Genomic DNA, 140,615 nt, shown 5'->3' with positions numbered 1-140,615 from the left:
CACTTACCGTCAACTTGGAAGCAGCCGCGCAGAAGGCAGTCGCCCTGCAACCGGCGAACAGCGCACATTCGCGGCTACACGCGAGCTGGCCGCACCCGGAGCTTTCGCGGCTCTTCTCTCGCTCTTTCGCGCAGAGCTCCGGCGATGCACAACTCGAACCGCGAAAGCCGCAATGAGCTTTGTGCAAGCTGCGCAGAAGAAACAAGGCACTAAACCGGCAAATGTCCAGCTAATCTCCAACGTGAAAAGGGTCAGCAAGGAAAGCTCTTGCTAACAGCCCAGAAGCATTGCGACTCTTCTCTGGATGATTTGCCCACCAACACTTCACAGCAGCTCAAGCCGGCTGCCCGGAGGAAAAGAACCTAGGAAAGATCGTAGCAGGCACGGTTGTTGCTGCACGAGAAGTGCCTGCTCCGGAGGCTTCTTGCGAGCAGCGCTAAAAGCACGCGAACATCGCGTTTCTGTGCTTTCCTGAACAGCTTGCGCTGGGACAGTTACAGCCGTGTTTTGCAAGCTGTCCGGGGTTCTGAGGCACTAAAAGTGCGGATGTGTGGCGACTGTGCAAGACGAGAACCGGCTGCTCTGAAAGCCCTTCCTGCTCTTCACGTACGCTTTCTAGCAGCTCTACGGACACACACGCGTCAGCCTCTTCACTGTCCTACACAGCTAGCACGCTGGCACTTACCGTCAACTTGGAAGCAGCCGCGCAGAAGGCAGTCGCCCTGCAACCGGCGAACAGCGCACATTCGCGGCTACACGCGAGCTGGCCGCACCCGGAGCTTTCGCGGCTCTTCTCTCGCTCTTTCCCGCAGAGCTCCGGCGATGCACAACTCGAACCGCGAAAGCCGCAATGAGCTTTGTGCAAGCTGCGCAGAAGAAACAAGGCACTAAACCGGCAAATGTCCAGCTAATCTCCAACGTGAAAAGGGTCAGCAAGGAAAGCTCTTGCTAACAGCCCAGAAGCATTGCGACTCTTCTCTGGATGATTTGCCCACCAACACTTCACAGCAGCTCAAGCCGGCTGCCCGGAGGAAAAGAACCTAGGAAAGATCGTAGCAGGCACGGTTGTTGCTGCACGAGAAGTGCCTGCTCCGGAGGCTTCTTGCGAGCAGCGCTAAAAGCACGCGAACATCGCGTTTCTGTGCTTTCCTGAACAGCTTGCGCTGGGACAGTTACAGCCGTGTTTTGCAAGCTGTCCGGGGTTCTGAGGCACTAAAAGTGCGGATGTGTGGCGACTGTGCAAGACGAGAACCGGCTGCTCTGAAAGCCCTTCCTGCTCGTCACGTACGCTTTCTAGCAGCTCTACGGACACACACGCGTCAGCCTCTTCACTGTCCTACACAGCTAGCACGCTGGCACTTACCGTCAACTTGGAAGCAGCCGCGCAGAAGGCAGTCGCCCTGCAACCGGCGAACAGCGCACATTCGCGGCTACACGCGAGCTGGCCGCACCCGGAGCTTTCGCGGCTCTTCTCTCGCTCTTTCGCGCAGAGCTCCGGCGATGCACAACTCGAACCGCGAAAGCCGCAATGAGCTTTGTGCAAGCTGCGCAGAAGAAACAAGGCACTAAACCGGCAAATGTCCAGCTAATCTCCAACGTGAAAAGGGTCAGCAAGGAAAGCTCTTGCTAACAGCCCAGAAGCATTGCGACTCTTCTCTGGATGATTTGCCCACCAACACTTCACAGCAGCTCAAGCCGGCTGCCCGGAGGAAAAGAACCTAGGAAAGATCGTAGCAGGCACGGTTGTTGCTGCACGAGAAGTGCCTGCTCCGGAGGCTTCTTGCGAGCAGCGCTAAAAGCACGCGAACATCGCGTTTCTGTGCTTTCCTGAACAGCTTGCGCTGGGACAGTTACAGCCGTGTTTTGCAAGCTGTCCGGGGTTCTGAGGCACTAAAAGTGCGGATGTGTGGCGACTGTGCAAGACGAGAACCGGCTGCTCTGAAATCCCTTCCTGCTCTTCACGTACGCTTTCTAGCAGCTCTACGGACACACACGCGTCAGCCTCTTCACTGTCCTACACAGCTAGCACGCTGGCACTTACCGTCAACTTGGAAGCAGCCGCGCAGAAGGCAGTCGCCCTGCAACCGGCGAACAGCGCACATTCGCGGCTACACGCGAGCTGGCCGCACCCGGAGCTTTCGCGGCTCTTCTCTCGCTCTTTCCCGCAGAGCTCCGGCGATGCACAACTCGAACCGCGAAAGCCGCAATGAGCTTTGTGCAAGCTGCGCAGAAGAAACAAGGCACTAAACCGGCAAATGTCCAGCTAATCTCCAACGTGAAAAGGGTCAGCAAGGAAAGCTCTTGCTAACAGCCCAGAAGCATTGCGACTCTTCTCTGGATGATTTGCCCACCAACACTTCACAGCAGCTCAAGCCGGCTGCCCGGAGGAAAAGAACCTAGGAAAGATCGTAGCAGGCACGGTTGTTGCTGCACGAGAAGTGCCTGCTCCGGAGGCTTCTTGCGAGCAGCGCTAAAAGCACGCGAACATCGCGTTTCTGTGCTTTCCTGAACAGCTTGCGCTGGGACAGTTACAGCCGTGTTTTGCAAGCTGTCCGGGGTTCTGAGGCACTAAAAGTGCGGATGTGTGGCGACTGTGCAAGACGAGAACCGGCTGCTCTGAAAGCCCTTCCTGCTCTTCACGTACGCTTTCTAGCAGCTCTACGGACACACACGCGTCAGCCTCTTCACTGTCCTACACAGCTAGCACGCTGGCAGTTACCGTCAACTTGGAAGCAGCCGCGCAGAAGGCACTCGCCCTGCAACCGGCGAACAGCGCACATTCGCGGCTACACGCGAGCTGGCCGCACCCGGAGCTTTCGCGGCTCTTCTCTCGCTCTTTCGCGCAGAGCTCCGGCGATGCACAACTCGAACCGCGAAAGCCGCAATGAGCTTTGTGCAAGCTGCGCAGAAGAAACAAGGCACTAAACCGGCAAATGTCCAGCTAATCTCCAACGTGAAAAGGGTCAGCAAGGAAAGCTCTTGCTAACAGCCCAGAAGCATTGCGACTCTTCTCTGGATGATTTGCCCACCAACACTTCACAGCAGCTCAAGCCGGCTGCCCGGAGGAAAAGAACCTAGGAAAGATCGTAGCAGGCACGGTTGTTGCTGCACGAGAAGTGCCTGCTCCGGAGGCTTCTTGCGAGCAGCGCTAAAAGCACGCGAACATCGCGTTTCTGTGCTTTCCTGAACAGCTTGCGCTGGGACAGTTACAGCCGTGTTTTGCAAGCTGTCCGGGGTTCTGAGGCACTAAAAGTGCGGATGTGTGGCGACTGTGCAAGACGAGAACCGGCTGCTCTGAAAGCCCTTCCTGCTCGTCACGTACGCTTTCTAGCAGCTCTACGGACACACACGCGTCAGCCTCTTCACTGTCCTACACAGCTAGCACGCTGGCACTTACCGTCAACTTGGAAGCAGCCGCGCAGAAGGCAGTCGCCCTGCAACCGGCGAACAGCGCACATTCGCGGCTACACGCGAGCTGGCCGCACCCGGAGCTTTCGCGGCTCTTCTCTCGCTCTTTCGCGCAGAGCTCCGGCGATGCACAACTCGAACCGCGAAAGCCGCAATGAGCTTTGTGCAAGCTGCGCAGAAGAAACAAGGCACTAAACCGGCAAATGTCCAGCTAATCTCCAACGTGAAAAGGGTCAGCAAGGAAAGCTCTTGCTAACAGCCCAGAAGCATTGCGACTCTTCTCTGGATGATTTGCCCACCAACACTTCACAGCAGCTCAAGCCGGCTGCCCGGAGGAAAAGAACCTAGGAAAGATCGTAGCAGGCACGGTTGTTGCTGCACGAGAAGTGCCTGCTCCGGAGGCTTCTTGCGAGCAGCGCTAAAAGCACGCGAACATCGCGTTTCTGTGCTTTCCTGAACAGCTTGCGCTGGGACAGTTACAGCCGTGTTTTGCAAGCTGTCCGGGGTTCTGAGGCACTAAAAGTGCGGATGTGTGGCGACTGTGCAAGACGAGAACCGGCTGCTCTGAAAGCCCTTCCTGCTCGTCACGTACGCTTTCTAGCAGCTCTACGGACACACACGCGTCAGCCTCTTCACTGTCCTACACAGCTAGCACGCTGGCACTTACCGTCAACTTGGAAGCAGCCGCGCAGAAGGCAGTCGCCCTGCAACCGGCGAACAGCGCACATTCGCGGCTACACGCGAGCTGGCCGCACCCGGAGCTTTCGCGGCTCTTCTCTCGCTCTTTCGCGCAGAGCTCCGGCGATGCACAACTCGAACCGCGAAAGCCGCAATGAGCTTTGTGCAAGCTGCGCAGAAGAAACAAGGCACTAAACCGGCAAATGTCCAGCTAATCTCCAACGTGAAAAGGGTCAGCAAGGAAAGCTCTTGCTAACAGCCCAGAAGCATTGCGACTCTTCTCTGGATGATTTGCCCACCAACACTTCACAGCAGCTCAAGCCGGCTGCCCGGAGGAAAAGAACCTAGGAAAGATCGTAGCAGGCACGGTTGTTGCTGCACGAGAAGTGCCTGCTCCGGAGGCTTCTTGCGAGCAGCGCTAAAAGCACGCGAACATCGCGTTTCTGTGCTTTCCTGAACAGCTTGCGCTGGGACAGTTACAGCCGTGTTTTGCAAGCTGTCCGGGGTTCTGAGGCACTAAAAGTGCGGATGTGTGGCGACTGTGCAAGACGAGAACCGGCTGCTCTGAAAGCCCTTCCTGCTCTTCACGTACGCTTTCTAGCAGCTCTACGGACACACACGCGTCAGCCTCTTCACTGTCCTACACAGCTAGCACGCTGGCAGTTACCGTCAACTTGGAAGCAGCCGCGCAGAAGGCAGTCGCCCTGCAACCGGCGAACAGCGCACATTCGCGGCTACACGCGAGCTGGCCGCACCCGGAGCTTTCGCGGCTCTTCTCTCGCTCTTTCCCGCAGAGCTCCGGCGATGCACAACTCGAACCGCGAAAGCCGCAATGAGCTTTGTGCAAGCTGCGCAGAAGAAACAAGGCACTAAACCGGCAAATGTCCAGCTAATCTCCAACGTGAAAAGGGTCAGCAAGGAAAGCTCTTGCTAACAGCCCAGAAGCATTGCGACTCTTCTCTGGATGATTTGCCCACCAACACTTCACAGCAGCTCAAGCCGGCTGCCCGGAGGAAAAGAACCTAGGAAAGATCGTAGCAGGCACGGTTGTTGCTGCACGAGAAGTGCCTGCTCCGGAGGCTTCTTGCGAGCAGCGCTAAAAGCACGCGAACATCGCGTTTCTGTGCTTTCCTGAACAGCTTGCGCTGGGACAGTTACAGCCGTGTTTTGCAAGCTGTCCGGGGTTCTGAGGCACTAAAAGTGCGGATGTGTGGCGACTGTGCAAGACGAGAACCGGCTGCTCTGAAATCCTTCCTGCTCTTCACGTACGCTTTCTAGCAGCTCTACGGACACACACGCGTCAGCCTCTTCACTGTCCTACACAGCTAGCACGCTGGCAGTTACCGTCAACTTGGAAGCAGCCGCGCAGAAGGCAGTCGCCCTGCAACCGGCGAACAGCGCACATTCGCGGCTACACGCGAGCTGGCCGCACCCGGAGCTTTCGCGGCTCTTCTCTCGCTCTTTCGCGCAGAGCTCCGGCGATGCACAACTCGAACCGCGAAAGCCGCAATGAGCTTTGTGCAAGCTGCGCAGAAGAAACAAGGCACTAAACCGGCAAATGTCCAGCTAATCTCCAACGTGAAAAGGGTCAGCAAGGAAAGCTCTTGCTAACAGCCCAGAAGCATTGCGACTCTTCTCTGGATGATTTGCCCACCAACACTTCACAGCAGCTCAAGCCGGCTGCCCGGAGGAAAAGAACCTAGGAAAGATCGTAGCAGGCACGGTTGTTGCTGCACGAGAAGTGCCTGCTCCGGAGGCTTCTTGCGAGCAGCGCTAAAAGCACGCGAACATCGCGTTTCTGTGCTTTCCTGAACAGCTTGCGCTGGGACAGTTACAGCCGTGTTTTGCAAGCTGTCCGGGGTTCTGAGGCACTAAAAGTGCGGATGTTGTGGCGACTGTGCAAGACGAGAACCGGCTGCTCTGAAAGCCCTTCCTGCTCTTCACGTACGCTTTCTAGCAGCTCTACGGACACACACGCGTCAGCCTCTTCACTGTCCTACACAGCTAGCACGCTGGCAGTTACCGTCAACTTGGAAGCAGCCGCGCAGAAGGCAGTCGCCCTGCAACCGGCGAACAGCGCACATTCGCGGCTACACGCGAGCTGGCCGCACCCGGAGCTTTCGCGGCTCTTCTCTCGCTCTTTCGCGCAGAGCTCCGGCGATGCACAACTCGAACCGCGAAAGCCGCAATGAGCTTTGTGCAAGCTGCGCAGAAGAAACAAGGCACTAAACCGGCAAATGTCCAGCTAATCTCCAACGTGAAAAGGGTCAGCAAGGAAAGCTCTTGCTAACAGCCCAGAAGCATTGCGACGCTTCTCTGGATGATTTGCCCACCAACACTTCACAGCAGCTCAAGCCGGCTGCCCGGAGGAAAAGAACCTAGGAAAGATCGTAGCAGGCACGGTTGTTGCTGCACGAGAAGTGCCTGCTCCGGAGGCTTCTTGCGAGCAGCGCTAAAAGCACGCGAACATCGCGTTTCTGTGCTTTCCTGAACAGCTTGCGCTGGGACAGTTACAGCCGTGTTTTGCAAGCTGTCCGGGGTTCTGAGGCACTAAAAGTGCGGATGTGTGGCGACTGTGCAAGACGAGAACCGGCTGCTCTGAAAGCCCTTCCTGCTCGTCACGTACGCTTTCTAGCAGCTCTACGGACACACACGCGTCAGCCTCTTCACTGTCCTACACAGCTAGCACGCTGGCAGTTACCGTCAACTTGGAAGCAGCCGCGCAGAAGGCAGTCGCCCTGCAACCGGCGAACAGCGCACATTCGCGGCTACACGCGAGCTGGCCGCACCCGGAGCTTTCGCGGCTCTTCTCTCGCTCTTTCGCGCAGAGCTCCGGCGATGCACAACTCGAACCGCGAAAGCCGCAATGAGCTTTGTGCAAGCTGCGCAGAAGAAACAAGGCACTAAACCGGCAAATGTCCAGCTAATCTCCAACGTGAAAAGGGTCAGCAAGGAAAGCTCTTGCTAACAGCCCAGAAGCATTGCGACTCTTCTCTGGATGATTTGCCCACCAACACTTCACAGCAGCTCAAGCCGGCTGCCCGGAGGAAAAGAACCTAGGAAAGATCGTAGCAGGCACGGTTGTTGCTGCACGAGAAGTGCCTGCTCCGGAGGCTTCTTGCGAGCAGCGCTAAAAGCACGCGAACATCGCGTTTCTGTGCTTTCCTGAACAGCTTGCGCTGGGACAGTTACAGCCGTGTTTTGCAAGCTGTCCGGGGTTCTGAGGCACTAAAAGTGCGGATGTGTGGCGACTGTGCAAGACGAGAACCGGCTGCTCTGAAAGCCCTTCCTGCTCTTCACGTACGCTTTCTAGCAGCTCTACGGACACACACGCGTCAGCCTCTTCACTGTCCTACACAGCTAGCACGCTGGCAGTTACCGTCAACTTGGAAGCAGCCGCGCAGAAGGCAGTCGCCCTGCAACCGGCGAACAGCGCACATTCGCGGCTACACGCGAGCTGGCCGCACCCGGAGCTTTCGCGGCTCTTCTCTCGCTCTTTCGCGCAGAGCTCCGGCGATGCACAACTCGAACCGCGAAAGCCGCAATGAGCTTTGTGCAAGCTGCGCAGAAGAAACAAGGCACTAAACCGGCAAATGTCCAGCTAATCTCCAACGTGAAAAGGGTCAGCAAGGAAAGCTCTTGCTAACAGCCCAGAAGCATTGCGACTCTTCTCTGGATGATTTGCCCACCAACACTTCACAGCAGCTCAAGCCGGCTGCCCGGAGGAAAAGAACCTAGGAAAGATCGTAGCAGGCACGGTTGTTGCTGCACGAGAAGTGCCTGCTCCGGAGGCTTCTTGCGAGCAGCGCTAAAAGCACGCGAACATCGCGTTTCTGTGCTTTCCTGAACAGCTTGCGCTGGGACAGTTACAGCCGTGTTTTGCAAGCTGTCCGGGGTTCTGAGGCACTAAAAGTGCGGATGTGTGGCGACTGTGCAAGACGAGAACCGGCTGCTCTGAAAGCCCTTCCTGCTCGTCACGTACGCTTTCTAGCAGCTCTACGGACACACACGCGTCAGCCTCTTCACTGTCCTACACAGCTAGCACGCTGGCACTTACCGTCAACTTGGAAGCAGCCGCGCAGAAGGCAGTCGCCCTGCAACCGGCGAACAGCGCACATTCGCGGCTACACGCGAGCTGGCCGCACCCGGAGCTTTCGCGGCTCTTCTCTCGCTCTTTCGCGCAGAGCTCCGGCGATGCACAACTCGAACCGCGAAAGCCGCAATGAGCTTTGTGCAAGCTGCGCAGAAGAAACAAGGCACTAAACCGGCAAATGTCCAGCTAATCTCCAACGTGAAAAGGGTCAGCAAGGAAAGCTCTTGCTAACAGCCCAGAAGCATTGCGACTCTTCTCTGGATGATTTGCCCACCAACACTTCACAGCAGCTCAAGCCGGCTGCCCGGAGGAAAAGAACCTAGGAAAGATCGTAGCAGGCACGGTTGTTGCTGCACGAGAAGTGCCTGCTCCGGAGGCTTCTTGCGAGCAGCGCTAAAAGCACGCGAACATCGCGTTTCTGTGCTTTCCTGAACAGCTTGCGCTGGGACAGTTACAGCCGTGTTTTGCAAGCTGTCCGGGGTTCTGAGGCACTAAAAGTGCGGATGTGTGGCGACTGTGCAAGACGAGAACCGGCTGCTCTGAAAGCCCTTCCTGCTCGTCACGTACGCTTTCTAGCAGCTCTACGGACACACACGCGTCAGCCTCTTCACTGTCCTACACAGCTAGCACGCTGGCACTTACCGTCAACTTGGAAGCAGCCGCGCAGAAGGCAGTCGCCCTGCAACCGGCGAACAGCGCACATTCGCGGCTACACGCGAGCTGGCCGCACCCGGAGCTTTCGCGGCTCTTCTCTCGCTCTTTCGCGCAGAGCTCCGGCGATGCACAACTCGAACCGCGAAAGCCGCAATGAGCTTTGTGCAAGCTGCGCAGAAGAAACAAGGCACTAAACCGGCAAATGTCCAGCTAATCTCCAACGTGAAAAGGGTCAGCAAGGAAAGCTCTTGCTAACAGCCCAGAAGCATTGCGACTCTTCTCTGGATGATTTGCCCACCAACACTTCACAGCAGCTCAAGCCGGCTGCCCGGAGGAAAAGAACCTAGGAAAGATCGTAGCAGGCACGGTTGTTGCTGCACGAGAAGTGCCTGCTCCGGAGGCTTCTTGCGAGCAGCGCTAAAAGCACGCGAACATCGCGTTTCTGTGCTTTCCTGAACAGCTTGCGCTGGGACAGTTACAGCCGTGTTTTGCAAGCTGTCCGGGGTTCTGAGGCACTAAAAGTGCGGATGTGTGGCGACTGTGCAAGACGAGAACCGGCTGCTCTGAAAGCCCTTCCTGCTCTTCACGTACGCTTTCTAGCAGCTCTACGGACACACACGCGTCAGCCTCTTCACTGTCCTACACAGCTAGCACGCTGGCAGTTACCGTCAACTTGGAAGCAGCCGCGCAGAAGGCAGTCGCCCTGCAACCGGCGAACAGCGCACATTCGCGGCTACACGCGAGCTGGCCGCACCCGGAGCTTTCGCGGCTCTTCTCTCGCTCTTTCCCGCAGAGCTCCGGCGATGCACAACTCGAACCGCGAAAGCCGCAATGAGCTTTGTGCAAGCTGCGCAGAAGAAACAAGGCACTAAACCGGCAAATGTCCAGCTAATCTCCAACGTGAAAAGGGTCAGCAAGGAAAGCTCTTGCTAACAGCCCAGAAGCATTGCGACTCTTCTCTGGATGATTTGCCCACCAACACTTCACAGCAGCTCAAGCCGGCTGCCCGGAGGAAAAGAACCTAGGAAAGATCGTAGCAGGCACGGTTGTTGCTGCACGAGAAGTGCCTGCTCCGGAGGCTTCTTGCGAGCAGCGCTAAAAGCACGCGAACATCGCGTTTCTGTGCTTTCCTGAACAGCTTGCGCTGGGACAGTTACAGCCGTGTTTTGCAAGCTGTCCGGGGTTCTGAGGCACTAAAAGTGCGGATGTGTGGCGACTGTGCAAGACGAGAACCGGCTGCTCTGAAATCCCTTCCTGCTCTTCACGTACGCTTTCTAGCAGCTCTACGGACACACACGCGTCAGCCTCTTCACTGTCCTACACAGCTAGCACGCTGGCAGTTACCGTCAACTTGGAAGCAGCCGCGCAGAAGGCAGTCGCCCTGCAACCGGCGAACAGCGCACATTCGCGGCTACACGCGAGCTGGCCGCACCCGGAGCTTTCGCGGCTCTTCTCTCGCTCTTTCGCGCAGAGCTCCGGCGATGCACAACTCGAACCGCGAAAGCCGCAATGAGCTTTGTGCAAGCTGCGCAGAAGAAACAAGGCACTAAACCGGCAAATGTCCAGCTAATCTCCAACGTGAAAAGGGTCAGCAAGGAAAGCTCTTGCTAACAGCCCAGAAGCATTGCGACTCTTCTCTGGATGATTTGCCCACCAACACTTCACAGCAGCTCAAGCCGGCTGCCCGGAGGAAAAGAACCTAGGAAAGATCGTAGCAGGCACGGTTGTTGCTGCACGAGAAGTGCCTGCTCCGGAGGCTTCTTGCGAGCAGCGCTAAAAGCACGCGAACATCGCGTTTCTGTGCTTTCCTGAACAGCTTGCGCTGGGACAGTTACAGCCGTGTTTTGCAAGCTGTCCGGGGTTCTGAGGCACTAAAAGTGCGGATGTGTGGCGACTGTGCAAGACGAGAACCGGCTGCTCTGAAAGCCCTTCCTGCTCTTCACGTACGCTTTCTAGCAGCTCTACGGACACACACGCGTCAGCCTCTTCACTGTCCTACACAGCTAGCACGCTGGCAGTTACCGTCAACTTGGAAGCAGCCGCGCAGAAGGCAGTCGCCCTGCAACCGGCGAACAGCGCACATTCGCGGCTACACGCGAGCTGGCCGCACCCGGAGCTTTCGCGGCTCTTCTCTCGCTCTTTCGCGCAGAGCTCCGGCGATGCACAACTCGAACCGCGAAAGCCGCAATGAGCTTTGTGCAAGCTGCGCAGAAGAAACAAGGCACTAAACCGGCAAATGTCCAGCTAATCTCCAACGTGAAAAGGGTCAGCAAGGAAAGCTCTTGCTAACAGCCCAGAAGCATTGCGACGCTTCTCTGGATGATTTGCCCACCAACACTTCACAGCAGCTCAAGCCGGCTGCCCGGAGGAAAAGAACCTAGGAAAGATCGTAGCAGGCACGGTTGTTGCTGCACGAGAAGTGCCTGCTCCGGAGGCTTCTTGCGAGCAGCGCTAAAAGCACGCGAACATCGCGTTTCTGTGCTTTCCTGAACAGCTTGCGCTGGGACAGTTACAGCCGTGTTTTGCAAGCTGTCCGGGGTTCTGAGGCACTAAAAGTGCGGATGTGTGGCGACTGTGCAAGACGAGAACCGGCTGCTCTGAAAGCCCTTCCTGCTCGTCACGTACGCTTTCTAGCAGCTCTACGGACACACACGCGTCAGCCTCTTCACTGTCCTACACAGCTAGCACGCTGGCACTTACCGTCAACTTGGAAGCAGCCGCGCAGAAGGCAGTCGCCCTGCAACCGGCGAACAGCGCACATTCGCGGCTACACGCGAGCTGGCCGCACCCGGAGCTTTCGCGGCTCTTCTCTCGCTCTTTCGCGCAGAGCTCCGGCGATGCACAACTCGAACCGCGAAAGCCGCAATGAGCTTTGTGCAAGCTGCGCAGAAGAAACAAGGCACTAAACCGGCAAATGTCCAGCTAATCTCCAACGTGAAAAGGGTCAGCAAGGAAAGCTCTTGCTAACAGCCCAGAAGCATTGCGACTCTTCTCTGGATGATTTGCCCACCAACACTTCACAGCAGCTCAAGCCGGCTGCCCGGAGGAAAAGAACCTAGGAAAGATCGTAGCAGGCACGGTTGTTGCTGCACGAGAAGTGCCTGCTCCGGAGGCTTCTTGCGAGCAGCGCTAAAAGCACGCGAACATCGCGTTTCTGTGCTTTCCTGAACAGCTTGCGCTGGGACAGTTACAGCCGTGTTTTGCAAGCTGTCCGGGGTTCTGAGGCACTAAAAGTGCGGATGTGTGGCGACTGTGCAAGACGAGAACCGGCTGCTCTGAAAGCCCTTCCTGCTCTTCACGTACGCTTTCTAGCAGCTCTACGGACACACACGCGTCAGCCTCTTCACTGTCCTACACAGCTAGCACGCTGGCAGTTACCGTCAACTTGGAAGCAGCCGCGCAGAAGGCAGTCGCCCTGCAACCGGCGAACAGCGCACATTCGCGGCTACACGCGAGCTGGCCGCACCCGGAGCTTTCGCGGCTCTTCTCTCGCTCTTTCGCGCAGAGCTCCGGCGATGCACAACTCGAACCGCGAAAGCCGCAATGAGCTTTGTGCAAGCTGCGCAGAAGAAACAAGGCACTAAACCGGCAAATGTCCAGCTAATCTCCAACGTGAAAAGGGTCAGCAAGGAAAGCTCTTGCTAACAGCCCAGAAGCATTGCGACTCTTCTCTGGATGATTTGCCCACCAACACTTCACAGCAGCTCAAGCCGGCTGCCCGGAGGAAAAGAACCTAGGAAAGATCGTAGCAGGCACGGTTGTTGCTGCACGAGAAGTGCCTGCTCCGGAGGCTTCTTGCGAGCAGCGCTAAAAGCACGCGAACATCGCGTTTCTGTGCTTTCCTGAACAGCTTGCGCTGGGACAGTTACAGCCGTGTTTTGCAAGCTGTCCGGGGTTCTGAGGCACTAAAAGTGCGGATGTGTGGCGACTGTGCAAGACGAGAACCGGCTGCTCTGAAATCCCTTCCTGCTCTTCACGTACGCTTTCTAGCAGCTCTACGGACACACACGCGTCAGCCTCTTCACTGTCCTACACAGCTAGCACGCTGGCACTTACCGTCAACTTGGAAGCAGCCGCGCAGAAGGCAGTCGCCCTGCAACCGGCGAACAGCGCACATTCGCGGCTACACGCGAGCTGGCCGCACCCGGAGCTTTCGCGGCTCTTCTCTCGCTCTTTCCCGCAGAGCTCCGGCGATGCACAACTCGAACCGCGAAAGCCGCAATGAGCTTTGTGCAAGCTGCGCAGAAGAAACAAGGCACTAAACCGGCAAATGTCCAGCTAATCTCCAACGTGAAAAGGGTCAGCAAGGAAAGCTCTTGCTAACAGCCCAGAAGCATTGCGACTCTTCTCTGGATGATTTGCCCACCAACACTTCACAGCAGCTCAAGCCGGCTGCCCGGAGGAAAAGAACCTAGGAAAGATCGTAGCAGGCACGGTTGTTGCTGCACGAGAAGTGCCTGCTCCGGAGGCTTCTTGCGAGCAGCGCTAAAAGCACGCGAACATCGCGTTTCTGTGCTTTCCTGAACAGCTTGCGCTGGGACAGTTACAGCCGTGTTTTGCAAGCTGTCCGGGGTTCTGAGGCACTAAAAGTGCGGATGTGTGGCGACTGTGCAAGACGAGAACCGGCTGCTCTGAAAGCCCTTCCTGCTCTTCACGTACGCTTTCTAGCAGCTCTACGGACACACACGCGTCAGCCTCTTCACTGTCCTACACAGCTAGCACGCTGGCAGTTACCGTCAACTTGGAAGCAGCCGCGCAGAAGGCACTCGCCCTGCAACCGGCGAACAGCGCACATTCGCGGCTACACGCGAGCTGGCCGCACTCGGAGCTTTCGCGGCTCTTCTCTCGCTCTTTCGCGCAGAGCTCCGGCGATGCACAACTCGAACCGCGAAAGCCGCAATGAGCTTTGTGCAAGCTGCGCAGAAGAAACAAGGCACTAAACCGGCAAATGTCCAGCTAATCTCCAACGTGAAAAGGGTCAGCAAGGAAAGCTCTTGCTAACAGCCCAGAAGCATTGCGACTCTTCTCTGGATGATTTGCCCACCAACACTTCACAGCAGCTCAAGCCGGCTGCCCGGAGGAAAAGAACCTAGGAAAGATCGTAGCAGGCACGGTTGTTGCTGCACGAGAAGTGCCTGCTCCGGAGGCTTCTTGCGAGCAGCGCTAAAAGCACGCGAACATCGCGTTTCTGTGCTTTCCTGAACAGCTTGCGCTGGGACAGTTACAGCCGTGTTTTGCAAGCTGTCCGGGGTTCTGAGGCACTAAAAGTGCGGATGTGTGGCGACTGTGCAAGACGAGAACCGGCTGCTCTGAAAGCCCTTCCTGCTCGTCACGTACGCTTTCTAGCAGCTCTACGGACACACACGCGTCAGCCTCTTCACTGTCCTACACAGCTAGCACGCTGGCACTTACCGTCAACTTGGAAGCAGCCGCGCAGAAGGCAGTCGCCCTGCAACCGGCGAACAGCGCACATTCGCGGCTACACGCGAGCTGGCCGCACCCGGAGCTTTCGCGGCTCTTCTCTCGCTCTTTCGCGCAGAGCTCCGGCGATGCACAACTCGAACCGCGAAAGCCGCAATGAGCTTTGTGCAAGCTGCGCAGAAGAAACAAGGCACTAAACCGGCAAATGTCCAGCTAATCTCCAACGTGAAAAGGGTCAGCAAGGAAAGCTCTTGCTAACAGCCCAGAAGCATTGCGACTCTTCTCTGGATGATTTGCCCACCAACACTTCACAGCAGCTCAAGCCGGCTGCCCGGAGGAAAAGAACCTAGGAAAGATCGTAGCAGGCACGGTTGTTGCTGCACGAGAAGTGCCTGCTCCGGAGGCTTCTTGCGAGCAGCGCTAAAAGCACGCGAACATCGCGTTTCTGTGCTTTCCTGAACAGCTTGCGCTGGGACAGTTACAGCCGTGTTTTGCAAGCTGTCCGGGGTTCTGAGGCACTAAAAGTGCGGATGTGTGGCGACTGTGCAAGACGAGAACCGGCTGCTCTGAAAGCCCTTCCTGCTCGTCACGTACGCTTTCTAGCAGCTCTACGGACACACACGCGTCAGCCTCTTCACTGTCCTACACAGCTAGCACGCTGGCACTTACCGTCAACTTGGAAGCAGCCGCGCAGAAGGCAGTCGCCCTGCAACCGGCGAACAGCGCACATTCGCGGCTACACGCGAGCTGGCCGCACCCGGAGCTTTCGCGGCTCTTCTCTCGCTCTTTCGCGCAGAGCTCCGGCGATGCACAACTCGAACCGCGAAAGCCGCAATGAGCTTTGTGCAAGCTGCGCAGAAGAAACAAGGCACTAAACCGGCAAATGTCCAGCTAATCTCCAACGTGAAAAGGGTCAGCAAGGAAAGCTCTTGCTAACAGCCCAGAAGCATTGCGACTCTTCTCTGGATGATTTGCCCACCAACACTTCACAGCAGCTCAAGCCGGCTGCCCGGAGGAAAAGAACCTAGGAAAGATCGTAGCAGGCACGGTTGTTGCTGCACGAGAAGTGCCTGCTCCGGAGGCTTCTTGCGAGCAGCGCTAAAAGCACGCGAACATCGCGTTTCTGTGCTTTCCTGAACAGCTTGCGCTGGGACAGTTACAGCCGTGTTTTGCAAGCTGTCCGGGGTTCTGAGGCACTAAAAGTGCGGATGTGTGGCGACTGTGCAAGACGAGAACCGGCTGCTCTGAAAGCCCTTCCTGCTCTTCACGTACGCTTTCTAGCAGCTCTACGGACACACACGCGTCAGCCTCTTCACTGTCCTACACAGCTAGCACGCTGGCAGTTACCGTCAACTTGGAAGCAGCCGCGCAGAAGGCAGTCGCCCTGCAACCGGCGAACAGCGCACATTCGCGGCTACACGCGAGCTGGCCGCACCCGGAGCTTTCGCGGCTCTTCTCTCGCTCTTTCGCGCAGAGCTCCGGCGATGCACAACTCGAACCGCGAAAGCCGCAATGAGCTTTGTGCAAGCTGCGCAGAAGAAACAAGGCACTAAACCGGCAAATGTCCAGCTAATCTCCAACGTGAAAAGGGTCAGCAAGGAAAGCTCTTGCTAACAGCCCAGAAGCATTGCGACTCTTCTCTGGATGATTTGCCCACCAACACTTCACAGCAGCTCAAGCCGGCTGCCCGGAGGAAAAGAACCTAGGAAAGATCGTAGCAGGCACGGTTGTTGCTGCACGAGAAGTGCCTGCTCCGGAGGCTTCTTGCGAGCAGCGCTAAAAGCACGCGAACATCGCGTTTCTGTGCTTTCCTGAACAGCTTGCGCTGGGACAGTTACAGCCGTGTTTTGCAAGCTGTCCGGGGTTCTGAGGCACTAAAAGTGCGGATGTGTGGCGACTGTGCAAGACGAGAACCGGCTGCTCTGAAAGCCCTTCCTGCTCTTCACGTACGCTTTCTAGCAGCTCTACGGACACACACGCGTCAGCCTCTTCACTGTCCTACACAGCTAGCACGCTGGCAGTTACCGTCAACTTGGAAGCAGCCGCGCAGAAGGCAGTCGCCCTGCAACCGGCGAACAGCGCACATTCGCGGCTACACGCGAGCTGGCCGCACCCGGAGCTTTCGCGGCTCTTCTCTCGCTCTTTCCCGCAGAGCTCCGGCGATGCACAACTCGAACCGCGAAAGCCGCAATGAGCTTTGTGCAAGCTGCGCAGAAGAAACAAGGCACTAAACCGGCAAATGTCCAGCTAATCTCCAACGTGAAAAGGGTCAGCAAGGAAAGCTCTTGCTAACAGCCCAGAAGCATTGCGACTCTTCTCTGGATGATTTGCCCACCAACACTTCACAGCAGCTCAAGCCGGCTGCCCGGAGGAAAAGAACCTAGGAAAGATCGTAGCAGGCACGGTTGTTGCTGCACGAGAAGTGCCTGCTCCGGAGGCTTCTTGCGAGCAGCGCTAAAAGCACGCGAACATCGCGTTTCTGTGCTTTCCTGAACAGCTTGCGCTGGGACAGTTACAGCCGTGTTTTGCAAGCTGTCCGGGGTTCTGAGGCACTAAAAGTGCGGATGTGTGGCGACTGTGCAAGACGAGAACCGGCTGCTCTGAAATCCCTTCCTGCTCTTCACGTACGCTTTCTAGCAGCTCTACGGACACACACGCGTCAGCCTCTTCACTGTCCTACACAGCTAGCACGCTGGCAGTTACCGTCAACTTGGAAGCAGCCGCGCAGAAGGCAGTCGCCCTGCAACCGGCGAACAGCGCACATTCGCGGCTACACGCGAGCTGGCCGCACCCGGAGCTTTCGCGGCTCTTCTCTCGCTCTTTCCCGCAGAGCTCCGGCGATGCACAACTCGAACCGCGAAAGCCGCAATGAGCTTTGTGCAAGCTGCGCAGAAGAAACAAGGCACTAAACCGGCAAATGTCCAGCTAATCTCCAACGTGAAAAGGGTCAGCAAGGAAAGCTCTTGCTAACAGCCCAGAAGCATTGCGACTCTTCTCTGGATGATTTGCCCACCAACACTTCACAGCAGCTCAAGCCGGCTGCCCGGAGGAAAAGAACCTAGGAAAGATCGTAGCAGGCACGGTTGTTGCTGCACGAGAAGTGCCTGCTCCGGAGGCTTCTTGCGAGCAGCGCTAAAAGCACGCGAACATCGCGTTTCTGTGCTTTCCTGAACAGCTTGCGCTGGGACAGTTACAGCCGTGTTTTGCAAGCTGTCCGGGGTTCTGAGGCACTAAAAGTGCGGATGTGTGGCGACTGTGCAAGACGAGAACCGGCTGCTCTGAAAGCCCTTCCTGCTCTTCACGTACGCTTTCTAGCAGCTCTACGGACACACACGCGTCAGCCTCTTCACTGTCCTACACAGCTAGCACGCTGGCAGTTACCGTCAACTTGGAAGCAGCCGCGCAGAAGGCAGTCGCCCTGCAACCGGCGAACAGCGCACATTCGCGGCTACACGCGAGCTGGCCGCACCCGGAGCTTTCGCGGCTCTTCTCTCGCTCTTTCGCGCAGAGCTCCGGCGATGCACAACTCGAACCGCGAAAGCCGCAATGAGCTTTGTGCAAGCTGCGCAGAAGAAACAAGGCACTAAACCGGCAAATGTCCAGCTAATCTCCAACGTGAAAAGGGTCAGCAAGGAAAGCTCTTGCTAACAGCCCAGAAGCATTGCGACGCTTCTCTGGATGATTTGCCCACCAACACTTCACAGCAGCTCAAGCCGGCTGCCCGGAGGAAAAGAACCTAGGAAAGATCGTAGCAGGCACGGTTGTTGCTGCACGAGAAGTGCCTGCTCCGGAGGCTTCTTGCGAGCAGCGCTAAAAGCACGCGAACATCGCGTTTCTGTGCTTTCCTGAACAGCTTGCGCTGGGACAGTTACAGCCGTGTTTTGCAAGCTGTCCGGGGTTCTGAGGCACTAAAAGTGCGGATGTGTGGCGACTGTGCAAGACGAGAACCGGCTGCTCTGAAAGCCCTTCCTGCTCGTCACGTACGCTTTCTAGCAGCTCTACGGACACACACGCGTCAGCCTCTTCACTGTCCTACACAGCTAGCACGCTGGCACTTACCGTCAACTTGGAAGCAGCCGCGCAGAAGGCAGTCGCCCTGCAACCGGCGAACAGCGCACATTCGCGGCTACACGCGAGCTGGCCGCACCCGGAGCTTTCGCGGCTCTTCTCTCGCTCTTTCGCGCAGAGCTCCGGCGATGCACAACTCGAACCGCGAAAGCCGCAATGAGCTTTGTGCAAGCTGCGCAGAAGAAACAAGGCACTAAACCGGCAAATGTCCAGCTAATCTCCAACGTGAAAAGGGTCAGCAAGGAAAGCTCTTGCTAACAGCCCAGAAGCATTGCGACTCTTCTCTGGATGATTTGCCCACCAACACTTCACAGCAGCTCAAGCCGGTAACCTAGGAAAGATCGTAGCAGGCACGGTTGTTGCTGCACGAGAAGTGCCTGCTCCGGAGGCTTCTTGCGAGCAGCGCTAAAAGCACGCGAACATCGCGTTTCTGTGCTTTCCTGAACAGCTTGCGCTGGGACAGTTACAGCCGTGTTTTGCAAGCTGTCCGGGGTTCTGAGGCACTAAAAGTGCGGATGTGTGGCGGTCTGTGCAAGACGAGAACCGGCTGCTCTGAAATCCCTTCCTGCTCTTCACGTACGCTTTCTAGCAGCTCTACGGACACACACGCGTCAGCCTCTTCACTGTCCTACACAGCTAGCACGCTGGCAGTTACCGTCAACTTGGAAGCAGCCGCGCAGAAGGCAGTCGCCCTGCAACCGGCGAACAGCGCACATTCGCGGCTACACGCGAGCTGGCCGCACCCGGAGCTTTCGCGGCTTCTTCTCTCGCTCTTTCGCGCAGAGCTCCGGCGATGCACAACTCGAACCGCGAAAGCCGCAATGAGCTTTGTGCAAGCTGCGCAGAAGAAACAAGGCACTAAACCGGCAAATGTCCAGCTAATCTCCAACGTGAAAAGGGTCAGCAAGGAAAGCTCTTGCTAACAGCCCAGAAGCATTGCGACTCTTCTCTGGATGATTTGCCCACCAACACTTCACAGCAGCTCAAGCCGGCTGCCCGGAGGAAAAGAACCTAGGAAAGATCGTAGCAGGCACGGTTGTTGCTGCACGAGAAGTGCCTGCTCCGGAGGCTTCTTGCGAGCAGCGCTAAAAGCACGCGAACATCGCGTTTCTGTGCTTTCCTGAACAGCCTTGCGCTGGGACAGTTACAGCCGTGTTTTGCAAGCTGTCCGGGGTTCTGAGGCACTAAAAGTGCGGATGTGTGGCGACTGTGCAAGACGAGAACCGGCTGCTCTGAAAGCCCTTCCTGCTCGTCACGTACGCTTTCTAGCAGCTCTACGGACACACACGCGTCAGCCTCTTCACTGTCCTACACAGCTAGCACGCTGGCACTTACCGTCAACTTGGAAGCAGCCGCGCAGAAGGCAGTCGCCCTGCAACCGGCGAACAGCGCACATTCGCGGCTACACGCGAGCTGGCCGCACCCGGAGCTTTCGCGGCTCTTCTCTCGCTCTTTCGCGCAGAGCTCCGGCGATGCACAACTCGAACCGCGAAAGCCGCAATGAGCTTTGTGCAAGCTGCGCAGAAGAAACAAGGCACTAAACCGGCAAATGTCCAGCTAATCTCCAACGTGAAAAGGGTCAGCAAGGAAAGCTCTTGCTAACAGCCCAGAAGCATTGCGACTCTTCTCTGGATGATTTGCCCACCAACACTTCACAGCAGCTCAAGCCGGCTGCCCGGAGGAAAAGAACCTAGGAAAGATCGTAGCAGGCACGGTTGTTGCTGCACGAGAAGTGCCTGCTCCGGAGGCTTCTTGCGAGCAGCGCTAAAAGCACGCGAACATCGCGTTTCTGCTTTCCTGAACAGCTTGCGCTGGGACAGTTACAGCCGTGTTTTGCAAGCTGTCCGGGGTTCTGAGGCACTAAAAGTGCGGATGTGTGGCGACTGCCCAAGACGAGAACCGGCTGCTCTGAAAGCCCTTCCTGCTCTTCACGTACGCTTTCTAGCAGCTCTACGGACACACACGCGTCAGCCTCTTCACTGTCCTACACAGCTAGCACGCTGGCAGTTACCGTCAACTTGGAAGCAGCCGCGCAGAAGGCAGTCGCCCTGCAACCGGCGAACAGCGCACATTCGCGGCTACACGCGAGCTGGCCGCACCCGGAGCTTTCGCGGCTCTTCTCTCGCTCTTTCGCGCAGAGCTCCGGCGATGCACAACTCGAACCGCGAAAGCCGCAATGAGCTTTGTGCAAGCTGCGCAGAAGAAACAAGGCACTAAACCGGCAATTGTCCAGCTAATCTCCAACGTGAAAAGGGTCAGCAAGGAAAGCTCTTGCTAACAGCCCAGAAGCATTGCGACTCTTCTCTGGATGATTTGCCCACCAACACTTCACAGCAGCTCAAGCCGGCTGCCCGGAGGAAAAGAACCTAGGAAAGATCGTAGCAGGCACGGTTGTTGCTGCACGAGAAGTGCCTGCTCCGGAGGCTTCTTGCGAGCAGCGCTAAAAGCACGCGAACATCGCGTTTCTGTGCTTTCCTGAACAGCTTGCGCTGGGGACAGTTACAGCCGTGTTTTGCAAGCTGTCCGGGGTTCTGAGGCACTAAAAGTGCGGATGTGTGGCGACTGTGCAAGACGAGAACCGGCTGCTCTGAAATCCCTTCCTGCTCTTCACGTACGCTTTCTAGCAGCTCTACGGACACACACGCGTCAGCCTCTTCACTGTCCTACACAGCTAGCACGCTGGCAGTTACCGTCAACTTGAAGCAGCCGCGCAGAAGGCAGTCGCCCTGCAACCGGCGAACAGCGCACATTCGCGGCTACACGCGAGCTGGCCCGCACCCGGAGCTTTCGCGGCTCTTCTCTCGCTCTTTCCCGCAGAGCTCCGGCGATGCACAACTCGAACCGCGAAAGCCGCAATGAGCTTTGTGCAAGCTGCGCAGAAGAAACAAGGCACTAAACCGGCAAATGTCCAGCTAATCTCCAACGTGAAAAGGGTCAGCAAGGAAAGCTCTTGCTAACAGCCCAGAAGCATTGCGACTCTTCTCTGGATGATTTGCCCACCAACACTTCACAGCAGCTCAAGCCGGCTGCCCGGAGGAAAAGAACCTAGGAAAGATCGTAGCAGGCACGGTTGTTGCTGCACGAGAAGTGCCTGCTCCGGAGGCTTCTTGCGAGCAGCGCTAAAAGCACGCGAACATCGCGTTTCTGTGCTTTCCTGAACAGCTTGCGCTGGGACAGTTACAGCCGTGTTTTGCAAGCTGTCCGGGGTTCTGAGGCACTAAAAGTGCGGATGTGTGGCGACTGTGCAAGACGAGAACCGGCTGCTCTGAAAGCCCTTCCTGCTCGTCACGTACGCTTTCTAGCAGCTCTACGGACCACACAACGCGTCAGCCTCTTCACTGTCCTACACAGCTAGCACGCTGGCACTTACCGTCAACTTGGAAGCAGCCGCGCAGAGGCAGTCGCCCTGCAACCGGCGAACAGCGCACATTCGCGGCTACACGCGAGCTGGCCGCACCCGGAGCTTTCGCGGCTCTTCTCTCGCTCTTTCCCGCAGAGCTCCGGCGATGCACAACTCGAACCGCGAAAGCCGCAATGAGCTTTGTGCAAGCTGCGCAGAAGAAACAAGGCACTAAACCGGCAAATGTCCAGCTAATCTCCAACGTGAAAAGTGAGTCAGCAAGGAAAGCTCTTGCTAACAGCCCAGAAGCATTGCGACTCTTCTCTGGATGATTTGCCCACCAACACTTCACAGCAGCTCAAGCCGGCTGCCCGGAGGAAAAGAACCTAGGAAAGATCGTAGCAGGCACGGTTGTTGCTGCACGAGAAGTGCCTGCTCCGGAGGCTTCTTGCGAGCAGCGCTAAAAGCACGCGAACATCGCGTTTCTGTGCTTTCCTGAACAGCTTGCGCTGGGACAGTTACAGCGTGTTTTGCAAGCTGTCCGGGGTTCTGAGGCACTAAAAGTGCGGATGTGTGGCGACTGCCCAAGACGAGAACCGGCTGCTCTGAAAGCCCTTCCTGCTCTTCACGTACGCTTTCTAGCAGCTCTACGGACACACACGCGTCAGCCTCTTCACTGTCCTACACAGCTAGCACGCTGGCAGTTACCGTCAACTTGGAAGCAGCCGCGCAGAAGGCAGTCGCCCTGCAACCGGCGAACAGCGCACATTCGCGGCTACACGCGAGCTGGCCGCACCCGGAGCTTTCGCGGCTCTTCTCTCGCTCTTTCCCGCAGAGCTCCGGCGATGCACAACTCGAACCGCGGAAAGCCGCAATGAGCTTTGTGCAAGCTGCGCAGAAGAAACAAGGCACTAAACCGGCAAATGTCCAGCTAATCTCCAACGTGAAAAGGGTCAGCAAGGAAAGCTCTTGCTAACAGCCCAGAAGCATTGCGACTCTTCTCTGGATGATTTGCCCACCAACACTTCACAGCAGCTCAAGCCGGCTGCCCGGAGGAAAAGAACCTAGGAAAGATCGTAAGCAGGCACGGTTGTTGCTGCACGAGAAGTGCCTGCTCCGGAGGCTTCTTGCGAGCAGCGCTAAAAGCACGCGAACATCGCGTTTCTGTGCTTTCCTGAACAGCTTGCGCTGGGACAGTTACAGCCGTGTTTTGCAAGCTGTCCGGGGTTCTGAGGCACTAAAAGTGCGGATGTGTGGCGACTGTGCAAGACGAGAACCGGCTGCTCTGAAAGCCCTTCCTGCTCGTCACGTACGCTTTCTAGGCAGCTCTACGGACACACACGCGTCAGCCTCTTCACTGTCCTACACAGCTAGCACGCTGGCACTTACCGTCAACTTGGAAGCAGCCGCGCAGAAGGCAGTCGCCCTGCAACCGGCGAACAGCGCACATTCGCGGCTACACGCGAGCTGGCCGCACCCGGAGCTTTCGCGGCTCTTCTCTCGCTCTTTCCCGCAGAGCTCCGGCGATGCACAACTCGAACCGCGAAAGCCGCAATGAGCTTTGTGCAAGGCTGCGCAGAAGAAACAAGGCACTAAATCGGCAAATGTCCAGCTAATCTCCAACGTGAAAAGGGTCAGCAAGGACAAGCTCTTGCTAACAGCCCAGAAGCATTGCGACGCTTCTCTGGATGATTTGCCCACCAACACTTCACAGCAGCTCAAGCCGGCTGCCCGGAGGAAAAGAACCTAGGAAAGATCGTAGCAGGCACGGTTGTTGCTGCACGAGAAGTGCCTGCTCCGGAGGCTTCTTGCGAGCAGCGCTAAAAGCACGCGACATCGCGTTTCTGTGCTTTCCTGAACATAGCTTGCGCTGGGACAGTTACAGCCGTGTTTTGCAAGCTGTCCGGGGTTCTGAGGCACTAAAAGTGCGGATGTGTGGCGACTGCCCAAGACGAGAACCGGCTGCTCTGAAAGCCCTTCCTGCTCTTCACGTACGCTTTCTAGCAGCTCTACGGACACACACGCGTCAGCCTCTTCACTGTCCTACACAGCTAGCACGCTGGCAGTTACCGTCAACTTGGAAGCAGCCGCGCAGAAGGCAGTCGCCCTGCAACCGGCGAACAGCGCACATTCGCGGCTACACGCGAGCTGGCCGCACCCGGAGCTTTCGCGGCTCTTCTCTCGCTCTTTCGCGCAGAGCTCCGGCGATGCACAACTCGAACCGCGAAAGCCGCAATGAGCTTTGTGCAAGCTGCGCAGAAGAAACAAGGCACTAAACCGGCACATGTCCAGCTAATCTCCAACGTGAAAAGGGTCAGCAAGGAAAGCTCTTGCTAACAGCCCAGAAGCATTGCGACGCTCTCTGGATGATTTGCCCACCAACCACTTCACAGCAGCTCAAGCCGGCTGCCCGGAGGAAAAGAACCTAGGAAAGATCGTAGCAGGCACGGTTGTTGCTGCACGAGAAGTGCCTGCTCCGGAGGCTTCTTGCGAGCAGCGCTAAAAAGCACGCGAACATCGCGTTTCTGTGCTTTCCTGAACAGCTTGCGCTGGGACAGTTACAGCCGTGTTTTGCAAGCTGTCCGGGGTTCTGAGGCACTAAAAGTGCGGATGTGTGGCGACTGTGCAAGACGAGAACCGGCTGCTCTGAAAGCCCTTCCTGCTCGTCACGTACGCTTTCTAGCAGCTCTACGGACACACACGCGTCAGCCTCTTCACTGTCCTACACAGCTAGCACGCTGGCACTTACCGTCAACTTGGAAGCAGCCGCGCAGAAGGCAGTCAGCCCTGCAACCGGCGAACAGCGCACATTCGCCGGCTACACGCGAGCTGGCCGCACCCGGAGCTTTCGCGGCTCTTCTCTCGCTCTTTCGCGCAGAGCTCCGGCGATGCACAACTCGAACCGCGAAGCCGCAATGAGCTTTGTGCAAGCTGCGCAGAAGAAACCAGGCATCTAAACCGGCAAATGTCCAGCTAATCTCCAACGTGAAAAGGGGTCAGCAAGGAAAGCTCTTGCTAACAGCCCAGAAGCATTGCGACTCTTCTCTGGATGATTTGCCCACCAACACTTCACAGCAGCTCAAGCCGGCTGCCCGGAGGAAAAGAACCTAGGAAAGATCGTAGCAGGCACGGTTGTTGCTGCACGAGAAGTGCCTGCTCCGGAGGCTTCTTGCGAGCAGCGCTTAAAAGCACGCGAACATCGCGTTTCTGTGCTTTTCCTGAACAGCTTGCGCTGGACAGTTACAGCCGTGTTTTGCAAGCTGTCCGGGGTTCTGAGGCACTAAAAGTGCGGATGTGTGGCGACTGCCCAAGACGAGAACCGGCTGCTCTGAAAGCCTTCCTGCTCTTCACGTACGCTTCTAGCAGCTCTACGGACACACACGCGTCAGCCTCTTCACTGTCCTACACAGCTAGCACGCTGGCACTTACCGTCAACTTGGAAGCAGCCGCGCAGAAGGCAGTCGCCCTGCAACCGGCGAACAGCGCACATTCGCGGCTACACGCGAGCTGGCCGCACCCGGAGCTTTCGCGGCTCTTCTCTCGCTCTTTCCCGCAGAGCTCCGGCGATGCACAACTCGAACCGCGAAAGCCGCAATGAGCTTTGTGCAAGCTGCGCAGAGTGAAACAAGGCACTAAACGGCAAATGTCCAGCTAATCTCAACGTGAAAAGGGTCAGCAAGGAAAGCTCTTGCTAACAGCCCAGAAGCATTGCGACTCTTCTCTGGATGATTTGCCCACCAACACTTCACAGCAGCTCAAGCCGGCTGCCCGGAGGAAAAGAACCTAGGAAAGATCGTAGCAGGCACGGTTGTTGCTGCACGAGAAGTGCCTGCTCCGGAGGCTTCTTGCGAGCAGCGCTAAAAGCACGCGAACATCGCGTTTCTGTGCTTTCCTGAACAGCTTGCGCTGGGACAGTTACAGCCGTGTTTTGCAAGCTGTCCGGGGTTCTGAGGCACTAAAAGTGCGGATGTGTGGCGACTGTGCAAGACGAGAACCGGCTGCTCTGAAAGCCCTTCCTGCTCGTCACGTACGCTTTCTAGCAGCTCTACGGACACACACGCGTCAGCCTCTTCACTGTCCTACACAGCTAGCACGCTGGCACTTACCGTCAACTTGGAAGCAGCCGCGCAGAAGGCAGTCGCCCTGCAACCGGCGAACAGCGCACATTCGCGGCTTACACCGCGAGCTGGCCGCACCCGGAGCTTTCGAGGCTCTTCTCTCGCTCTTTCCCGCAGAGCTCCGGCGATGCACAACTCGAACCGCCGAAAGCCGCAATGAGCTTTGTGCAAGCTGCGCAGAAGAAACAAGGCACTAAATCGGCAAATGTCCAAGCTAATCTCCAACGTGAAAAGGGTCAGCAAGGAAAGCTCTTGCTACAGCCCAGAAGCATTGCGACGCTTCTCTGGATGATTTGCCCACCAACACTTCACAGCAGCTCAAGCCGGCTGCCCGGAGGAAAAGAACCTAGGAAAGATCGTAGCAGGCACGGTTGTTGCTGCACGAGAAGTGCCTGCTCCGGAGGCTTCTTGCGAGCAGCGCTAAAAGCACGCGAACATCGCGTTTCTGTGCTTTCCTGAACAGCTTGCGCTGGGACAGTTACAGCCGTGTTTTTGCAAGCTGTCCGGGGTTCTGAGGCACTAAAAGTGCGGATGTGTGGCGACTGCCCAAGACGAGAACCGGCTGCTCTGAAAGCCCTTCCGCTCTTCACGTACCGCTTTCTAGCAGCTCTACGGACACACACGCGTCAGCCTCTTCACTGTCCTACACAGCTTAGCACGCTGGCAGTTACCGTCAACTTGAAGCAGCCGCGCAGAAGGGCAGTCGCCCTGCAACCGGCGAACAGCGCACATTCGCGGCTACACGCGAGCTGGCGCACCCGGAGCTTTCGCGGCTCTTCTCTCGCTCTTTCGCGCAGAGCTTCCGGCGATGCACAACTCGAACCGCGAAAGCCGCAATGAGCTTTGTGCAAGCTGCGCAGAAGAAACAAGGCACTAAACCGGCAAATGTCCAGCTAATCTCCAACGTGAAAAGGGTCAGCAAGGAAAGCTCTTGCTAACAGCCCAGAAGCATTGCGACGCTTCTCTGGATGATTTTGCCCACCAACACTTCACAGCAGCTCAAGCCGGCTGCCCGGAGGAAAAGAACCTAGGAAAGATCGTAGCAGGCACGGTTGTTGCTGCACGAGAAGTGCCTGCTCCGGAGGCTTCTTGCGAGCAGCGCTAAAAGCACGCGAACATCGCGTTTCTGTGCTTTCCTGAACAGCTTGCGCTGGGGACAGTTACAGCCGTGTTTTGCAAGCTGTCCGGGGTTCTGAGGCACTAAAAGTGCGGATGTGTGGCGACTGTGCAAGACGAGAACCGGCTGCTCTGAAAGCCCTTCCTGCTCGTCACGTACGCTTTCTAGCAGCTCTACGGACACACACGCGTCAGCCTCTTCACTGTCCTACACAGCTAGCACGCTGGCACTTACCGTCAACTTGGAAGCAGCCGCGCAGAAGGCAGTCCGCCCTGCAACCGGCGAACAGCGCACATTCGCGGCTACACGCGAGCTGGCCGCACCCGGAGCTTTCGCGGCTCTTCTCTCGCTCTTTCGCGCAGAGCTCCGGCGATGCACAACTCGAACCGCGAAAGCCGCAATGAGCTTTGTGGCAAGCTGCGCAGAAGAAACAAGGCACTAAACCGGCAAATGTCCAGCTAAATCTCCAACGTGAAAAGGGTCAGCAAGGAAAGCTCTTGCTAACAGCCCAGAAGCATTGCGACTCTTCTCTGGATGATTTGCCCACCAACACTTCACAGCAGCTCAAGCCGGCTGCCCGGAGGAAAAGAACCTAGGAAAGATCGTAGCAGGCACGGTTGTTGCTGCACGAGAAGTGCCTGCTCCGGAGGCTTCTTGCGAGCAGCGCTAAAAGCACGCGAACATCGCGTTTCTGTGCTTTCCTGAACAGCTTGCGCTGGGACAGTTACAGCCGTGTTTTGCAAGCTGTCCGGGGTTCTGAGGCACTAAAAGTGCGGATGTGTGGCGACTGCCCAAGGACGAGAACCGGCTGCTCTGAAAGCCCTTCCTGCTCTTCACGTACGCTTTCTAGCAGCTCTACGGACACACACGCGTCAGCCTCTTCACTGTCCTACACAGCTAGCACGCTGGCACTTACCGTCAACTTGGAAGCAGCCGCGCAGAAGGCAGTCGCCCTGCAACCGGCGAACAGCGCACATTCGCGGCTACACGCGAGCTGGCCGCACCCGGAGCTTTCGCGGCTCTTCTCTCGCTCTTTCGCGCAGAGCTCCGGCGATGCACAACTCGAACCGCGAAAGCCGCAATGAGCTTTGTGCAAGCTGCGCAGAAGAAACAAGGCACTAAACCGGCAAATGTCCAGCTAATCTCCAACGTGAAAAGGGTCAGCAAGGAAAGCTCTTGCTAACAGCCCAGAAGCATTGCGACTCTTCTCTGGATGATTTGCCCACCAACACTTCACAGCAGCTCAAGCCGGCTGCCCGGAGGAAAAGAACCTAGGAAAGATCGTAGCAGGCACGGTTGTTGCTGCACGAGAAGTGCCTGCTCCGGAGGCTTCTTGCGAGCAGCGCTAAAAGCACGCGAACATCGCGTTTCTGTGCTTTCCTGAACAGCTTGCGCTGGGACAGTTACAGCCGTGTTTTGCAAGCTGTCCGGGGTTCTGAGGCACTAAAAGTGCGGATGTGTGGCGACTGTGCAAGACGAGAACCGGCTGCTCTGAAATCCCTTCCTGCTCTTCACGTACGCTTTCTAGCAGCTCTACGGGACACACACGCGTCAGCCTCTTCACTGTCCTACACAGCTAGCACGCTGGCAGTTACCGTCAACTTGGAAGCAGCCGCGCAGAAGGCAGTCGCCCTGCAACCGGCGAACAGCGCACATTCGCGGCTACACGCGAGCTGGCCGCACCCGGAGCTTTCGCGGCTCTTCTCTCGCTCTTTCGCGCAGAGCTCCGGCGATGCACAACTCGAACCGCGAAAGCCGCAATGAGCTTTGTGCAAGCTGCGCAGAAGAAACAAGGCACTAAACCGGCAAATGTCCAGCTAATCTCCAACGTGAAAAGGGTCAGCAAGGAAAGCTCTTGCTAACAGCCCAGAAGCATTGCGACTCTTCTCTGGATGATTTGCCCACCAACACTTCACAGCAGCTCAAGCCGGCTGCCCGGAGGAAAAGAACCTAGGAAAGATCGTAGCAGGCACGGTTGTTGCTGCACGAGAAGTGCCTGCTCCGGAGGCTTCTTGCGAGCAGCGCTAAAAGCACGCGAACATCGCGTTTCTGTGCTTTCCTGAACAGCTTGCGCTGGGACAGTTACAGCCGTGTTTTGCAAGCTGTCCGGGGTTCTGAGGCACTAAAAGTGCGGATGTGTGGCGACTGTGCAAGACGAGAACCGGCTGCTCTGAAAGCCCTTCCTGCTCGTCACGTACGCTTTCTAGCAGCTCTACGGACACACACGCGTCAGCCTCTTCACTGTCCTACACAGCTAGCACGCTGGCACTTACCGTCAACTTGGAAGCAGCCGCGCAGAAGGCAGTCGCCCTGCAACCGGCGAACAGCGCACATTCGCGGCTACACGCGAGCTGGCCGCACCCGGAGCTTTCGCGGCTCTTCTCTCGCTCTTTCGCGCAGAGCTCCGGCGATGCACAACTCGAACCGCGAAAGCCGCAATGAGCTTTGTGCAAGCTGCGCAGAAGAAACAAGGCACTAAACCGGCAAATGTCCAGCTAATCTCCAACGTGAAAAGGGTCAGCAAGGAAAGCTCTTGCTAACAGCCCAGAAGCATTGCGACTCTTCTCTGGATGATTTGCCCACCAACACTTCACAGCAGCTCAAGCCGGCTGCCCGGAGGAAAAGAACCTAGGAAAGATCGTAGCAGGCACGGTTGTTGCTGCACGAGAAGTGCCTGCTCCGGAGGCTTCTTGCGAGCAGCGCTAAAAGCACGCGAACATCGCGTTTCTGTGCTTTCCTGAACAGCTTGCGCTGGGACAGTTACAGCCGTGTTTTGCAAGCTGTCCGGGGTTCTGAGGCACTAAAAGTGCGGATGTGTGGCGACTGCCCAAGACGAGAACCGGCTGCTCTGAAAGCCCTTCCTGCTCTTCACGTACGCTTTCTAGCAGCTCTACGGACACACACGCGTCAGCCTCTTCACTGTCCTACACAGCTAGCACGCTGGCAGTTACCGTCAACTTGGAAGCAGCCGCGCAGAAGGCAGTCGCCCTGCAACCGGCGAACAGCGCACATTCGCGGCTACACGCGAGCTGGCCGCACCCGGAGCTTTCGCGGCTCTTCTCTCGCTCTTTCGCGCAGAGCTCCGGCGATGCACAACTCGAACCGCGAAAGCCGCAATGAGCTTTGTGCAAGCTGCGCAGAAGAAACAAGGCACTAAACCGGCAAATGTCCAGCTAATCTCCAACGTGAAAAGGGTCAGCAAGGAAAGCTCTTGCTAACAGCCCAGAAGCATTGCGACTCTTCTCTGGATGATTTGCCCACCAACACTTCACAGCAGCTCAAGCCGGCTGCCCGGAGGAAAAGAACCTAGGAAAGATCGTAGCAGGCACGGTTGTTGCTGCACGAGAAGTGCCTGCTCCGGAGGCTTCTTGCGAGCAGCGCTAAAAGCACGCGAACATCGCGTTTCTGTGCTTTCCTGAACAGCTTGCGCTGGGACAGTTACAGCCGTGTTTTGCAAGCTGTCCGGGGTTCTGAGGCACTAAAAGTGCGGATGTGTGGCGACTGTGCAAGACGAGAACCGGCTGCTCTGAAATCCCTTCCTGCTCTTCACGTACGCTTTCTAGCAGCTCTACGGACACACACGCGTCAGCCTCTTCACTGTCCTACACAGCTAGCACGCTGGCAGTTACCGTCAACTTGGAAGCAGCCGCGCAGAAGGCAGTCGCCCTGCAACCGGCGAACAGCGCACATTCGCGGCTACACGCGAGCTGGCCGCACCCGGAGCTTTCGCGGCTCTTCTCTCGCTCTTTCGCGCAGAGCTCCGGCGATGCACAACTCGAACCGCGAAAGCCGCAATGAGCTTTGTGCAAGCTGCGCAGAAGAAACAAGGCACTAAACCGGCAAATGTCCAGCTAATCTCCAACGTGAAAAGGGTCAGCAAGGAAAGCTCTTGCTAACAGCCCAGAAGCATTGCGACTCTTCTCTGGATGATTTGCCCACCAACACTTCACAGCAGCTCAAGCCGGCTGCCCGGAGGAAAAGAACCTAGGAAAGATCGTAGCAGGCACGGTTGTTGCTGCACGAGAAGTGCCTGCTCCGGAGGCTTCTTGCGAGCAGCGCTAAAAGCACGCGAACATCGCGTTTCTGTGCTTTCCTGAACAGCTTGCGCTGGGACAGTTACAGCCGTGTTTTGCAAGCTGTCCGGGGTTCTGAGGCACTAAAAGTGCGGATGTGTGGCGACTGTGCAAGACGAGAACCGGCTGCTCTGAAAGCCCTTCCTGCTCGTCACGTACGCTTTCTAGCAGCTCTACGGACACACACGCGTCAGCCTCTTCACTGTCCTACACAGCTAGCACGCTGGCAGTTACCGTCAACTTGGAAGCAGCCGCGCAGAAGGCAGTCGCCCTGCAACCGGCGAACAGCGCACATTCGCGGCTACACGCGAGCTGGCCGCACCCGGAGCTTTCGCGGCTCTTCTCTCGCTCTTTCCCGCAGAGCTCCGGCGATGCACAACTCGAACCGCGAAAGCCGCAATGAGCTTTGTGCAAGCTGCGCAGAAGAAACAAGGCACTAAACCGGCAAATGTCCAGCTAATCTCCAACGTGAAAAGGGTCAGCAAGGAAAGCTCTTGCTAACAGCCCAGAAGCATTGCGACTCTTCTCTGGATGATTTGCCCACCAACACTTCACAGCAGCTCAAGCCGGCTGCCCGGAGGAAAAGAACCTAGGAAAGATCGTAGCAGGCACGGTTGTTGCTGCACGAGAAGTGCCTGCTCCGGAGGCTTCTTGCGAGCAGCGCTAAAAGCACGCGAACATCGCGTTTCTGTGCTTTCCTGAACAGCTTGCGCTGGGACAGTTACAGCCGTGTTTTGCAAGCTGTCCGGGGTTCTGAGGCACTAAAAGTGCGGATGTGTGGCGACTGCCCAAGACGAGAACCGGCTGCTCTGAAAGCCCTTCCTGCTCTTCACGTACGCTTTCTAGCAGCTCTACGGACACACACGCGTCAGCCTCTTCACTGTCCTACACAGCTAGCACGCTGGCACTTACCGTCAACTTGGAAGCAGCCGCGCAGAAGGCAGTCGCCCTGCAACCGGCGAACAGCGCACATTCGCGGCTACACGCGAGCTGGCCGCACCCGGAGCTTTCGCGGCTCTTCTCTCGCTCTTTCCCGCAGAGCTCCGGCGATGCACAACTCGAACCGCGAAAGCCGCAATGAGCTTTGTGCAAGCTGCGCAGAAGAAACAAGGCACTAAACCGGCAAATGTCCAGCTAATCTCCAACGTGAAAAGGGTCAGCAAGGAAAGCTCTTGCTAACAGCCCAGAAGCATTGCGACTCTTCTCTGGATGATTTGCCCACCAACACTTCACAGCAGCTCAAGCCGGCTGCCCGGAGGAAAAGAACCTAGGAAAGATCGTAGCAGGCACGGTTGTTGCTGCACGAGAAGTGCCTGCTCCGGAGGCTTCTTGCGAGCAGCGCTAAAAGCACGCGAACATCGCGTTTCTGTGCTTTCCTGAACAGCTTGCGCTGGGACAGTTACAGCCGTGTTTTGCAAGCTGTCCGGGGTTCTGAGGCACTAAAAGTGCGGATGTGTGGCGACTGTGCAAGACGAGAACCGGCTGCTCTGAAAGCCCTTCCTGCTCGTCACGTACGCTTTCTAGCAGCTCTACGGACACACACGCGTCAGCCTCTTCACTGTCCTACACAGCTAGCACGCTGGCACTTACCGTCAACTTGGAAGCAGCCGCGCAGAAGGCAGTCGCCCTGCAACCGGCGAACAGCGCACATTCGCGGCTACACGCGAGCTGGCCGCACCCGGAGCTTTCGCGGCTCTTCTCTCGCTCTTTCCCGCAGAGCTCCGGCGATGCACAACTCGAACCGCGAAAGCCGCAATGAGCTTTGTGCAAGCTGCGCAGAAGAAACAAGGCACTAAATCGGCAAATGTCCAGCTAATCTCCAACGTGAAAAGGGTCAGCAAGGAAAGCTCTTGCTAACAGCCCAGAAGCATTGCGACGCTTCTCTGGATGATTTGCCCACCAACACTTCACAGCAGCTCAAGCCGGCTGCCCGGAGGAAAAGAACCTAGGAAAGATCGTAGCAGGCACGGTTGTTGCTGCACGAGAAGTGCCTGCTCCGGAGGCTTCTTGCGAGCAGCGCTAAAAGCACGCGAACATCGCGTTTCTGTGCTTTCCTGAACAGCTTGCGCTGGGACAGTTACAGCCGTGTTTTGCAAGCTGTCCGGGGTTCTGAGGCACTAAAAGTGCGGATGTGTGGCGACTGCCCAAGACGAGAACCGGCTGCTCTGAAAGCCCTTCCTGCTCTTCACGTACGCTTTCTAGCAGCTCTACGGACACACACGCGTCAGCCTCTTCACTGTCCTACACAGCTAGCACGCTGGCAGTTACCGTCAACTTGGAAGCAGCCGCGCAGAAGGCAGTCGCCCTGCAACCGGCGAACAGCGCACATTCGCGGCTACACGCGAGCTGGCCGCACCCGGAGCTTTCGCGGCTCTTCTCTCGCTCTTTCCCGCAGAGCTCCGGCGATGCACAACTCGAACCGCGAAAGCCGCAATGAGCTTTGTGCAAGCTGCGCAGAAGAAACAAGGCACTAAACCGGCAAATGTCCAGCTAATCTCCAACGTGAAAAGGGTCAGCAAGGAAAGCTCTTGCTAACAGCCCAGAAGCATTGCGACTCTTCTCTGGATGATTTGCCCACCAACACTTCACAGCAGCTCAAGCCGGCTGCCCGGAGGAAAAGAACCTAGGAAAGATCGTAGCAGGCACGGTTGTTGCTGCACGAGAAGTGCCTGCTCCGGAGGCTTCTTGCGAGCAGCGCTAAAAGCACGCGAACATCGCGTTTCTGTGCTTTCCTGAACAGCTTGCGCTGGGACAGTTACAGCCGTGTTTTGCAAGCTGTCCGGGGTTCTGAGGCACTAAAAGTGCGGATGTGTGGCGACTGTGCAAGACGAGAACCGGCTGCTCTGAAAGCCCTTCCTGCTCGTCACGTACGCTTTCTAGCAGCTCTACGGACACACACGCGTCAGCCTCTTCACTGTCCTACACAGCTAGCACGCTGGCAGTTACCGTCAACTTGGAAGCAGCCGCGCAGAAGGCAGTCGCCCTGCAACCGGCGAACAGCGCACATTCGCGGCTACACGCGAGCTGGCCGCACCCGGAGCTTTCGCGGCTCTTCTCTCGCTCTTTCCCGCAGAGCTCCGGCGATGCACAACTCGAACCGCGAAAGCCGCAATGAGCTTTGTGCAAGCTGCGCAGAAGAAACAAGGCACTAAACCGGCAAATGTCCAGCTAATCTCCAACGTGAAAAGGGTCAGCAAGGAAAGCTCTTGCTAACAGCCCAGAAGCATTGCGACTCTTCTCTGGATGATTTGCCCACCAACACTTCACAGCAGCTCAAGCCGGCTGCCCGGAGGAAAAGAACCTAGGAAAGATCGTAGCAGGCACGGTTGTTGCTGCACGAGAAGTGCCTGCTCCGGAGGCTTCTTGCGAGCAGCGCTAAAAGCACGCGAACATCGCGTTTCTGTGCTTTCCTGAACAGCTTGCGCTGGGACAGTTACAGCCGTGTTTTGCAAGCTGTCCGGGGTTCTGAGGCACTAAAAGTGCGGATGTGTGGCGACTGTGCAAGACGAGAACCGGCTGCTCTGAAATCCCTTCCTGCTCTTCACGTACGCTTTCTAGCAGCTCTACGGACACACACGCGTCAGCCTCTTCACTGTCCTACACAGCTAGCACGCTGGCACTTACCGTCAACTTGGAAGCAGCCGCGCAGAAGGCAGTCGCCCTGCAACCGGCGAACAGCGCACATTCGCGGCTACACGCGAGCTGGCCGCACCCGGAGCTTTCGCGGCTCTTCTCTCGCTCTTTCGCGCAGAGCTCCGGCGATGCACAACTCGAACCGCGAAAGCCGCAATGAGCTTTGTGCAAGCTGCGCAGAAGAAACAAGGCACTAAACCGGCAAATGTCCAGCTAATCTCCAACGTGAAAAGGGTCAGCAAGGAAAGCTCTTGCTAACAGCCCAGAAGCATTGCGACTCTTCTCTGGATGATTTGCCCACCAACACTTCACAGCAGCTCAAGCCGGCTGCCCGGAGGAAAAGAACCTAGGAAAGATCGTAGCAGGCACGGTTGTTGCTGCACGAGAAGTGCCTGCTCCGGAGGCTTCTTGCGAGCAGCGCTAAAAGCACGCGAACATCGCGTTTCTGTGCTTTCCTGAACAGCTTGCGCTGGGACAGTTACAGCCGTGTTTTGCAAGCTGTCCGGGGTTCTGAGGCACTAAAAGTGCGGATGTGTGGCGACTGCCCAAGACGAGAACCGGCTGCTCTGAAAGCCCTTCCTGCTCGTCACGTACGCTTTCTAGCAGCTCTACGGACACACACGCGTCAGCCTCTTCACTGTCCTACACAGCTAGCACGCTGGCACTTACCGTCAACTTGGAAGCAGCCGCGCAGAAGGCAGTCGCCCTGCAACCGGCGAACAGCGCACATTCGCGGCTACACGCGAGCTGGCCGCACCCGGAGCTTTCGCGGCTCTTCTCTCGCTCTTTCGCGCAGAGCTCCGGCGATGCACAACTCGAACCGCGAAAGCCGCAATGAGCTTTGTGCAAGCTGCGCAGAAGAAACAAGGCACTAAACCGGCAAATGTCCAGCTAATCTCCAACGTGAAAAGGGTCAGCAAGGAAAGCTCTTGCTAACAGCCCAGAAGCATTGCGACTCTTCTCTGGATGATTTGCCCACCAACACTTCACAGCAGCTCAAGCCGGCTGCCCGGAGGAAAAGAACCTAGGAAAGATCGTAGCAGGCACGGTTGTTGCTGCACGAGAAGTGCCTGCTCCGGAGGCTTCTTGCGAGCAGCGCTAAAAGCACGCGAACATCGCGTTTCTGTGCTTTCCTGAACAGCTTGCGCTGGGACAGTTACAGCCGTGTTTTGCAAGCTGTCCGGGGTTCTGAGGCACTAAAAGTGCGGATGTGTGGCGACTGTGCAAGACGAGAACCGGCTGCTCTGAAAGCCCTTCCTGCTCTTCACGTACGCTTTCTAGCAGCTCTACGGACACACACGCGTCAGCCTCTTCACTGTCCTACACAGCTAGCACGCTGGCAGTTACCGTCAACTTGGAAGCAGCCGCGCAGAAGGCAGTCGCCCTGCAACCGGCGAACAGCGCACATTCGCGGCTACACGCGAGCTGGCCGCACCCGGAGCTTTCGCGGCTCTTCTCTCGCTCTTTCCCGCAGAGCTCCGGCGATGCACAACTCGAACCGCGAAAGCCGCAATGAGCTTTGTGCAAGCTGCGCAGAAGAAACAAGGCACTAAACCGGCAAATGTCCAGCTAATCTCCAACGTGAAAAGGGTCAGCAAGGAAAGCTCTTGCTAACAGCCCAGAAGCATTGCGACTCTTCTCTGGATGATTTGCCCACCAACACTTCACAGCAGCTCAAGCCGGCTGCCCGGAGGAAAAGAACCTAGGAAAGATCGTAGCAGGCACGGTTGTTGCTGCACGAGAAGTGCCTGCTCCGGAGGCTTCTTGCGAGCAGCGCTAAAAGCACGCGAACATCGCGTTTCTGTGCTTTCCTGAACAGCTTGCGCTGGGACAGTTACAGCCGTGTTTTGCAAGCTGTCCGGGGTTCTGAGGCACTAAAAGTGCGGATGTGTGGCGACTGTGCAAGACGAGAACCGGCTGCTCTGAAAGCCCTTCCTGCTCTTCACGTACGCTTTCTAGCAGCTCTACGGACACACACGCGTCAGCCTCTTCACTGTCCTACACAGCTAGCACGCTGGCAGTTACCGTCAACTTGGAAGCAGCCGCGCAGAAGGCAGTCGCCCTGCAACCGGCGAACAGCGCATCATCGCGGCTACACGCGAGCTGGCCGCACCCGGAGCTTTCGCGGCTCTTCTCTCGCTCTTTCGCGCAGAGCTCCGGCGATGCACAACTCGAACCGCGAAAGCCGCAATGAGCTTTGTGCAAGCTGCGCAGAAGAAACAAGGCACTAAACCGGCAAATGTCCAGCTAATCTCCAACGTGAAAAGGGTCAGCAAGGAAAGCTCTTGCTAACAGCCCAGAAGCATTGCGACTCTTCTCTGGATGATTTGCCCACCAACACTTCACAGCAGCTCAAGCCGGCTGCCCGGAGGAAAAGAACCTAGGAAAGATCGTAGCAGGCACGGTTGTTGCTGCACGAGAAGTGCCTGCTCCGGAGGCTTCTTGCGAGCAGCGCTAAAAGCACGCGAACATCGCGTTTCTGTGCTTTCCTGAACAGCTTGCGCTGGGACAGTTACAGCCGTGTTTTGCAAGCTGTCCGGGGTTCTGAGGCACTAAAAGTGCGGATGTGTGGCGACTGCCCAAGACGAGAACCGGCTGCTCTGAAAGCCCTTCCTGCTCGTCACGTACGCTTTCTAGCAGCTCTACGGACACACACGCGTCAGCCTCTTCACTGTCCTACACAGCTAGCACGCTGGCAGTTACCGTCAACTTGGAAGCAGCCGCGCAGAAGGCAGTCGCCCTGCAACCGGCGAACAGCGCACATTCGCGGCTACACGCGAGCTGGCCGCACCCGGAGCTTTCGCGGCTCTTCTCTCGCTCTTTCCCGCAGAGCTCCGGCGATGCACAACTCGAACCGCGAAAGCCGCAATGAGCTTTGTGCAAGCTGCGCAGAAGAAACAAGGCACTAAACCGGCAAATGTCCAGCTAATCTCCAACGTGAAAAGGGTCAGCAAGGAAAGCTCTTGCTAACAGCCCAGAAGCATTGCGACTCTTCTCTGGATGATTTGCCCACCAACACTTCACAGCAGCTCAAGCCGGCTGCCCGGAGGAAAAGAACCTAGGAAAGATCGTAGCAGGCACGGTTGTTGCTGCACGAGAAGTGCCTGCTCCGGAGGCTTCTTGCGAGCAGCGCTAAAAGCACGCGAACATCGCGTTTCTGTGCTTTCCTGAACAGCTTGCGCTGGGACAGTTACAGCCGTGTTTTGCAAGCTGTCCGGGGTTCTGAGGCACTAAAAGTGCGGATGTGTGGCGACTGTGCAAGACGAGAACCGGCTGCTCTGAAATCCCTTCCTGCTCTTCACGTACGCTTTCTAGCAGCTCTACGGACACACACGCGTCAGCCTCTTCACTGTCCTACACAGCTAGCACGCTGGCACTTACCGTCAACTTGGAAGCAGCCGCGCAGAAGGCAGTCGCCCTGCAACCGGCGAACAGCGCACATTCGCGGCTACACGCGAGCTGGCCGCACCCGGAGCTTTCGCGGCTCTTCTCTCGCTCTTTCGCGCAGAGCTCCGGCGATGCACAACTCGAACCGCGAAAGCCGCAATGAGCTTTGTGCAAGCTGCGCAGAAGAAACAAGGCACTAAACCGGCAAATGTCCAGCTAATCTCCAACGTGAAAAGGGTCAGCAAGGAAAGCTCTTGCTAACAGCCCAGAAGCATTGCGACTCTTCTCTGGATGATTTGCCCACCAACACTTCACAGCAGCTCAAGCCGGCTGCCCGGAGGAAAAGAACCTAGGAAAGATCGTAGCAGGCACGGTTGTTGCTGCACGAGAAGTGCCTGCTCCGGAGGCTTCTTGCGAGCAGCGCTAAAAGCACGCGAACATCGCGTTTCTGTGCTTTCCTGAACAGCTTGCGCTGGGACAGTTACAGCCGTGTTTTGCAAGCTGTCCGGGGTTCTGAGGCACTAAAAGTGCGGATGTGTGGCGACTGTGCAAGACGAGAACCGGCTGCTCTGAAAGCCCTTCCTGCTCGTCACGTACGCTTTCTAGCAGCTCTACGGACACACACGCGTCAGCCTCTTCACTGTCCTACACAGCTAGCACGCTGGCACTTACCGTCAACTTGGAAGCAGCCGCGCAGAAGGCAGTCGCCCTGCAACCGGCGAACAGCGCACATTCGCGGCTACACGCGAGCTGGCCGCACTCGGAGCTTTCGCGGCTCTTCTCTCGCTCTTTCCCGCAGAGCTCCGGCGATGCACAACTCGAACCGCGAAAGCCGCAATGAGCTTTGTGCAAGCTGCGCAGAAGAAACAAGGCACTAAACCGGCAAATGTCCAGCTAATCTCCAACGTGAAAAGGGTCAGCAAGGAAAGCTCTTGCTAACAGCCCAGAAGCATTGCGACTCTTCTCTGGATGATTTGCCCACCAACACTTCACAGCAGCTCAAGCCGGCTGCCCGGAGGAAAAGAACCTAGGAAAGATCGTAGCAGGCACGGTTGTTGCTGCACGAGAAGTGCCTGCTCCGGAGGCTTCTTGCGAGCAGCGCTAAAAGCACGCGAACATCGCGTTTCTGTGCTTTCCTGAACAGCTTGCGCTGGGACAGTTACAGCCGTGTTTTGCAAGCTGTCCGGGGTTCTGAGGCACTAAAAGTGCGGATGTGTGGCGACTGCCCAAGACGAGAACCGGCTGCTCTGAAAGCCCTTCCTGCTCTTCACGTACGCTTTCTAGCAGCTCTACGGACACACACGCGTCAGCCTCTTCACTGTCCTACACAGCTAGCACGCTGGCACTTACCGTCAACTTGGAAGCAGCCGCGCAGAAGGCAGTCGCCCTGCAACCGGCGAACAGCGCACATTCGCGGCTACACGCGAGCTGGCCGCACCCGGAGCTTTCGCGGCTCTTCTCTCGCTCTTTCCCGCAGAGCTCCGGCGATGCACAACTCGAACCGCGAAAGCCGCAATGAGCTTTGTGCAAGCTGCGCAGAAGAAACAAGGCACTAAACCGGCAAATGTCCAGCTAATCTCCAACGTGAAAAGGGTCAGCAAGGAAAGCTCTTGCTAACAGCCCAGAAGCATTGCGACTCTTCTCTGGATGATTTGCCCACCAACACTTCACAGCAGCTCAAGCCGGCTGCCCGGAGGAAAAGAACCTAGGAAAGATCGTAGCAGGCACGGTTGTTGCTGCACGAGAAGTGCCTGCTCCGGAGGCTTCTTGCGAGCAGCGCTAAAAGCACGCGAACATCGCGTTTCTGTGCTTTCCTGAACAGCTTGCGCTGGGACAGTTACAGCCGTGTTTTGCAAGCTGTCCGGGGTTCTGAGGCACTAAAAGTGCGGATGTGTGGCGACTGTGCAAGACGAGAACCGGCTGCTCTGAAAGCCCTTCCTGCTCGTCACGTACGCTTTCTAGCAGCTCTACGGACACACACGCGTCAGCCTCTTCACTGTCCTACACAGCTAGCACGCTGGCACTTACCGTCAACTTGGAAGCAGCCGCGCAGAAGGCAGTCGCCCTGCAACCGGCGAACAGCGCACATTCGCGGCTACACGCGAGCTGGCCGCACCCGGAGCTTTCGCGGCTCTTCTCTCGCTCTTTCCCGCAGAGCTCCGGCGATGCACAACTCGAACCGCGAAAGCCGCAATGAGCTTTGTGCAAGCTGCGCAGAAGAAACAAGGCACTAAACCGGCAAATGTCCAGCTAATCTCCAACGTGAAAAGGGTCAGCAAGGAAAGCTCTTGCTAACAGCCCAGAAGCATTGCGACTCTTCTCTGGATGATTTGCCCACCAACACTTCACAGCAGCTCAAGCCGGCTGCCCGGAGGAAAAGAACCTAGGAAAGATCGTAGCAGGCACGGTTGTTGCTGCACGAGAAGTGCCTGCTCCGGAGGCTTCTTGCGAGCAGCGCTAAAAGCACGCGAACATCGCGTTTCTGTGCTTTCCTGAACAGCTTGCGCTGGGACAGTTACAGCCGTGTTTTGCAAGCTGTCCGGGGTTCTGAGGCACTAAAAGTGCGGATGTGTGGCGACTGCCCAAGACGAGAACCGGCTGCTCTGAAAGCCCTTCCTGCTCTTCACGTACGCTTTCTAGCAGCTCTACGGACACACACGCGTCAGCCTCTTCACTGTCCTACACAGCTAGCACGCTGGCACTTACCGTCAACTTGGAAGCAGCCGCGCAGAAGGCAGTCGCCCTGCAACCGGCGAGCAGCGCACATTCGCGGCTACACGCGAGCTGGCCGCACCCGGAGCTTTCGCGGCTCTTCTCTCGCTCTTTCCCGCAGAGCTCCGGCGATGCACAACTCGAACCGCGAAAGCCGCAATGAGCTTTGTGCAAGCTGCGCAGAAGAAACAAGGCACTAAACCGGCAAATGTCCAGCTAATCTCCAACGTGAAAAGGGTCAGCAAGGAAAGCTCTTGCTAACAGCCCAGAAGCATTGCGACTCTTCTCTGGATGATTTGCCCACCAACACTTCACAGCAGCTCAAGCCGGCTGCCCGGAGGAAAAGAACCTAGGAAAGATCGTAGCAGGCACGGTTGTTGCTGCACGAGAAGTGCCTGCTCCGGAGGCTTCTTGCGAGCAGCGCTAAAAGCACGCGAACATCGCGTTTCTGTGCTTTCCTGAACAGCTTGCGCTGGGACAGTTACAGCCGTGTTTTGCAAGCTGTCCGGGGTTCTGAGGCACTAAAAGTGCGGATGTGTGGCGACTGTGCAAGACGAGAACCGGCTGCTCTGAAAGCCCTTCCTGCTCGTCACGTACGCTTTCTAGCAGCTCTACGGACACACACGCGTCAGCCTCTTCACTGTCCTACACAGCTAGCACGCTGGCACTTACCGTCAACTTGGAAGCAGCCGCGCAGAAGGCAGTCGCCCTGCAACCGGCGAACAGCGCACATTCGCGGCTACACGCGAGCTGGCCGCACCCGGAGCTTTCGCGGCTCTTCTCTCGCTCTTTCGCGCAGAGCTCCGGCGATGCACAACTCGAACCGCGAAAGCCGCAATGAGCTTTGTGCAAGCTGCGCAGAAGAAACAAGGCACTAAATCGGCAAATGTCCAGCTAATCTCCAACGTGAAAAGGGTCAGCAAGGAAAGCTCTTGCTAACAGCCCAGAAGCATTGCGACTCTTCTCTGGATGATTTGCCCACCAACACTTCACAGCAGCTCAAGCCGGCTGCCCGGAGGAAAAGAACCTAGGAAAGATCGTAGCAGGCACGGTTGTTGCTGCACGAGAAGTGCCTGCTCCGGAGGCTTCTTGCGAGCAGCGCTAAAAGCACGCGAACATCGCGTTTCTGTGCTTTCCTGAACAGCTTGCGCTGGGACAGTTACAGCCGTGTTTTGCAAGCTGTCCGGGGTTCTGAGGCACTAAAAGTGCGGATGTGTGGCGACTGCCCAAGACGAGAACCGGCTGCTCTGAAAGCCCTTCCTGCTCTTCACGTACGCTTTCTAGCAGCTCTACGGACACACACGCGTCAGCCTCTTCACTGTCCTACACAGCTAGCACGCTGGCACTTACCGTCAACTTGGAAGCAGCCGCGCAGAAGGCAGTCGCCCTGCAACCGGCGAGCAGCGCACATTCGCGGCTACACGCGAGCTGGCCGCACCCGGAGCTTTCGCGGCTCTTCTCTCGCTCTTTCCCGCAGAGCTCCGGCGATGCACAACTCGAACCGCGAAAGCCGCAATGAGCTTTGTGCAAGCTGCGCAGAAGAAACAAGGCACTAAACCGGCAAATGTCCAGCTAATCTCCAACGTGAAAAGGGTCAGCAAGGAAAGCTCTTGCTAACAGCCCAGAAGCATTGCGACTCTTCTCTGGATGATTTGCCCACCAACACTTCACAGCAGCTCAAGCCGGCTGCCCGGAGGAAAAGAACCTAGGAAAGATCGTAGCAGGCACGGTTGTTGCTGCACGAGAAGTGCCTGCTCCGGAGGCTTCTTGCGAGCAGCGCTAAAAGCACGCGAACATCGCGTTTCTGTGCTTTCCTGAACAGCTTGCGCTGGGACAGTTACAGCCGTGTTTTGCAAGCTGTCCGGGGTTCTGAGGCACTAAAAGTGCGGATGTGTGGCGACTGTGCAAGACGAGAACCGGCTGCTCTGAAAGCCCTTCCTGCTCGTCACGTACGCTTTCTAGCAGCTCTACGGACACACACGCGTCAGCCTCTTCACTGTCCTACACAGCTAGCACGCTGGCACTTACCGTCAACTTGGAAGCAGCCGCGCAGAAGGCAGTCGCCCTGCAACCGGCGAACAGCGCACATTCGCGGCTACACGCGAGCTGGCCGCACCCGGAGCTTTCGCGGCTCTTCTCTCGCTCTTTCGCGCAGAGCTCCGGCGATGCACAACTCGAACCGCGAAAGCCGCAATGAGCTTTGTGCAAGCTGCGCAGAAGAAACAAGGCACTAAACCGGCAAATGTCCAGCTAATCTCCAACGTGAAAAGGGTCAGCAAGGAAAGCTCTTGCTAACAGCCCAGAAGCATTGCGACTCTTCTCTGGATGATTTGCCCACCAACACTTCACAGCAGCTCAAGCCGGCTGCCCGGAGGAAAAGAACCTAGGAAAGATCGTAGCAGGCACGGTTGTTGCTGCACGAGAAGTGCCTGCTCCGGAGGCTTCTTGCGAGCAGCGCTAAAAGCACGCGAACATCGCGTTTCTGTGCTTTCCTGAACAGCTTGCGCTGGGACAGTTACAGCCGTGTTTTGCAAGCTGTCCGGGGTTCTGAGGCACTAAAAGTGCGGATGTGTGGCGACTGCCCAAGACGAGAACCGGCTGCTCTGAAAGCCCTTCCTGCTCTTCACGTACGCTTTCTAGCAGCTCTACGGACACACACGCGTCAGCCTCTTCACTGTCCTACACAGCTAGCACGCTGGCACTTACCGTCAACTTGGAAGCAGCCGCGCAGAAGGCAGTCGCCCTGCAACCGGCGAACAGCGCACATTCGCGGCTACACGCGAGCTGGCCGCACCCGGAGCTTTCGCGGCTCTTCTCTCGCTCTTTCCCGCAGAGCTCCGGCGATGCACAACTCGAACCGCGAAAGCCGCAATGAGCTTTGTGCAAGCTGCGCAGAAGAAACAAGGCACTAAACCGGCAAATGTCCAGCTAATCTCCAACGTGAAAAGGGTCAGCAAGGAAAGCTCTTGCTAACAGCCCAGAAGCATTGCGACTCTTCTCTGGATGATTTGCCCACCAACACTTCACAGCAGCTCAAGCCGGCTGCCCGGAGGAAAAGAACCTAGGAAAGATCGTAGCAGGCACGGTTGTTGCTGCACGAGAAGTGCCTGCTCCGGAGGCTTCTTGCGAGCAGCGCTAAAAGCACGCGAACATCGCGTTTCTGTGCTTTCCTGAACAGCTTGCGCTGGGACAGTTACAGCCGTGTTTTGCAAGCTGTCCGGGGTTCTGAGGCACTAAAAGTGCGGATGTGTGGCGACTGTGCAAGACGAGAACCGGCTGCTCTGAAATCCCTTCCTGCTCTTCACGTACGCTTTCTAGCAGCTCTACGGACACACACGCGTCAGCCTCTTCACTGTCCTACACAGCTAGCACGCTGGCACTTACCGTCAACTTGGAAGCAGCCGCGCAGAAGGCAGTCGCCCTGCAACCGGCGAGCAGCGCACATTCGCGGCTACACGCGAGCTGGCCGCACCCGGAGCTTTCGCGGCTCTTCTCTCGCTCTTTCGCGCAGAGCTCCGGCGATGCACAACTCGAACCGCGAAAGCCGCAATGAGCTTTGTGCAAGCTGCGCAGAAGAAACAAGGCACTAAACCGGCAAATGTCCAGCTAATCTCCAACGTGAAAAGGCTCAGCAAGGAAAGCTCTTGCTAACAGCCCAGAAGCATTGCGACTCTTCTCTGGATGATTTGCCCACCAACACTTCACAGCAGCTCAAGCCGGCTGCCCGGAGGAAAAGAACCTAGGAAAGATCGTAGCAGGCACGGTTGTTGCTGCACGAGAAGTGCCTGCTCCGGAGGCTTCTTGCGAGCAGCGCTAAAAGCACGCGAACATCGCGTTTCTGTGCTTTCCTGAACAGCTTGCGCTGGGACAGTTACAGCCGTGTTTTGCAAGCTGTCCGGGGTTCTGAGGCACTAAAAGTGCGGATGTGTGGCGACTGCCCAAGACGAGAACCGGCTGCTCTGAAAGCCCTTCCTGCTCTTCACGTACGCTTTCTAGCAGCTCTACGGACACACACGCGTCAGCCTCTTCACTGTCCTACACAGCTAGCACGCTGGCAGTTACCGTCAACTTGGAAGCAGCCGCGCAGAAGGCAGTCGCCCTGCAACCGGCGAACAGCGCACATTCGCGGCTACACGCGAGCTGGCCGCACCCGGAGCTTTCGCGGCTCTTCTCTCGCTCTTTCGCGCAGAGCTCCGGCGATGCACAACTCGAACCGCGAAAGCCGCAATGAGCTTTGTGCAAGCTGCGCAGAAGAAACAAGGCACTAAACCGGCAAATGTCCAGCTAATCTCCAACGTGAAAAGGGTCAGCAAGGAAAGCTCTTGCTAACAGCCCAGAAGCATTGCGACTCTTCTCTGGATGATTTGCCCACCAACACTTCACAGCAGCTCAAGCCGGCTGCCCGGAGGAAAAGAACCTAGGAAAGATCGTAGCAGGCACGGTTGTTGCTGCACGAGAAGTGCCTGCTCCGGAGGCTTCTTGCGAGCAGCGCTAAAAGCACGCGAACATCGCGTTTCTGTGCTTTCCTGAACAGCTTGCGCTGGGACAGTTACAGCCGTGTTTTGCAAGCTGTCCGGGGTTCTGAGGCACTAAAAGTGCGGATGTGTGGCGACTGTGCAAGACGAGAACCGGCTGCTCTGAAAGCCCTTCCTGCTCTTCACGTACGCTTTCTAGCAGCTCTACGGACACACACGCGTCAGCCTCTTCACTGTCCTACACAGCTAGCACGCTGGCACTTACCGTCAACTTGGAAGCAGCCGCGCAGAAGGCAGTCGCCCTGCAACCGGCGAACAGCGCATCATCGCGGCTACACGCGAGCTGGCCGCACCCGGAGCTTTCGCGGCTCTTCTCTCGCTCTTTCGCGCAGAGCTCCGGCGATGCACAACTCGAACCGCGAAAGCCGCAATGAGCTTTGTGCAAGCTGCGCAGAAGAAACAAGGCACTAAACCGGCAAATGTCCAGCTAATCTCCAACGTGAAAAGGCTCAGCAAGGAAAGCTCTTGCTAACAGCCCAGAAGCATTGCGACTCTTCTCTGGATGATTTGCCCACCAACACTTCACAGCAGCTCAAGCCGGCTGCCCGGAGGAAAAGAACCTAGGAAAGATCGTAGCAGGCACGGTTGTTGCTGCACGAGAAGTGCCTGCTCCGGAGGCTTCTTGCGAGCAGCGCTAAAAGCACGCGAACATCGCGTTTCTGTGCTTTCCTGAACAGCTTGCGCTGGGACAGTTACAGCCGTGTTTTGCAAGCTGTCCGGGGTTCTGAGGCACTAAAAGTGCGGATGTGTGGCGACTGTGCAAGACGAGAACCGGCTGCTCTGAAAGCCCTTCCTGCTCTTCACGTACGCTTTCTAGCAGCTCTACGGACACACACGCGTCAGCCTCTTCACTGTCCTACACAGCTAGCACGCTGGCAGTTACCGTCAACTTGGAAGCAGCCGCGCAGAAGGCAGTCGCCCTGCAACCGGCGAACAGCGCACATTCGCGGCTACACGCGAGCTGGCCGCACCCGGAGCTTTCGCGGCTCTTCTCTCGCTCTTTCCCGCAGAGCTCCGGCGATGCACAACTCGAACCGCGAAAGCCGCAATGAGCTTTGTGCAAGCTGCGCAGAAGAAACAAGGCACTAAACCGGCAAATGTCCAGCTAATCTCCAACGTGAAAAGGGTCAGCAAGGAAAGCTCTTGCTAACAGCCCAGAAGCATTGCGACTCTTCTCTGGATGATTTGCCCACCAACACTTCACAGCAGCTCAAGCCGGCTGCCCGGAGGAAAAGAACCTAGGAAAGATCGTAGCAGGCACGGTTGTTGCTGCACGAGAAGTGCCTGCTCCGGAGGCTTCTTGCGAGCAGCGCTAAAAGCACGCGAACATCGCGTTTCTGTGCTTTCCTGAACAGCTTGCGCTGGGACAGTTACAGCCGTGTTTTGCAAGCTGTCCGGGGTTCTGAGGCACTAAAAGTGCGGATGTGTGGCGACTGTGCAAGACGAGAACCGGCTGCTCTGAAATCCCTTCCTGCTCTTCACGTACGCTTTCTAGCAGCTCTACGGACACACACGCGTCAGCCTCTTCACTGTCCTACACAGCTAGCACGCTGGCACTTACCGTCAACTTGGAAGCAGCCGCGCAGAAGGCAGTCGCCCTGCAACCGGCGAGCAGCGCACATTCGCGGCTACACGCGAGCTGGCCGCACCCGGAGCTTTCGCGGCTCTTCTCTCGCTCTTTCGCGCAGAGCTCCGGCGATGCACAACTCGAACCGCGAAAGCCGCAATGAGCTTTGTGCAAGCTGCGCAGAAGAAACAAGGCACTAAACCGGCAAATGTCCAGCTAATCTCCCACATGAAAACGGTCAGCAAGGAAAGCTCTTGCTGCTCTTCACTCGCTCTTGCTAACAGCCCAGAAGCATTGCGAAGCCCAGGGTTAGGGCTAGGAGCCGGGGTTTTGGGCCAGGGTTAGGGCTAGGGGCCGGGGTTTTGGGCCAGGGTTAGGGCTAGGGGCCGGGGTTTTGGGCCAGGGTTAGGGCTAGGGGCCGGGGTTTTGGGACGGGGGTAGGGCTAGGGGCCGCGGTTAGGGCTAGGGGTCAGGGTTAGGGATAGGGGCTGGGGTTAGGGCTAGGGGCCGGGGTTTTGGGCCAGGGTTAGGGCTAGGGGCTGGGGTTTTGGGCCAGGGTTAGGGCTAGGGGTCGGGGTTTTGGGCCAGGGTTAGGGCTAGGGGCCGGGGTTTTGGGCTAGTGTTAGGGCTAGGTGCTGGGGTTAGGACTAGGGGCCAGCGTTAGGGCTAGGGGCCGGGGTTTTGGGACTGGGCTGCTCTTGCGTGAAGCCTGTGCCACCTGCTGCAGGGTTCCCCTTCGCGGGAGAAGTGTCCGGCAGAATCACTTGTGTCGTGCTGCACTTGCTTCTTCGTTACAGAGCCTGAGAAGAGCACGGCGTCTCTGAGGACGTGCTCAAGGGTGCAGAGCCAAATTTCCTTCTGCGCCCAGGAGGGATTTCCATTAACGGGGAAGAAGCATGGCTGGGGCTGTCAGGGTTGCGTTGGGGCAATGCTGTGCTCCAATCAAGCCTTTTCTGCATCTGGTGTGATCAGTAGAGAACAGAAAATTACTGCTTGTGCTGGAGACAGCAGAGCTTGGCTGTCTTGTCCAAGATGCGTTGTTGCTGAAGCACCTGAGCAGATGCGTTTCAGATCCGGTGTCACCTCAGCCTGCCTCGTCTCCTGTCTTGCAGTGTGGCCAGCAGCATGGCAGAGGAAGGACAGCTTTAACAGCGCAACGCAGGCAGGCGCTCTGGCCTGATGTGAGCAATGGGCTTTAAGCCCTTTGCAAAGCCATGGTGATCTTTAATTGCCACTTGGCCTGCAGAAAAGTGTGCTATGAATACTTAAGCACACAGCACCTCTAAATCACTGAAACTTTTCTTGTTCTCATGGCCTTCTGCCGGGACAGAGTTAGAGATACCTGTTAACCTGAAACATCAGGGCCTGGCCAAGGGGCTCAGATGTGATCCAGCGGCAACCATAGGGCTCCTTGAAGGGCAGCTATCAAGGTGACGGTGCAGAGGACGCAGCGAGATTCAGCGCCTGCAGATAGCACCTTAGGAATTTCAGATTAGACACGAGCAACGTCTTTGTGAGGAGAGCAGTGGGGTAGGCTGGGGAGATCTCCATCCCTACACTCTTGAGCTTGGGTGAGGACCTGCCCTCCTTGAGGCTTGAAGTTGGATGAGAGGTCTGCAAAGGTGCATTCCAGCCATGAAGAAAGGGGTCTGCTGCAGACTACTGGAATGAAAACTGCTGCCATCTGAGGAAAAATTAACTTTTTTTTTTTTTCTTTTTAAATACTTTGGGCTATATCAGTGATGCTCTTCAGCCAGCCTTCCTTTATCTGAAACGTGTGGTCTTGTAGGTCACTGGAAAGTAAATGTGAGAAATGGTGCAGGTGTGATACCTCTTTCCCAAAGTGGCCAATAGGCAGCAAACAGAATAGAGGAAGTCTTTAAAAAAAAAAAATCCAAACCGTAAAATCCCAAACTTAACCTGTTTGGTTTTAAGAAAAGGATGTGGTAATGTCCCTGCCCGCAGTGGTTTTGTTTTCTCTGCACCAGTGGAGGGGAGAAAAGAAGACTGAAAAACACCAGCTAGCACTGTCCAGGTGTTGTCCCCCAGCTCCAGTATTTGTCATCTGTTCTGCCTGGGGAAAGAGCAGTAACACTCTGCTCTTCCCTTTGGCCCTGCAGCCCCTCTTGGCCCCGGTCGGTGGGACCGACATGGTCCCCTGGTCTCTGCTAGGAAGGCCTAGCAGGGGTTTGGTCACTGGTAAGCTACTTTAAAGCTGTTCCTTAAACTGCAAATAATGCAATAAAACAAGCCAGTGAAGTCTGCCCTGCCCGGTATTGTCTCTAAGAGCTGACGCTTCGGATCACAGCAGCCATTGACATGTGGGATGGATGGAGGTGGCCGTGGATGTGAGCTGCTGGTGTCCCGTGCCCCTCGCTACACACGGGGCTGCACATGGACGTGCTGGGCTCAGTGCTGTGGCAGTAGGAGAGCAGAGGCTCCATCTTTTCAGCTTGTCCTGCTACAGGACGGGAACTCTGCAGACAGACAAGAAAGGAGAAACTGGAGAAATAACCTCTCTGAGTGCCCTTCATAGGAAGTCTCAAAGTGTGTGAAGCGGAGTCCACATGTAAATTTGAAGTCTGGTTCTTTGACCTCAAATGACGGAAAATGGAAATTCGGGAGCAGAAGGTGCTGTCTTACACTGATGTTGCAATGCCCTAGCTGGGGTTTTGCAAGAGAGGAGATGGAGCAATAATGCTTACGTAAGGTTAAAAAAGCATGATGGTCAAAGGCAATGGAAGACCTGTCCTGCAGCTTCCTAAAGTACATCCACTGTCTGTAGGAGGGGAGGGAGGTTTGGACAGGAGAGCTGGACCACAGGAAGGGGCAATACAGTAAAGGAGAGATGGTGTTCTGCTGGCGTTCAGCACGGTCGTTAGGGAGATATTTAAACTGAAGAATGGAGAAACAAAATGTGAGGGAAATTCCGTATCCACTGTAAAGGACAGGACTGAGAATGGAAATAGTCTTGGCAGAATGACGGGTGACACGCAGCCATGTTTTCTGAGTACACTGCGGTGTGAAGAGCCAGGCTGAAGGGCTTGGGGGCCCGGGCCTCAGAAGCAGGAAGGACGTTGTGTCAGACCTGGGAAATGCAGCTCTCGCTTGGCGCACGAGGCGGTGATGTTGGTGCTGGCTGTTGTTGGGCAGCAGTGAGACCCTCGAGCTAGGACAGGGGACGCAGCGTGGACAGCAGCTCCGTGCTTGGGAAGGGCTGAAAGGCAAGCTGGGCGTCAGGAGCTGCTGTGAAGGGTTGGGGAGCTCAGATGACGCTAATTGCAGGACTGAACACCGCCCTGCGTAATGCTGCCTCTTTCTACCCATTTCCATCCATCACTTGGTGCTTTGTCCTCTTCAGCACTTCAAAGATGCCACTCGAAACACTTCCCCTCTCTGCCAACAGCTGTGTCCAGAGAAGGGCAGCGGGACCTGTAGCAAAGGAAGAGAAAGGAGGGGCTCGTTGGTATTTTCAGTCTGAACTCTCTTGCTCCTTCCACGCGAGGAGGATGTGCCGCTGTGACTTGCTGTCGCTTACAGTCCATGATCCTTCCTCATTTTCAGGCTTAGCGCTCAGGGGTTGCATGTGGAAAATGTAGCAAGACAGTAGGTTATGTTTTTCACATCAGTTTTTGCTTTTTCTCTCTCAAATGATTTCTGGCTTTTGTTGTTGTTGTTGTTTTCCTAGCTGGGCAACTGAATTGTGGGTAAGAAAACATTTGGTGTAGCTGAGTTAGGGAAAAGCGTGGAAATGAGGAAGGATTGCAGGGAGGGAGCTTCAAACTGTGGAAAAGAGGTTGAAAAAGTCTTTGTTATGGGCGTTAATTAATTAAACTGGGAGTCTAATCAGTTAGAAGGGTTCCCACCGGAGCAGGACAGGGAGTGCTGTGGTCTGTCTCCTGGCGGCAGATGAGCTCTGCCAAGCTGCGAGATGCAGGCCGGCTCCTGCTTATGCTGCAGGAATTGTCAGATCTGCTTTAGGCAGAGACAAGTGTGAGGGATCAGGAGGCTGAGGACAGAGCTGACGTGGTTGCAGTTCAAAGGCAGCTGCTGGGGTTTTGTAAAACACAACGGCTTTAGGAGCAGTGCCTCCGTGCTAGCCCATGGGATGCAAGGAGTCAGGTGAGGCTCTTGGGTAGAACCCGGAGCTACTGGAGCTGTGGGGCTTTGCAAGTGGCTCATTCTTCCTCGCAGATGCCAGAAGGAAAGAGCTGAAAGCCCAGTTTTAAACAAGGACACGAAAAGTGTGTTACATCAGACACCCGGTGCGAGGAAGTCACGCTGGCGCCGGGATGCGCGGTGCGTAACGGGGCGCTCCAGCGTCAGCGTGGGAGTGGTGCCGCGTGTCAAGGAAACGCTGCGGTCGCATTAGTTAAATAAGTGTCTCAGCAAATAACACAGGGCCATTTGAAACGGAGTTACAGACCTAACAGCTGAAGGAACAGCGTTCGAACTGGCTGAGAAGGCAGGACACTGGAAAGGCCGAGGGCAGGAAAAGGGGCAGCAAGGGAGCCCTCCATTACCCGGCAGGGACTGGGAGGGGTGCTGAAGGCGGACTCAGGGATACCACGCACGACCGCTTCGTGGGGCAGAGAACAGGGAACCCACAAGAGAAGTGACTTTTGACACGGCCCGGTTAGCGCACAGGATGGGGTTTGCTCGTATTTGATGTGATATTTGCGGAGCGGCAGCACAGTAACAGTCATCTGCAGTAGTGTTTGATGAAACCTCAAACTGAAAAATCTTATTAAAAATGTAATAAAAGAACAAACCAAAGAGCAAAATACTTGCAGAAGGCGTGAAGCCTGTTTGAAGATAACAGAGTGGAGGCTTATCTCTTTTTTTATGAAGGCTACGGGGGCTACTCAGCAAGGCTAGGAGAGCTGCTGCAAGCGAGAAGCCATCAGTGTGAAAAAAAAAAAAGCGATCCTGATTTTCCCCAGGCAGCAGTGGGCTCTGAATTAGAGTAGAATGTTAGAAACTCTTAGGAAAGCACTTTAAAAAGAGTACAAGACACATGTTTGCAATGCTGTGTGAATCCCTAGCATGTCTGCACAGTGATCCAGTCTGCAGCTTGCCCATCTGAAACAAGCAGGTAAACTGGCCCAGGGAGGAGTGAGAAAAGAGCGGCAGAGGTAACGGACGTTACGGAATAACTAGCGTAAGAGAAGTGACCCAATAGATAAGGACAGCTCAAACTGCAAGGAAGATGCCTGAGGAGTGTGATAAGGATTATCCCAGGGAGACTGGAGGGCTCAGATCTCCTGCCAGTGAGCAGGCTGGGGGTGCACAAGAAATTGGGAGGGGACACAGCCGGGACAGCTGACCCCACTGCCCAAAGGGATATTCCGTACCACGTGATGGCATGCTTAGCAATAGAAGCTGGGGGAAGAAGAGGAAGGGAGTGATGTTTGGAATTCTGACATTTATCTTCCCAAGTAAACTTTACGTGTGATGGAGCCCTGTTTTCTGCAGATGGCTGAACACCTGCCTGCCAAGGGGAAGCAGTCAATGAATTCCTTGTTTTGCTTTGCTTGCATGCGCAGCTTTTGGTTTACCTGTTAAATGGTCTTTGGTTTACCTGTTAAACCATCTTTATCTCAAACCGTGAGTTTCCTCACTTTTACTCTTCTGATTCTGTTCCCCGTCCCACTGGGTGGAGGGGGGAGAGAGCGAGCGGCTATGAGGTTCTTAGTTGCCAGCTGGGGTCAAACCGTGACAGAGCTGGCAACTTGGATAACGTAAAGTGCATTGTAATGGCACCACGTTAAATAATGCAGCATATGGACAGCATGCAAGTTAATTTTTTAAAGGTTTGTGTTATGCTCTAGTTCCTGATTTCTTTCTCGGATGCGGTTGTTTTATGGAGATTTCTTAGAGATATGGTACTTTCATGCTTTCCCCCTCCTGTAAATAATTGCTGTTGATTTATGTCTGCATTAAAAATAAGATTATTCCATAATTTTCCAATCAAGCCCACATAGTGTCTTGGTTTCTTATCAGGAAACCGTCACTGAGTTAAATTTTTGATGAAGGTAACATTACTGCTGTTAGAAAGTGCCATGGCATACCTAGTAAATATGTCTGTGTTGCTTAGGATTTGTACGCGGTTTCATCACGTGCCTGCAGTTTTCACTCTTGACTTGGAGCCCAGGAACCGTCACATGCAGGGTGACGCAGTGCAGAGCATCACTTTGTGAAGCGCTTGTGCAAAGTGGGACAGCGCCAGCCAGCTTAGCGGACCAGCACCTCTGCTCCCCACTACGTGTCCACCCTGGAAGGTTTGCGCTACCACCCCAGGGTCTTGCAAGCTTCCGAAGGAGGCATTGGGATGAAAGGGGGGATGATCCAAGAGCTGCACCTTGGGAATGAGCAACCAGGAGGAGAGGAGCCAACTAGCACCATGTGGTTTGATCGGCTCAGCCATCCCGTGGCGGTTGCTGCATCTGGTTCCAGCACTTGGCTGGGCTCTTGGTGGGAAAGCTGTACGGTGAGGCAGGGCCTGGGTGAACTAATCCTTCATGCGTTCCCATTAATAACCAATGCCATTGTGGAAGATGGAATATGAAGCAGGCAGAAATTTGAAAAAGACATTAAGTTAGGATAAACTGTAAAGACAAGATTAAAATTCAAGCTTACCGGGACAAACTGGAGATCCATCTGAAAACCATAGCATGCTCTGTCGTAGAGATGCTGCCTGTTACCTTCCTGGCACTGGAATAATCCATGCGCGAAGGTGGAACAGGAAACACCGGTCTGGGGAGCAGTTTGATGGAAAGCACAGATTTATTGGTGAAGGTAAAACAGATGGGTTGTGCTGATGTGGAAGTGACCGGCACAAAATAATTGTCCCTTACAACCAAGAGAAGAATCCAGAAGCACTCAGTGGGCAACTCCAGCATGCACAAGGACACGGCCTGGGGACACCCTGAGCATGCCTGGAGACCACATGGCTCGGGGGTGGGGGCCATGGGGACGGGCCTGGGGGTGTTTCCTTGATTGTGCTGGTGAGGGGGAAAGCAGGGGATGATTGGCTGGATCCAGCAAGTCCTCACTGAATTAACTAATCCTCATCACAGCTCCTGGGCTGAGGACTCAAGCGGTCTTTCCCTTAGAAGTCCTCTTCAGTGCCATCTCACTACCTCTTAAAACCAGGCCAGGGTTTACTGTGGGCAAAGCACCAAGCACTCTGTGCAAAGCGGCAGCTGGAGAGCACAGGCCGTGCCTGGGGACAGGCGACGGGCCAGCCAAGAGCTTGTTGGTAGGGCCCAGAGGATGGACGAAGGCAGATAACCATTGCCTGATCAAGGACAGGAAGGCAATGAAACCTTTTGATTGGAAAGAGCTTTTCAATCGCAGGTCCTGGTGCTCGTCAGGAACCTCAACCACCCCGATGGGGCAGAAGGGCAAGGGGGCTGTCTGCAAGCAACCCAGGAGACTTCTGGGGTGTGTTGGAGACAATCCATGAACCACGCGATCCAATGCTGAACCTGTTACTCAGAAACAAGGAAGAGATGGCTGGGGGTGCAAAAGGTGCTTTTCCAACAGCAACCATAAGGTGGTGGAGTTTAACATCCTGAGAGAAGGGAGCAAGGCAAATACAGAATTACCACATTGGACATGAGCCCTGTGAAGAGCGTTTTTTTGCAGTAAGGTTTTTGGACCCATATTATTGATTAATCATAGAATCACAGAATGGTTTGGATTGGAAGGGACCGTTAAAGCCCATCCAGCCCAACCCCTCTGCGAGGAGCAGGGACACCTCCAACCAGATCAGGTTGCTCAGAGCCCCAGCCAACCTGGCCTGGAATGTTTCCAGGGATGGGGCATCCACCACCTCTCTGGGCAACCTGGTAGTTCTACTACTCAGTGTAAAAAATTTCTTCCTAATATCCAATCTAAATCTACTTCCTTCTGTTTTGAAACCTTACCCCCTAGTCTTATCACAACAGACCCTGCTTGAAGAGTCTCTCCCCACCTTTCCTGCAGCCCCCTTGAGGCACTGGAAGGCCGCTCTCAGGTCTCCCCGGAGCCTCCTCTTCTCCAGGCTGAGCAGCCCCAGCTCTCTCAGCCTGGCCTCACAGCAGAGCTGCTCCAGCCCAATCTTCTATGCCCTCGTCCCTCATGCAGTTCCTTTTCCTGCGCTCTTGTCTCTCCTTTCCCCTGAATGCGATTATCTGTTCTTTCTCATCAGCTCCCATAACCCTTCCGTCACTGACAGCAGAGTCAGGAGCAGTTCCCCTGTCTGTGAATACCTCTGACATTCCACCCCTTTTGTCTTCCACAAATTGCTCTTTCTTTGCAAAGTGCCAATCCTGCCCTGAACAGACATGAGGCCGCCCTGCCTGATGGGCAGGGGAGGAAATCCCTGTTCAGAATTCGTCTCCCCTAGCAGTTTCCCTTGTTCAAGTCAATCTCCAGAGACAGCTGAACACCAAGCCCGCTTAATACAGGTAGATCCAGGAAGGGATCTCACTGCTTGGATTCAGGACCCACCATTGTCTCCTAAGGTGGCAGGAGCATGCAGGGACCACAGGAAAGGGCAGGGACCACAAATGAAAACGACAGCTCACCACAGTGGCTATACGTGTGTTACAGCCATGGTTCACAGCTCTTTCTCCTTGCTAGTCCCCTTTGTGTGGAGGTTCTGGCCAAGAGGCAGCGGAGAAAGTTTTCCTGGGCAGTTGTCTTCATCCTTTTCACATACCTGGAAAACCTTGGTGCTTAGGTGTCCCTGAGCTCTCTCTGCTTTTTCCTACCATCACTTCCCTTCCTCCTGCACTGCATCCATGCTCAGGACTTTGGCCTCCCTACAGGGACCCCCATCTGCCACGAGGCCTCCCCCCACCTGCCCCTCCGTGCCACCCCTCAGGCCGTTGCCTTGGAGCAGTGGGCAGACTCCAAGCGTACCCTGCCTGCATGCACTAGGGCCTAAACATCCCCCCAGTCCAGAGGTCCCCTTAGCCCCTGTCTATCCTGAGCCCCCAATACCCTACACCAGCACTTAGCAGATGCCAAGAATCCCACCTCAACCCAGGCCCCTGATCGCCATCAGTGCCTCCAAGATCATCGTTCTCCATTATAATTAGTGATTCTCTGGAAGCGTCTTTGTATCCCCTTGGGCTGGGTGTTAGGTTGGCTCATGTCCAGGGTGATGCTGTGCCAGGGGTTGACTCCTGCTGTCGATGGGGTGGCAAAGCAGAACACAAAGACCATAAGGTTATTTAGGAGAAGCAGCACCTTCAGATGGGATGGAGGGTCCCTGAGGCTCTGCACCAAGATGTGGGCGAGATGTCCAGTCTTCTGGCATATTTAGAGGACTTTCATAGTTAGGGAGTTCTCCAAGGGAGGGTACTCTCCTGGTTATCTTAACCAAAGATATGGGGCAGAAAGAACAAGCCACCATGTGTGGCATCTCCAGAGCCGCCCAGACTGACGTGCGGAAAACGGACTCCACAATCTAGAAGATTGTAAAGTAGGTATGTTTATTCAGCGCTGGGCAGCACGGGGGGGATAATCCCACCAAAACCGTGCGCGCCTTACGTGGCAACTCACTTTAGATTTATACAACCGTTACATATACATAAAATTTCACAATACGCCTATACATATGCATGAGCTATCCCCACTTCGTATTAAAATTAGTCCCAAGGGGTCATTTTCATAAAGTCCTCCTGTCTGGGCTTGCGCAGTGCCTCCTGGTGATGGTCGTCGGGGGTACTGGGGATGAAGGCAGGTGACTCCTCTTCATCATCGCTAGTAACCTTTCGTTCTTGCGCAAACTCAGTTATCCCTTGGCTTTCATTCAAGCTGCAGGGTCGGTTTTAGCTGGTTCTTGAAGCGACCCCCCCCCCCCCTAGTCCTTACCGGGAACTGTCTTTCGTGAAGAATTGCAAGATTTTCTGCTTCAGATAGTTTGCACAATGGTCAGCAAATTATTAAGCAAGTAGTTAGCAAAACATTAAGCACTATTTATCAACTTGATTCCTTAGGATGCACAGCAATAATTAATCAATGCCATATCTACTAAAATTTCTTTAACTCCTTCACTCAAGTCCACATTCCTGTTAACTCCCCGGCAGTGCTCAGAGCGCCAGAAGGGAACCTTGACTCATCCAAGATGTCTCCTGGCACCCGTGCCGCAGCTCGCTCTGGATTTGGCTCCAAATGCCTTTCTATTTTCTCAGCAGGGAGAACAAGAGATGAGCTCTCTTCACAGCACATCATGAGACTCGCCCACCTGTGCGAAGCGCTTTGGACTCCTTGTACTCACGGCACTGTTTTTAGTATTTAATGAATGAGCGTTAAAGCCAGTAACGTTGTTTGGCTCCATTTGAGGGCTCCAGTTTTCGTTCTTGAAATGTTTTTCATCGGTGCAGCTCTGAAAGCTAACTGGGTTCACTGAAACTCCCAAAGCAAGAAAAAAAACAGGTCATAAAAGGCTAAAGGAGGACAATATTCCTTGAGATGTCTTCTGCCAGGAGAAACAATGCAGGAACACATTCTGTGTTGGGAGCACTTATTGGTGATTCATATTTTTTTAATATACATTTAAAAAAAATATACAATTGCTTGGGGTGGCTGTAGCAGCTCTGCTGTGAGGCCAGGCTGAGAGAGCTGGGGCTGTTCAGCCTGGAGAAGAGGAGGCTCCGGGGAGACCTGAGAGCGGCTCCCAGTGCCTAAAGGGGGCTGATAAGAAAGATAAGGAGAAACTCTTCAGCAGGGCCTGTTGTGATAGGACAAGGAGTAATGGCTTTAAACTACAAGGAGACAGATTTAGACTGGATCTAAGGAAGAGATTTTTTCAGAATGAGGGTGGTGGAACACTGTCCCAGGTTGCCCAGAGAGGTGGTGGATGCCTCATCCCTGGAAACATTCCAGGCCAGGTTGGCCGGGGCTGTGAGCAACCTGATCTGGTTGGAGATGTCCCTGCTCCTGGCAGGGGGGTTGGACTGGGTGGGCTTTGAAGGTCCCTTCCAACTCAAACTATTCTATGATTCTGTGATAAATGAAAACCCTGTGTGGACAAAACTGAAAATAGACTTTACTGGTAATGGCCAAATACAAGTGCAGAAGCTATGGGGTCTCCATCGCTTAGCAATGTGCTCATCCTTCCAAGGTAGACTCGCTTGAAGCATCCACCTCCTGGGTGGACAGTAGACCCATGATGTAGTCTTGTTTCCAGCCCTGCCTCTGGCTCCATCTGTTTGTTCCTGACCAGACTCCAGGGGTGGATCGTAGACATTCCTCACCATTTGCCATGTCTGTCACAAGGTACCCAGTTACTGCTGTCCAGCTCTACCTACTGTGTTTGGACCCTGTTGGTGAGGGGATGGCCTGTGCTGGGTTCACCCTCAGCTCCTGGTACGCTGGCCCTCAGAAAGCAACATCTTCTCCAAAATCTGTAGGCAAGCAGGCAGCCGCGGACTATGAAATCTGGTGACATGCCTGTCTTGGATGTTGAAAACAGAAACAGAAAACTCCCGCTGTCAACTAACCCTGTTAGCTCAAATGGGTAGGTGTCCATGTCAGGAAGTTAAACCTCTGGAAATAACAATTTCTTCTCTTTTTTTAGATTGTTTTTTTCAAATGCATAGGAAATCATGCTCTAAATAAATCACATCGAAAGACTTTCTGGATTTAGACACCTAAGAGCGTTTTCTCCAGAGGCAGTGGAAATCTCTAGTATTTTGAATGTGAACAAACGAACTTTCTTCCCTCTATACAGTTCCTGATGCCTCCCGTAGTCATCAGCACTCTGGAGATTATCTTGGATTCTTGCTTCCCTTGAACGTCCGAAAATAAAAGCCTTCATAAGCAAAAAAAAAACCTACTGTACATGCTTTATTCCAGTCCTAGCAAGAACACTTTGTTTGATTCCAATCCCTCAGGCAGTCAAGGAGTTTAAGAGAAATTTTAGCTCATTTTTTTTGGCCTGTGGCTCCTACAGGTAGCTAAAGCTGCCTGTCACTGGGCATGGCTTAACATTGTGTGCTGGCAGCTCAGGTAGAGCAAATAATTTTTTTCCTGAAGTTAAAATTATTTGCATCAAGCTACAGATGAAAAGAAAGCGTAACGCTTACATATACTCCAACCATAATAAGAGAGATGAAGGCAGGGCTACTGGGGAAAAAATTGCCTATCAGTTTTCTCAAATATTTTTAACACAATTTGAACATATTAAACTGATGCTCATTTCTAGTCATGGAAACATACAGGTTCTGCCCATTCATCCCAACACTTTTGTCAAGTGTTATTCACTAGACTGGGGGTGGTATCTAGGATGGTACAGAGGAAATGGGACCCAAAAGAAATTTCCAAAGCAGTGACTGCCTGTGGGTTTGGGATGGATCTTTTGAGGGCACTTTTCAAATCTGGTCTGTCACACTTCTCATCAAAAGAAGCGATGTTGAAAAGTATCTCCGGGATCAATCATTCAGTCCCAGAGCTCAAACATGACAGTGTCACATCCTCCTCTTCATAAAACCCTTGATCCGGCTATGTTGTTTGTTCCTGTCTGCCCTACAAAGAGCTGGTTCTTGGTATTCACTGATCTTGTGTCAGGGCACACTTGATTTCTACTGTAAATCTAATTATGAGCTAAAAACATGTCAGTTCTGAGCTTAAACCCATGAGTTCTGAGTAATCTTCCTCCTTTAGGTAAGGTAGTTCAGCCCTTCTCTGCTTAAACATCTGGCATACAGAAAGAAGAACCATGATCCAGCTGCTGCTGTCTCCCGTTTTGGGGCACTGTTATTCCCAGGGCTGTGATGGCTCTTTTGAAGCACAGGAGAAATTAAGCAGAGGCTGCTGTTCCCTAATTGCTGCACGATGTTTTTCTTCCCACTGGCACTGCCGAACATGGTTTCATCTTGTCTTTGATCTTGCTCATGGTCTGGCCTTCATCTTCCTGTCTCAAACTGTTCTCTTTCATTTCCTGTGGGTGGAAGAGATGAGTCCATTCCTGTGTGCGGAAGAATCAGATATAAGATTATTGAATCCTGTTTGCTTAGAGATTGCCAGAAAGATGGATTTTAAGGAGTGAGAAATGCCCAGTGTTTCAGTCAAAAGCCTTGGCTCCATAAAAAAAGGTAAGAGCCTGTGTTGGGAATGTGGTCAAGTGAATTAAAACCCTCCAGTATCTGCTCCTAATACACTCTCTGTGATGCTGCCTTTCCACTTTGTACGATATAAATACTTGTTCTGCTGCCAGACTTGAAGAAGATAATGCATTATGACTAGCTGAAAGGTAGTTTGTCTTTAGAAAAACCTGAAGTTACTTGCTAAGACTGACCTGTTAAAATCAGCTTTCTATAATTTCCCAGCCTTCAGCCAATACCTTGCTCTTCCCCTTATACAGCGCAGCTGGACATGGAAAATCAACCACGCATTTCTCAAAAAACCTGCCTTGGGAGACTGAGCTCTAAGTGCTAAATCTAACCCAGGTTTCTGTAATTCACAAACTTCAAGACTAGAAAAAAAAAGTGGTTGTAATTTATTTAAGTTGGCAGCAAAGTCAGCAAACATCCTGTTGTCTCAGCTTAAATGGCTGTCTCCTGAAGAGACGTGGTCAAAGGGAAAACCAAATGCAGCTGAGGACCCACAGTTAGTGTGCAGCTCTTCCCTAGCTTTCATTGAAGAGCCTCTCGAGAGGAGGTTTAGAACCCTGCAGTCCAGACAGCCTCCTTGTACAGGGGTTTTGTCAGAGTCCTGTGTACTTGAATTGCGTTTAACCACGAATTAATTTTCTCTTTCTTACCAGACCTGGACTATGATTTGTGACCCAGGGTGGGCAGGTGGACCTGAGGCCCACAGGCTAAGTACCAACAAGATTCTGCTTATTTTCTACTGCTTTCTCCCAGCTTTTCCTACTGGGAGTGTCCTCTGGCTGTCGCAGGGCACTCTTGTCTGGTTTTGTCAGCTCGCAGGTCTATTCTGCACCCTGAGTGTAAGCACACAGCTCTTCACTGGCATCTGCCTCCGACTTCTTCACCAGCGAAGTAGCTGTGTGCTCAGCTATAGGTCAGAATCAAACTATGGATTTGCTAGTAGAACAGGGAACAAAAGGTGTGATATCACTACCAAAGCTCCTTTTTTTTTTGCAGAAAACTGCCCCCACAAACTGTGTGTGAGTTGACAATTTCTCTTAATTGCAGACCTTCAGAATTGTCACTACTGCATCCACGGCCCATTAAATTAACTGCTGTTTTCGTCAGCTGTCAGTCTGTGTAGTGATGTGGTCTGGCAGTGTTTCTCAGTATGTCTCCCTGGGATTACCATCCGTTACTCTGCATCACCAGTTTTCTCACCTTGTTTGTGAGCCCTTCCTGTCTCCCAACATAATTTTAATGGGACCGATGGCAGGATGCTGCTGGAGAAAAAGCCCAAGCAGTGGCAGAGTAACTTCTGATTTTTTATATTTTTTTTACATGCTTGGACCAGGAATAATGTAGTAAGAATGATGAAAGAGGCAAGCCAGGACTATGGGTCACAAAGCTGGCTGAGCAAGTCAACTGAGTGGAGACCGAATGGGTCTTGGATGCCTTGTGCTCCTACTCGTGACTTGAGTGAGGGATAGATCAAGGGACCCGAGTGAGGGATTTATGCCTTTCCATCAAAGCAGGCATGTCAATTAAGCAGTGCAGCTTGTGCCAAGTGTCTTTCCTTTACTTCGGCAGGCTACCTATGTTGAATGTAGAAAGGTCAGCAACAATGCAACCATAGAGATGTGTGTCCTGACCATCAGACACTCGCCCCAGTGTTGAGGAAGCCAGATCAAAGTTGGAAGAATTCTTATTTTGCCACCCAGAACCAAAGTGCATTGAGTGTTCCGTGCTGCGTGCATGCACTTTCTCTGTGTTGTGGGGCTGACGTGCACCTGAGCTGAGCACGCTCTGCTAGCTGATATGCAGCAGGACCGAGCTGCAAGCTGTGGAAGACAAGTCACAAGTGCCCTCGGGTCAAATTTAGCTGCTTGATGAAACAAAGTCAGTCACAGGAAAAAAATGCATTTGAACCCGTCACGTCACCAGGGATGACGGCATTATCACACGCACTAACTGACATTTCATCAGGGACAATGATACTAGGAGTCATATTAATTAATGGTAAGATCCACATTTCCACAATTTGTCCTTTTCCTCTGACAAATGACAAAAGCTTCAGAGCTAGTAGCGACAGTCTCCTGATGTGATTCAGGTCTGGGTCAGACAGAGGTCCCACAGCGGACGGCTCTCAACGCTCACACCAGCAGTGCACATGGGGCAGCAGAACTCAATCGCTTCCCATCACCTGCCAATATTTGGTTAACTGGTTTCTCCTTTTCCTGACAATACCTATTATTAGTAGTGTAGCATTTCAGGAGAAAATAATTAGCACTGCAGTCTTTGCGGGCTGATGTCTGCGATTCAGGATATTATGCACCTCTCAAGCTCGCACTGAGAAGTAGGGACCTCCTCTCCCTGCAGTCTATATTCACACGGGACTTTGGACACTCTCTTAAATATATGATGTCAGGAAGTGCTCCAGCAGCTGCGGCACTCCTGAAGGCTGCTGAGCGGAGCTATGCTGTGCCCCTCACACCTTCTTCCTCCCCCCAGTGCTGTTGCTCTTCCCATCCCCAGGGAGCCTGGGCAGGCAGCTGAACTGGCAGAAATGGAAGCCTGTCCAAAAGACAGAACAGTTTTCTTCAGGTTGAGCTGCCATGAGACAAGGCAGGAGCAGACCAGTGCCTGGCTTGATGCAAAGAGAACTGCAGCATCTTCGGTGGTGACACAATGTTTAGCAGGCCTGTCTGAAGCATCACGTCACAAGCTTAGTCCAAAGGACAGGACTAACTCAAAGAGTGCTTCCAGCATGAGCAACAAGAACTCAGAAATGCTAACTGGGTGCCTCTGGTTAATTTAGGTGGAAAATGCTGTGTAAGACCAGTCCTGAGTGCTACATTGAGCACTCCTGTTTTGCATTCTGGGTCCTTTTCCATTTTCTCCCTGCGAGGTTTCAATGTTCCTGTTTTGCTGATCTAAATAACAACCAAAAGCACTCTCTGAGATGGCGTTAATGAGTACTTGGCTGCTGAAAATTCATGGTTGCATTTGAAACGCTAGCAAAACCGTGTTAGTTTATTCCACAAACTGTAAATGATTGCTTAATAGCTCGTGGAATCAACGGATAATATAGGATGCAAGGAGCTGGAAGGGACCAGTTGTAACAGTTTTCTTGGGACTTTTTCCAGTCCCAGCTTGAGAGGCCAGTTCATCTATATGGCCATTCACTCAAATGACAGAGGAGGTCTTTCACATATCCAAGCCAAAAATCAGTGGTTTCTTGACTCCACAACCTTCAGACTAAATTTAAATGTATGTATTTAACTGTAACTGCTATATTCAATGTGCTCCAGGTGAGAAATCTTTCCCTGTCACCTCTTGAAGCAATTTGAGAACTGCTCTGAACATGGCTGTAAAGTCTAAACAAAGAGAAGGTGTCCAACAGGGACACCATCAGGCTTCCTAGTATCCTATTTTCTGAGAGTCCAGTGCAACACATTGTTTTAGTGAGGATATGAATAGGAATATTTGCACGCAAAGAGGAGTAGGAGGGTGACTGTGTTGCCAGGAAGGAGTGGGACTATTTACTGATAGAGGCAGTGAGTGGCTAAACACAACACAAAACTACGGGGAGATGCCTTGAAAAGCTGTGCCTTTACTTCTTTTCTATCACCGAGGATAGTTTTGTAATTTTCTTTGCTGAGGATATCACTGGCACCAACTCCATTGATACCAGAGTTCCACTTAATGACAAGAAAAGTTCCCATGTTATTGCTGAGGGAAACTGCAAAGCAGGGCAGCGCTTGTACCTTCACAGTGGTTTTAACTCAGGTCTGAAAGTGCTCTCCTACATGGTCAATGAAGGGAATGAGAATGAGACTGGGATTTCCTTTACACACTTTTTATTTTTTGAGCTATAAGACACAGGCTATATGCCAAAGATTTGAAAGAGTCAGTTGTAAAGAGAAGTGACAAGGGACAGCAGCGGACAGACGACAGTCCTGCTTTTCATGTACAGGAAGGCAGAACTTGCTGGAATGTATAAAGACTTGCTCCAGGACCAAGCACTTGAAAGTCACCATCTATTAGAGACCCATGATAAACACTGACAAAAAGGGTAAAGGTTGCATTGAATCAAACAGGAAAACTCCTCTGAAGATGTGCTGGCTACAATGGTAGTGTGTCAGGGCCCTCTCCAGCCTAGCTAAGAGGCTTTAGTCCTTTGGTGACGAGTGAAGGTTAAACGGACCAGAAAGACAAAGAAAAAGTTGGGTCTGGTCACCTGTGAAATACATACTTTTTTAGAGATTTGTAATAGAGATATTGAGCTCGATATGGATTAATGAGAATGCCTGTGTATAAAAGAACCAGAAGAAAAAAGGGAAAGGACTAAGTGTACTGAAAACCAAGCGATAATACTGTTTAGCACGGGGAAAATTGTCATTAGTGTCAAAACAAGGTGCAGATGAGTTCAGCAGATCACTCGTACTCCAGCAAAAGGAGGATGGCAACAAGGTACCAGACATCAGAGGCACCTTATCTTTATTATCTTTCTGTTTCTGCTCGGCATGCAGTGTCCTGAACTACAAGGTACAGGTGTTTAAATGTGTGTTTAACGATGCTTTATACAGGATAGATTGATGTCCTCTGTCATGTTCTCAATGCCCTTGATGATGCTCAAGATTTCTTTTTTTTTTAAACTGACACTGCACAACGAATTTATGGTTTCAGTGATGTTCCCAACACCACCTTTCTGAGTTATACCTGTTACTGACTCTGTGTTGTGTAAATATTACCTAGATTATTTGTCTCTAGATCGCTTCTCTTGCATTTATCTATGCTTAAGCTCTTCTGAAACCTATTTGTACAAGGTCGGTTTTCTGAGAACTTTCCAGAGTTCCTCACCATCCACCATCAGTGTAGCATTATATTTATCAAAAGAGCTTAAAACAAATTATTTGCATTTTGTTTCATGATATTTTGAGTCACATCTCTTAAGAGATGTGAAAGCTGAGAAAATTTTAAAACTCTAAAAATATGAAAGGACAAATATGGCTTTAGAAACTGCTGAGTCAAGTGATCACACTAACCTAACTGCTGTTGGGATTCAAATGTAAAATCTGAGGCAGAGCAAGCTTTATCTGAGTTAGGAAGCTTTATTCTGAGTTAGGAAAGACTGCGTGGTCCCTGGTGCTAGGAAATTCAAAGTAAAGAGTTGTTCTTTGAACCATCCAGAAGGACTGCAGGGAATTTTACACCGAAGGGTCAGAGCATTGAGAAGGTCTTGCTATGTGGTAGAGGCAGTCTCATGTCACCCGTGATGAGCAGGGCAACTCTATAAGATGTGAAGAGCAGTTCTCCATAGAGTTTCATAATCAAAATATCAACACACACACACAAAAAAAGATTTAAGTGCCACAGCTATGTTCTGGAAGACGAGCAACTGCTCGTCACAGAGTACCTTGTTTAACTTCCTGTTATCCTTCTCTCTAGCACATTGCTTTGTTAAAATACTTGCATCATCACTCCCAAGCACATGCAAATCACAAAGCTGAGTTGAATTTTCTGTCTTGGAACAAGGCTTAGATTTGAAAATCTCAGTTTATAACTAAAGCCCAGCATACACAAAACTGAGCTGGAGATTGCTGTGGCAAAAGGAATTATCAGTTCGTCAGACACGGAAAGAATCAATGTCAAACAAACGTCTTCTATGAAAGACGAATACATAGAAAAGTCCATCAAGGTCTATAAATAAAACTCTCAAGCCTATACTGGGGAATCAGCAATCTTGAGTGCCTCTCTGAAATGCCTCTCTGCACAGCAGCGGGATCAGAAGTGTGTTTGCAGTTACAGGTCTGTGACCTCTTGGGATCACGGAGACGTGGCGGGATGGCTCACAAAAATGGAGTGCTGCAGTGGATGGATAGAAGCTCTGGTAGGAAGGACAGACCAGAAAGGTGAGGAGTGGGCAACGCGGCTATAGCTCTTATCGGTGAAGACTGAGGGAAAAAAAAGTCATAGAGTATCTCAGCCTTTTCCATGGCCCGGGTAACAAGGTCACTCGTTTCCTTCTGGAGAGGGTCTGCACTCTCCCTGGACTTCCTTTTATCCTCAATGTACCTAGAGAAGATTTTCTTGTTGTCCTTGATGTCTCGGGCCAGATTAAATTCCGTCAGGGCTTTAGCCTGCCTTATGTGATCCCTGGCTGCGCGATCAACCTCTCTGTAATCTTCCCAGTCTACTTGTCCTTTCTTCCACCCTCCGTAGTCTTCAAGTAGATCTGGTCTTCTTCGAAGATCCAGAGGAAGTCTCACATTCACAGACCATGGTGGTCATTCTTAAGGGATCCTCTGCAATTTATCTCTTGCCTGCACTAGAAGAAGACACCCACAATTGCCCCATTTGTGATGAATATCATGGTGCTGGAGCCTGCATAAGTAAGTTATGGTGTTGAAGGAAAACAGGACAGTGAAGGGACGCAGCTCTCGAAGGCAATGCTGCGTGAAGAGCTCAGTAGAAAGAGACGCTGTGCTGTCCAAGTGTGAAAAAAGCCATTGCACAACTGACCTCAGTGCTGAGCTGGGGACAGAGCCAAAGTGTAGCAGGCAGGGATAGACAGAGAGACCTGATGAGATGCTGCATAGCAGGGGAGATCTTGTGACAAAATGCCACCAGCCTCCTCGTCCTCTCAGACGATCTTGGCAGGTGCTGCCCTCCTCTCCCTGCTAGCTGGTGGACTAGAAATTGCTCTAGCCTTGTGCAGACAAATACTGGTGCTGGCACAACATGCATGTGACATGGTCTCGTGGCTCCACCAAAAGGAGATACTGTCTCAGGAGATGTGTTGGTACCACTGGCTCCAGGAAAACTTGATGCAGAGCTTGCTTCAGCTCCCAGTCCACTGCTCTCCACACAATAAAGCTCAGTCAACCAGATCCGGTTGGAGCCACCATGGGCTTTCATTCCTTGTAAATGGATAGACCCCAGATTCTTCCAAGATGATTTCAGAGTGACTGGGTCTGCCTAACCTACAAGAAGTCTGTCTACTGCTAGAGAGATAGGTCTCTCTCTGACGGTTTGTGGAGCATTCAGTATGACCCAAGCGTAACATAGCAGAACCTCTATTTATCTGGTCATCTGGAACGTACTCTTTCACAGCAGAGCCATGACTAACCTGGATCTCGTATCAAAGACCTCTTATCTTGCATACAAACATGCTCACAGGCAGACAGGATAAATTTAACAAGTGAAGCAGCTTGCAGATTATCAAGCCATGAGCGCTCCCCCAGCCTCTTCCAGTGAGTGAGTCAGAGAAGACGGAGTCAAGATAGTTTCAGGCATCTCCAGAGAACACAGCGAGAAGTGCAGGCTAACATGTTCTGCCCAAGAAAACTTGCTCTTATAATTTGGATGCACGCCACATGGTTTGTGACAAAAAAAAATCCAAAAAATCAGAAAAACGCTCTGTTTGATGGAGATTTTCACAGGATTCAAAGGAGCAGGAGGCTTTCACTTAATTAACTACTTAACTTTTCAGTCCCGTAAAACAGACGATAGGCTGGAACATGCCTGCTGAGGTTGTTAGAGGGATACCAGCTATCATCTGCAGGTTTCTAAATATCACGTTTTCACACCAAGCAGGAGTCCAGCACTGGAAGACGAGCCCAGTGAGATCCACTGAAGTGCTAGGGATGTATCCAGGAAGATAAGCCCCTTTCTTCTTCCGGAAGGTTATTGGCTTTGCTCAGTCTGCTTCTAGATTTTGACAAGTCACCTCAAGGAGAAAATGTTTAGGATAAACATAAGAACTGTAAACACCATTGTGTAACTAGCTTATTAGAAATTCAGTGAAATACAGAATATCATCATCTGTCTCACAAAATTCTCGCAATGTTCTTTATGACTGTGAGAATGTATCTTTCACTGCAGCAGTATTTTATGAAACAGAGCCCTGTCAGCTGGTTGTAGTGCCATTTACAGGCTTTTCTTGATTCTTATTCTAGTTCTAACGATCACGTAACACAAAACAGACTGGTTTGCGTTTTCTTGCTAAGTCCTCCTCAAAGGAAAGTTTTCTTAGACAAGCACAGATGATTTCTACGGCTGATGGTATTTTCTGTCCGTCCCCATAGCTTACGTTTTCTTTAACACATCTGAAGTGACAGAAAACTGCCTGCTCAGGAAAGCAAACCTGACACACTTAGCACGGATGCACAGCCCTTGTCTAACAGCAAGACTGACTTGATTATTGTCCTGGAAGCGTAGCCACAGATTTCAGAGAAACTGAAGCTGAGAACATCTCTGGAGTTCCTCACCCCAATGATATATCTCCGTCCCTCTTAAGTAGCACTCTGTCTAGTTTGTTGTCCCGGAAAATGTCTGATCGGGAACTGTGATTCTTGAAACGCAGCAGGATTTCGGCCAGGACATGGCTAGTTGCAGGCTGGGATTTCTGAAAGACTATGTCAGATTCTGCTGCTGTTACAAAAAATTTAATTCAGGAGAAGACTATGCTGACAAATACATTCCTACAAGTTCTGAACTGTCTGACTCGTTATTGTAAGTTCATGGGTCCATGACTTGACTGTCTAAATGAACATCAAGCTGGGTATTAGCATCCTCATTTGCACATCTTGATCAGATTCTGCAGGTTTCACCAAGAGAACCCATCAAACAAACTAAATGCATGAACACGTGTGCCTCCTTGAAGAATGGATCTGAATGGGAGTTGCCTATTTTCTGTCACAGTCCATTTGGGATCTAAACAAAGGGGCATGCTCTTCACCATGCGCACTGAGAGGTGAATAAGGAACAACAGGCAGAGCTGGAAGGCAGATCTGTGTATCTGGGAAGGTCTGACTAGTCAAAATGTTCAGTTCTAAATATCCAAAGTCCTGAACTGCTAGAAAGAGTCGCGTTCAGCGAATGGTTGGCTAGCTAGGCTTGCTCTCTGAGCCCAGGTGTCACCATGAAGGCACCTTGAAAAGGATCCTAAAAATGCAGATATTCAGAGAGACATATTGTGAAACAGATATTGCAGGTGAATTTATACAGGCTTTCTTACTAATTTTTGTTTCCAGTGATTCATCTGAAAATCTGACCTAAGATAGTCTTTACTGTTAAGTGCTTTGTAGAGGCTGCAAATTAACATAGAAAGTGGCATGCATAGAGATTTGAAGAAGCAGTAGGGAAAGAAGTTCAGGAGAATATTTCCCAGAGCTTTTCAGGGTGGAGAATTGTTTTGTTCTCAGACAAGAATTAAAAAAGCTATTCCTCTGGTGGAGGCAAAACAGCACAACTTCTAAAGAGAGCTCATGCCTCCAGCTAAAACCCAGTCGGCCCTTGAGATTTTATTATGAATCTTAAAAGGCAAGGATCATAGAAAAAACTTGTATGTGTGACTTTGAAGGACAGGTAGCCTGGATAGGTCTTGGGCACGTGCGCAGTCTCCCCTTACCATGCTTCCTGTGAGATATTCTCCACATTTTCTCTCCTCTCTTTCCCAACCAAGCTTTCCCAAACTCTACTCCACTACAAAGCCAAATCAAGACCACAGTGGCAAGGAAAAGCCCCAGAAGCCGCACGAATAACAGACCTGAGGATGATAACAGAATACTAAGGAGTATTTCCCAATGTATTTAGACAGTCCAAAGAAGTTTTTAGTAGGTAGTAGCTTCAGAGATCTAGTATAAAGGGAAAGCATCACATCTGTCTCCTCAGCTTGCCTGGATTATTGCTCTCTTTTCTGTGTGAGCACAACCGGAAGAGTATTTTACTGAATACCTGCTCAGCATGGAGCAACAAAATAGGGCTTGTGGTGTTTCCTTAATTCTAAAGCAAAAAAATTCAGTGCTGGAAATAGTGAGGGAGCACAGGGAAGTGTGCGATGCATAAGCAAGTGTATCTTTAACTGCCTGAATAATACCAGCATGATTTTCCTTCCATTCTGGATACAGAGTATGAATTACAATCATTATGTACAGAAGTAAGCGGTTCAGCTAGTTCCAGTTATGAAAAAATTAATGAGAGTGTTCAGCAGTAGGAAGAAAAACCCAAACTGACAATCTGCTCTTGAACAGAGCTTCTCACACACAGGACACTTACCGTGAGCAGAAAGGACATTTTCAGCTTAGTAACAGCACCTGCAGTAAGAGCAAGCAAGCAGAGAGCAGTGAGATGGCATGTCCCAGAGCCTCTGTTGGGTGTGCTATCTCTGATCCCTTCTAGGATGCATCTTCTCTGAGGAGTTGTCCTCACTATAAGACTGGAACCTGTCCTTAAGCTGCATGATGGAGACAATGTAGCCTCCGGTGCTCAGGAGGTACTGGAGCCTATGTCCAATCAAACCCTACTGCACAGCGCGTTGTTCTCTTGCTCCGTGCTCTTGTCTTTCCATGAACTTTTCTGGAAACTAAAAAAAAAAAAATTATTTAGGGACAGAAGAGGAGGTGAAGCAGAGCCCTTTTCTGCCTCTAGATCCACAGCACTCGTCGTCCCTGCCGTGGGAGAGGGCGTGAGTGAAGCTGGCTTCTCAGTAGCATTGCATGTTTAGTGGCAGCTCTGTAGTGAAGCATAAAGCAGAGTAGAGGACTGGTATGGAAGATACCGTGAAAGCATCACCACCAATCATACTGTGTTTTTTTGTGTCACCTATATTTGGAATCACAGCGTTACCATGATATCAGGAAAGAGTCATAACAGAATTTCTAACAGAAGGAGCGCTGTGGTCCAGTTCTTTTCTTCATACACAAGAAGTGTACCTTCCGCGTCCAGATACCTGCTTCCGTGTGCCAGAATTCTGTTAACTTTTTTTTTGCAACAACATCATGCCACTGTAAGAAAACTTCACCCGTAGTCTCCTGCTTCCCATGGGAAGACAAGCAGAAAGCCTACATCTGAAGAGACTGCAACTGTGGCTCCTCTCACCACACGCAGGAGAGAAAAATGGAGTGGGCTTTATGCACCATGTGATAAAAGTCCAGCAAAGGAAGCTCAGCGACAGTGTGAAGGTCCGGCTTGCCAGACAAATGCCCACCCATGCTCCAGCAGCATATTGGCGCCCTGTTCTTGAACCACCCTCCTGCAGGTTTGCTTGCTGCCTTGCAGTGTATTCCTGTGGCCAACTTGTGCTGGTTGGTTTGGATTGGAAAGTGTAGGAGAAGTCCATTTGAGGACCTGCAAAGAGCCAGGATCCTTCCATTGTGAGAACAGAAGAGTCTACAGATGGCCAGGTAAGAGCTAAGGAGCTTTCCTGCATCACCAGACATCTGAAGCTTATTCAAAGTGAACATTTTTCCAGGAATTTAGCACAGAGACCTCTGACATTGAATATGCATGACCACAGCCTCAGTATTCCACAAAGAGGTAGTGATGGGCGAGTGCCCCAGGCTGCTGCGGTGCCATTCCAACTCACCAACTTTTCCGACAGATTTTGCTGTTGGTAAAGAGCCCCCCTGTACATACAAGGGCAGGCAAAACAAATACAAGAAGGAAGTTTTAAATAGAAGATATACTTTAGAAATTTATCAGGCAATGTTCTGTCTGCTACCTGCTCTCATATGTTTTGTGGATTTCGCCCTGCACCTGAGAAGGATACCCACAGAAATGAGCAGGGGCACCGTTACGCCAGGCTCAGCTCAGCAACTGCGATTCTCTGAGACCAGCATCCGGAACCTTCATTCTAGATTAAGATCCCCTTGTGCTTAATCCTTAAGATACGTAACATAAGACAGTCCTTGTCCTCATGCCTGTAAACAGAGAGGAGAAAACCACTCCGTGGGTCAGTGCTAGTGCTTGCCCCATCTCTGCGCTGAACCCACCTTTCTGTAGCAGAGCTCAGCAACCGGGCACACTGCCTGCCTGACCGCAGTTCATCTCCTGGCTGGGAATGAACTACGAAGAAGAGAAGAAGCGCCCTGTGTTTGGAATTGTTCTGGTTTTGGTTCCACTTCTTTGGGCCGTATTTACCTCCAGCAATTTTTGTCTCCAGCGTCATGGGATTCTGTAAAAGGAGCAGCCCTCTGCCCCGCCTGGGTGCTGCTCTCCAATGGCTGCCCAGAGCCAGCACTTACCAACGCATCTCTCTCTCTCTCTCTGAGGAGCTGTGTGCCAAGCAGCTTTATTCCCACAGGCAGAATAAAAAGTACCTTCTTATGTAAATGTTATTCTAATACTTAGTTCTTTTTTTTTTTTTTTGCCATGCTTAAAGATTTCTGAGCTATTTTAGTACAGTGCTATGAAAATGAACAATGTCTTAATTTGTTGAACTCCATGACCAAAGCATTTATCTACTCCAGCTCTCTGCTACAATTTTTAAATAAGTAAATTATTAAAATCCTTAGTGACTAAAGATCCATTGTGAACTGCTTCAGCATGGCTGTGTGCTCTTGCTAAAGTTCTCAGGAAAAAAATTGATCAGACCCAGGGGAAACATCCAAAATACCATACTTTAATGACAACGCCAGATACTGAAGCAATTATTTCAAAAGCACATAATTTATATACAATATTAAAATGAAAGTATCTCCATGGTTATAAAAACAGAGCTAGTAACAGAGAAAAACCTCACTGACATCCGTGAACAATAGAAAGCAGCCCAGACTCAGATGTTATCTGAGTTATGAAAAAATATAGCACAGAACCTCAATAAGTAGCCTGTTGTCCTTATGTCAACACTCACCTCACAATAAAAAAACACCTGATTGCTTTGACTGTCTCTTTGTACAGTGAATTAAACAAAGCTCTTCCTACCTCTGTGTTGCCAGACAGCCCCAGTTCAGTTTCCCAGTGGAGGAAGAGGCCAGATGTTGCACGGTAATGTCATGCCTGAAGGGTCCTGCTATGGCTCCGGACGGACAGTCACTGCTGCTAAAGTTTGTTCCGAGCCCTTGCTGGACATATGGCCTTATTTTTTTCCTTTATTTTGCTATTGGTGGAAGGGAATTTAAAAAAAATATATATATTTATTATTATGGGCACATTTCTAAGTATGTGAATAGATAGCACATAATTGGTCTTGAAGCATGAACTGGAAGATGAGAGAAGGCTGATCCCTCTTAACTTTCTTGCTTGTTCTTCTATGAGACGTCTAATGACATGGAAGCACCATTTCCTCCTCAGCTGTCAAAATTCTTCTGGATAGCTCTGTAGCTCTGGGAAGAAGCCAGAACTATGGATAGTCTGCATGTGACTGCGTAGCTACAACTAAGAACGTTGCCCATGCATGTAGCCATGAGCGGGCAGGTGGCTTTTGTCCAGCAGGGAAATCAGGAGAAAAAGCCTGTGCTCTGATGTTGGGACTGGGACCAGCTGCACTGCTAAGCACTGTGGATTATGGAACAATCTAGGTACTCCACTGAGGGGATCCTTGATACAAATGTGCAGACACATTGAAGTCTCCTGTTGGTAATACAGTAAATTAGCAATGTCTCCTCCCTATACCAAGAAGAATCCAGGACCTAGAGCTCATTTCACCCTCAGGCAGACGTCCCCAAGGCTGAAGAGTGATGCCACAGGACCTAACAACCACCCTACACCCGACTGTCCAAAGCCATTTGTGTCTGGATAAGGCACTCAGAACGGCAAGATGTAAATTCGCGCAGAGGAACATTGCTCGGACTGAATGGGTCTATTCAAAATGGACCATTGGTCCGTTTATTTTTTACCCTCTTGCTAGGTCAAAAAATTTCTGCAGGGAAGTCCTCTAGGGAGGCATTCCTGTCTTTGCCTTAGAAGGAACAAGTGGAAGAGCCAGTAATTGAAAAACAATAATCTCCAATCATTGGGAAGGAAAGCATCCATTTCATCTTTGATAACCTTCCAGCTACACCAAGGAAGGAATTTGTTTCTCATACTGTGAAAAACATCAAGTTCTCAGCCGTCCTTCTGCAGCAAGGGTTTGGAAGGGATCTTCAAAGCAAATCCAGTTACAACAACCCTGCTCTGGAGAGGGACACTTTCTTCCAGATTAGGTTTCTCACAGCCCTGTCCAACTTGGCCATGAACATTTCCAGGGATGGGGCACCCATAGCTTCTCTGAGAAACCTGGGCCAGTGTCTCACCATCCTCCTAGTGAAGAATGCAAGGAAGAAACTCAATAAGAGCTGTGCTTGTGTCCCACACAATAGGTAAAGCCCAGATCTTCTCCGGAGGACCTGCCTCAGACAGCAGCAACAGGTTGCAAACGTACCTGAGCTATACTGATGGTCAGCTACAACAGCTCCAACGCAGGATTCCATAGGCTGAGCATCACCACTACTCTTTGTGACTCTGACAGTCTTGCCAAAACAGCTCTATTTTTTCTTCCTAGTGTTAAACAGAAGAGTAGACATCTTTCAAAGGCTCCTTTATCTGTAGATCTGCCTGTCTTACTGGTGCACATTCAAACTGTGACTGGAATTTGCACAAATTCTCTCTGTGCACACACCTCGCCCCACCCCAAAAAAAGAAAAAAGATAACATATCTCAGAAAAGAATAGTTGCATTGTTTTTCTAAGCCTGACTTTGAACACAGGATATTAAATACAACACGGATTTTTACCTTATAAAGCACAAGTGAAATGAGCTATATGTGTTATTAGGCAAGAGAGCGTCTGGGTGATCAAAGTCCGAGGTAGAAGAAAAAAGTATTTTTCTTTTGTTTTTAATCTCTGAAGACAAGTTTGCACATCAAATACACTCTAGATTTCCCAGTCAGCCTAAGGAAAGCCACTATACTCTTCCTTTTTCTGCATGGAAGAAATGTTTTTGAAAAATATCTAACATCTGTGAGGCTCTGGCACGGGAGAAAGACGACTTTACAGCAAATGTATTTCCCGTGCTGTGGGGAATCTGGCTTCTGCCTGCGGCACGTGATTTCCACACTCCCGCTGAGTGACCAGCAGGCCAGCCCAGGGTGGCCGCAAAGCTGAGACCAACTTGCACACTCTACTGCAAAGATCTGCAAGATTCCCTGAAATATCTCTGGCCCCGAGGGTGGAATTTATTCCTCAGTTTGAGATATAAAAGAGCCAACATCTTTCTTTGAACATTGTATCACACCAAACACATTTACACCCACGAAGCAACACACACATTGTTATGGAAGGAAAATAATCTGAGAGGCATCTTCTCTAGACTATCGAAGAAAATCTGTTCTGTCTACACTTGTCTCAGTCTGTCTCTACGAACTTCTGGAGCCTCAGAAGATTCACGAATTCTCCTCTCCCAGCTTGCAAATGATGCTAAAGGGAAATATTCATTTTTTTTGTTGCAAGATTCACACCATGGTGGTGCTGTACGACAAGCACTCGTTTTCTTCTCATTTTTGAGTTATGCTGTGTCTTTAAGATTTAAACAAAAACCATCCTGTTCGTATAAAAACACGTTCTAAGTCCTAAATGGAGAGCAGATAAAATGCTGCTGTTCCTGGGAGAAGCCAGCTATTTGAAGTTTTGAAACTGGGACAAAACCCTCTCAAATATTTGGAGAGAGAACAATGTTTCTTCTGAGACTGACCTCAGGGCAGCTGCTGAAGACTCAGGGCAGCTCAGAGTCTCAAACATTTTTAGTGTCTGTGAGTTTAAACCCGTCGCACTTAGACAACGTGGTGTAGACTGCAGAGCCCGGCAATCAGCAGCAGTAAGTATTAAAAAAACCCCACAAGATTATCGGATTTTTTTTTAAAGAATCCAATATGCATATTAGCTGCCAGAGGGAAGTGGAGACAGCTGGTTGGCTATTGCTAATTTAAAATCTCTTTAAGGCCAAATGACTCTGCAAAGGGTCTTTGGCTTTAGCATCTAGACCGTGGTTCCTTCTGAATTGCTTTTATAGAAATGCTTTTTCTAGCGTGAGCAAAGTTACTGCTTTTCTAAAAAAAAACCCCCATCTTTTATTAATCTTTAGCGACTGAAACAGTCACATCTCTCAGAAGAGCTGGAATTAGCCCTCTGTTTCTCAGCTCTGGGTGCAGGAGTCCTGCGCTGCGAGGGGCTTCGTGCCCCTTGGGGGACACACGAAAATCCCTGCGATGGGGGCCCGGCGCCCCCCCGGGAAGATGCCGCTGTTCCCCTGGCAGCGTCGCGGGGTCCGGCGCTGGGGCTTCTGTGTTTCCCTGCCCAGCCCTTTGGGCAGAGCCCGGGCTCGGTCCCTCCGGAGCGGAGGGGAGTGAGGAGCCGTCGCTGCAGCGCCTGAGCCCCTCGGAGCGGAGGGGGACGCGCGGCGGTGGCGCAGGCGAGCCCAGCCCGGGCCGCCGGTATTTAGGGCGGTAGCTGCCAGAGGCGGGCTAGAGAGAGACGGCGGAGACGGCAGGTGAGTGCGGGGCGATGCCGATGGGTCGGGCTCCCGCCGCCGGGTCGGGCTCCCGCCGCCGGTTTGCCCTGTTGATGTTGTTTCCATCGGCGGGAGCCCGCCCGCGCTGCCGGTAGGGACGGGGCGCGGTGTGTCACCCGCCGGGGCCCCGGCACCGCGCCCGGACCGGGCCATCCCCGGCTGCGTGCTGGAGCCCGGGGGCTGGGCAGGGGATGGAGGCCGGGGCCCGCGGCTGGGGCGAGCGGAGCTGCCGCGGCGGCACCCCCCTGCCCGGCGCCGGGAGCGGGGCTGACCCTGAGCGGTCACCGCGGCGGTGCTGTGCCCTCACGGCAGCTCAGCGTTTTGAAAGGATAGTGGTGGTCTAATCTCCCAGGTGTCGGGGACAGCGGGTAAAGAGAGTGCTTAGACAGTGTAAATTTGTGTGGCTTACTCTGGAGAAAGCTTTGGGTGAGGCAGCTCTGAGTTGTCCTGCTGTGGTTGTCCAGGCAGCATCCCACACCAGCTGCGTTTCCATACCACCAGCGGCCCAGCTGCCTGGCTTCCTCCTCCTCGTTGGCATCAATTCTTGAGAATCGAACAAGGACTTCACGGGGAATAATGTTTCCCCAGAAAATCAGTCCCTTTCCCAGTTGTGAGCCTGACATAATCTCCAAGGAAGGAACTTCCTTTGCAAAAGAAGTAGACAACTGACTTCACGGTGGTGGGAATTAATTCGCCTGTAATTTTAACTTCCTCATCTCTGGAACTCTTGTTTATGGAGTTTTAAACAGATTATTCCAGGAAGCAATGGCTGGGATCTGCGAGGTTTCTCAAGACAGGTTTGCTTTTGATTTTCATGTACATCCCAAAGTTAAGGTGGCATCACAGCATGCGATTTAGGCTATACATCATGCATGCTTCTCAACTATTAAAATGAACAAATATCAAACAATCTGTTGTTTTTCATGCTTTCTGTAACATTTTCTGTTTTTCTCATCTACACCAGATCCTTTTGGACTCAGAGTAGCATTCTTACAAGCCATCACTTTTCCATTTTTCCTGAAATCACAGATTCCTCTCTCCTTTCCAGCTGACAGCCACTCCCTATATCGCACTTCTGATGGGCAGGGAGGAGATAGAAATTTAGCACGTGTATTGCAGGCATGTGTGAGTAAATGGCAGAGAATAAGGAAATTTTTAAAATCAGTCCTTCTGTGTGGTGTGAGCAGCCTTTTTTTTTTTGAAATCTGGGAAGCATATTCCTTAAATTGAGACGTGTCAAAGAGCAGGAAGATGAGAGAGGCCTGCCTGCTTTCAGTGTCCAGCACGAGTAAGCATGATGGCTGTGCGTTGTCCTCAACTAAATGCAGAACGAAAAACAACGGCAAAGATAACGCGTGTGCTCCAGACGGGACAGAAACGTATCACGACTTGGTTTGTGCTCTGGACTGATATACTGGGCAGCCCTTGGCAGAGCCCACACGATGGCACTCTGCGGTAACGAGTTGCCAGTGCCGTGCAGCCTCCTGCTCCCAAGTTCACTGGCCTTCTCAGGGTTTGGCGCTTGGTTTCTCCTCCAGGTTAACCAGGCTCAGACCCTCCCCTGCTGCCCTTCCTGTGTTCTTCTAACTGCAGAGCTGGAAAACCAAGCACCTTTTCAAAAGAAGTAGAATCAGAGGATCGCAGAATGGTTTGGGTGGGAAGGGACTGTTAAAGCCCACCCAGTCCAACCCCCCTGCCAGGAGCAGGGACATCTCCAACCAGATCAGGTCGCTCAGAGCCCCGGCCAACCTGGCCTGGAATGTTTCCAGGGATGGGGCATCCACCGCCTCTCTGGGCAACCTGGGCCAGTGTGACACCACCCTCAGTGTAAAAAATTTTTTCCTTACGTCCAGACACACGTGCTGTGCTGTGAAGACCACACTCTGGTAGTCTGTAATATCACCTTCAATTTATTTCAGGCGCTTTGAACTGAGAAAATACCCACAGCCCATGGCAAGGGCACCAGGACAATATGAGCCAAGGACAGAGCTGGTGCAGCCAACTCGCCTGAGAGGAATTCCATCTTGAGATGTGTGGGTAAAAACCTACCACGTCCTGCCTGCAGCGGGGCCGGAGGGATCGCGCCAGCACTGCGAACATGACTTGAGACACACCGCTGACCGCCTACAACTACCCATGCTGTAAACTGCGCCTGGTGAAGACAATCATATGGTCGAGAGGTGATACCTTCAGGTCCTGGGCAGTGCCCCTGGTGTTCCGGAGATCCTGTAAGCCCTGCCTAGGCAGCATGTCCCACGGGGAGGTTTGTCGCAGCTGAACGTGCCAGATGGCCCCTTCCTGCTTCTGGGCTGCTGGTGTTTCAGGATGTGTACGCCTATGGGTTTGTGTTCCGTTTGCCTTAATATGCAGCTGTATGTATGACCTTGTACTTGACTTAATTTAATAGCTGCTTGAGATTTCATATTATTTATTTCTGTGTTTGTAGTGTAAGCAAACGATTTTTTTTTTTTCTTTTTTTTAACAGGAAAATAATTTACCTCTCTTCAGGATTTTTTATTGAGTAAAAGGAAACTTAATTGAAACATTAAATTATTGGGAAGCCATTCATTTTAGGTAGGTGACAACTAAAATTCATTACATCTGTATGCACTAATTCTAACTGGAGACCCATTACTAATTTTTTTTTTTAATTACATCAATGGTAGTGATCACCAATTCCCACAAATTAAGCAAGAGTCTCTGAAACAGGCGTCGCAGGGAAATACATTCAAAGAAACTTCTAGAAGTAGATTCAGAGTCCCTGATTTAACACACATGTAAGCACCTATGTTTTCAGCAGTCCACTGAATTTAGTGGTTATTTATAGTTTATGCAGTTATATCATCAAGCAGATGGATGCGTCATCGCGACAGAGGGGCTATAGATTTTTAAGACACTTTTATGACCATCCTATCTGACCTCGTGCACATCCCCCAGCAGAGCACTCTGCTGAAGCGGATCACAGTTGTTTAGATACCACACTGTTTTTTGTTAGTAATTTTTTTTTAATTTTGCACATATATTTTACAGTTCCATATATTATACTGCCTAGTGACATCTTCCTGCTTGTAAAGGGTTATTTTGACAAATTATTTTGCATGTCTACAGTCCCTGGTGATAACTTAGCACATGGGGAATATTTTTAAATGTCAGCACAGTGAACATCCAGGATAAAGCTCTTAAATAGGGAACAAAAATTCTGCCGGGCCCACGCGCTCTCATAATCCATTTTATTCCGAAACCAATGAGTAACACTGGCTAGCTGCCTTGCACAATTTTTGATACATCTCTGATAGATACTGCCACAATCAGAGTGGATAAGAGCTGCCCCACATGCTGTATGTATTCCTCCATGAAAGACTCCAAATCAAGAGACTTTGTTTGTATGCACAAGTGCAGAATTGAATGAAACTTAGAAATATATGCTACTTAAGGTTTTGAGGACCCCGGTAGAAAATGTACAAAATGTGGGTGCCGCGGGATTTAGAAACCTGATCTGGAGTTACTTCTGAAAATGATTTTTGGTCATTATAGCCTTACTTGTGGGGCAGGAAACAGCCAATGCGCTCTTTCTGAGTATGTGATAACCACCTGAATTGGAACATTTTTGTAAAAAAATTGTTCTTTTCATTTGGTGATCACATCACAGGAAAACTTCATTTCTTTATAACCATTAATTAAGTAACTCAGTATCTGTTGAGGCATTGTTGGGTTTCAGTAAGGCTTTCTCCCAGTGTCAGGCTGTCTTCTTTACTGGGATGTTGAAGATTAATAATTCATTTGAACTCTAGACTTGTTCATTTGACTGCAAATACCATCAGATTTTTTTTTTTTCCCCCAGTGTTTGACAGCTGTTGGAAGCAATAGGACTACTAATAAGCTTCTTCATATACAGGTGGGTGGGTGATGTGCCCTTCATTTTATTTTGCATTGCTGGAATTGTTCTGACACTCAATAACGGCTGCTACTCGCAATACACGGGAAGGGCTTGGTATCGCTTTTCTCAGGAACTGATATAAAGACTGCGGTTGGCTTTAGTTTTTAAGTAATTCAGTCATTGTCTTTAGTATTGCTAATCAGTCTAGATGGTGGTTTTGGTTTAGATGTTCTCCAGCGTGGGATGTGTGATCAGCCCAGTGTTCAGGTAGAGATTCCTTAGACTCTAAAAGTGGCAGCTCTGAAGTGAGCTACCACTGAGTCAGAGATAAAGGGATGGTAAAGGCATGGGAAAAAAAACCCAGAGAAGATAAAGGAAATTTCTCACAGAGAAATTAGATTAACTTTAGCATCTCTGTTCACTAAAGAGAATTTGGAGAATGTTTACAAGTGGAAGCTTTATGTCTGGTCAAAGGGAACAACAACAACAAATCTTCCCTATCAGACAGTGCTCAGCTGGAGCATCCGATGCCACTCAAGATCCAAAGTCCTGTGGTGTCAGCGGAGGTGTTCAGCCTCGGCTTAAAACTCCTGCGCCCCTGCCAGCTGCAAGACAACTGCTGTGATACCAGTTTCCACAGAGGTTGGTGGGGCTGCTTATCCGTAAGCCTGATGTCCGTACCTAGCCTGTTTGCAGACATGATAATACACAATAGTATTACTGCACACATAGTAAATATGGTGCGTTGGGGACCAGTCAAAATGGCTTCTGTACAGGAAAGTTATGCCTCACAAACCTGCTGAAGTAATTAAGAAAAGCTGAGGAGTACATGGATTGGGTTAAGTCCAACTGATACAATGACTAGAACTCTAAAGAGACTTTTGGCAAGGCCCTTTGCCAGAGTCTCTTAAAGAAGGTAAATAAATAAGGCCCAATGTATTAAGTGATCTGGAAAGTACAGGAATAGTGCGATGATGCCATCTAGTGATGAAACAAAGCTCTTCAGGGTAATAAAGACAAAGACTGACTGTGCAGAGTTGCAAAGAAACTTAGTTAAGAGTGAGAGGAATACCATACAGATAGATGCAAAAGGTGAGCAAATAGGGGAAAACCACCGATGTTACCACTGATGGCTTTGGAATTGTGTTAACTGGGACTGTTCTGTGGAAATGTCAGATCAGGGCTATGTAACGATTAAAAAAGCAACATAAATCTCAGGAATTATGAGGAAAAAATTTGAGAGGAGAAGAAAAAAATGCTGTCATGCTGCAGTATAAATCTATGATGTATCCATATCTTCAACACTGTTTGTGGTTCTGGTCCCTCTGTCTCAAAAAGAATGTATCAGAGTTGGGAGACCTGTCGGTGGCTGGATTTGGTAGACTTTGGTCACTATGGCCATTCTTATGTTCAAAAATTTCTGTAAGTTGAACCTTTGCCCAGTGTCACAAAAATGGAAGAGGGTTAGCCTTCCTCGAAAAAATAAAATCAAGAAAGTCATAGTCTAGTGAGAGTCTATGAGACTCTTCTAGGTCCCCTTATTGGAAAAGTACACCTCAAAAGAAAAAGCAGCTCTAAAAATGTTTGACTCATAGAAGGTGGATGTTTATTAAAAAATCAAACATGCAAAACCAAAAATTGTTGTTTCTTATGCTAGGATTCAGGAGCTCAAGAGAGGCTGTTTGACACCAAGTGTTAGCGTTTCACATGTCATATATAATATATGATATATAGTATATAAGATATAATATATTATGCTTTTGCTCCACAGATCCTGAATGGAGTGACTCTCAGTTTTGTGTCAGGTGGCATGAAGCTGTACCAGTTATGATTGATGGACGCATTTCTCCTTGATGGTTGGGAGGAGGCTGGCCTGGTGATTATCTTATAGGAGAAGTTTGGTGTCTTTCTTTTTAGCTGTCACAGCATGCTTCAAAGCCATGACCCGTATTCAGGATGTCTTTCAAGAAAGCTTGTGCTGGCGTAATGTAAGTGACATTCTGGCACTTGTGGGTGGATCTGAGTGAAAGGTCTCAAGGAAATCTGTCTTAGGATGATTTCTTCAGGTTTGTAAAGATTTCAGGTTACACTAAGTGAATCTAAAGAAAAGTATGGAAAGCCTCTAGATTGTATACTGTGATACCTCAACTTCCACAACTCTTGGATCACCATTCCAGACTAAAACATTCGCTTTCCTTGCCCAGATCCCCTTAACCAGTATGTTCTTCCTCTTTTGAGGGAACCACCACTCCGCAAGTCATTACAGTCATTCCCTGTGTGCATAATTAGGAACATCTCGGTACTTGGAACATGCTGTGAGCTTCAGCGCCAGCACATTGAATTCTGGTACCCAACACCTGACCAGTGTTTGAAGACTGAATGTTGAAGAGAAAACCTGAATGGTTCGGAGGAATAAGGTCCTTATTTACAAATCTAGCAGAAATTATGTTTACAGAAGGAATCCAGACAGTATTGTTTTATATCTTGGATACTCTACTACAAGTGTCCCTTGTAAATAACAAAAACATGACATTCCACTGTTAGAGACGAAGGGAAAATACTTTTGAGGATAGCTTTGTATCACGCACAGAGGCATCAATTACATGCCCAGATGTTTCTTTTTCAGCCTCTCACTCTCCAGTATTGATTTCTGCAGCTTTGCAGAAGACTAGTTCAGAATGGAGGTGGGAATAAAGGATAAGAGAATGATTTACTCATCTGCAAGATGAAAATGAAAAAAAAAAAAACCAACCTACATTGCCACCACTTGCAGTACCGCTTGTATCGCCACGCACGAGAATCACCTCTGGATGATTATGTTAACATTTTGCTTTAACAGTGATGTAATTGATGTGATGCGGTGGAAAATCTAGCTTAGGAGAGTACCTCATCTACTGTGTAAGTTGAAGTTTTCAACAAGTTAATAGTTCTTCAGTGTCGGACTCGAGTGTGAAAAGTTCTATTTCAGAAAAAAGAAAGTAAGCATCTTTCTTCGTCATTCCAGAAAGATTACACTGGAAAGTGAAAAGTGAAATCAGAGCAGAGGATGACTCAGTACAACCATTCAGCAGAGCTCTCTCTCCAGAGCTCAGCGAGTAAGTCATTAAATTTCACTGAAACACCACTGGCTTTGGATGAAAGGACACTATTGGCGCTGAAGATTTCACTGTCAGTCCTGCTGTCTGTTATAACTCTGGCAACGATCCTAGCAAACGTTTTTGTTGTTATTACAATTTTTCTGACTAGAAAGCTCCACACACCCGCAAATTACCTCATTGGCTCCTTGGCAGTGACTGATCTTTTAGTATCTGTCCTAGTAATGCCCATCAGTATTGCTTACACTGTCACGCACACGTGGGCCTTTGGCCAGGTCTTGTGTGATATCTGGTTATCATCAGACATCACATGCTGCACAGCCTCAATCCTACACCTCTGCGTTATTGCTCTGGACAGATACTGGGCTATCACAGATGCTTTGGAATATGCCAAACGCCGGACCGCTGGCCGAGCGGCGCTCATGATTGCCGTGGTCTGGATGATATCTATCAGTATTTCTGTGCCACCATTTTTCTGGAGGCAAGTGAAAGCTCACGAAGAAATTGCAAAGTGTACTGTGAACACAGATCAAATTTCCTACACAATTTATTCCACTTGTGGAGCTTTCTACATCCCGACTGTGCTCCTCCTGATATTGTATGGTAGAATTTATGTAGCAGCTCGATCCAGGATTCTGAAGCCACCCTCATTGTATGGGAAACATTTTACTACAGCACACCTGATTACTGGCTCTGCTGGGTCTTCCCTCTGCTCCATTAACGCTAGCCTTCATGAAGGGCATTCCCATTCAGGTGCATCCCCAATATTTATCAGTCATGTGAGAACAAAACTTGCAGATAGTGTCCTGGAAAGGAAAAGGATTTCTGCTGCAAGAGAAAGGAAAGCCACCAAAACTTTAGGCATTATTCTGGGAGCTTTCATTTTCTGCTGGCTGCCTTTTTTTGTCATGTCCCTAGTCCTACCAATCTGCCAAGATGCTTGTTGGTTCCATCCCATCCTACTGGACTTTTTTACATGGTTAGGTTACTTAAACTCATTGATCAATCCAGTCATTTATACAGCTTTTAATGAAGAATTTAAACAGGCTTTCCAAAAACTAATACATTTCAAAAAATGTTTGTCTTGAACCTCTCCTGTTGTGTTACTGACCTTGTGCAATCTTCCAGCCTACCTGGAAACTTTCTGTGCTTTTATTCCTAAGGTATGGAGTCATAATTGCCATCTCTGCTGCTACCCTGTGCTGTGCATGTAACTGGGAACTTCTTGCCAATTTGGTACTTTCTGTCTGGAATTCTATATCCCGCAGCAGAACTTCTCTGTGGTCTCTGCAGTGATTGTTTGTGTATGTAAGACCAACACATGAAGTAAGCTTTGTAACAAGAGAAGGACTGTGAACGAGAGAGCTGAGTCTCTATGGTGAGATGACACGTGTTATCCCATTCTGCCATGCATTTGTAACCTGATGGGAGGAAAATGCGTGCACATTTGCAGGACGTCCGTATTTCTGCTGAATATTATTAACAATTTCCATGTGACACAGCCTGACTGCAAGCAGCGGGGTCTAGAAGGCATAGTATGCGTTTGTAAGTCCTGTGGATATTTCACAAATACGGCATTCGAAGCTATGCTTTTGGTGAACTGTAGAAAGAAGAAAATTTAGTTGAAATAATTTTTATACATTTTATCATGAACAGAATAGCCAGTGCAGAAATACTACAAAATAAATAGCATGACAATTATTGAAAAGTACCTCAATCTTATATTTCTGTTATTTAATTTTTTGCATGCACAAATTGAAACAGGAAAATACGCTTAGTGCCAGCGTGGAATGACCGGGACCTCAAAAAAGAGCCAGAAGGTTCACTCCTTGGTGACAAGAAATGGGGAGTTAGAGAAGAGAGAATGACACGACATATCAAGGAAAACTTTCTTAGTAATTAAGGTTGTTGGGGTGGATGTGACATCACTGTCTCTGGAAGTGTTTAAGAACTGGTCAAACAAACATCTGTCAGAGATCACAATGTCAGGACCCTCCTCTGGGGCTGTGGAGAGTGGAGCAGCTCCCCTCTAATTTGCACTTCTCTGCCTCTGGGACTGTTTGTCCCACTTGACAGGTGGGAAGCTGGCACATGGAGGTCTTGGTTGAAGTCTCGGACAGGACAGCACACCAAGTGATGCAGCCCAAATTTCATTCAAATTTTAGAGTCTCTCAGCATTTTACAGCAGAAGTGTCATGTCCATACTGCACATGAGCAGCACGCATTGCTTTGAAAGAGTTATCCCATTATCCTTCTGACTGCCCTTCCAGCTCCCAGCCTACCTACATTCATCTCCACCATCCACTGCTGTGGCCATCGCAACACACTCCACCACAGCCCAGGTCCACCGCAGCTCTTCAGCCTCTCCTGTGCATTTGCTGCACAGTTGTGCAGCTTCGTCCTGTCACTGGTGCCTCTGCTGGACTGGACCGTAAAGGAATGCCCCAGGACCACCCACGTGCTGCAGAATCTGACAGAGCAGGTGTGTAGGTCAGAGAATTGTGGTCCTCTCCCTCACAGGACACACCCAGGGCAATTCAGGCTGCCCTGTTTGGGACACAGCTCCTCTCCCCTCCCAAGAGTGAGCTCATCTACCTCAGTACAGCTGAAGAGATTTTGACAGTGGCACTACCTGGCCATGTCCACACAGTCTGCCGGAGCGTGTCTGGAGTGCCGACTGGGTGGGTGGGCTGTCCAGACCACAACATCCCAAATTGGGTACAAAGATATTGTGGGAGTTAGCGTTGAAAGCCTTGCTAAAGTCAAGGTAAATTACACTCCTCTCTACTCATGCACAAATCCAGTAAACATATCATACAAGGCAATCAGACTGGTCAGGTGTGATTTACCCTTTGCAAATCCATGCTGACTGTCCACCTTCTTCACCGTGCTCCTGCTCAGATCCAGCCTCCCAAGTCAGTACAACCAAAGGCTGTGGCTTTGCAATTCTTTTTCAGACTGCATTGCAGGACTGGTTAGAGAAAACCTCTTGGCAGGATAGCACAGAAGCAGGAGACTGAAAGTGGTCAATCTGAGTGACCTCCGCAGCAGCTTGTAGTTTAGTCCACAGACCATAGGGAAAAGTGCCTCAGAGAACAAGAGAAGGAGGCGAGCACATGGTTTATGTCTGCTATCTGAGGAGTTCTAATAAATAATGTTTCCCTGCTGTATCTTTATAGCTGGTTCTAAATGGTCAGTGGGTTGAGGTTCCTTCGCTGTTGCAAACAGTCCCAGAGAAGATGGCTCAAATGGATTAAAGACAGGTGGGCAAATGGAGGCAGGGTATCTGGAAACCCGTGTCTTAGGGAAGCCTCTAAAGAAAAAGGCCCCCTCTTCATCCCGTCCCTTTGGATTGAGGGATACTGTCTCTGCTTCCATGCCAATGTTCTGAGCCTGCACTTTGTGAAGGACCTGGTCAGAGCCCTCTGGTTTTTTTTCCCACTATTCAGATGGGCATCTGGCACCTTCCTCCCCACCATCCTTCCCGTAACTCCTGGATCATGAGCTGCTTGGCTTTCCCCAGCCCTCTGATAGTTCCTAGCTAGAAAAGTTTGCCCTCTTTGTAAATACACAAATGAAGCTGGGAAGAGGGAAAGGAGAGCAAGACCTTGACAATACAGTCCAGGAGTTAGAACACACCTGGAAAGCAGAAGACACGGGGTCAAGTCTGTTCTCTAATAAGTAGTAGATGGTTTACGCACAACAGAATTTCTTCAGCAGGTGAAACTGTGAACTTTGTCCTTCAGTATCTGGGGAGTGACATTGTTTAAAAACAGGCTTCCCAGCAGAGTATTTTGGTCATTGACTTAGGGGGTTGGCATTTCCAGGAAACAGCTGGGTTGGCATCAGTACCCAAAGCCAAGGAAAGTTCCCAGCTGAGAATCCTGGGACAGTAAGTACCTGTGCATAGGGACCTGGGGGCCAAATGTCTCCACAGAATTTCTCCTGATGGTTCACCTGCCCAATGCGAATCATAAAACCACAGCTAATGGTCCTGGAAGGGCCCCTGAGAGGCTGGCTAGTCCATTCCCATTGCTCTATCTAGATCAACTAGACTTTTGTCCTTTTCCTGTCTTGCTTACTCTTGAAGATTTCCGATGATGAACAGAATGGCAAAATACAGCACAGGAAGATGATCTATTACTATTCTTTGGACTCTTAAAAGACAGTTTAATTCAAGAGCAAACAAACTAGGCCCTTCCTTTGATTAGATTACAGGTTAATTAAAAAAGGCAAATGGTCTAATATTACACCATTCTTACTGCTGGTAAATATTTGATATAGAGCTTCAGGAACTCATATCAGAAAAAAACAGTGATATGGAGCCGGCGTAGGAAAACACTAGCTACAGATCATAAATGAAAGAGAAATAACACCCCGTAGCCTCGGAGTTGAAAGGAGGAGGCTATCAGGTCAGAGATCAATGTCCATATTTACCATGTAATTAATGCTCTATGGGTCACAGCCAAGAGTACACAAATGCCTTTCACAGAAGGTACCTGAGGGCTGCATGATTTCTAAGTGTCTCTCTGGTGAAGCTCTTAAAATACTGAGCACACAGGTAAGTTAAAACACAGTTTTTTATTTGTATAGAAGTATATAACTGTGGTTGTCCCAGTAGACAGTTATTTCAATGATAATGTGAAATTTATTGAAAATAGAAGAAATAGCTAAATAAAAGTCAAAGCATGTGTAGTTCACTGCAGCACCCCGCAATTAAATTTCAGTGCAGGCTATTCCCACAACTGCGGAAGAGGACGAGTGCCAGCAATGAGGAGTCACCATGACTGAAGGCTGGCAAGACAACAAATGTGGAAGCTGATCAGTCCTCTGCAGACAAGCCTCAATCTTGCAATGTGAAGGGAAGATGGTGATGGAAAGTGCATGAGTTGAAGCAATACTGCCATGCTTACCTACCCAAAGATGTTTTCTTGTGAGTGGGGTAGGGAGGAATAAATGTTGTATGCATAAGACTACTCCCTCTGCAGTAAACCTCAAGAGCTCTTGAAGAAATGTCAGGAGGGACGGCTGTAGTAGTGGTTCCATGCAATTCCCATTATGGCAATCTGGCTACAGGTGCTCAGTAGCTCTTGTCATTCAGAGGTAAGGAATTCCCAACAGCTTCAGCAAAATTCACTTACATTTTCTGAATTCTGTTTCAATACAGCCGAAGTCCTTCTGTCGAAAATGCCAATGACATATTCCACACTCTCGCTGTCAATAACTGATTTTGCATTTAGATTTCATCGCTGGTGAAACAGAAGGAAGAAATGTAGGTTAGCAGGTAGTGAAGTTAAGAGCCCTCTCAGCCAGATTTCCTCTAAGCTGCCTAGTTCACGTACACACCACCTCCAGTTTCTGGTAGCAACAGTCACATTTTCACAGCAGTTCTGCTGCCAGAATGTGTTACTGAGAGGGAGGCCCTTTTCTCTAGCCTGTCAAGGTCCCTCTGACTAGCAGCCCTGTCCTACGGCACAGAAATATTCTCCCCAGTTTGGTATTGTCTGCAAACTTGCTGAGAGTGCAAAACAGCTCATTGTCCGGGCCACTAAAGAAGACACTAACCACTACCTACTTATCAGTGTGCATCCCTGAAGGATGTCCAGCTGGACTTCATGTTGGTGCTATGACTCTGTCAGCCCAACCATCCAGCCAGTTTTTCATACACTTCACACTTCACTTATCCAGTCCAAATCTTACCAACTTGCCTAGAAGTAGACTGTGGGAGGCCATCTCAAAGGCCTTGTTAAAGTCAATGCTACAATCAATCAATACAACATCCAGTGCCCTCCTGTTGTCCACACAGGCTGCTGTCTCATTGTAGAAGGTAATCAGGTTGGTCAGGCACAACTGGTCCTTTGTAAATCCCTGCTGGCTGCTCCCCGTCACCTTCTTGTCCTTCATATGCTTGGAAATAGCTTCCAGGAGGATGTGCTGTCCAGTCTTCCCAGGGACTGAGTTGAGGCTGACCAGCTCATAATTGCCTGGATCCTCCTTCTTGCCACTCTTGACGACAGATATGACATTTGTCTTTTTTTGATCATCAGAAACTTTTCCCAACCACCAGGACCTTTCAAAGATGATAGAAAGCAACGTTGAAATTACATTGGTAAGCATCCTTGGCACCCTCAAATGTATCCCTTCTGGTCCCACGTGTAGGCCTAATTCAGCTAACATTTTTAAGACGTTTGCTCCAGGAAGGTGTGAAACACCCCCTAAACTCAACTGACCTTGATGACAATATTTCCACTGTCTAGGAAGGAAGACTGAAATGAGATTTCGTATGGAAGAATCTGTAGTGGAGATGTCTAATGTATTCAGACAAACCCTGATCTCAGCATGTGCAAACCTTGTTTATTACTCCCAGCAACTGCCACTCCCTATCCTGGTGTTTTCCAGATATGTCAGGTTCTTGTTCCCTATGAAGCTGGTGAAGACAGATATGAAGATCCTCGGTCTGAGTAGGACAGGACATTCTCACTGTAACGCCACAGCATATGCTTTTTGACCAAGAGGAAGATGGCAGCAGTATGAACTGAATAAGACATCGACCTACTTCCGATGTTGCCGCTTGCTTCTCAGTGCTTTTGTTACTGTACCTTGATACGGCTGCAGGCTCCTAGGGGAGGTAATGGTGGTATCCTGCCGATCCTACAAACAAGAAACAGTTACACACACACAAAAAAAAAATCAAAAAACCAAAAAAAACCCCGCAAACTCAACAAAACTTACATTGATTGCCATACAGAGTGCTGATAATGATGTAAGAATAGCAAGCTATGCAGCACTGCTGCCCACACAAGCATGCATCTGTTTCTTTTTTCCTGTTCACTGTGTTGAATCATGTTCCTAAACTCTGCGTGGCACCTAGCATAGCCAAGGCTCTAGCTCTGTCAGGAGCTTTTAGAAACTAATTCAAGAAATATCGGGATCTTATAATGCCTCTGATGTTATAAATATTTAAAGCCTGAATATGTGGAATCAGGTAATAACAGGAGAATCTCCAATTCCATGAAAAAAAAAGAAAAATCTAATCTTACTTTGCAAGAAATTTTGATTTGATGGATACCACTGGCTCAGAAAACAGTGGGCTGATTCAACTCACTAAACCAGCAGAAAAGTATTCACTCTGTGTTAATTTTCTGCCAGTTTAATGAACTGAACAAATGCTAGAACTGGTGCAACAGAAGCAGCACAGACTCACAAGCAGTTGCAGAAGGAGGGAAGCAGAACTGCATTTATCATCAGCAGCAAGCCGTTAGATCAACTTAGACACCTCATTTAAATTCACCATAGAAACAGAGCGAGGACAGAATAGCAGGAATATCTGAAGAGTCAGTTCAGGGACTTCATGAACTGGAAGATGACTCAGACAGACATTTTTAATAGCCACCGAGAAATCTGTTCTCTGAGAGCCTGGCTAATCCCTTTTCAACCTCATGCCTCTGGTGTTCGTGGCATCCTGCAGCCATCCACTCCTCACATTATCAAGCTGTGCATAAACTGCATGAGCTACTTGTGTTTGTTTAAACCTGCTACACCCATATGGGTCCTCTGCTGCCAGAAATGCTGACAGCTTCTATTGCTTCCCCATATTATTCACGATTTTATGAGTGTTTGTCATCTCCCCTCCCCCATCATCTCTGGTCACATCTGCCTGTATTACTTACACCCTGCACCCTTGGAACTAAACAACCTTTTCTATCACGCACTGTAAGAAGAGGAGGCTGCCACTCCACAGCGATAGTCTTCCAGGTAAGAAAGAGATCACCGCTCCCCTCCCAGCTCAACCCACTCTGCGGTTCATACCTGCCCACAACCAGAGCAGCCTGCTCCAGCCCACCCTACGCAAGTGCACGAGTGCAGCAGTGTAACCTCTGGCACACGCCCTCCTCTGCTCGCCTCTGCCTCTGCCCCCTCTTCCTTTTCCAGCCCCTGTGCAGTTCCCCCCCATCCTGGTCCCCTTCACCCTTCAGGGTGAGTTGGGCTCCCCTACTTTGCTCCCAGCTTCCCTGCCAACTGTACACCTTTTGTTCAGCACCTCCTCAGTCCAGCCAAGAGCTGGGCCAGCCTCCTCACCTTGCTACATCCCTCATTCCACTCGTACCTTTCTGTCCTTCTGTCGGTGCTTCCGTTGACTGCACGAAGTCCCCATGAATAAAAAACAAACAAACAAAAATTGCTCCTTCCCTCAGAGCAGCCAGAGTTTCCTTATTTCTCCTTTTTTCTCTAGGTCATACACCACACTTCCTTTCCCGGGACAGAACTGTCTAATTCTCTAACTTCACCACACTAAGCTTTTTTCTCCAAGATATCTGCCTAGGCAGCTGCAGCCCTGTTGCCACAGCCATTGTGTCACCAGCTGCAGCCACGCCACTTCCGCACCGTCCACAGCGGGCGAGGCATCTCCCATGCGGACATTTGTCATTCCCTGGTTTTCCACTCTCTTCCTCAAACTGGAGTACTCACCTGCAAGTTGGTTCAGATGCCACCTTGGTGAAGGGATTCTTTCTTCCCTTTAACTTCCCCTCAGCTCAGATTTTCCCCCACACCTCCCTTGTCTGCACGCCATCACTTGTGCTGGCTGGTGACGACCTTTCCCTCTGCCTTGCGCTTTCCTTCCAGCAGCAGTTCATTGTCCAAATGCTGCTGGCATCAGGAGGCCGAGGCGCATCCGTCACAGTCTGTAGCGAGTGTTCCGCTCTTGACTGCATTACTGCATGGTGAGGACTTGCCAAGGCCTGGGGCATGGTCCCAATGGCTGTCTCTTGGCTTGGAAGGACAGATGCTGGGTTTCCAAAACCCAAAGCAGAGTACCAGCACCGCTGATAGAAACTTGTCTTCCCCAGATGTCCCCTCAATAGCTGCGACGTAGCCCACCTGGTGCTAGGAAAGGTCCTGCACAGAGTGCTGTAGCAGACACTGCTAATGACAATGACCAGGTGGGATCCACACAGATGGTATGGAGTATACACGAAGGAAAGCGCCTGCCTGGGGGAGATACTTTCTCTCTTCTGTCCCTTCTCATCTCATCCTCTCCTGAATGTTGTCTTCTGGAGTTCCTGAGTCCATCTCAGCGCCCAAACTTCCATCTTCATAATGATGGGGGCTGAACTATGAACAAGGATGGTGAATGCACACCATGAGACCCATGACTCCCTTCTGCCCTGGGACAAGGCCTCTTCCACAGCGGATCAGAGGAGTGAGGCTGTGAGGAGGTCACCACCCTCATCCTCCTGGAGGATGCAAGGTCTCAAGATCCTTGGTCAGTGCTGGAACAGGGTTCACCCTTGGGCTCCAGGGAGGACTGCTCTTCAAGAGCTGTGACTTAGCTGCCATTTCCAAAGTCTGACCTCTGACAACCAGGGGAACTTTTGATAGTGTAACCAGGGCCAAAGAGCTGAGCTCTGGGACTTTAGGATGCTCCTGAATGGTGAAGCCTTTCGGTGAGCATCCAACACATATCAGCCTGCCAACAGTTAAGGGTGCCAACCAAGCCCTGCTGCTGGTCCTGCTCATTACATACAGCCTTCTGTACCTGGTACACATGAGGGTGGTGCTGAGCGTAGCTGGCAGAGATAGGGCCTTCGCCTAGCTGCTGTCCTAGCCTGGATCCCCCAGCTGCCCCACCACCAGCAAAGAGCCAACACATGGCATGCTGTCAGGTAGAAGCAGGCACCCAGCTTTCACAATGCCTTCCTTGCCCTCAGGCAGCAGTCCAGATGCCTGAATGGCTTTCCTGGTCACAAGGGTGCACCATGAAATGTCAAAAACCAGCATCACTAAACACCTCAGGATCTCAGGCGACTCTTTCTACTAACAAGATATGTCCCATCACTACCATGTTCTCAGCACTGCGTTCCTGTTGGACACTAATGTCAGTGCAGTTCCTGAGCCTATGAGAGGGAGGCTAGAGGGTGAGAGAAGCCACTTCCACCAAAATCTCCGTGAGGAAGCAGAGAACGTGTTTTCCTCACACCTAGGGACAAAAGCGTGCCGTTATTTAAACACCTACACCTTAATGGTAGGCCCAGGGTACACGCACTTCAGCAGGTGTCCACCTTCCACAGATGTTTGGATCTACATGGAACCTGCACAGGGGTTTTATCACGGTGAGTCAACAGGACTGCACCGGGGTAGAAATGCTCAGCCACAGCACGCTCAGCATCTCTCACGGGTGACTGCTCTCTGGGGCATGTTGGCCTAACCAGAATTCAACACCCATGCCTGAATGCAGAGAAACACATCAATTTTCTACCAACTGGAGCACATTTATATTTTAAGTTCAAACATCTTGCAAGATGTTTAAACCACTCCAGTGCAAGGGTGGCTTGTCTCATGGGTCCCACCTGGTGCCCATGAAGGCTGCTATAACTTCAGGCCAGACAGGTGCCACCTCCTGGCACTTAAAGCCCTTGAAAATCATGGGCTTCACACAGTGCCCTTCCTATCCAGAAAGAAAATGCCTGATTTTTTTGTGACCAGGGCTCACTAAGGCTGTATTTGCAGACAACATGAGGTCTACACTTTCAGACACTGCCACAAACACCCATCTACTGCAGACAGCCTGAATGGAACGTGCTGGTTTAAGCTTTTCTTTAACCATACGCCAGAGCCTGGCAGCAATTCTGCATCCACCCGAAAGACCTGTCCCAAGAACGCAACCTCTCAGACCTCCTCAGCATGCTGAAGCACTCCTCAGATCCAGTTTTGCTACAGCCACAAAACGGGATGGAGAGATTTTCTTGAATAATTCCCATTATAAAATCTTACCTTCATACACAAACGGTGGCTGTCCTTGGAAGACAGACGCTGGGTCTGGCCAGTGTCATCAACATTGGATACTTCCTGAACTGCAGTCAGCAAAGTCAAGTAGATCCCATTATGCTGACTTTGCATATGGGGTGGTCCACCTTCAGCACCTCTCAACTAATTGATCCAGAAGATGAGTGAGTCTCACATCCCCTATTTTGCTCCTACTGTAAGCGAGGTCTGCAGGAGCAATGCCACTCAAGCCACCTTCACCTCTGGCCTCATAAGCAGAGGTTCGGGCCTTCAAACATCTTGATGCTCTAAACTCCTTCATGTTCTCCATATTGAGAATTTGATACGGAGTTGGATCTTCTCTACTTGGCAGCACCCATCCATACCCAGGAGGGAATTTAGGCTTTTGATACATTTTCAGCTGTTTTCACTATAGAAACCAATGAGAACAATGGTGAGTAGATTACGCCTGAGCAGGGGTACAAAAATATGCCAAACATATAACAATGCTTTCCCAACATCTCTTCAGGTTCTACGTTAGTCAGAGGAGGCACTGTTGTGATCCCCGGGCAGCCCCTGACAGAATTTTCTTCCCCTCATTTGTTTTGTGCTTTTTTGAAACACTTACGAAGCTTTGGTGCCAATATCACGCTGCAGCCTCAAGTTTCATCATAAACTCTCTAAGAAAACAGTACCCAAGCACAGCCCCACTCCTCTCCCAGCACAGCAAATCCAAGAAGCACATGGAAGGAAACCTGGGCTCTTATGCACACAACTCCCCGCAAGCTTGGAGCACATGCATGGAGCACATGCTGAAATAAAAAACTACCTTTTTTTTTTTTCCATTTCATCTGCCAGTTATACCTGGCTATGTCATTGCTATACGGATGTCAAGAGCTGGCAATTAGATTAGCAAACCTCCCTCGTACCAGTTTGGAAACTAGTAGTCTCTGCAAAACTGAGAAGCAAAAAACTGCTTAATGTGGTTGTACTGCAGAGCTCGTGTAACACGTGCCTCCACTGCTGAACGCTGGTGTGCAGGTGGAGTTTCAGGAAAGCAAATACCTTTCCCAGGTAGAACGACTGTACGCAAGCCCTTCTCAGTTTGCCTACAAGTAAGGTCTTGTTCACTCTGCATCTTTGTGTAAGCTTGGATTTTAGCTGTAAACCTAGAAAATCCACTTTAAAGTATTTATACTTCATTCAGAACAAGTATAGTTCAGACCAGGAAACAGGACCAAATAGTATTTTAACTCAGGATGACAACATGAACAACGTTTTATCAGACCATTACAAGGCAAATCACCTAGAGCTCAAAGTATCTTCCTTTGGCATTGCCTGAAATAAAGCGGTGTTGGAAATTCAATTTAAGCTAACCTACCTACTGGCAAAAGGGGACGATGCGTTCTAGGAGCGCCGCGTCCAGCTGCGGGGCCGAGGCCGAGAGCGCTCACCAGCTGCCGACCGGATCCTCTGCTGAGTCAGCCGGGCCGCTGCCGCGCAGCGCCGCGGGGAGGCACTGAGCCGGGTGTCCGCCACTGCCCCGCCCCGCGGGTCAGCCTCACCCAAGTCCTGCGGCTCTGCTTACGGCCAAGCTACGCTTTGGGCAGCTTTTGCTGGTTCGTGCTGGAAGGTCTCCTGCCTCCGATTCCATCCAAACATCTTTGGGCTGCGTGTACCAGGGGTGGAAACGGCCACAGCTGGGTCCCCACTTGATTCCACGCCAAGTCCCAAACTTTCCAAGAGATGAACGCGGGAGTGACGAAGCTTCTGGAGGACGAACCTGTCTGTGCCTGCCCTGTTTTTAGGGAGACGGGTCTCTTGTAAACCCCTCGTGTTCCCTGCCAGGGAGGGAGCGCCTGCGAAGGCACGGGCAGCGCCCACCCCGCCACCGGCCCCTCCAGAGCTCTGAGACGGGGACACAGCCCGAGCTGGTGGCAGCCCCGGGAGGAAGCACCGAGGGACAGGGTCTGCAGGGCTCTCGCACGCAAACCCCGGGGGCTCTCGCCTCCACCCCGCGCCCCGTCCCACGACACCCACCCCCGGCGAGCCGCTCGCCCCCTCTCCGGTTCCCTTCAGAAGGGAACCCACCTCCCACCCCTTCCCCCCCAAAATGGCGGACGCTCCCTCACCGTCCTTTCCCAGAACCGGCGGAGGGCGCCGCGGAGCTGCACCGCGTCCGGACCGGGGCCCGGCAGCCCCCGCCCCGCTCCCGTTGACGTCAAGCACCGCTCGGTACCGCGTTCCTCCCCTCATTGTCAGCGCCCGCACCCGCCGCCCGAAATCCGGAGCCCCCCGCGGGCTGCGGCTGCCCAAGCCCGGGCTGTCCCGCCGGCTTACGAGCGCGGCCGCGGGAGGGAGGCCCGGCCCGCTCCCGCTGCCCAGGTAGGCAGAGGTGGGCGATGAGGGTGGGGATGGGGGGGGGGGCGGTAGCCCCGCCAGACCGGCGGGGCGGGGAGGAATTTGAGGCATCCGCTTTGTCTCCGCGGACGGCAAGACCGCCTTCCCTTGCTCGGGCGGGCGCCTCAGGGCCGGGTCGCCCGCGGTGTGGCGGCGGCGGGTTCCCCGCCGCCGCCACACCGCGGGCGACCCGGCCCTGAGGCGCCCGCCGGGGCCTCGGCTCCCGCTCGGAAATGGAGCCGCCGTCGAGCTCCTTCCGACGTGACCGGAACAGTCGCTTTCCTGACCGGAGAGCGGCCCCGCCAGCTCCCGGTCCCCGCCCGGGAAGGGGCAGGGTCCCTCAGGGGCTGCTGCCGTCGGGGAAGGGCTTCAAGCCGTTGCTGTGCATCGCTGGCTTTAGGCGCAGTTGGCATTTTGGAGGTTTCCCAGTGCTCAAAGCGTGGGATTTCTGTGAATAAGCATTATTTTTTTTTTTTCTTGATGCAGCCACATACTCCCTTCCCTGTTGCTTGTTGGTTTTTTTTTTTTCTGAATTCCCCCTTCTTTCCCCAGCCCACCCACATTTCTCGTGTAATTGATAGTGTTCTCGCTTTTATATGTGAGCTTTTCTGATGCTCTGCCTTTGCTAATCGCTCCAGCCGTCTTTTGCTCCCCCGTCGTGAGAGAATTCATTGACGGAGCATCGCAAAACCTTTCTTTTTCTCTTAATAAAATTTCTTAAAAGTACCACATTTGGCTTTGCCAGATGTCCCACGTGCTGGTATACGAAGCAAGTGGAATAGCAGACCTTTGGTGGTTGTCCTTAGTGACCGCACTTTCACTGCAAATCTGCTTTTTTTTTTTTTTTTTTTTACTTCTAATGCTACATCTGAAGCCTTTAAACCAATTAAACACAAGTTAAAGTGACCATCCCAACTAATCGGCACATTTGAGCTAGGCGCAGGGGGAATAGATTTTAATTGGTGCATGAATTCTGTTAAAATCTTCCAGAAAAATCACAGGGAAGAGTGCTAGTCATTGCAGCATACGTTGGGGTTGTTTCTTCTCAAGTCTCGAGCTGAGAACTGCCTGGGCGGGCGAGTGTCTCTCCAAGCGGTACCACACAGCGATGACAGTGAAAGGGGGAAGTATTTTTACAACCCTGGAGTAGTCTCAGGCATCCAGAGTTTAGGGAAAAAATGCAGCTACTTACCGCATGCCTTCAGTCTCTTGGCAGAGATACGCATCTCCTGGCCTGCTGGATAGCGAGGAGGGACAGTGTTCCTCAGTGTTTCTGCTCTCAGTGTGAGTACAGAACCAACAGCTGTGTGCTCTGGTCAGTTCATGCAGCCCATGGCCAGCCGGCGTGTTTCGGCAGGGGCAGCATGCTCCGTGGCTGTTTCGCGTCCGCGGCACTTGCGGAAGCATAATTCCTCCATTGTGTCGGCTCTGCGGCAGTAAGGAGGGCAGAAAACGGTCGGTGCTGCCTGCCGGGGCTCCGAGAGGCTGAGGTTGATGGATATGCGGGGGGGCTGGGGTGCAGGACCCCTCCTGGGCTTGGGGCCCCCTCGCCAGGATTGCGCCCTGGCAGCTAGGGCTGATCGGGACAGCCGGTCCTCTGTACCAGGCCAGGTGCTGCAGAGAGGAGGAGGACGTGGAGAGCTGGCTGCAGTGTTTCTTTTGGATGTGTGGCTGAAAGTTCCTGCGGGCAGGAGTGAATCTGGGGTAAGGGGATGTGGGAGAACAGAGCAATTCAGGAATAGGATACGCCTGTGCCTCTATTCTGATCTGAGCAGCTCTTCAGCCTCAGCTTCCCCATCACCCTGTAAATGGCAAAGTTTTTTCCGTACAGGGCAATCTGACCGATTCCTACTTTCTAGGCAGTCAAAGTAAGTTAGGGCAGTGTACGCTCTTCACTAGCCCTCTGGCTTTCTCTGTGCTCTGAAAATTTGGCCCAAGTGAGAATAAGTTACCAAATTTATTTATTTAATGTGAGTTAGGAAGTGTAGACAAAAATAGCTCTTGTTAGAAGAGAGTACTCTCAAATGTGGCTGTTACCAGAAAAGGTAATGTTTAAAAGCCTTCCAATCTAGATTGCATTATTTTGTTTGTTCAAATGGGTTGGTGATTACATCTTTGAGCATGACCTTACCATAATATTGTACACAGGCACGCTGAGGTTATGCTCGTCCTCCGTGCAACCTTTCCTTCCCACCGAGGGCTGCAGTCGGTGAGGAACCAGACAATATGTGCCTCCTTCCTCGTGGAAGTTTTTCAGAAAGTATGACTGGTGTGACTGAGCTAAATGACAAAATAGGACAATTTTGATACAATTGTTACACTAAAATGAAGCAAATAATGTTTTATGAGGCCATTTGGACTGGAGGATTCACGATAGTGGTGACCAGTAGCAGTAACATGTTTCACACTAACTAGTGCAATGCAGGTCGTAGGAACCCTTAAAACATACTGGAAGGGAGAGCACCAGTTGTGGTGGTTGCGGCTTTGGCAGGTGAAGTCTGAGGCCTGTTGAACAGTCTTGTTACCTTGGGTAACGCTTGGATCTGCACACGTGAAGTAGAAAGCACGAGTGATTTCAAATACTTGGTGGCAGCTGATGAGCAGGTGTTGCTTGTCTGCACTTCCTGCGTCCCCGGTGCTGGTGGTCTGCTTCATCCTTCCATCGTTATTCCCTTTGCTTTAGGCAGGCTGCATCTTTGGAGGGCTTTGAGTCCTTTAATTTGACCTTCTCTCTGTAGTCACCGAAGGTGGATTCATCTCCCCATCCAAGCTCAGCTGTTTGCCGGGGTCACAGAGGAAGGCAGCCGACCCTCGTGGTAACTGCGGCCCCCCACTGCAGATGCCATGGGCAGTCACATCTCTCTGGATCTGAGGGTTCAGAGCTGGCGATAGAATCGGTTTGGTGGAAAATTCACAAACCGTTTGCCTTTGGCCGGGTTTAGGAGCCTTCCTAACACCCTGACTCTGAGAAGGCACTGCAGGCATGCCATTCCCGCAGAGTCGGTGGAGTTTGAGTTGATTCAGCAGCCGGAAAATCAGCGTGCTTTTTGAGATAGATACAAAGCCTTGCACTGGATCTCAGCCACCAGAATGTGGCAGTTTAGGCCTTAATCTTTCTGTGTCTTGGGCTTTGTCTTCCTGGGTTTCGGCAGTGATGCTCCCCTGCCGACGCCGTAATCTGGCCGATAAGGGGTTGTAAGGCACGGTGCAGCCCTGTGCTCTTTAACCCTCACCGGGGTGGAGTAAGATACGCAGGTGCAACAAGCAGCCTCGCCGAAGTGTGCTGTCGGTACGCGCAGGACAGGCACACCATGCACAGGCAGTTTGTTTCCTCCTCTGTAAACCAGCTGAGACTATCTCAGTGCTTTCTTGTGTTGCGCAGCAAATTTAATGTTTGCATTCCTGCACGTTTGAGATTCTCGTAGAAACACAATACAGAAAGGTGAACGCACTGTGACAGTAAAGGTCTGAAAGGAGAGAGTGTGTTTAGAAAATGTGAGTTTTAATGTTATACTTAGCAATCAGCCTGCTATGCAGCCTTTTGCCGTGAAAGCTGGGTAAGCTCTGCTGATGGTGGAACCCCTTCGGATCCACACCAATAGCCCCAGGAAGGAAACCGATCCTTTATTCGCTTAGAAACAAAATTGCCGAAATACACAGCTACAGAGTGTAAGGAACCCTCAGCTGGTAAGTTTATTTCTGTGTGACAGTGGGCAAATGAGAGCCGCTGCTTGCTGCTGCGACTCTGTCAGCTGGAAGGAGAGATGAGGATTTTCGCATCCTCTCCAGTCACGGCTTTGGGAAGCGCTGCATCAGTGCAGGGGGGCACTGTGGCTGGAGGAGCTGGGTTTGCCTTTCCCCTCGTCCTGGCCGCTTTCTCCTCTGGGTGCCCTTTCCAGCCCTACCCCAGCGGACGCAAACTCCGCGCGCCCATGTTGGAGGGAGCTACTGGGTGAAAATTAGCCATCAGTCTTCCCCCCGCCCACTTTAATCCTGCCTAGCTCCTAGCTTGGCTGCTGGTTTATCTGGCCAGGAGAGGGGAGCGCGGGGCTAGAAGGGGACAGACCTGGTGCAGGACTGTAAAACTTCAGTCTGAGGATCTGGTCCAAAGTCTGTGAGGTCACTTGTGCAGTGAGGGCATCCCCCGAGCGTATTAAGCATTGCCACCTGTGTTTGTATCTCTGCCACCACCGTGCTTTCGCGGTGACTTTGGATGTGCTGCCTTTGCAAAGTTCCCGCTCGCAAAAAGCGCTGCCCAGGTCGGGGAGTACAGGTGCCACGTTTAGAGGACTTCAGTGGAAAAGTTCCTGTATTTATTAAGTCCCAACAATTTTGGCCTTGTTTGTCAGAGCTTCACTGGATTGGGCAAACCTCACATATCTTCTTCTCAAAGTAACTTCTGAGCCGTATCATCTGGGGTCTGATTCTGATCAGCTGTACTGAACTTGGGCCAGCAAAATGCACTGATCTCACGTGTTGTCCATACTTTGTATAAGCTGGGAGGTTCTGTATTGCTGCTCCTTGGCCCGCTGCAGCCGAACACCAGCCGTCCTGAGCCGCCTCATCCCCCGCACTGCCCTGGCCCCTGGGGAACCGGTTGTCCACAACCCAGCCATGCTTGGTGCCAGCCATCGTCCTCCATTGGCAGCAGGTGTGCCCGGCTCCGTGGGCACGTTCCACTTCTCACAGGTGGGCTTCTGGGTGCTCCAGGGGAGGGGACTTGCACTGCCAAGTGCCAGTGCGTCCTCACCATCCCCTTGCTGTCTGCCCTGGTTTGGAAGGAATGTGCGGTGGTTTTGCCCCTTCCAGTCATGAAGGGACAAGTGTAGGCTTTAACGATTTTAATCGGTACTGCGTGGACTAGCCCCTGCATGTAAACATTTATAGTTCTGAATTTACTTAGCTAATTGTTTTTTAAGTCATAGATTAAGTCATAGGTTGACCTGCCGCACAGCCCAGGCCATAGTATCAAACCTCACTTAGTATCAAATTAACTCATTAACTTAGCCGTTTTTGAGGTTTGCGATTTCAAAATGCAAACTTGATGGCTGGGGAGGTGTTGGTGAATATAAATAAGGGTTTTTTTTTTTGCCGTGAAAGCTGGTCTCCCTTGGTTGGATTTGTGATCGTTTGGCTCAGAAGTAGCAGGACAGATTTCACTTGGACCCCTTGCAAGCAGCGTTGTGGCCAAGACCTCAAGTCTGCACTGCACGCCTCTGAAAACGCAGAGCAGCAGCAGGAGATGGGAACTGAGGCTTTCTTAGCCCTGGTAGGAGTTGGCTTTGGTGGTTAATATTACAAAACCTCTGAAGCTTGGGGCTCATGTGTCAGGCTGCACGGTAGGAGAGAAAAGCATCTGCTTCTGTAGGCAGGCGATGTGAGGGCTGCCTGACCTGCCTCACGGTATCGCGGTCCTGCCAGGCAGTTGAGGAATGTGCTTTCCTGCGGCACAGCACCTCTGCTGCAGCACAGCACCTCTCCCGCTCTGGGAGCTAGCATGTAGCAGGTCATCCCATCAACCACTTGCCTCTACTCCAAGGGTGCAGGAGTGGGTGACAGCAAGCACGCTGCGCTCAAGTGCAAGCACCGTGGTAGGAAAAGGTGGAGTAGGGGCAAAAGCATGAGCATGTCGTTGGGTGATGTGGTCAGACCTGTGTCCCTTCTCCTCGTCTGTGTGCTGCAGTGTTCTAATTGACCTCTAAAGCTGTAGCTTCATCCCAAGCTGAAAATGTGTCTTTCTACGTGACTGATTATGACGAGCGTAAGCTCACGCAACTCTTCAATTAGCTCAAGCACGTTTCTCTTCACCTTGAGTATTTACTTTTCACGTTTTCCACTGTTGTCACACGCAATCCAGACGCTTGCAGAGAGGTGGAACAGCTCGAGGCTGTGCAGTGCAGGCTCCTGGCAGCGCAACTCTCTCCTGCGGTCGTCAGCCCAGCCGCGCCGTGCTGCATGCAGCACAGCATCGTACAGCTGCGAATGACAGATTTTGCTGCAATGCTGCGCCCTCATTACGTCTTGCAGCAGAATCTGCCAGCTTTGTTTTCACATTCATTCTCAAAATTGCTTTTATATAAATTACTTTTACGTGCATTATCTGGTTTTTAAGCTACAGCACTGGCTTGTGGCTTCCCTGCTGGGTTGGTTTGAAAATCGCAGGACGTGTTTCCAAAGCTGAAAGGAGGCTGCAGAGGCTCCCAGCTTGCGCTGATCATCTGATTCCACTGCAGCACTTTCGGCTGCTTGTGCCTTTGAGGTGCTTGTGCCTCACGTGGGAGTGCGGTGGGTTACCTTAAAGGGAAGATCTGATGAAACTGCTTCAAGAACTTGTTGTTACATGTGATATCTTAGTGGAATTTACCCGAATAGAAAGGAGATTCCTGACCTAGGATCTGGAACAGCACTGAAAAAAGCATTAATTCCTCAGGTAGTGTGAATCATTTGGAAGTATGTCTGTTTTTACTGGAGAACAATGATTCCTGTGTGGTAATAAATAGCAGTTAGTGCTGCGTTTTGGTGAGAATTTGAACTTGGAGCAGTCAAGAAATCCTAATGAAGCTTCTCACTCCATTGTTTGTATACCATTCTGTGTAGCTACTGTTTGGGATCGGTTTTAGTGTCCTTGAGTATGATTAATGTCTTAGCATAAAGGTGTCATGTGTAACATGTGGGTGTTGATGTTTCTGTGTGAGATTTGGGTGTAGTATGTTATAAACTGCCTGCATATACTCTTAAATTCTCTGGATGTTGCCTTCAGGTAGCTTTTTGCGTTGAGCAGAGCGTAGCAACAAGCAGCACAGTTTGGAATAGGGCATTTCTTTTTGCCTGAAATTAACTGTCGCAGAGGAACTGTGGAGGGGAGAGTGAGTATCACCAGTGTCTTGGGAAGGCTGTGAAACTGTGTGTTTGAAGGTGAATGCTGGAGCGATGCCGCGGAGGCGGGGGAACAGTTTTCCTGCGGAGGCGGGGGAACGGTTTTCCTGCGGTGCCTGGGAGATGGGGGTTGCTCTTTGGGGGCTTGGTCTCTGCAGAGCGTGGACCGCAAGAGCTCCTGTTAGCTGAGTGGTGAAGAGCTGCGGATGTGATGTTGGCTTTAGGCGCAGGCAGAGTGAAACAGCAACTGCTGAGGGCAGGAGAACAGTTGTGCCTGTCGCCTGCCTTGATTGCCATGTGGCGCCTTGATTGCCGTGCAACGCTCCTTGAGTCTGGGTCCTCTGCTGCAGTGGTGGCGAGCCCCATTCTCCAGCTTTCATTCCCTGACTGTCTTACAACAGAAATGTGCTCCCATGCTCTTACCCACATATCATCTCCATTCACTTTTTCCTCTGCTGCCTACATTTTGAGCTGATTTGCAGACCAGGGCTCTTTTTTCCCTCCTCCTTTTTTTCTTCCTTTCTTCTTTTTTTTTAGAGATCTCTGCCCTATGTGCCTCCAGTGCCTGCTGTGACTGCTGGAGCATGTGGCCGGGAGTGCTCAGCGCAGTGCTTGCCTCGGAGCCCAGCTGTGCCGTGTGTGAGCTGGTGGGGCACACTGATCACCTCTCCTCTGCAAAAGCCGGTCTGGTGGCAACAAGCTGGACAGGGTCGGCAAAGCGTTGGCGGCATGGCAGTGACCGCATGTGGGGCTGCGTGAGTAACAGCACTGCAGACGGGCCAAGGGAGAAGGTTGTTGTTCTCTTCTGCTCTGTACTGGTGACATGGTGTCTGAAATGTCATGACAATCAGGTGGATCTTCCACCAGACCAGTGGGTCCCTCGAAGCCCTATCCAACCTGACTGTGATGGGGCATCCACAGCTTCTCTGGGCAACCTGTGCCACTGTCTCACCACCCTTGTTGTAAAAAATACGCTCCTTGTGTCCAATCTAAACCTACCCTTTTACGGTTGGAAACCATTGCACCTTGTCCTGTCATTACAGGCCCTGGTAAAAAGTCTCTCTCTGTCTTTCTTATAAACCCTGTTTATATATTGAAAGGCCACAACAAGGTCTCCTCAGATCCTTTTCTTCCCCAGGCTGAACAACCGCAATTCTCTCAGCCTGTTCTCGCAGGAGAGGTGCTCCAGCCCTTGGATCACTTTTTGTGGCCTCTTGTGGGCCCTCTGAACGCAGTGCTGCAGGTGGGGTCTCAGCAGAGCGGAGCAGAGGGGGAGAATCCCCTCCCTCGACCTGCTGGCCACGCTGCTGGGGGTGCAGCCCAGGATGCGGTTGGCTTTCTGGGCTGCAAGCGCACATTGCCAGCTCATGTCCAGCTTTTTGTCTGCCAGCGCCCACAAGACCTTCTCCTCATGGCTGCTCTCCATCCATTCATCCCCTAGTCCATACTGATGCTGGGGATTGCCTGGACCCAGGTTCAGGAATTTGCAACATGGAAATTCTGACTGGATGTAAATGAAAATATTTTTCATCACAAGATTGATCTGACATGGGAACAGGGCCCCAAGGGTTGTGGCATCTCCAGCCTTGGAGATTTTCACAACTTGATGCAGTCCTGAGCAACCTGCTCCAGCTTTGGACACTAACTTTTGGAGTGGGAGCTGGACTAGGTTCTGTGACACTTGGGGTTAACTTCATCCCCTTATTGGCAATCAAGATGAGACAGAAAATGTGGATTTCCCACTCCTTCCCTCCTCCGTAAAAAGGAACGGCCTGGTGGGGGAAGTGGTGGGGTCCCATCTCGGTACAGCCAAGCCAGTCCTTCCTTCCTGTGAAACATCCTTCCTTCCTTAAGTCCAGGGAGTACAAGGGGAGAAAGGACACATAAATAACTACGCGAGGGAGCACGGTTAGCCAGCCATGCCCTGGGAAGGCTCAGGAGGGAGACCGTCTGCTGCCATTTGTAGCTTATGCTCAATTTTTCACTCTCCACTTCTTAAATGTGCTGTAAGAAAAGCATATGTCCTCTTGGCCCTGATCTTCATTTAGGATGGGATTCAGATAAATTAGTGCTCGGCATTAAGCCTGCAGATTTCCTCATTAGCATCTTGTGCAGGAATACATGTGCTTCAAGAGCAGTAGAATTTGTCCGTCTCCTGTCCAGAGTACCCGTTGTCCGTTGGCCCTGAGGTACCAGTGGACTTAGAAGCAAATGCAGGCTGCCCAGCAGAACTGCCTCTTTCCTGGTAATATCGGGTATTTCAAGATTGTTCGTTTTCTAGCAGCATAAAACTGAGAATTTGGAACAGGTTTTCCCATGACAGTCACAAGTCGGTTGGCATCTTTAACCCTTTCATGCCCGATGGAGAAGAGGCTGGTAGGAGCTGGATGAACTTTGAAGCTGGTGATATACTCAGCCCTGTCTGTGGGAGAAGTACTGCTCAGCACCTTCCTGCTGGAAATTCTGTCCCACGCTTCCAACCCCAAACAGCTTCTTCGCTGCGTGCTGAAGGAGGCTGCTGGATGCTTGGGATAATCTTTTCCCTGGGAAGTTACGGTTGTTCTTCTGCTGTGTCAATGCCCACCCTCCTCAAAGGAGTCGCTTTATGCAAGCACATGGGGAATAACTCCAGCTCATTTCTGGGAAGAGGGAGCAGAGGACAGGTGTCCCTCTGCAGTCCTCTTCATTAAGGAGAATCCCAACGGTGGCTGCCGAATCCCCCGACCGGTCACCAGACCTTGGACCTCTAACTCATGGAGAGCATCGAGTCTTCCCTCACAGCTCTTATCCCAGAGCAGGGTCTGTAGCGCAGCGCACGGGGCTGGTCTCTGCCGGCCAGTGGACTGGGACGAGCTTACCTTTCTCGGCCGTTTGCCCAGTTTCTGGCGCAATGCTGTATGTCCCGCGTGTGAAATGCTCGTTGTCTTTTTGAGACACTCAGCCTGCAGGTGAACATATTCTGTCCATAAATGCATCAAGAGTTTTGCGTGGGGCATTTTCAGTGTCACGACTGCACGGTGTCGTAACAGCATCCTGGCACCTTCTCTCCGAGCCTCCCAGTTGTCCATGGAGCATTAATTTTGAAGTTAACGTGTTTAACTCCCCACAGCTACAAGTGTGCCCTCACAAAGGCAGCATATTCCTTACAAGGTCGAGGCTGTGATCTGTTTGTAAAACTTATTTTGTTTACCTTTTTGTTACTTGAGGGTATTTTCAGCAACAAATTGAACACAAAAGACTCCTGTTAGAGTCTTCCAATCCACCCAGCTGTCTTCATTGGGTAAATCACATTTAAGAGAGTGACATTAGCTCCTGAATACCTCCTTTCATTTGACTTTACACTTGCTGGTGAACAGAAAAGATACATGCTGAAGCTGCAGGCTGAGAGCTTGTGGAAAAAAAAAATGCCTGTCGTTACAAGGGAGTCCTAGATCACAACTAACATTTGTGGTACAGCCAGGGGACAGAGTTCTCGAGAGTTTGTGCTGGGAGGCTGTGAAGGATTTGGAGATCACTCGCAGTGTGTTAGTTAGCCAGACTTCACGTACCTGCGCAAGTCGTTGTGAAACGCTGTACCTGAGGTCCGCCTGGTTCAGATGACTTCAGGGAGAAGTTGCGCAGGCTTTGGCTGCGTTGCCTGTGAGTCAGCGCGTGCCGTGGGTGGTGACGGCAGGGCTTCCTCGTGGTGCGTCGTGCCTCGGCCTGCCCTCCTGCTGTCCTGCCGGCTCCCCGCTCAGCTCAGCTGGCTGCTCCCCGCAGAGCACCCCAAGCACCCTGGGAGAGACCCCGAGCTGGCGATGGGGCCCTGGTTCAGCAACAGCACCCAAGGTCTCGCTTTAGAGCAGAGCGTGGATTTAATGGTTTGCAAAAGGAGCAGAGAGTAAACAGTCTTTTCCCTGTGCCGAAAGGTTTGCTTCCAGCTACTGAAGATGCAGCTGGTACAGGGGAGCCCAGGTGAGTCTGGCGTGGTGTAACCCAAGCCTTCATGCCCGCAGCGTTAACCCCTGGTGTTCCCCAGCCAGCTGAGCTGAGGGATGCTGCTGATCTCTCCCCTGTCTAACAAATGCTTCTCCAAAAGCTATGGAGTCACAGAGTGCTTCTGGTGCAGCTGGGCTCCAGCATGTGTGTGAGCTGCGGCAGCCCTGCCGCTGCCAGCATGCACGCACTGCGCTGCGGGCTCCTGAAGACACAGCTCTGCCACTCCAAGTCTGCAGTTCAAGTCTAAATCCTGGTTTGCTCCAGGAGCAACAGCACTGGCACCTGTAGCGTGATCCATCTTCCCTGGCTTCCTCAGGGGCCCTTCTGTAAGTCTGAATTGCTGCTAATTGCAGCCATCATTCAGTCCCCTGTGCTTTGGCTGCTGAGCACGCCTGCAGGAGCACCGCTGTCCGTACATCCCAGTGTAGTGTCCTAAAACGGTGCCAGCGATTTCATCTTCTGCATCTGCACTAAGCAGGGCGAGTATTCAATTTGCATCGGGGAAGCCGTGTTGGATGTCAGCTGGGCCAGGACAAGCTTCTCGCAGACGAGCCGAGGGAACAGCAGCATACCCTGAGGAGGGATCCCCGCAACAAGAGCAACTTTCCGGAGGCTTGGGGCAAAACTTTTGCTGATTTGGGGGATTCTGATGATCATGTTTCTTTCTAGTGGCAGGGCTGTTCTGTTCAGTGGGTTGAAAGCAACGCTAATTGTTTATATGGTGGACCTACAAGAGAGCAGTTAAAACTGTTTGAATATTGAATTTAATCAGAGTAATTAGTCTTAGATGTCTGCTGAGGGTTATTGAGTTAGAGAGCTATTAGTAAAGATTAATGAAAACTTAAAATGTGAATGTTTATTTAAATCTGAATGATCATTTTTAATTCAGGTGACATTTTAGTTCCGTGTGCTGCTGTGCCGTCAGTCTGAGGGTCTTGCACGCTGCATGCTGCGCCTGCTCAGAGCGAGTTCCTGCGTGCATGCAGCGGAAGGAAGTGCAGGGCAAGGTGTGCAGAGAGGACAGGGCACCTTTCCTGAAATGTAGCTAAAAGTTAGTGGTTTCTCTAAGTTGTTCCCGAAAGATTTTTCCCTACTGGTACTAAGGAGTGCTAGAGGACAAACCTGAGCCATGGATCACTCTCGTCAGTGCTGCTTTATCTTTGTCCGGTTCTTGGCATGGCTTGGCCTGGACCTTCCCAGGCATCTCCTTGGGGTGCACAGGAGTTAACAAGGGCTGTCCCGTTTGGAGGCAAAGAGGTTTAGTAGGGCAGGGGAGCTCGCTCTGTACCGCCTGGCTAAGCAAGGACCTAAACAAGGCTCAGGTATCGAGACAGGTGTACCCTTAAGTGCTCTCTTTGGTCAGCAGGACGCCAGTGCAGTCTCCAAGGGGCCACTCATCCACCTGACCAGAGGCAGCAAACTGGGATAAAGTGAACAGTTATCTGACAGTGCAGCCCTCTTTCTTTTTTCTTAACTGTGGAGGGTGCCTGGGCTCTCTTACATCGAGTGCACAGCTTTAGAAGGCTAAATTCTGGGGACACGGGTACTGTCCAAGGGCACGGACCATTCAGGCAGAGAGCTAAGCCAAGTTCTTTCCTCTAGCCGTACAAAGGTAAGGCTGGGTTGGACCTCGAGGTCAGGCAGTCCGATTTCCCAGTGTAGGAGAGCTGGGAGGGATGCCAAAGGGCTCACCTTCGGTTTTCAGCAGCCACTTGGCTAGCTGTGAAGGTGTGGCACCGCAGTGGAGCTGGGCGCTCGGTGCTGAGGTTGTGCTCCCTGCCACGGGCGGCTGAGCCCTGCGTGCGGGTGGGCTGTGAGAGGGCCATGGCAGCGAGCCAGCGAGGAGCGGCGAGGGCAGCTTGTGAGGAGAGCTGTGCCTCCAAGCCTCACGCAGCACTGCCTTTGCATCTTCAGCGCAACACGGAGCTACCTGCTGACTCTGGCCAGTCCGGGAAAACATGGCAGTGCCTCAGTGATCCCTTCAGGGGTCAGTTCCACACCGTCCTGAGTTTTCTGGCTCATTGTGGCTTCATCTACATGTGTGTTTCCCTACTCTGCTTATGGGAATCCACGTGGGAGACTGTCAAAAGCCTTAATAAAGTTAAGATACCTTACATCTACTGCTTCTTGAGCATTCAGTGTGACTCTTACTCAGTTCAACAAGGGTAAAAGTAGTTACCAGCACAGCTATGAATTTGAATGTCCCAGTTCTTTCTCCATTTTCACAAACTTATGTTCTTCACACTTCAGATTCTGCCTTCAGCTTGGTTTTAGAGACGAGAACCTCCCTAACCTGGGATCAATCTCCTTTATCAGAGTTTAGGCTAGTTAGCAGGATTATATGTTGCTCTTGATGATGAGCAGTCTTGTTCATTGAGGCTGGCACAGAACTACCTACTTTAAAAAAAAAAAAAAAAAAAAAAAAAAAAAAAGGCAAGTTAGGTCGTTAAATAATCTGTTCACAGTTCTGTCTTGGGTTGTGACACAAGACCAGAACATTCCCTCTGTGAAATTACGTGTTGCTGCCTCCTTGCAGGGCCTCTACCTCCAGGCAAGCGTGGAGCCAAAGCCCTTCTGAAACAGCAGACGCTGAACAACACGGAAGCGAGCACGGAGCTACCCGTGTCTAGTCCCAGACTGTGTATTTGAGCTGTCTAGCCGTGAAAGTCCTCTTGGGATTTAAAACACCAAGGACAGGAGCAGGTCACCTGTGTCACCTTGTTTGTCAGCTTCAGGATCAGAGGATTTACCAGCAGACCTGGGTGCTGGGTTTGCTTTGGCTTCACCTTGTAGCTCTGTCCACCTCCCCAAGTGTGCTGAAGGCCGACCTGTGGATGAGATGAACCCAATCTTTACCCTTACTGTTAAGCCACGCAGTTGTGCGATGTGGGATCCGATGTTTTTACATCTGATCGAGGTCTTAAAGCAAAGCGTAGAGGATGCCTGGCCTGCCAGAGAGGGCAGAGGCCTATCCGTGGACAGCCGCTGTCTGTGGTTTCCATCTCTGCTATAAGCCTTGTTTCATCCGGCTCCTGATGCAAATCTAGCAGGACAGATCTTTTCCTTTTGTTAATTTAAGCTGAGCTTGACTTTCCCACCCAAGGCCATTACATTTGTCCTGGATCAGACCACAGGTGTACCTAGCCCAGTATTTTTGCGGTGGCTAAGAACAGGGCCCTAGGGAAGAGTTGAAAGAGGGAAAACCCGTGGTAAGTAGTTCCTGCGTGCTCTCCCAGCCTCCAGCCCCGTGTGGCACAGGCATTTACAGAGCTGGATGTGGCTTCTGTGGATTTGCTAACCCTCAAAAGACATCAGTGATGTTACTTTATTTGTTTGGCCCAAACCCATGGGAACTTTTAGCATCAGAGTCCAACAGTTTATGTGTGTCATGAGGAGCAGCATCCCTCCTTGTTTGTAAACATTTGATCATATCGCTCGTCTCCAAACTATTCCTAATTTTATAGATCTGTCGTATTCATCCTGAGTAATTTCATTTTCCAAGCTAAATACTTCTCATTTCTTCTGCAGAAATCATACTTTTGAGCATCTTTGTTGCATGTCTTTCCTAGCTGGCAGCAGAGGCTGAGATGGGACCAGAACTGCAAACAACTTTGGAGATGCTGGCACACTGTGGGTTGATACAGTTGCAAATTAATGTTTTCCTTTTTTTGTGCTGTACTTCTTTCGTAATGACTCATAGTATTAGACTTGATTTTTGACCACTGTGGAACAATGAGCTGGTATTTTCCTGAATGGTTGGGGTAAGCTGAAGGTATGTTATTTTACATGTAAAGTTGGGGTGTTTTTTTCCATGTATGTAACTTAATGCTGATCTACACTGAATGTCATCTGTCATTTGCCTGGTGAGACTTGGAAGGTCCTTCTATAGATCTTCAGAGTTAGCCTTTGCCTCTGTGACCCTGCACTCAGAGTGTCTTCAGCTGCTTTTAAAAATGTGGTGGAGGAGTGCATCGAGGTAGGGTGGCAGTGAGGGCAGGTCCTCCGTCGCTGGTGTCACATGGGGGCACTGGCTTCTCTGGAAAGGTGCAAGTTCACTGACTTCTCTGGAAAGGTACAAGTAGAAGTGTAGATCCATGAAGTTTTCTGGAGGTAAACCCGCCTCTGCTGAAGTGCTTCTGTAGGTGGGAGCTCGTGAGAGCTCTGTCACTGTTTTCCTTAAGAAATGCTCCTGGCAGCTGTGGGCAGACAGAAATCTCACTGATGGAGAAATGGTGCCTTCCTCTGCCTCTTCGTTCTATGCTCCTGTGCTGCTCACTTTCACTGTTGTTCATACCTCGTACTCCTTTGTGCTGGGACAAACATTTTTCTGTCCACTATTTCTTATTTTACTGAGGTTTGGTTTAGCCCAGGTAAGTTCTCTGTGAATGCTTGGGATAGGAGTGTGTGAGTGTGCATAGCAGGGAGGAGTACGCAGCTGGGAGCGAGAAGACGTGAGATCCAACTCAGCCAGCACGCGCTGCTCCAGCAGTTGCAGTGTTAGGGCCGTTTGGGACATCCCTGAGCAAGCAGCAACAGACCCAGTACTTCTTTAAATGGCTGAAGCAGAGTAAAGTGTAGGAATCCAAATTGCAAAACAAGCAAGGAAACTTGTGTTTTCGTCAGAGCGTGGACCTCGGGACAGACAACTTGTAAACCTTGTGACAAATTGGCAGCAGAAGAAAGAGAACCTGGGGGAATTCTTAAACAAATACTATCCAAGGGTACCTTCTTGGGTAGACTAGCTCAAAAAACCTGGAAAGTTCCAGCTTCCTTCTAGAGCGTTATCGTACGGCCAGAGGGCCAGAGAACCATTGCTGTGGCAACAGATTTTTTTCAAACGCTGCTTTATTTTGGTGGGATGTCCAGTATGTTGAAAATAGGTCATGGGACTGGCTGTGCAACAGTGCGTCAAAAGAGCAGTTGGGGGTGCTGGGGAAGCCCAGTAGGGTTGGGGTTCAGGGTGAGCCCCCGCAGCCTTTTTTTGGGTGAATCAAACATGCCACTGTGGCTTTCGGAGTAGCTCTCCGGCAGCAGCAGGCAGCCTGGGACACTGCACTTCAGGATGATTAGCAGAGCTGCTGCTTTTTTCTGAAATACGCTTCAGACTATGAGGATAGCAGCCCTCCTGGTCCTGGAGGGAAAAAAATAAAAATAAGACGAGCATTAGGAAGCTAGCAGCATGTACTGTCACCTTGAACACTGGGGATAGCTGGCACCGCGCGGGTGGGGATGAGAGGTGCCTCCCGTTGTTCTGTAATTGCGCTGTTGGGCAGCACACGGGGAGATGTTGGACGATTTTCTGCTTGATCTCCCCACGTGGCTTTCCCCTGCAGCCACATTGCTGTCTTGGCCTCCAGACACTGGTGCAGATGTGAAGTGTAGCTTCTTTTGGGCCTGTACGCTTCCTTTTTCCAAAACACTGCTGTGTCCCAGCTTTTGAGATCTGCTGGGAGTTTGCGGAATGGCGTTTCTGTGCCAGGGCTGGGCAGGCACCCATGTGCAGGCTGGTTGCCTGCCTGTCCTTTCGTTTCTGTCCAAGGCAGAAGACAGATGGTAGCTGCAGTGTTCTGGGCAGTCAGTAGCTATGGCAACTCCCCAAGCTGTTCTCCTGGTGGGTGGAAGGGAGGTGAAAAGCTTTCGTTTTAGCACTTACAGACTTCATTGACTGAGTTCTTCCAGGAAGAAAGTCACAAGTGCTACTGGGTCTACGAGCTCATTTTTTTTTGGGAGAGCTTTTGGAGCAATCCACGTTTTCTGCAAGGTTTGTAGGGATCCATGTGGAAACGTCTGAATGGCTGAGCCAGGCTTTTGGCTAGGAAAGCTCACAGCAGCCGAAGGAGCGTTCCTGCAGAGGAGCTGGCTCGGATGTCCTTCCACCGCTCTGTTAGGAGTGGCGCATGCCCTGTATCAGATAGTAAGCTTCTCTGCACCCTATATCCTGTAATTTTCAGGCCAACGGGGCTGCATTGCTGCCTGTGTGGCTGTCAGGTATAATGCTAGGAAGAATCATGGAATGGTTTGGGTGGGAAGGGACCTTCAAAGGTCATCCAGTCCAACCCCCCTGCAAGGAGCAGGGACATCCCTGACTAGATCAGGTTGCTAACCTCCACACTCATCTCCCCAAGATCATCAGGGGAGATGAATGTGGAGGTTAAAGCTGCCTACGCCTGATGAGCAAACTGATTCAGAGATGGTTGTGGGTACTTGAAGCTTTTCTGATGAGGTGTATTGTACCAGAGATGCCTTTCCCAGCTCGGTAGCTGTTGCTGGATGATAAATTCTGTGGGTTTATGTTTTTGAGTGCTGAGCCCATTTGTAGTGTGACACTTGTCAGCTGTACAGTGTTAGTCCTGTCTGACCTGGGTAGGTGTTTGGGACAGGACAATACAAGAGCCAAAGAAGCTGATAAGAGCTCAGCTGCGTGAGACCAAAGGTTTACCTGTCCCATATTCCATCTCCAGCCGTTGCTAGAAATGAGACTGCGAGGAGGGAAGTGTGCGATGGTGCAGGTCAGAGGATTCTCCCAGCCTCCAAGTTTTGGCTCAGTGACTTGCTGAGCCAGGAGCAGGCCTCTGGCCTTGTATGTATGTCCTTGAGGGGTTTTTCTTCCGTAAATTTGTCTAGTTGCTGCTTTATGAATCCACAAGGACTTTTAGCTTCCACAACATCCTGCACCAAGGAGTTCCCCGTGTAACACCATGTACCAGCAGAAGCAGAGCCCTGAGCAGTGAGCCCAAGCAGAGATGAGCAGAAGGTGGCAACAGGATCACAAGAGGGAGTGAAAGCACCAGGAGGAACTGGAGCCGATGTTACTGTCCCAGCCTTCGGCACGAGCACGACGGAAGAGAGTGGAGGGAATACAACTGTGCGTAGGGTAATAGAGTAAGATTGGCGGTGGCCAGTTGAAGAGGTTAGAAGAGCAAGCGCAGGAGGCAAGCTTGTTAAAGTGACAATATGAAAGATGGGTCTGAGAAGAGCTTTTACCACATGCTAAATATCTGGGGAAAATGGAAGTTTGAGGAGCGGAGAGAGGTATACTGAAGTAATGCGGGAGAGAAGAAAAGGCACGGAGGAGAGAGCACTGTAGGTCAGATGAAGATGCCCGTCTCCTCAGCATCCTAGCCGCACCAGTGGCCAAAAGCAGATGTTGGGGAGGAGCATGGGAATGGCTAATGTGCAGTAAGATTTCCCCCTCTACCCACTTCCAGGGACTTCCTGAGTCATAGGATTTTGTCTTCTTTGCATGCAATAATCTTTGAAACTTTTTTCCGTGAGTTTTTCTAGTAACTTTTTGGATCTGTATAAACTTTTGACATCCATAATATCCTGCAAGGGGTGATTTCCACGGTTTTGTTGCTTGCTCTGAACCTCCCCGCAGTCGTTCCAGCTGATGCCTATCAGTTTGTGTTTTATGGATGGCAGCAGACATCAACTTCCTCTACTCCTCTCCTGATTTTATGGATCTATATACATTACTAATACATTAGTATTTCCTCTCCCCATCGGTTGTCTCTGTTTCAGGCTGGAGGGGCTGATCCTGGGCAGTCTCCTTACACACCGGCTTTCTGAGATGGACAAGCCAGAAGCCCACAGCACTCTAAGACTGAGCAGTAGTTTTCCCTCCTGGTTTACGTTCCTCCTCTAATACTCTGGTTTTTGCACTGCTATTAACATTGAACCAATGTCTTAATAAATACTGCAGTATCCCTGGGGAGTCCAAGTCCCCTTTCCTCAAAAGGGGCGATGCTGGAGAATTACAGAAAAAAAAACAATGACAACTGAGTTCAAAGCAGACAACAGTAACTAAATGCTGGCCTCGTGGCAGAACGGTTGGGAAACTTCGGATAGTCTGAGGCTCTCCTAAAGGTCGGATCCTGTGGCTTTCAGCCAGCCTGTTCAGCTCCAGGCAGCACCTTGACGCTAGCACATGTTACGAGGGTGAAGAGAAGTGGTGGTCACAGCCATGGTCCCTGAAGCCCTTGCAACGCTGAGCCTGACAGAGGTGGGAGGGAGGTATGGAGGGGTGAGGGAGGTGGGAGACCTCCATGTCCAATAAATCTCACAAAGGCACCACTGAGCTGGGGCTGTTTTCCCATGCCATCCGCAGTATGCTGCCAAGTTTGTGACTCGCTGGAGAGAAGCCCGCATAGTGTTTGTGAAATCAAATGTGACAGGAGAATCTGTTTCTGAGGACAGTACAAGTAGCAGCATGGGACACTGAGACAGAGAAGAAAAACATCTTCCTTGGCTTTGATTCTAGTGCAGGATTGGGCATTTTTCTTGAAACAGTGTGAAGAAGGCAGGGAGGTAATTCCTGGGGTCCCACCAATTCTTCTGCTTGCCTACCATAAATGAAAATGTGTGGCTGAATTCAAACGTAAGGGAAATGTAGAGCTTGTCAAAATAGGCAACTTGTCTGCTGCATGTACGCGGCGTGTTTTGAGAGCTGGCAGGTAGGAGCAGCATGCTGAGGGGCTTTGAAAGGATCAATCCGTTTCTGGTCAAGAGCTCCAGAGTCCAGGTAACATCCTCCTTGCTGTGGGGTTCCCGGGGCGAGGATGCCACCCGCCACAGGGCTGTGTTTGCTGCTTGTGCAGGGTAACAGCCTCGTGGATTGCTGGAAAGAAGGTGCTGCACCTAGTCACCAAATGCTCAGAGCTGAGCTCAGTGAGCCTTTACCTGTGAGTCTTTGCAGTGCAAGGCGAGCAGTGATTTTGAAGCAGAGCCAGGGGAGAGCGGTAGCAGCTTTGTAGAGAAAAGCAAAATCTCTGCTGTGCACAGTAAAGCAACAGCGACTGTGTCTGCTCAAACCTCAGTGCTGCTCAAAGCATCTGCTGTGAGCAACTAAGGGTGGCTTTATGCTCTGCTTCTTTCTCCTGGGCTCTGCAAGCTCTGTGTGAAGAAATTCCTTTTATAATGCCGGGCGCAGAGCAGCACTGAGGAGTTTGGTGGGTGATCGGAGTGTTGGCGCAGGGTGGGTGTGACTTGCTGACGTGCCACATCCTCTCCTGCATCTGCAGAGCCTGCTGCAGTCTCCCACACTTGCTGTAGATGCTGTTTGGTGTCTTTGTTTTAGTCTCCTTGAACGTTGTGGTCGCTGTGGTTATTTTTGGCTGCTGTCTCATTATTTCACCTCTCTAGTCTAGCACTGTGTTAGTCAATAGTCAAACCACTTCCAGATTGTGTAGCTTGTTCTGACTTTGAGAATTTCCTCTCCCACCAGATGCAGACGTTTCTGAGACAGTTCATCCCTCAAAATACAGACATCCCTCAAAGTCGCTTGGCATTTTGCCTTTGTGTTCAGTGGGGCCAGGGCGCCCCTTTCCCCACCCTGTGTAAGCAAACACATCATCCGCTTCTCTCCAGCTGCCCCAGGAGGTTCTAGGCGCCTGCAGGCAGCACGCGGGGTTGATCACACATAGTGGACTCTGGCTCTTATTTAGTCTGAATATCTTGGTTTGTACCTTTTTTTTTCTGGATTATTTTTTCCCTGTTCCCACGGCTATTTATCATTGTGTGGGGTCAAGAACCAGGTGCTGGAAGGCACTCATAAAAGGCAAAATCAAAATAAGAAAAAATTTCCTTCCTCTTCTCTTTAATTGACTGAAGGCTCTGGCCGCAGTATCCTCATCTACTGCAATCTGTGACACTCATGTCCTTTTTCTACATAAATGGCAGAGGAATTTTGCTTTATGAATGAAGAATGACATGCTGGACTCCTCCCAGCCCATTCCACCCAGGGGCAGGGAAGAAAAACCCTGCTGATGCTCTCACCATGTTGAGCTGTGATACGAGCGTGAATCGTCAGCAGCGTTGCCGCATTTGAGCATGACATGTTCACACTCCCTTGCATACGTGTGCAACACCAGAAACCCTTTAATTAAAACTGCAGATGTGTGTGCACATGGGGCAGAGTACAGACAGCACACCTAACCTATACCTCAGGTGGAAGAGCATGTGTTGGAACCAGAGCGTAGCCTCCTCACCTCCCCCCGACCTGCTTGGCCATCAGGGACTGCTAAGAGGAACCCCCTTGCTACCCCAGGTTTTGCTGATGTACGTCTCCAGAGCCTCTCCTTACGCCTGAAGTGACAGTCAGCCTCCTAATGCAATTTGAGTACGTGGTGTGGAGACCTGCATTGCCTAAGGCTCCCTTTCCCCAGGTGCGTGCAAACACTCCCAGCGTTGTGCTTAATGCAAAAATACAGTTCCCACGGGTATTCTGAGTGATAGTTGAGCAGAATGCAGGACAGGGAGGATCTGAGCTCACCCCAGCATTTGGAGGGAGTAGTACCAGGTGTACAACCCATCCACAAGAGCACGGACAATAGCCCCACTCTGCTCCTCCCTGCAAACAAGACCACCTGTCAGGCGAGGAATACAAAACTCTCAGCCTGTGTGGATTTGAGAGTGTGGAGGACCCCAAGGACTCTGGCTACCATGGGGCAAATTGCTATTCTTATCCCTGATTATAGCTGTGCTTGAATGTATTGATTTTCTATTGCCTGTGATGAGTGCTGCTCTCCAGGGGCTACCAAAAACCCCTACAGCTTCAAAGGCAAAAGAAGAAATGAATAAAAACTGACTGTAGACCAAGGCATCAATAGTTCTCATTCATCTTTAGGACTGGGTAAGACTGTGAAACTTAACATATACGATGTGATGTCATCCTTTAGATGATGGGTACTGTGCAAGACCAGCAGTGGTGTCACTGGGGGCCCAGGCTCCCCCAACCACGGTGAGGGATGTTACATTGTCGGTGTAAAAGGAGAAAGATAAAAACCCAAAGATTAAGTGCAAAATGTGCTCGTGAGAGATAGCAGAGTGTTCTAGCACTCAACAAAACGCATGGCAGCTGGCAGCGTTTTTATCTTGGCATAGCAGAGAGCACAGGAATGGGTGCCAACAGTTATTGCCACATTGGGAACACCCTGAAACCCAGAGCAGTGGGTGCGTGTGGACCTCTTACCAACAGCCGAATCAGAGTAAGAACACGACAGGTAGAGTAAGATGCTCCTGTGCATCTAGAGAGGAGCAGTGTCACGGTCCTAAGGACTTCTGGCAGAGATTATCTGTGTGGGTCTCAAGTAGCAGTCATTTAATTGCTGCTCCTGAAGTAAAAGATGGTTATCTCCCCGTTCCTAAGGTGTTTCAGCTAGCACAGATGTTTCCAGCTAGAGATTTTTTTGCCTCCATACACAGCTGTGAACTCACTCTGTGTGTTTTGTGCAGAAATAGAGTCCTGGGGGAAGGTTATATCCAGTAATGTTGCTAAAGAAATGTTTTAATAAGCCTGTAGATAATGATAAGCAGAACTGAGGGTGCAGAAAAAGGTAAGTTTAAGTACATGAAGGATAATTGAGAGTGACGAAAGTACTCTAGTAAATGTCCTGAATACTGAATTCTCACGGCTGTTTAACAGGCTGACGTGGCCAAAAGTCAGCCCAGAGTCACAAGAGCCCTGAAGGACAACCTGTGCTAAAGATAATGATAAATATAAGTAAAGTTAGGAGAGACACACGCTTGCTGAGGAAGACTAGAAAGCCCAATGACAAATCTTTGGGAAAAGTAGACTCAGAATGAGTCATTTAAATAGTGAATCCTGGTAAATTCACTGCAGCGTTTGTTAGAAAGTCGCTGCTGTGAAGGGGTTAAATTGTGTGCCATGTTTCTCTTGTGAAAGTGGGTTTTGCCTGAATGTGTTATAATAAAGAGCCTTTTAGATCAGACAAAATCTCTTCTCCCCGGAGGTGTTCACTGGACACACATTTTGCCTCGATATTTGCTTTGAATAACAGATAGTCTGAGATTCCCCAGGCTTCCTACATGTCTCATTGGAAGGGCATTTTTTCAAGAAGTCAAATCCAAATGGATGTTTTTGTGGCTCTTGGCTTAAGGCAGGATTGCCCTTGTTGTTCAGGTGAAATCGGTGATTTCTTAGAGTTTTAAAGGGTAAAGAAGCACTCATGCCTACTCTTCTGAGCTTTCCCAAAACTTTCCTCAGCTTTTCCCAAACTTTCAGCCTTATGTTTTTGATCCGTGGCCCCTGGAGAGAGAGGGGAATCATTCCCAGGGGAGGCGACTGCCATCCGGGTATCTGTGCTGGAGCCCGTGACTAGGTTCCCTTCATCACCGGGGAGAGCGTGATCCTCACGGGGCGGTTCCTCTCCTCCTGAGGAAAGTCCTGTCTCCCTGGGAAGGTCAGATGAAGACACTCGAGGGTCATATTCTCTTTGAATCTAGAAGACTCAATTTGTCTTTGCATCTAGAAGACTCAACTTGAATCTAGAAGACTCATAATTTGTGAAAATTGTCATCCTCTTTTCTTTCTGGTTTTTTTTTTTGCTAAGAATGTAAAATAGAGCTAGGATGAGAACTGCTCACTTTCCAAAAAGAGAGAGAGAGAGAAATCTGAGGTCCAGACGTCCATGTCAGATTGTTCAGTACCTTTACATGCTGAGCAAGTTTTTGCCTTATCAGATTTCTTTAACAAGTCCTGGTTAAACATCCTCCAACAATATTAATTAGCATTAATAATAGTTCCAGTGTTTGAATCCTGCACTATTCCTTCTGATATTTTGGTATCAGTGGCAGACTGGAGAAGAACAGCCAGGAACACTGAGTAATTTGGGTTGGAAGTACCCCTGGAGGTCTCTGCTCCAAGCCACGCTCACTCAAAGCGTGGCTAGCTTAAACAGCCACTGCGTCTAAGATAAGATTTTATATTGGCTCATTCCCCTCTGTCTTGTAAATGTGCACTCGATTTGTAATATTAGTTTGTTCAGGTTCTGTTTCCAAGCACTGGCATTAGTTCTGGCTATGCCAAGAAGTTAAAAGGCCTTCTGCTAGAAGACATCTCGTGGATACTTTCTCTCAACATATTTTTTTTCTTAGAAGATGTTGCTCTATGTCTACTTCTCCTTATTAAGCTAACTAGCTTGAGCCTCTTCCATCTCTCGCTGTAGGTCATGTCAGCTGGGGAGCTCTTGGAGAGTTCCCGGGCCACCTCTGGTAGAGCTCTGAGTACCTTCACAGATGGAGGTCCCACAGGCTCCCTGGGACTCTCTCAGTGTTCTTGACCACTCTCATGGTGAGGGGCGGGGGAAGTCCTAGTACGTACTTGGAATTTTTCTTCTTGCAGTTTGTGTCTTTGGCTTCTTTCACTGTGTACCTCAGAGGAGAGCCTGACTCTGTCTTCTCTACATTCCCCGTTTGGTAGTTGCAGGCAGCAAAAGGTCTTTGCCTTCTATTCTTCAGGCTGAGTAAGCCCAGTTCCTTCAGTGTCTCCTTCTACGTCCACTGCTCCAGCCCATGGCCATCTTGGTGACCGCTGCTGGACTGAGCCCAGTACATCTGTGTCTTTCTTGTACCAGGCAGTCCCAAACTAGGCACTGCACTCTAGATGTGGCCTCACAAGAGCCAAACAGAGGACGGATGGCCTCCCTCGACCTGCTGACTGCACACCTGCTGACACAGACTAGTCTACGGTTGGCCTTAGCCAGAAGGACACACTGCTGACCTCTGTTCAACTTTTCGTCCTCCGGGACTCCTCTGATCCTTTTCTGTGACGCTGCTTTCTAGCCATCGTCCCTAGCTGCTGTCCCCTTTCTCCAGCCTGTCAAGGTCCCTCTGAGTAGCAGCCCTGCCCTCCAGCATGTCTGCCACGCTCCCCCCCTACCTCCCAGTCTAGTGTCATCCACAAACTTGCCGAGAGCGTGCTCCATCCCATCATCTCTGTCGTTAACAGAGACATTAAACATCATCAGCCCCTGAGGGCCACCACTAGTCATTCATGTCATTAATTGCTGAGTTAAATTTTCTGCTTCATTTGAAGATTTGAGTGTTTCCTCCTACATCAGGTTCTCCTCTGGGCCTCTGGCAGCCTCTGACATCCAGAGAGGAGGTCATGACTCAGTCTCAGCATCCCTCTCCTGCTCTTTATGACCCATGAGCTGTGACAATGTAGCCAGAGGGTCTAAATCCTGACTCATGGCCCGCACTGCGCTCTTCACCCAGCATTATCCTGTACAGACACAAAGGCATGTTATTGACCGTGGTCCAGACTCTGTAGGAACCAACTTTAGAAGCGTGGTTTGGTGAAGCAACAAGATGGGTGGTTCACCAGCAATACTGGGTCCCTTCCCAGGGATCAGTGCCCATAACCCCCTTCCTTCCTGGTGGAGACTGCGTTGGACCACCCCAGGTCACCTCCTGTGGCAATTGTTTCTTCTGGCTGCAGAAGCCCAATGTCTTCAGGGCAACCTGACCTCTCTGCACCCAGTTGCTCATGGAGCTTGAGCATCTACTGGCCTCCACAGTGGGGCTTCCCCAGGGTACCAGATGTGTGTGGGGGGGTCCTACTCCATCCAGGTGGCAGCTGACGCTGCAGGAATATTTGGGATGTAGAAGAAGAGGAAGGAAAAGGAAAAGCTGCCCCTCTGCCTCACCCCTCTGCCCACCCACCTGTGGAGGTAGCTCTCCATTTCCCACCCCTTCCCAGGAAGGGGTCTGTGGGACTGGACTGGTCCCACTGTCAGAGCTTGCTGAGCCCCCGTGGTCTCTGTGGTGAGGAGCCTGTCGCTTGGGAGCCATGGCTGCCTGGCTCCCGGCTGGCGCTCGCACACCAGCCCTGCGTCACACTCCGCTGTACGCTGGGAACACGCCGCTCTCGCTTCCCAGCCGGTGGCCGATGCTGGGTTAACCATTAACTCCCTGCGCCGAGGCCTGCTGGGGACAGGGCTTTGTTTCCAGAGCACTGTGAAGCTGCTGGCTGTGGCCTTTCCTGTGACACTGCGGTGACGTGCCTCGACGGGATCCTGCCGGGGTCTGACCAGCCTTTCCTGTCTGCAGACCGCCCCACAGCAGCGCTGAGGCCCACCTGGCCTTTACTGTCTGTGGGCAGCGCGAGGAGGGTGGCCCAGGAGCGGGATGTGACCGTGGTGGTTAGGGAGGGGACGGGCGCGTGGCCAAGGCGGCGCTGAGGTTCCTCTCCGGGTGCTTTTTGCCGTGCTCCTCGCAGCTGCCTGAGGTGCGTGAGACTGAACAAATAGGCTGGTGACCCCCCCAGAGCGAGGGAGGTCCCTCAGGAGAGGGGTCACAGAGTGCCTGGTGTGCACCGCGAGTGCCCGGTGTGCGTGGAGGATGGCTGTTGGCAGCCCGGGCTCCCTTGCCGGGCAGGAAATGAATCACTATCAGCCAAAGGCTTTGCGTCGAGGCGCTGCGATCTCCCTGACCGGTGCCGTCTCCTCCCCACATCCTGCTCTTTACTTCTTGGCGCTGTGAAATAGGAAACTCCTGAGTGTTTCCTCTGCAGGGAGCTCCACAAAAATGCTGAAGGCCAAGTTCTGCTTCAAGGCAGACAGCCTGAGCGAGGGCACAAAGAGCTGCAGACACCCCCTCCCCTCAAGTTTGCAGTAGCCCTCACACACACTGGGGACGTAGCTCAGGCCCAGGACAGGGTGATGCTAATGCTGAGCGCCAGAGAGGGACTTCAGATCCTCCCAGCAGCCATCTCAGCAAGTCTGCAGATGACCTAAGCTGACTGGTGCCGTTGACACACCTGAGGGAAGGGATGCCATCCAGAGGGACCTGGGCAAGGTCAAGAAGTGGGCCTATGTGAACCTCATTCAGTCCAACCAAGCCAAGTGCAAGGTCTTGCACATCAGTCAGGGCAACTCCTGGTATCAGTACAGGCTGGGAACAAAGGGATCGAGAGCAGCCCTGCTGAGAAGGACTTGGGGGTGCTGGTGGATGAGAAGCTCAAGGCGGCAATGTGCGCTTGCAGCCCAGAAAGCCAACCGCATCCTGGGCTGCACCCCCAGCCGCGTGGCAGCAGGTCGAGGGAGGGGATTCTGCCCCTCTGCTCCGCTCTGCTGAGACCCCCCCTGCAGCGCTGCGTCCAGTTCTGGAGCCCCCAACATCAGAAGGACGTGGAGCTGTTGGAGAGGGTCCAGAGGAGGCCACGCAGATGCTGAGAGGGCTGGAGCAGCTCTGCTGTGAGGCCAGGCTGAGAGAGCTGGGGCTGTTCAGCCTGGAGAAGAGGAGGCTCCGGGGAGACCTGAGAGCGGCCTCCCAGTGCCCAAAGGGGGCTGATAAGAGAGATGGGGAGAGACTCTTCAGCAGGGCCTGTTGGGATAGGACAAGAGGGAGTGGTTTTAAAATAGAAGTGGTAGATTCAGATTAGATATTAGGAAAATTTTTTTTCCGCTGAGGGTGGTGTCACACTGTCCCAGGTTGCCCAGAGAGGCGGTGGATGCCCCATCCCTGGAAACATTCCAGGCCAGGTTGGCCGGGGCTGTGAGCGACCTGATCTGGTTGGAGATGTCCCTGCTTCTTGCAGGGGGGTTGGACCTGGTGGGCTTTGAGGGTTCCTTCTAGCCCAAACCATTCTGTGATCCTGTGATTCTGGCCTGCTCAGCTCCCTCTCCCTGCTTCTCCCTGCCAAGCACAAGGGGCTGTTTATAAAAAGCCCTGCCACCTCTGAGCTGAGCTGTGAAGAGATCTGCATTTGGTAGGTGAGAGCACGCCCGTGTGTTATAACCCCTGCTCACCGGGAGCAGCAGCAAGGAGGAGAGGAGTAAGCAACTGCTCATCTCCTGGGTGGGCGAGTGGGTCACAGCCGAGGGCAATGACGGCTTTTCCAATGAGAGGGACGAACTTGAAACTCCACTGGCAGTGTCCCTGGATGTGATTAGAACCCAGGTGAAGGTTTCTGCCAAGCAGCCTGGGCTGCAGGAGAAATACTCGCCCTCTCCACAGCGCCCACCAGATTGCTGGGGGTTGCATTTCCAGGTTTCCTGATCTCGTTTATGGTTCCTGAATCTTCATCTCTAAGGCGTCTTCAGGAGACCGGTGCAGTGCTGAACAGAGTGGTGTCTGCTGCGTGGGCGCATCCGTGTACGGGTCCTGCACGTGCACGAACCTCCACGGCCCAGGAGCTGGCACGTGGCAGCTTGTGCTGGCTGTTGGGCACCGGGGTGAGGATCTGGCGGTTGTGCACGCGCTGGTTGTGCGCGCATCGCCAGTGCAGATCGGCAGAGGAGGGCGCGTGCTTCTTTTTGGAAACCCTGAATAAGCAAAGTAAATGGACAGCTTCGTTTCTCCTAATTTAGCACTCAGAAATGTGTTTAGTGAAAAAGTTATTTATATAAACATATAACTTATTCAGTGAGAATATTTATATTCTGAGCTTTTATATTGATTTTAAACGTTTTTTCTTTCAGGGTGAGATTGCCTCTGGAATACACAAGGTGTTAAAGACCACACTCGTACCAAACAGAGCTTTCACCTAAAAGGAATAAAAAATAAACATGGCAGAATTTACAGGTTACAAGGAAACCTCAAATCGGCACCTACGATTCAAATTGCAGAGTCTTAGTCGCCGCCTTGATGAACTGGAGGAAGCAACCAAAAATCTGCAGAAAGCAGAGGATGAGCTGCTTGAGCTCCAGGACAAAGTTATCCAGGCAGAAGGCAGCAACTCCAGCATGCTGGCCGACATTGAAGCCCTGCGGAAAAGAGTGCTGAAGATCGAAGGCAAGGATGAGGAAATTAGGAAGGCTGAAGAGCTTTGCCGGCTAATGAAAGAAAAACTTGAAGAGGAAGAGAGCCTCACGCGAGAGCTGAAGTCAGAAATCGAACACCTTCAGAGGAGAATGGCAGAGCTGGAGAAGCTGGAGGAGGCCTTCAGCAGGAGCAAGAATGATTGTACGCAGCTGTGTCTTAGCCTCAACGAAGAAAAGAACTTGACCAAAAAGATATCTACGGAATTAGAAATACTTAGAGTGAAAGTGAAAGAACTGGAAGCATCTGAGGACAGGCTGGATAAAACCGAGCAGAATTTAACGGGGGAGTTAGAAAAAATGAAATCGTTAGCACTGAGCTTTATCACGGAAAGAAAACATTTTAATGAAAGAGAAAAGCAGAATGAAAAAATAATCCAGGAGCTAACACAGAAACTAGAACAAAACAATAAACTAAATAGGGCAGATCAAACTAGAAATGCATCTAACTTGCTAGAAAGGTCATCAAATAATCTTCTGGACAGAAATGATTTGAGAATTGAAGATGACTTGACTTCTGCGTTGCCCTCGAAGGAGACCAGGAGGAAAGGAAGTGTGGATTACCTGAAACATGTGGAAAATGAAACCAGGAATAAATCAGAAAACCAAAAGAATAAAAATCAGGAAGACAACAAAGTGAAAGATCTCACCCAAGAAATTGAGAAACTTAAAACTCAGATCAAACGTTTTGAATCTTTAGAAGAAGAACTTAAAAAAATGAGAGCCAAAAACAGTGACCTGCAAGACAGTTACTTGAGTGAACAGAATAAAAACAAACTCTTAACGGGTCAGCTGGAAGAAATAAAAATGCAAATAAAGAAACAGAAGGATCTGGAGAATGGCGAGATCGAAAATGAAGATACAAGCTTTTCTAGCAGGGGAAAACACGACAGACCTAAATACCGAGGTGTCACAGCGGATTTGACAGCTGGCAAGCACAAGCCAAGGGAGCTCTCGCCGCAGCAGCGCCGGGAAAGAGCAAGGAACAGAGATTTCTCTGTCAGTAACGACAGCTACAGCCATGGTGGGAAGCAGGTGCCCAGCCCAAGCTTAATGAGCAGAAAAGCAGGAAAAGCATCAGGTGCATCTGCCCTTTCAGACACTGCTGTGGCAGATACCAAAAGACTGGAAGACAAATCCTTAGTTTCCACTTTTCCTTCTGGTCAGAAGGAAGGCTGCGTCATGCAGAATGAGGGGAAGAGATCGAAAGAGCAGCCATCTGTCCTCAGCCGATATCCTCCTGCTGCACAGGAGCAAAAATCTTGGAAAGCAGCTTCCAAACCTGTTGGTGACACGGGCCTGAGATCCAAGGCTGAAAAGCCATCTCAGGTGCTCCGTGGCAACTGCCACACCAGTGCTGACGCACGGGATGAGAAGTCAAGCAAAGGAGAACCAGTGACTTCGTTGGCTGAGAAGCTGAAAACAAGTCAGGCAGAAGTCAGTGACTGCTTGGGGGACACGCTGCTGGCCAGGGGTAATCACACCTCTTCCAACGGCACAGCTTCGGCGTACAGGTACCACCTCTCCTCCCATCTGTCGCCGTTGGACTCCACTGGCTCTAAAGCAGAAGCAGTGAACACTTTTGCTGCGTCACACAGACAGTCCTCGGAGGGGAGGGCTAAAAGAGCAATAAACTCCCAGGAAAAAGAATTCACAGACACATCACTTGAAAGTGCAAAGCCCTCAACACTAACAAAGCGTTCCCATCACTCCAGGAGTCAGGAAGACATTCTGCAGATTCTCACGGGTCTTGATAAAGACAACGTGGAGCAGTCTTCAACTTCAGGAATGGATCATGTAAATGCTGGCTTAAAAACGGACTCCAAAACCATCCAGAGTAACCAGGAGAAACTGAATTCAGATGAAGAATCGGGAAGAAGCAAAAGAACAACCACGCAGTCAGATTTTGAGACGAGAAAGAAAGGCAATTCCAAGCAGTTCTCCAATTCCAGGGGAGTCTTTAGAGCGTCTCTTTTTGAACATGACAAAACCACTGTAAATGATGAAGACTCCACCAAGTGTATAAAACCATCAGATGCTAGCACTGAAGGATTTAAATCCAGAAGGTCGTTCAGCCCGAGAGAAGCTCTGAGATCAAAAGCTGTCATTAAACCCGCAATCGTCGAAAAGGATATGAAGGCAGTCATGGGAGGGACTGTTTCTGAGGCAGAGTCAGAAAAACAGAAGTCTGTTTTTAAAATGGTAACGAATAAAATGACAAGCAGCATCACAATCTTCCCTTCTGAGCCAACAGCTCCAAGGGCCAGTGCAGATGTAGCAGCAAAGGAAAGGCACGTTACCACCAGCAACATCAGAGTTGCTCCAAATGAGCCTTCACCAATAACAAACAATCTCCCCACGCCCCTCGAGATATCTATTAATAAAAGTGCTCTGAAACTACCTGAGACAGACAGAATTGGAGAGGCAGCGCTGAGAAGTAAAGCAGAAACAGTGGTCTCCAGAAGCAGCATTATGATAAAGACTTCTGAGCTCTCAGAGAGGAACAGTGAGCTGCCTTTGGAGACAATCAGCTGGAAGAGCCGTGGCTCTTCAGATGCAGCTTCATCCGAAACAAAACACGTTACTGTGAGAAGTTCCTGGAGAACAAGACAAGGCTTACATTCCCTGGAGGACTCTCAAACCAAAGTGGAGAGAAGTGCCCCTTCTAGTTCTGCAAACATGTGTAGGTCCTCAGTGGACCTCTCAGAAATGGAAGGCAACAGTGCAAGAACAAACTCCCTGGAACAGACCTCAGCAAGGACCAGTGCCACGGTTAATTCCTGGAGTGCCCCTGAACTGGGGTCCCGAAGGACCAAAAGTAACTTAAGTGCATCTGAACTGCTAACACGCAGGAGCTATGCAAGTGATCCCACAGCGGCTTCTGCCTGTCACCGGACCACGCTCCCTGTAAGTACCCTCTGTTAAACACGCTTGTCTTTCAGTTGATGAGGTTTTCTAAGTTGCCTGCGAGTTGTAGGGTGCCTGATTTGAAATTCTTACAGCCTGTTTCCTGACCTGCTGCCCTCTGCCAGCTCCTGCTATCTTCAGTGGAGCATCTCACATGTGAAGTACCCAGTTTAGACTTCCCAAAATAAGATCCATCTGCTTGGCTCTTGTAATGCCGTTGTGAATAACTGTACGGTAATGTTTGGTCTTGCCAAGATCAGAGGAGACATAGTCATAGCTTATGTAGGCCGTGGTATGCTTTTCAGAGCAGCTTTGCGTGGCGCTGTCAACTTGGAGAAGTAATGAAAAAGTTATGGAGATGAGCAGATGGTGATAGGGATGTGCCTCAGCTTGGGCTGCAGAGATACAGCTCCTTTTGGTAAGAGCTGCGTGGTTGCCCTGCGTGAAACCAGAGCCCAGAGCTGGTCTGTGGTCTGCAAAGGCTTCCCGGGCATCTCCTAAACACACGCGTGGTGGCTGGTTATACAGGGCTGCTCCTTCCTTGGTCTGTGTCAGCATGCCACCTGAAAAGAAGCGAGAGCCACAGGGACAGCTGTGCTCTTCTCCTGTTCCTTTGGCTGGGACCAGGCAGCGGAGCCCCTCAAAGCGGGCGGACAGATGCAGGCGGTTGGGCTGCTGAGCTGTGCTTGCCACCGGACCTGCAGGCTCCAGCATACTTCAAACGAACTCACTGGCACCCAGTGCCCCTTCAGTCCGTTAAACCACATGCTGGTTCCTGGTGCTGCTCCTGCCTCTGCTCTTTTCTGTGAGCTGCCCTAAGCTGCTGCTGCCAGTCTCCAGGAGGAGCCTAGCTGGGTAATCTGATCTAAATATCTAATCTAAATCTACCTCCTTCCATTTGAAACCATTCCCCCTTGTCCTGTCACACCAGGCCCTGCTGAAGAGTCTCTCCCCATCTTTCCTGCAGCCCCCTTTGGGCACTGGGAGCCGCTCTCAGGTCTCCCCGGAGCCTCCTCTTCTCCAGGCTGAACAGCCCCAGCTCTCTCAGCCTGGCCTCACAGCAGAGCTGCTCCAGCCCTCTCAGCATCTGCGTGGCCTCCTCTGGACCCTCTCCAACAGCCCCACGTCCTTCTGATGTTGGGGGCTCCAGAGCTGGACGCAGTGCTGCAGGGGGGGTCTCACCAGAGCAGAGGGGCAGAATCCCCTCCCTCGACCTGCTGCCACGCGGCTGGGGGTGCAGCCCAGCTTGGCTTTCTGGGCTGTGAGCGCACATTGCCGGCTCATGTTAAAATCAGAACCAAATGACTCTGGCATTGACAAGGGTGAGGCAGTGAAGATGCGAAAGGAGTTCTACTTTTGCAAAACTTCTCTTCCACTTTGCTGGCAATGAGAAGCACAGAAGAATTTGCACCATTGCTTTGCGTTGCAGAGAGTCTACTGCCTGGTGTTAGGAAGTGGAGGTTGGCCTTCCAGCAACATTTGGACACTAAGGATATATCAGGGACCGAAGGCATGAAGTCCGCCGTTCATCAGCACCAGTGCGCAGCCTAAATTCCGTGTATGGAAGGGGATGCCTAGGAACGGCCTCACCCAGACACTGTGCTTGAAGCAGGTGATGGCAATCATGGGGACAGGGATGTGTACAACCCCACTTCTGTCCCGTGTGTAGGGTGGGAGATTCCAAGCCAAAATTGTCTCCCTTGCCAGAGTCACTTGTGGGTCACAGGCAGACTGTAACTCTCTTTCATGAGTCCGGGTAGAACTGACGTGACTGAGGTTGTTCCTTTGCAACAGCAAAGCAGCTCACGTACTTGGGAAATGGGAGATCCGTCCCTGGGCCTCCCTTTGCCCCAGGAGTTGGAATTCGCAGCACCCACAGCCTCAGGTCTCACAGCTGAAGAGGTCTTCCCTTTCAGCTGGGCTCATGTGTGGTCAGTCATGGAGCCCTAATGAGTGGGCACCCGCATGTTTCTTTCCCGTCTCGCCCCTAGCAGCCCACCCAGGGCTGGGTGTAGCTCTGCAGTAGGTTCTGCGGCTGGTCGCAAGGTCCCCGTCAGATCCAATATGCTGGCTGTATGCTGTGCCTACAGCAGCAGCTGAATTGTACCCGGCAGAGCAGCCTGACCTGCGTGCTCGTCGCGGTACGCCTGATGAGCTAGCTGGCGTCCAGCCTTGCCCGTGTCTGCTGTGACGAGCAGTCAGGAAAGCGACTGCGTGGTTAGTTCACACGGGGCTGTCGAGTACTGCGTTAGGTATCTCTCTGCATCCTGCCTGAAAATGAACTCGCCCTGACGCCACACAGTCACAAATCTGAACTCTTCGTCATAAATTAAGTATATGTATGTTTAGCAAACGAGGAGTGCAAAGTTATCCTGAAAGACTGCGGATACACAGATGAAATTTCCTGTATTTGGGCAGCTCAGATTATTGCAGGCAGCAACGAAAAGCACTGTGGTGTCTGCCTTTGAAGGGTCTCTTCAGCCTGACCACACATGCCACATCACGAGCAGTCTGTTTCTGCTGGGGTTCGTGTTTCAGTTAAAGCTGTAGCTATTTCTCTGGCAGAAGGCTTGGCACTGATCCGTGCTAACTTTGCACGGTCGGCTTTCCTGTGAAGGCATCACTGTCACCTCCTCCCAGCTCCACTATCCAAAGTCTGAGATGGCCTTAAGAATCCTCTTTGGGAGACACAGGGTCTGTGCTGGTTTAGCCAAATACGTCTTCCTCTCCTCCACGAAATACTCATGATGTCTGACCGTTTGCTGCAGCAGAGCAGGAGGCCAAAGCTAGCTGGAGGCTCAGCCCCTGCCTCTTAGCCCTGTCCCTCAGGACAGACCCAAACTGAGCACCTGGAGATCACAGGATCACAGAACGGTTTGGGTGGGAAGGGACCTTCAAAGCCCACCCAGTCCAACCCCCCTGCAAGGAGCAGGGACATCTCCAACCAGATCAGGTTGCTCAGAGCCCCGGCCAACCTGGCCTGGAATGTTTCCAGGGATGGGGCATCCACTGCCTCTCTGGGCAACCTGGGCAAAATAATTCTTGCAAGGAGATGCCAAGGCACAAGGTAATTCCGGCCTTTGTACCGCTGATGTAGGCAAATGCCCCTCATGAAGCTACGGGTGATATCAACCGCTCTTAGCAATACCTGTGCTACAGGAGCAGCAGCTCTTTGGAGCGCTGCTTTGGGAGACCCAGAAAGCAGCGGGTGTTGATGGATGGATGCTGCAGCCTGAGGACCAGCTCCCTCTACTGCTCGCAGCCTTTCTTGGGCTCCCATAAAAGACCCGAGATGCAAGACCTCAAGCAGTCATTGTGCTGGGCTTCGTGTTTCAGAGAATTAAGTAGGTATTTTCTGGTGTGATGTCTGACTGCTGAAAATTTGCAGTACCTGAATTAGTCCAAAGGCACTGGCAGGCAGCAAGCAGGCAGCAAGGCGAGATGAATGCGCTTCATTTGTTTTTCTCGTCGCTGTGCCGTTAATAACAGTGGAGCTGGGCTGTGTGCTGCATAAATTAGGTAAAAAAACCTAAAGGTAGGCTTTTCTTTAAGTGAAGCTGTGCGTACCTTCTTATGGCGGGCAGGTCTCGTGAAAAAGTCTCCTGACAGTACCCAGGGATGTGCTGCCTCTCAGCCCTTCTCTCCTCTGCTTAGGGACTAACAGAAAGTGCACCCATCGCCGTTTCACCCTTGCTGACTCCACATGAGCTTCTACTTAAGCAGCCAGCCACGCCAAATCGCTGTGTTTTCATCTTTCCTCGGACCCCAGTAACTTTGTCCAAGGGGTGTGTTGTGTTTTGTGCGGATCCTGGGGGTCACGGGCTGTTCAGAGCACCTTCCCAGGCGCTTGTCGGTGACCCGCAGATGGTTCTTTGGGATGCTGTCGCTTCCTGGCCTGCCTCGGAGCATGCTGAGCTCTGCATCCCCTGGCTCTGGTGTGGCACCAGAAGGTACTGGTCTGCATCACCGACACGTAGAGGGTGGCCAGCCTGACGGCCCTGGCTCAGCTCTTTAGCTGTGAAACTCTTTGAGAGCAGTATATCTGGGTTGATCGTCATAAATTCATGCTGCCTGACAGCAGAGACGAGGTTGGCGCTGGGATGGAGCACCTCTGTGCTCACCCTGTGGCCTCATCTCTAAAGACAACTACCGTGTCAGAAATACAGAGGTGCCCATCCCTTGCTAAGCTGTCCAGGTCCATCAGGATGACAGCCGTTAATTAAATTAACATTATCAGCTCACTTTTATGAGCAGCCTGGTCCACCATGGTTATCTCTGCCCCATGGTTGGTTGAAGGTCCCTGTGGGACCTCCCGTCCCTGTGTTGTGCCTGTTCACGTCTTGCTTCTGTTGTAGGGCTTGGATCACAAGGGGGAGGTCAGGTCCGGTGTTTGCTGGATGTCATCCACAGCGGGGCCAGCTCAGCGCAGACGTTTGCCCATCCAGACACACCAGATGTCACAGCTTCTTTTTGAGTGCCGACCAAAGCCTGGTGTCCCTCTCAGAGACGCTTTTCTGCCAGGCACAGGGGCTGCTGCCTCTCCCTTCCCTGCTTTCCCTTTGCCACAGGGCAGGGACCAAATGTCTTCCACCAGTGCCCCCAGCCGCTTCACAGGGCTGAGCACTGCAGCAAACACAACGCCATCCCCAAAGTGAGCAGGGTGACAGAGACTCCTCACCCCTGCGACTCACAGCAGGGTGCAGCCTCGGTAGAAGACATGGGTGCCCCAGCCGTCGGGGTGTGATTCCAAAAATGTCTCTGCCAGCATTCAGGAAAACATCGGTGAGTTTAAAAGTGCCCTATAGCCGGGAAGCAGTGTAGGGCACTGCCACATCACATCCTCACTGCCAAGAAAACGGGAGCTTCAGGTTGTGGGCCACCCCCAGTCCATGGTGGCTAAAAACTCAGAGTTAATATTTTTAAGAAACTGCTTCAGTGACTAAACTGGGATTTTCTGCTGCCGATAGTCCCTCGTGGATACAAGCGCTCTGGGCCCGGTGGGCCACGCAGGCTGAGCACAGATTTGTGCACGGGTCACTCAGCTCAAGACTCCGTACCCGTAACTTGGGTTAAAATTACTGGATGTTTTTTTTTTTTTTAAAAAAAAAATCTTTATGAAATAGGATGTAAGTGAGGACATGCCAGAGCTGGCGTGGTGGCCCTTGCGGAAGGGACTGAAGCCAGCACCTTGCACTGCAAACCCAGGACTGAAAGTCCAGCACTATTCCAGACCCCTTCAGAGTCCCCACGTCCCAACCATCTTTATTTTCCTTTGCACAGGATGAAAGCAAAGATGTGGTGCCCAGCTCCAGAAGAAAACAGTATGGCTCCTCTGAGTACCTCTCACAGGTGGACATGCCAGGGAAAAGGCCAGCCACTAAGCCGGAGCTGCAGGACCCCGATTCCACGCCCCACGCACCGCTGGGTCTCCAGGCGGAGGAGCAGGTATGTGAGGTGAGGGACCGTCCCGCAAAGAGAGTTACAAGGCAAGAAGCCGATAGCTGAACTGGCCTTCTAGAACAGAACTGAGAGAACTTGTCCAACTCAGTGTAAACCTTTTTAGGATAAATCTCCTCTTAAACTGGCACTGCCCAGAGGTGCAGTGTCTACGGTATTGCCTCGGGAAATTATTCTACTGATTGTCTGTACTGGCAAAAAAGTCCTGCCTTCTTTTTCTGTTCTAAACTTGTTTCATTTGGCTTTATGGCTAAAAACATTCTCCAGAGCGTAAGAAGCATTGCATCTAGTGATCCTCTGGCACACACTGGACAATCGGGGATGGAGAAAAGAGAAAGAGAGTCAAAATCAGAGCCCCTGACTCCAGCCAGCTGCTGTACTACTAGGGTGCTTGCCTGCTGCTCTGCTTCCTAAAACACCTCTTTCTGGACACACAAAGAAGTAGAAAATGACACACGTTAGTGACCATGACTTACTGCCTGAAATATGCAAACCCCTGTATTCCAGCCTCTTCACAGGGGGCTCCCTTCAGATGAGGCAGGGGTCCAGGCAGCCGTTAATTCCTAGGTACGCAGCCGTTCTTCTGTCTGTACAAAAGCCTTTTTCTCCTGGCATTCCCGCTTTGCCTGCGCCGCTGCCCAGAGCAAAGTGCATCTTTCCGTTTACAGCTCATGCACGGCAGGAAATACCTTAGCAATTCCTGTGCATGGCCAGTAAGATACACTGACGACAGGTTTGAGGTGTTGAGTCTTGACGTGAGAGCAGCAGGATGGCGGCGAGGCAGCTGAGAGCCCTCCGTAGTCATACCTCGGTGAAGCTGCACAAAATTGAGAGCCCAGAGGGATTAAATCCCAGCTGAGCGTTGCAGAGTGACATTTCGGGACAGGTACTGTTGGCAGCAGAGAGCAGTGAACTGACACCGTCCCTGTTGGTGGCTGAGGAAGGGGACTGCGCAGCGATGCTCTTGGTGTGGTCTCGGAGAGGTGTCACCCACGGTGACATTCATCTGGCCAGAGCTTGTATCTGACAAGATATGAGATACGCTGACAGAGCTTTTATCTTCCAAACTGATCCTGCCACTGCCCTCTGCTGCCCCGCCATCGGGCTGGGATCCCGACGGGCTTTGGGATGGCTGCACAAAGGCCGTCACAATACTCTTCCCCATCTCAAAAATGCTACCAGAGGCAGTTGCAGGTCCTGGCCAGTCTGTGATGCTCTGGGGTTGTCTCTTACAGGGTCCTTCCCGTGCCTGCCACTCGACATCTCGGAGATGAGTTGTATTCCCTTCCACTCAATGAAGACGCTGCACAGTGGAGCAAGAGACAAGACAGTACCAAGCTCACGGGCTTCACACCTCTTTGTAACCTCTCCAGAGCCTTCAGCTAGCCTGAAACCAGTTTTCTAATGCGATTTGCAAGGTACAGGAGCTTTACCAGTGAATTCTTTTTCTTCGTTGCTGAAGAGGCAGTTGACTTTGCTCAGGGGACTCCCACTTCTCATCCCTGTACCTGCAATCTTAATCTCCTCCATAGGATGACAGCTCTGTCTCCATCTGGAAACCCTGACTGCGTAGCCACTCTGACCGATGGTACTCCCTGGACAAGAGAGAACTTCTTGTTAATCACTTGCATTTAGACAAGATCCCAGAAGTATCCCTGTGACTGCAGTCCGCCAGCCCATGACAGCTGTCCTCCACGGCTCCACAACTGAAGGCTTTCAGTTCCTAGGGAGAGTTTGCCCAAGCCGTACTGTTGTTGGCTTGGGTTGTGGTCACCTCAGTACCTCTGTGCCCAGCACCCTCTGTGTCTAAGCAGGAGGAAGCCATTCCACACTGGATGCTTTACACATTAAGAGGGAAGAAGAGCCAAAAATGTTCAGAAGCAGTTTCTTCCCTATTGCTGTCAATCTCTGCAGCAAGCTTTGCATGACCTACTTATCACCAGCTGAGATCTTGCACCAAGACGTCATCCTCTGAGCCAAACTAACGGCAGTTCATGCAGCAGTGAAGCTTCCTCCTGACTTGGACTGAGGTGCTTTTTTACCTGAAGCTTTGTGTCTATTGTGCTCTCCAAGACAACAGCTCTGCTGCTCGTCCTCAGCAGTTGAGCTCTAAGGGAAAAAGAAACAAGTACTTTTCCTTGCAGACAAGCAGAATGTCCTTGTTCCTTCCAAAACCAGGGTGGAGACAGCAGGATTGGACTCTAAGCTGAGCTCCAGTGTGGCTACGTAGGCAGCCTCGGTCTGCGCCCCTCTTCAGGACCACCTGATCTGCACATCTGGGGCCCAGCTACGGCCAGAGCCTGCTTCAAATACCGAGGTACGTCACCCTGCCAGTGCCCGCGGGCCACCGAGCGCAGGTGGCATCGCTGCCCCTGTGATAGCAAGAGGTGCTGAGGTGCTGGAGCAGCATCTGCCCAGAGCAAGGTGACGGCATCTGGCTGACGGCCGGAGCTCTGCCAGCCCCTCATTTACGCCCCGCCAGCCAGCTGCAGGGCTGGCCCACGCTTTTCCTGTCCTCTACACCAAGACCGCTGGCCTTCCCCAGCGCTTTCTTCTGCCTGTTGGAAACAGATGCCGCTCTCTGCGGAGCGACAAGGACGATGCTGCAGAAGGGAAAAGGTCCCTTACCTGGTCTGGAGGAGCTGCAGGAGCGTTGCACCCCACGCTCATTCCCACATCTCCACTTCCAGCCAAGCTGCGACCTGTGCGCGTGTGACCGGCCGTACAGGCACGGCTGCGCGCCGTGGCTCTGCCCTGGCCCTTGGCGTTATATGCCTCAATTCTGAGAGGCAAATAGATCAAAAAAACAGTGCTGGTTGGAAAACATCCATGAAAAACATTTATATAAAAAGGAAAGTGTGTCAATTATATGATTTATTTTTTTTTTGTTAATAAAGATTGTTTGGAGGAAGGGAAAAATTATTTAAAAAAAAAAAATGTTTCCTTTTGCAATTTTTAGATGGGTTCCCAAATTTATATTTTTAACCCTTCATTTTATTCTTTTATATTTCGTGACATACGTGTCAAGTTGCATAACAAGAAAAAAGATAATGCTTTTAAACTAATACTAAGGGGCAGCTATAATGATGTTAAAATTAAATTATATTAAAATAAATTATATCAACTGCTATCTCTTACCAGATCACGATACAGCAGTGCTAGTAGAGACTAGTAGATATATCATCAAGTGTAATGGGGAAAAAAATTTTAAACTCCAAATCCAAACTAAAAGTGAAAGAAACTGAAATTCTGAAGTTAAATTCGGATTTCTGAAATGCCTCCCCCTGCCACGTGTTTACCAGGCAATATTGAAAATTAGTACATATTTTGCAATCTGGAACCACAGGGGATTTTTCTTTTTTTTTTTTTTTTTTTTTTTTTTTAACAAGCCTGTGAAGTTGCAGTATCCACCCTAAGCTTTGCTCAGAGGTTTGCTCATGGCAGGATCAGCACCACCGCCACACACAAAAAGACATTCCTGAGCTGGATTGCTGGAATGGCATCGGCTGCCCCCGCCCCAGGGTGCAGGTCCGCAGGCTCTCCACGCCCGATAGACGGAACTGCAGCCTGACCAGAAGCGCCACATCCCAGCAGGGCTTGCACGGGCTGGCTTGCTCACTAGCCTCTGCCAGCCTCGCGACGCTTTCTTCTGAGTCTTTGCTCCGTATTTTCATGTTAAAGAAAGTATTTCCCTTCAAAACAAAATTGGCTGCCTCAGGTCTTCTCGCATCCATTGCATGGGAGACACTGCTGCAGAACACCCTCTGAGCCAGCACAGCTGCTCTGCAGCGAGGGCCCAGATGCTTCCTGCAGTACCTGCTGCCCAAGTTCACGTCTTGGAGGTGTCTTGGCGTGTACCTGCCTCTTCAGATAGCGCAATAATTATTTACCTCTGTTTACATTCCCAAATCTGCTACTAAGCAGCTCTCCAGCCATATACTGTATCCCGTGTTACAGTCACCGTGGAAGAACCGCTGCTGATGATCTGCTTGGCATTGCAGCTCAGTCCCACGGGGAAGCAGCGTATTTCAGAGGCCCCCCACCCTCCCCTCCGGCACTGCTGCCCAGGACTCGCAGGTTAGTTTGATGAGCAGTTGGACAGCATGGACGTGCTGAAGAGGATGAGGAGCGCTTTAAGCAGCGGCTGTATGGCTTTCCTGCCAGCGATGAGCCCCGTCCTGCCGCGGGACAGCAGTCCACATCCCACGGGACACTTGGGTGCCTGTGGACATCCACCGGCCCTCTCCTCCTCACATTCCTCGCACGGATCCAGCTTCGCATGGTGCTTCCAAAGCTCCTTCCAAGGGAATTGGTTTCAGTCCTGGCCGGGAAAGCTCTGCATCCCTCAGCCACGACGTGCTGGGTTAACACAGGCTTACCCACAAAACTCTGGCTTACCCGTCGGCTTTTCAACCCCACAGCTCATCTCAGTAAAGCAACCTCATCTCTGAAGAGCGAGGGAGAACCCACCAGCAGCGATAGCTGTTAGCTTTCTCCTTCTGTCAGCCGCAGGCAACCAGAGGGCTTCACCCTGCCGCTCGTGTGGCTCAAAGCACACAGCAGGCACCCCAGCTTCTGACCCCGCAACACGGCTCTTCTGGCGCTGTCTGCTCTCAGGTGCTTCTCACGGGTGATGTCTCTCCTCTCGCCAGCTCCCGGTCATTTGTTCAGTGTTTCACAGCACATGCCTTGACCTCTTGCTCTAGACTCAGTCCCACCAGATGAACACAGATCTCACTCAGTAACTGTACACTGGGTTGTTTTGACCGCAACTGCGATATTAAATCTGAGAAAGAAAACCCTCCTTAAAATTGAAAGGGGCCACGCCCTCTAATCCTGAGTGCAATAGGAGCTGATTATATTATTAAACTCACAGCAATGATTTCAGGAAACACAATGTGTTTTACTCAAATTGCACACTTTTTGTGAACAGCTGTAAAATAGAGTATATGTGTAAATATTGCCATCACTGAGGAAGTATTTGTAATTTTAGCATATAAATAGAACAGGCTTTTCAGTGGGCTTGGTGACGCCACGCGGCCATGCATCAAGCGCTCGGGTAATTCCAAAGTTGTAAATGTATTTGCTGTACAGAGGAAGTGTTTCAGTGCTCGCTTCTGCCAAGGAAATGGAGATGCTGGTCCCTTTTGGCGAGCCAGCAGCTTTCCCCAGAGTGCCTGGCAGCAGCCTGAGGGGCCGGCAACGCGCTGCTTCACGGAGCGGCTTCCTGGGTGTTCAGAGCCACCACTGCAGCACGCAGAGCGGCGACAGTCCCGCAGCGCAAGCACCGGTGCCCTGCGTTGCCAAACTGCAGCTCAGGGGACGCAGATGACGGGAGGCCCGCAGTCCTCCTGCAGACTGTACCTCCGGGAAAGGAAAATGGCAGGAAGCAGAGGGAAGGGTGAGGCACCTCGGTGCTTCAGGTGCCCCTTGACATGAGCAATGCCCTAGCTGCAGCTCCAAGCTGTAATGTTGGCGTAAGCTGAGATAGTAGACCTCATCTCTCCCACGCTTGCACATCACTGGAGCAGTCAGAGCACCGCTCCACGGCCGCCTCCAGCGGGCTGCTCCACAGGATGAAACACGAAGCCATTGTTTGTAGATGCCGCTGATGGTCAGTGACCCGGGGACACAAGGACCATCTTCCTGCGCTGCCCAGCGTGCCGTGCAGGTCCTGCCTTGGGGAAGCAGCACTCCAGGCTGCATGGAATGTATTTTTAAGAGAATAAATCTATTTTTTTGTATTTGCAGACATATATTTGGGCTGGGGCAGCTTAGTTAGAAGACAAATAATGCAAGAAATCTTTTAATAATCACAGACTCATCCCAATTAAGCAGATTTTCCAGGGTTACAGTATTGCCCATTTCCCTAAAACAAACTTTGTGTCCAATAGAGCTGTCAGCACTGTTTCACCCTCTCAAAACTCTCCCGCTCTCAGCATGCTCAGCAGAGGGAAGCCAGCTCTTTCCTCCCCAGCCTGCCCATGCAGCGGATACAGATGGTGCTCACCACCTTCCAGTTGCACAGTGCTCTTAGTCTGCATGCCAAATGTAAACACACACTTTATCTGCATGTCTCTCCTGACTCAAACCCTGTCAGCTCTACAGTATATAACCAATAAAAACTTCTCTTTTTACACGTTTGTGATGTGGTACTTGCAGCTCCGGCTGAATCTCGGTGCGGTGTCCGTTACTCAGAGGTGCCGATGCTCCCGGGGGAATTGCTGCGGCAGCGCCAGCCTGCGGCACCGCGTGAGCGCTGAGCCTCGCTACCTTGGTCTTTGCTTTTTGTGGGGCTGCGTTTAAAGCGCGGGCTGTGCACACACAGCAAATCAAGGTGAACACAGCCACTCTCCACTGGACATGGTGTTATCCAGAGGGGGCTGGAGGAAGGGTGTCAGAGAATGAACTGAGCCACCACTTCATGAGAATTCCTTCACTCTGCCAGTGTGGATTGTAATGGAACCAAGATTCATTGGCCATCTCCTGGAAGAAGCTGGAGGGTACGGAAGTCAGTACAAGCGGCAAGGTCTCCTTCACAGTTCCTAACTTTTTCACAGAATCACAGGATGGTTTGGGTGGGAAGGGACCATTAAAGCCCACCCAGTCCAACCCCCCTGCAAGGAGCAGGGACATCTCCAACCAGATCAGGTTGCTCACAGCCCCAGCCTGGAACATTTCCAGGGATGGGGCATCCACCACCTCTCTGGGCAACCTGGGACAGTGTGACACCACCCTCAGCGTAAAAAATTTCTTCCTACTATCTAATCTAAATCTACCTCCGTTTAAAAACCATCACCCCTCGTCCTGTCACACCAGGCCCTGCTGAAGAGTCTCTCCCCATCTCTCTTATCAGCCCCCTTTGGGCACTGGGAGCCGCTCTCAGGTCTCCCCAGAGCCTCCTCTTCTCCAGGCTGAACAGCCCCAGCTCTCTCAGCCTGGCCTCACAGCAGAGCTGCTCCAGCCCTCTCAGCATCTGAGTGGCCTCCTCTGGACCCTCTCCAACAGCTCCACGTCCTTCTGATGTTGGGGGCTCCCCGCTGCAGGTGGGGTCTCCCCAGAGCAGAGCAGAGGGGCAGAATCCCCTCCCTCGACCTGCTGCCACGCTGCTGGGGGTGCAGCCCAGGATGCGGGTGGCTTTCTGGGCTGCAAGCGCACATTGCCGGCTCATGCTGAGCTTCTTTTTTTCAATATGCACGTACAATTGGCACCTAGCACATCCAGGACCAGCCCCTGTGACTATAACCACGTCATTTGTAGAGAAGTATGTTGATTTCTAAGGGGCCCTGGGCACGGCCGTTTATATTAGACAAAGCTCTTTTCCTTATCTCTGATCTGTTCTGTTTGACTGCAAACCTGGATGTGTTTCCAGAGGCTCCATTAAGTGGGTTATTAGTACTGACTGACATCCATCGCTGCCACTTCAGCTGCTACTCCCTGGGTAGCACTCATTAAGTAGAGGTAAAGTTCTACAAATAGTCCCTCTGTTAAATATTTAGCTAGGAAAACTGAGTTTTGGCTTGGCTGAGAGCCCTTTCT

At 51.6% G+C, this 140,615-nt stretch overlaps 2 protein-coding genes and 1 long non-coding RNA gene across 8 annotated transcripts; 2 read left to right on the top strand and 1 right to left on the bottom strand.

The window, feature by feature from the left end:
• The first annotated feature begins 76,055 nt into the window (after window positions 1-76,055).
• HTR1D (5-hydroxytryptamine receptor 1D) lies at window positions 76,056-84,587 on the top strand. 2 transcript variants are annotated; one of them, XM_086764953.1, is made up of 4 exons: window positions 76,056-76,140; window positions 78,081-78,533; window positions 78,647-78,735; window positions 81,810-84,587. In XM_086764953.1, exon 4 carries the CDS (start codon window positions 83,085-83,087, stop codon window positions 84,219-84,221), a length of 1,137 nt encoding a protein of 378 aa, XP_086621079.1. In that variant the 5' UTR covers window positions 76,056-76,140; window positions 78,081-78,533; window positions 78,647-78,735; window positions 81,810-83,084; the 3' UTR covers window positions 84,222-84,587. The 2 variants fall into 2 exon arrangements, with proteins under 2 accessions (XP_086621079.1, XP_086621080.1); XM_086764954.1 differs by lacking the exons at window positions 76,056-76,140; window positions 78,081-78,533; window positions 78,647-78,735 and adding an exon at window positions 80,573-80,680.
• A 3,105-nt stretch (window positions 84,588-87,692) lies between these two features.
• Window positions 87,693-95,418, bottom strand: LOC147598107 (uncharacterized). Of its 2 annotated transcripts, none has more exons than XR_015260922.1 (3): window positions 95,283-95,418; window positions 88,834-89,784; window positions 87,693-88,382 (listed from the first exon to the last, which is right to left on the bottom strand). It is a non-coding gene; the product is annotated as an uncharacterized LOC147598107 (long non-coding RNA). The 2 variants fall into 2 exon arrangements; XR_015260921.1 differs by having other exon boundaries at window positions 87,694-89,203; window positions 89,483-89,784.
• A 793-nt stretch (window positions 95,419-96,211) lies between these two features.
• Window positions 96,212-137,579, top strand: LUZP1 (leucine zipper protein 1). 4 transcript variants are annotated; one of them, XM_086765059.1, is made up of 4 exons: window positions 96,212-96,282; window positions 124,374-127,619; window positions 132,900-133,064; window positions 134,312-137,579. In XM_086765059.1, exons 2-4 carry the CDS (start codon window positions 124,461-124,463, stop codon window positions 134,348-134,350), a joined length of 3,363 nt encoding a protein of 1,120 aa, XP_086621185.1. In that variant the 5' UTR covers window positions 96,212-96,282; window positions 124,374-124,460; the 3' UTR covers window positions 134,351-137,579. The 4 variants fall into 4 exon arrangements, with proteins under 4 accessions (XP_086621185.1, XP_086621184.1, XP_086621183.1 ...); XM_086765058.1 differs by lacking the exon at window positions 96,212-96,282 and adding an exon at window positions 103,725-103,882; XM_086765057.1 differs by lacking the exon at window positions 96,212-96,282 and adding an exon at window positions 103,725-103,928.
• Window positions 137,580-140,615: the final 3,036 nt, after the last annotated feature.

This window comes from Chlamydotis macqueenii, chromosome 22 (genome assembly GCF_036417535.1).
Source record: "Chlamydotis macqueenii isolate bChlMac1 chromosome 22, bChlMac1.mat, whole genome shotgun sequence".
In the NCBI taxonomy this organism is placed as follows: Eukaryota; Metazoa; Chordata; class Aves; order Otidiformes; family Otididae; genus Chlamydotis; species Chlamydotis macqueenii.
The sequence above is the reverse complement of the archived record's forward strand: the minus strand, read 5'-3'. Positions and strand labels throughout refer to the sequence as shown.

What these genes read in the sequence shown, in the direction of transcription:
- HTR1D (XM_086764953.1), top strand. Translation starts at nt 83,085, where the DNA reads ATGACTCAGTACAACCATTCAGCAGAGCTCTCTCTCCAGAGCTCAGCG.
- LUZP1 (XM_086765059.1), top strand. Translation starts at nt 124,461, where the DNA reads ATGGCAGAATTTACAGGTTACAAGGAAACCTCAAATCGGCACCTACGA. An exon ending in GTCACCGGACCACGCTCCCT is followed by an intron (nt 127,620 to 132,899) that starts GTAAGTACCCTC and finishes TCCTTTGCACAG; the next exon opens with GATGAAAGCAAAGATGTGGT. An exon ending in GTCTCCAGGCGGAGGAGCAG is followed by an intron (nt 133,065 to 134,311) that starts GTATGTGAGGTG and finishes TGTCTCTTACAG; the next exon opens with GGTCCTTCCCGTGCCTGCCA.